Source organism: Cupressus sempervirens, chromosome 5 (genome assembly GCF_028749045.1).
Source record: "Cupressus sempervirens isolate cs-2001-9-10 chromosome 5, ASM2874904v1, whole genome shotgun sequence".
Lineage (NCBI taxonomy): Eukaryota > Viridiplantae > Streptophyta > Pinopsida > Cupressales > Cupressaceae > Cupressus > Cupressus sempervirens.
The window spans coordinates 254,874,700-255,018,878 of NC_143122.1; the positions used below are offsets into that span (position 1 = coordinate 254,874,700).

A 144,179-nucleotide genomic window follows, 5' to 3' on the forward strand; every position below is an offset into this window, starting at 1 on the left:
CTATTTGGTCAAGTTTCAGAACATCATGAATAGTATAAGTTGATGGAGATTTCTACAAAGTTATTTAAATATTTATCTAGTATTCAGATATTCTAAAACATTATAAATAGTTTGAGAATAGGACATAATATTCAGTAAGATAAAATATTTAGAAGATCTATCATCTTGACCCTTCCGGTTATTAGGTCCTTTGAATGTTCATTTCTATTGGGCTAAGGAGAAAAGTCATTAGCAAACGTTGTTGATTCTTATTAACAAAAGAAACTTATAGAAGGATTTGGATGAGGAATACCCTTACAAAATGCTTAGAAGTCAAGTTTTGAAAAATGAAGTATTTATTAGAAAAAAATTGCTTCATGTTTTACAGATGGTTGGTTGTCACGGGACAAATACCTAGAAGAACTAGTAACGAAGTCAAGAATTTTTGGAATATCCATTTGAGTAAAAGCTTCAATTCTACCAAAGGCATCAATCGTAAAGCGCGGAAAGAGCCAATCTGTGCTGAGAATAATGACAAGGAAACTGCCAACATTCCGTGGATTAGGAATTGCCCTACAAATATTATTTGAAGCCCCATCGGCCTTGTATGGGAAATTTTACAAGAGTGTTGGTCATAACAATTTCATTGGGTAGAGATGGTAGATGAGGCTAACCCATCCAAGCAAGTGGAGTTGATGGCTTGGCATTTAGGTTGTAACTTTTAGCAAGCCTTTTATGGGACAAGTACTGTAGGTGGTGCATCAACGAGTGCGAGTCATCTACAACTGTTGTACTCTTTTGTTCCAAAAATTCAAAATGTGAAGATTTTACAAAGAACAAAGAAAATACATAACAAGAGCATAATGTTCTGGAAGATAATTTAATTATATTTTCCTTCAGCGTTGCCACTTTCAAAGCCTATGCAACATGTGGAAGGATAGCAAAGACAGAAGAACTGCAAAGGAATTGCCGGATATGAAGTGGAATGTTTATAGAGTGTCAATTGTCAATGTTTTCAGCAATTATATTTTTTTCTCTAATTTTCTCACCTAAAAATAATAAAACCACCCAGAAAATTGCTTACAACCAATGGGAAAAATAATATTTAAAAAAACACAAGAATTACAATTTGATAGAAAAATTAGCAAACACTATAAGGTAAGTAGTTAGGATTCACAAAAAGCTAAATTAATATGAAAAGGTCATACAAAAGCTATAGTCTCTTGCCTTACAGCAAGGACTAACAAATAGGTCATATTTGTTGAACTAATATGGAAAAGTCATGAAAATTATAGTCTCCTGCCTTACAGCAGGGACTAACAAATAGATCATATTTCCTATCCTAGATTGGCAACAGATTCCATGGATGATGATCATATTTTGACTCCTACAATGGATTAAGGGTTGGCACTTCCAACAGTGTTTGATCACTTCCCTCCTAAGAATATTGAGCAGCCTGTCCCAAAACCTATGGATTCATCACTTGTAGCTTTGTATGTTCCAGTCGATCATTCCCTTCTCTAATTGTGTTGGGACAGGGGAGTTGTTGGACTTGGTGCAAGGTCGAGGTGCTCTAAGTTGTCTCTCCTTCTGCTCCAATTTCCATTGCCCCTACGCTTGCATTCACACCTTTGGTGGTCACTTCTCCCGCAGATGTTGTATGATTTCCTCAACTTGTCGACGAAAGAATTTTTGCATATCCTTCTGAGACTACTCTACATATGCTCTCACCACTTTTGCTCTCCCTCCATTAATCCAAGCCTTTCTTCGATTGTAAATACCCGACTCCTCATTTCCTACACCTAGAGGAATCTACAATTAAAACAAATTGGTTACAACAATCTAAACACACAAAAAATCATTCTGTAAATCGGCAAACTTTGAAATTCTGATCGAATATTGAAAATAAAATGAGAATTGGAATTGTCAATTCCAATATCACCTATCTTGGTGGAATATCAAATTCTCATTTTGGATCTAAAATGGAAATATGAATTTCAATTCTCAATTTCGATTTGGCGCACCCAAACTGAGAATTAGAAAATTTAGAAATGCAATTCCTATTCCAGTTCAACTCCTGCAAACAAACGGGCCCTGGTGGATAGAGACCGCGATACCAAGGGCAAGGAGTCAAATCAAATAGATTGTATTTAAGAATTTTGAAACAATATATTAGTATTACCCTTGTGTCCTTAGAATGAATCTGGCCAACAATTAATAAAGAACCCAAATGGTTAAAAAAGGTTCATAAAGAATTATTGTTATTATTTTTTTTAACATTAATAAATAACTCAAAAGACAAAGATTGAGGTACTAAAATAGATAAGTGATCTTCACAAACCAACTAGACATGCATCCACACATAGAAAGTTATGTAGAACATTAAAGAGTTACAAGCAAGTCCTTTGTTAATAAACATGCATGTCCTTGTTAATAACTATACTTCGTACCTGAGAAAAATGTTTACGATCTTGAAGGCCATCAAACTGAAATGAGAATGAATCCCAAATTTCAAGTAAGGGTTTGAGGTGAAGTTATTTCATTTGTCCAAAATCAATGATATTGCTCTCAATAAACTACATTGTATGTGCACCAATTATAAGCGTCATAATTTGGGACTAGAATTAGTTGAATAAGAAATAAGACAGCTCTTGACCAAATCACCTAAGGTCAAAATTGGAAATAATTATTTAACCTACTGTTGTTCATCTACCCAGACAAATGGAATGTGGTAATTTGCCATCTAAGTCTAACATGCTCATTACATATTTTTTGTACAAACAATTGACTTTTTGATTCAACGAAAAGAGGCTATTTCAAATCCCAATAGTTGAACATGGAATAATTAAGAGTTTTGCTTCACTAGCCTTACTATAAAGTTTGTAGCTATTGTTCTATTACCTCATAACAAGCCATTACCAAGTAAACCGTCAGAATCAAATCTTGAAAGTCACAAAAAACACAAATGTTTAAAAGCTAGCACTAATTGTCTTCAAAAAGCTAGAAAGCTACAATGGAAATTTTTAAGACCACCTCATAATGTTATCCTCCTTTCTTTCTGAATCTACTTTTTGAGATTTTGATTATTGGTGTAATTTTAGCTTTTGTTCATTCAAATGTTTATTAACTTCTGTTCATTTAAGTGTTTTATATATCTTTCTTATCTTTATAAAATCATCCTTCATTGTTAGTTGAATCCATTTTTTTACAGATTTTGACTATCGGTGTGATTTTAATTTTATATTGAATCTATTTTTTTTACAGATTTTGACTATAAGTGTGATTTTAATTTTATATTAAGTTTCTATTGATCACAAATAACCAAGGCCAAAGTCCTCCTATATCATTCAGTTTTCTCTTCATCCTATATCATTCAGTTTTCTCTTCTTTGTAAAGTCATCCCTCTTTTTTGGATTATTTAATAGAATACTTAAAATGCAAACCATTCCTTAAAATATATTGTCATCAAAATACAATCACTCCATTAAAATGGAATCTATTTCCTTAAAATATATTGTCATCAAAATGTAATCATGTTTTGAATATTTTTATAATTTCCTAACTATTATTTTTAATTTCATATACATTACAAAATACTCAAAATACTTTCTCCTAGTTAATTTGTAAACTAAAGATGTGTATTTGCAATTAATTTGTAAACTAAAGATTTGCAATTGATATTATGAGCTCAGACAACTTTTCTAGCATGATTTCCCATGAAATGCCCTTTCCATTTGGGCTGCCTGGAGGGCCTCGCAAACCTTTTTTTAAAATATATTCAATTTTTTAAAATATATTCAATTAAAATTGAATATTAAACATGCTGATATGGAATACTATTATCACTGAAAAAGCTTCAAACTTTCCGTTATAAATCAAAATGAATTGTTCATAATCTAATTGCTTATAGAAACTAATGTGTATACAGGTATCACGATGCTAGTGTTGAGCTGAATGAGTAACATGAATATTTTTACCTACCTAATAGTATTTTACTAGCTGTTAGATGATAGTATTTAGCACTATCAAGGTTATATGAAACTTTCTGAATATCTAAATAGGACACTACCCAGAATTTCCACTTTATAGCCACTCGAGTGTGCTTAAGCAGCTAGCAAGACAGTCAAACATGTGGGTACAACGGGTGAAATCGATATTTCCACGACATACTGCTAGAAAGCTTTAGTCCACTACAAAAAAGTTTTCGAACTGGGATTTTGTCGACACTGTTAATGCCTCTTTATATGAGAACTACCAAATGTTTAGCTCTGGAAATGATTTATTTAGAGTGACTGGCAAAGTCTTGTTGAGTCCTTGTATCGGACAACTATAGTGCCAATTATTTAATGAAAAAAAAACATGGGAGTGATGGGGAGACTTCAACAACATGAAAGGACGTGCAGGTGTTGCCACTTTAAGGCAGCATTTATGGTCAACAGAATTCCAGAGAAATATGAGTTACGGGTTGTTGAAGATCAGATTCCGAACATGTATTTTATGAGAATTCATCATTTTGCCAAATATTTATTTGTTGCAAGATAATCGTACAAATTTATGATAAATAATGTTTCTTAACAAGGATAGATTGGCATCTGCAAATTAAAATCACAAAGCATGATCTTTCATTGACTAAGTAGAATAATTTAATATTTGTTCTGCATATTGTTCTACCTACTACTTCTCTGACAGATTTAATTGTTCAATTTTTCTTGATTGATTAAATGTCTTGTAGTCAATTCGTTTTGCAGACTGAAATTCTTGACTTGTAATTACAAAATCAATTCCCCTATTAATTGATCATCACCTCATGTTCAAATCAAGCTCTCCCACTTCTCTCCAGTCATCATGCATTCCATTTCCTGATGCCACTTCCATAGTTTGAAAGCCTCTATCATCACCTGCTTCTTGATCATGATCATCATTCAAAAAGTCCTCAGAGGGCTCAGCATCATCTTCCCTCTGAAGAGGACCCCAGTTATGCAGTATTTCATCCATGTTTACACCTTGCTCATGCATAGATGGCTCATTCACAGCGTGTTGCTCCTCAGCTCTTGCTTTTGCAAGGGCTTCCACTCTAGCTGCTTCTACTCTTGCTGCCTCTGCCCTGGCCAATACTTCTGCATGTGCTTGTGCTTCAGCCCGTGCCTGTTGTTCGGCTATAGCCATCCTCCGTTTTGCTTCTGCTGCTTTTTCTCTAGATTCTATTTCTGCCCTCGTCTCCATCAGCTTTTGCCTCTCATCATGGAGTAGGATTTGCTCTATCATTAGCCTTTCCTCTGATCTGATATCTCCTTGAGCTCTCCTCCTTAATAGGGTGTTGTAAGTGTGAATTTGCCTCTCAAATGCAGTATTGAGTTCACCAACTTTGGTAAGTAGGTTCTGCTCCCAAAGTTGAGAACGTGTCAACACCTGACCTGTTGTGTCGGAATCCAGTAGTCTATCATCTTCTTCGATTTCATAGTCTGTCACAACATGGTAAGGCAAAATCCTGCAAAAAAAATTAGAATCTTAATTTTAAAAAGCACCACAACAGATCACTCAGAAAAGCGTGCCAATTTGAAAAATCAGGATTAGCAGGGGAGAATTGAAATTATAGTTGCCCATATACAAATTGACTACAGAAATATTCTTCTTAGCCACGTTCAAATTGCATTCTTTCAATGCAGTTAATTTTCCTTATTTTTATATCTTGAAAGCATGCATACTAAATTGAGTCATGAAACAGGTGTTGTGCACTATCAATTGACAGCAAAGAGGACAAAAGGAGTACTGGTCCAATTGTAAAGGTTGCCAGCGTGATACCTGTTAATGTATTTTAGCCTTTGGCTTAAATAGTATCATAAGGATGATTTTTTTAATGCTAAAAGTGCACTGTCACTTTTTGAGTTTGAACTATCAAAGAAAGACTGTCCAAAAAAGACATAGGCCCCATGAAAAGAGTTCTACTTTGAAACAAGGAATCTGTGTTTGCTTAACTCTGACATAGGTTTAAAGTTTTGCTTGGATCAAGGCCTACTATTAGGTTTCGAGCTTGTTGAAATTGGATAGCAGCACACACAAACAATTTAATAATACAAACAATATATAAGAAACAGGAAAAAAGCTCTGTTATTGAACAAAGCATACTCTATTTTGAAGCAGCCAAGAAACTGATTTTTATTACTGTATATGCTTGATTACATCGCAGCCCTCTTTATTTGAGAAATTACCACAAACATGATTCTGAAAAAAATTACGGTGATTAAACTACAGTTCACTGCTTGTCACAGAATTTGAAAATTTTTGAACTGCTTTATTTCATGCAACCATATATAAACTACGGTGGAATAACATTGCCTTATCAAAAACAAACTAAAAGAAAAAACAACGCATGCCTAGGGAAACCAACTGCTATATGCATTTGGAGGAGCTGTGCATGATGAATCCAATCGTAAACTACATGAAAACTGAAGAAAACAGTGGAGTTGGAGTTTAACATTCATGCATGAGCAGCACAACAATTTGATTTCTCGGAGTCAAAACTGATCTTTTGCAACTGATTTTGTGAAGATGGCCGCTATTTTCTCTTTTGTGCTGATATGCCTCAATTCAACCACTTTCTTTTGTACCAAATCTCTAATAAAATGTTGTTTCAAATCAAAGTGTTTGGTCCTACTATGATGAACTGGATTCTTGGCCAATTTAATGGCACTAATGTTGTCACAAAAAATCACTTTAGGCTGAACCTATATCTCTCCAATTTCTTCAAGAAGTTTTCTAAGCCCTAAAGCTTTGTACCTACTGAAGTGACTGCAACATACTCTACTTCTGTAGAAGAGAGGGCACCAATACTTTGTTTCTTTGAGCTCCATGTGATCAAACCATAACCCAAATACAACTTTCAAAGAATGATGGTGCTAGCAGCAGCAATAACAACAATAAAAGCCAAGGAAGGGATCAAATTCAAAATTATTCAAGAGGAAACAGAGGAAGAAGAGGTGGTCAAGGAAGAAGAGGCAGAGCACCGTCTTGTTTGTGAATATAATATTGTTGTGTTTTGGCGATAATTTGTTATATCTTTGCATTCAGCACAGACACTTGTATTTAGAGAATATTTGCTTCCCAGCGGTACGACCTCACACCACTTTCCCCTCGGTACTTCTTTCTCTGTACTCACCTTCACTATTTACCTCTTCCTCCATATACTATACAACCACCACTCTCTTCCTCCAACACATTCCACCGTAGACCCCAATTATGAACTCCATCACCTCCCTTTCCGTACGCTCATACCGTCCATACTCCATCAGCACATACCCCCTTCGCCTCACAACTCAACTCTCCCTCCACCTTATCTCACACTTCTCTCTCCTTCGTATGCCTCCCTCTCCCTCCATACCCACCATTCCCTCCTTCCATACGCTACTCTTCATTCACCGTACCTCTCCTTTGCCCAGTGACCGACCATACGGCCTAACTCTGCATCGTACGCTAGGAATTAAGTACAGCATTTTCCACAGTACGCAAAGGAGCCTCGATATATTACAGTGGTATCAAAGCCAAGTTATCTTGCCAGCCTGTCGATAACATTGGATGCTGCCAAGATCTTGATCAATAGGAAGAATCAAGCACTGAGATGATGCAACTTCTAAGGGAGCTAACAAAAGGACAACAACAATTAAGTGAAACTTTGTTGAATGCACAACAATAGCTCAATGAGACCTTGGCGAAGGAGCTAGAACAAATTGGCAAGACCCTTCAACTATTGGCAGAAGGAAGGACAAATCGAGAACACAATGGGCAAGGTGATAATTATGCCAATGAGAGGCTTCACACAAAGCGCTCCCACACACAGTCAATGATGCCAACATTTCCCCAATAGTTAGAACTAAGCAGGGAACAAAAGCCTACCTTCCTCGAGATGCAGGATCAGTTCCAAAAATACTAGTTTAATGCCGGATTTGGAACAGAATTATCCTTCAAGGATTATGTGAATTTGCGGATGAGATATTCTAGGAGGCAGGGCAATTACAATGATGACATTAAATGAAAGATTGGAAAGATTAAACTTATCATGCTTTGATGGATTTGGGCATACATTAGCACAAGCATGGGTTCAGAACGTTGATACATACTTCCAACTCAACCCCATGTCTGAATAAGAGGCAATTAAGTTTGCGGCACTTCACCTAGAGGGAATCGCTCAAGAATGATGGCACTATGAGATGGTCACCCTCAATCATGATCGAGTCACTTCATATGCCAACTTCATGGAGAGACTTATCGACCTCTTTGACAGAAAGGATCCGGAGCTCAATTTCAAGGAGTTGGCACAACTAAAGCAAACTAGATCGGTGGAGAGCTATATCACAAAATTTCAGAGGCTATCAATACTAGTGACACACATTTCAGAGAGAAGACTTGTCTTGATCATGGATGGATTGACCGAGCCCTTAAAGGGTTGGGTGAAGGGTTTTAACCCCAACACACTGGTTGCAGCAATCAAGATGGCACAGGACATGTCAACATTCACTTCTTCCAAAATTAACTCACACACCAAGCCGCCCCTCACTCCAAAGGAGAAAGACAACAAGATCCCTCCAAAGAAGCAGTCGATGGATGAAGCCACGAGACAAGATTTGAGGAGGAAGCCCTATTTTAATTGCAAGGAGTCATGGGAACCTAGACACTAATGCTTAGGCAAGGGAAGCTCCACTACATTGAGGTGGTGTCAGACAACGAAGAGGATAAGGAACCAGAAACTAAAGAAGATGATCAACAAGCTTCCAAAGATGTTAACACAAACCGTGTAGAGAGGGTTGTCATGCTAGTACGCTAAGGAGGTACCACCTCTCTTGCTGGCACTCTAAGGTGTCCTATTTTTCGAGTTCAAGGCACTCTCTAAGGACAATGGGTCATAGTCAACTGGACGGTGGGACCACACTCAATTTCATTAACTCATCACTAACGAAACAAAGAGGTTTGGCTATAGAGGCACGTGCAGGATTCCAAGTCAAGGTAGCAAGAGGAAACCTCCTATCGTGTACCCATCTAGTCCCACAACTTAACATTACCATGGGGAACCATACCGTCGCAAAAGACTTCTTTGTAGTAGATCTGGATGACATGGAAGTCATTCTTGGCATCCAATGGATGGAAACTTTGGACGAGTACGCACAAAGCTTCAAACGAATGGAGTTTTCATTCTAAGTGGATGGAAAGAAGGTGCTCTTGAGGGGAATGTCAAATGGAGGGACGAAGGAAATCTCAATAAAATGAATGGAAGCCATTTTTCGACATGATGACATTGTCTGGGCAGCACATTGTTTGATCTCAACAAAACCGATAAAGGGGCAACAAACTAACTAACAGGTTGATGAGTTTTGGGCATTCTTAGATAAGCATAGTACAATTTTCACTGAAATCCTTCCTAGCATACCTCCACAAAGGCTTTGAGCACACCATTGAGTTGGAGGAAGGAACCAAACCCATCATCACTACACTCGACCACCATCCTAAAAGATTTAAGGATGAGATAGGAAAAATGATCCAAGAACTCCTAGAGAAAGGATGGATTAGGTCCATTTCCAACCCTTTTGCATCATCAATAGTCTTGGTTAAGAAGGATAGAACCCTCCAAATTTGTGTGGACTATCGTGCATTGAACAAGAAAACCATCAAAAATAGGCACCCCATTCCCAGGATCGACGAATTATTGGATGAGTTACACGATGCAGAGTCTACAGACTATTTTTCCAAAATAGATATCCATTCTAGTTACCGTCAGATTCACATGAGAGAGGAAGATGTGGAGAAGACTGCCTTATGTTGTCATTACAGTCATTATGTGTTCTTGGTCATGCCATTTGGGTTGACCAATGCTCCAACCACTTTCTAGTCATGCATGAACCACATCTTCAACAAACAACTGCATAAGTTCCTACTAGTGTTTTTTTGATGACATACTTATTTACAATAAGACCTGGGAGGAACATCTGAGACATCTGGATGAAGTACTCAGGATCATGGAATCACAATCATTGTTTGCAAAAAGATCCAAATGTGAATTTGGAATGACAAAGATATTGTATCTAGAACACATCCTTTGTGCTCAAGGGGTGCAAGTACACCAAGAAAAGATTCAAGTCCTCTTGGATTGGATGCCACCAAAGAATCTCTCCAATCTACGTGGATTCTTTGGATTATATAGTTATTAGAAGATTCGTGAAGGGGTTCTCACAACTTTGTGCACCACTGACAAATCTGACAAAAAAAGGATCTTTCCATTGGGATGAAAATGCGCAACATATCTTCAACAAGTTAAAGGAAGTCATGAGTTCATGTTCGTTGTTGGCATCACCTGACTTCAGTCAACCCTTCATCTTGGAGTCTAATGCATCGGGAGAAGGTATCAACGCAGTATTGATGCAAGATCGTCACCCCATTACATTCAAGAGTCAAAAGCTCTCAGGAATGGAGCAAATGAAATCCATCAATGACAAAGAGATGCTCGCCATGCATGCATTAACAAAGTTTCGCCAATATCTCGTTGGACCAAAACTTATGGTGCGAACAAATCACAAAAGCTTGAGATATTTTTTAGAGCAAAGAGATTTAAATTAACGGCAACAGAAGTGGGTGAGCAAAATTCAAGCATTTGACTTTGAGATTGGGTATGTGAAGGGGAAAAATAATGCAGTGGTCGATGCTCTATCGAGAAGGCCTACAATATGCTATGTCTCAAATTTCAGCAGACTAGAAGGAACACCTATTGGTTGAATACTCCAAGAAATTTTTGCCTGCCAGTTGATGGATGGTCAAGTACAAGATGATAGGTATAAGGTGGTAGAAGATATCATCTACTACAAGGGCAGGATCTATCTAGTCCCCCAGTCCAAAATGAAGAAGAGAATTCTGAAGGAGATACATGATTCACCTTTGGATGGACACCCTGGATACCTAAAAGCCTACAGGAAGATCCGAGAATAGTTTGCATGGAAGGGCCTCAAGAATGATATCTTGCAGTATGTACAAGAATGTTCTACTTGCCAACAAAACAAATCTGAGCACACCCTACCAGCAAGACTTCTTCAACCATTGCCAATCCCTAATCAAAAGTGGAAAAGTATCTCGATGGATTTCATCACTAGGCTACCCAAAGTTAGGGGAAGGACTACATTTTTGTCATGGTTGGCCATTTGACCAAGTATGCCCATTTCTTTGCCATTTCCACCGAATACCAAGCATCTCAAGTGGCGAAGTTATTCTTCCGTGAGGTTTTATGCTTACATGGTCTCCCACTTAATATGGTAAGTGACAAAGGTAGTCGTTTCCTTAGCAATTTTTGGATGGAGTTATTTAGGCTATCGGGGACAAAGCTGTCACCAAGTACAAGCTACCATCCATAGTTAGATAGCCAAACGGAGATTGTGAACAAATGGTTGGAGGGCTATCTAAGGAACTATGTTTCAATACAATAGAAGGCATGAGTTCGTTGGCTACATTTGGGTGAGCACTGTTACAACACTACCTATCACATGTCGATAGGCATGCCACCCTTCAAAGCATTGTAGGTTATGAACCCTCATTATTCATGGATTTGTCATTGGGCGATAGTCACGCACCAAGGGCTAAAGATTGGCTACAGAAGAGTTTAGATATCATGAGATCTCTCAAGGAAAATTTACAAAGGGCTCAAAACCAACAGAAGATGTATGCAAATCAACACTGGATTGAGAGAAGTTTTGAGATTAGAGATCTAGCATACCTTTGGTTCTAACTATATAAACAATCCTCCCTAAAGTTGTATGGTAAGAAGTTAAAACCACACTTCTACGGACTATACAGAGTGGTGCGAAGGGTAGGCGAAGTTGCCTACGAATTGGAGCTACCTGAAGAGAGTTGAATCCACAATGTTTTTCATGTGTCATGTCTAAAGAAGGCTATTGGACAACATGTCACAATGTCAAAGGAATGACCTCCCATTGACATGTTGGGTGATGCGACGCGCTCCCCTGCCCACAGGTGGTTAATTATGTGGTGTTCCATGTTCACTAACAGTCATGGCTTTTGGTGCAATGGCAAATGGGCCCTACAATTGGTATCAGAGCCTTGTTTTGGCTTGGTCATGGGTTCAAATCTCTCCAGTGCCTTCCCGACCCGCGTAAGCACCTGGTATGCGTGTCGAGGGGGAGATTGTTGGGTGATGCGACGCGCTCCCCTGCCCACAGGTGGTTAATTATGTGGTGTTCCATGTTCACTAACAGTCATGGCTTTTGGTGCAACGGCAAATGGGCCCTACATGACAAAGGGAAATTAATTTTAGAGCCAGCTGAGATCATAGATGTCCAGGAGAAGAGGCTCAGATCCTGCAACATTAAGGAGTTTCTTGTGTGATGGAAGGATCTTCCAGTTGAGGATACCACCTGGGAAGGCGAGCAAATTCTGGAGCATCCAAGTTTGAAAATGCTTGACGACAAGCAATTTTCAAGCCAGGAGGGCGTGATGTCCCCAATAATATTAAATAATATTTTTTGTTATACGGTCAACAATTAATGTATTATCTTTCAAGCCCACTCTTTATTTTTATTTTTTTAGCTTGTCAGCCTAACAACAATTTTTGTGATCCTTCGAGAAGCTTCTCCGAAGCCCTTTATAAGGCCAGCTTGTAGGTTCTTGTAGGCATGTGATTGGATTATTTCTTTGTATTGCGAATTCCTCTGGGAGTTCAAGTGTTGTCAGCCATTTTGGAAGTGCAATATCTTTCCTATTCGGCTCTTGTGGTTTCGGTGGGATTCAACCCTCACCCTATTTCGTTTAGTCCATTCTCTGTATCACTTTCTCATATTTGGCAAATCAGAGCACTATCTTGTTTGTGAATATAATATTGTTGTGTATTGGCAATAATTTGTTATATCTTTGTGCTCGGCGCACGCACCTGTATTTGGCAAATAGTTGCTTCCCAACGGTACCTCACGCCACTTTCCCCTCGGTACTTCTTCCTCTGTACTCATCATCACCATTTTTCCTCTTCCTCCATATACTGTACAACCACCACACTCTTCCTCCAACACATTCCACCGTACACCCAATTACGAACTCCATCACCTCCCTTTCTATACACTCATACCCTCCGTACTCCATCGGTACATATCCCCTTCATCGTACAACTCAACTCTCACTCCACCTTCACTCACACCTCTCTCTCCTTCGTACGCCTCCCTGTCCCTCCATACCCATCATTCCCTCCTTACTTACACTACTCTCCATTCACTGTACCTCTCCTCTGCCCAGCAACTGACCTTACAGCCTAACTTCACACTGTACGCTACAAATTAAGTACAACATTTTTCCACTGTATGCAAAGGAGAAGCCTCGGTATATTACATATACAAGACATAAGTGAATGCAACTACCTATGCCAAAGGATGTGCAGGGGACAGTCATTAAAGCGCAGTCAAGCCAAAAAAGGCTCTAACAAGGTGATCAGACTGTGAAACCTCTGGGCCTATTAAAGCCAAATGCAATATGACCATGAAAGACTCTTCCCAGATAGCAGTTGTGAGCTGAGTGCTAAGGGCTATGCTGTATTGAGAGGTGTTTGACAAGGGGCACATCAATTGGAAGTCTTAGTCAAATAAGGTTATGAGAGCGCAAGTTTAACAAGAACTCTCTTTATGCTGGATCTGTCTGTCACATTCCTTTAACTATGGGTTCTATTAGAATATAAAGATCATGACCTGGTTTACAAGGATGTCAATCCATGTAGGTTTTTCTTTGATAGGTGACACAACCTTAATAATTATGGGACAGAGGTTTTCAGAAGAATTTTGGGGTCTACAAAGGGATCTGGGGAAGTTTTCCAGCCAAGGCTCACCAAATTTATAAAGTCTGTTGAAGTGACAGTAAGGGTGATCTATCAAGTCTTTTATGAATAGATGTAGACCTGACATATCTTTCCCTTGTTATTTTAATCACTTTGAGACCAGCATGAAATTATCATGCACAGAAGATTGTAGGAGCAAGAAGCAAGTAGATTGGAGTGAATTGATTGAAAACATAATGAAGGGAGATCAAACAATGCTCCTATAAGCATGCAAGCTCAGTATGAGAGGATAATGACCTGCAACGGCACTTATTACAGCAATTCAACTTCATCCATCTATCCAGGACATTGAACAGTTGTTGAGCCTTAGAAACATCTTTATACCTTTGATCTGGAGGAGTCAACCAGAATCATCTCCATGCCATGCTGAAAAGTTTGTTGGATGTTTTCAAAGAGCAAAACGGGGAACCTTTATCATCAGCGGTCAAAGAAAGTTTGACTTAGTATTAGGTAGTTGAAGCATTTATTTCCATGAAAGCGACTTCCCCTACATGCTCTCAATCACTTAATGAGATATGCTTTGTATAGAGGATATTATCATAATCTCTGATTATCAAGAAAATTCTCCATTATTCTGTCAGTGTGTATTACTTCTAGTTAATTGATTCTGTCTGTAGACAGTATTTTGTCCATCATATTGCTATGCAACCTTTATACTTTTGTGAAAAAAGAAATCACTTACTTGCAGATTGTACGTTGTGCTTTGAACAGCTTGTAGCTCAATAGTTGTGGTTTTACCATTTTAGTGAATCTATTGTTGCTGTGATTAAACTTCTTTGCCTTCACACAAAAAACTAATGTGAATGCTTGAGAAATTGGGGGTTGTATGGAGAAATTGTCAGTCTTGGTGGCTATCTTGTGTTCTTTGAATCAGGTCAAAAATTCTACCCTATATTTGGTGCATCACAAGATTTTTATTTTCAGTTATCTTCCCTCCCCTTTTCCCCAGTTATTTCAGACAGGGAAGCAGCCCTTGACCTGGAGGTTTGGCTTCAAACAGCAAGGTTCCACACCTTGAAGCCATTTCAATGCTAATTCTGGACAGTTGAACAAGGGTGCCTGTTGCAGTGTACAAAACCCAATCAGGTTATGATAGGACTAGCAAATGGGGTAACTTTGATTGCAAGATTCAGAGCCCTTTTTCAGTAAAGATTATTAAGGTAGCAAAGAGTCAAGACAAATGGCTGTCCAAATATCCTCAGTACATCTCCAAATTATCCATTTTTATCTGAGTTACCAGATTCTCTCATGGACATGGGAATTCCTGGGTCAATTCTCTCAAAAGTCTGGTCCTTGTCAGATTCTGTCAAAAGTCTGCCATAAATACCAAATTTCGCTGAGAATTCCCTCAGTAGAACACTGGCAGAATTCAGATGACTTTTAGGCAACTTTGGTTTCTTGAATAGGAAGCCGGACAGAATTTCGGAAAATTTGGTTGAAAAAACCTTAGTCTACTTTTTTTAAAAGTTTTTAATGCCAAATTAGACTCAAGCACATGATTAGACTCAAATTACTAATCATATTTAATTTGAATTAAATGCTACTTGAGAGAATCTAAATGTATAAAAGTGCCACAAATCTATTATGCAATGTATTTAATACACCGTAATTCATGCATATAGGCTAACATGTATAGAAAACTATGGATTGAACAAAATCTAAAGAGATCTTTAACGTGGTTAAATCTAGATCCAAAGCCTACTTTCTTGGTGTAATGTCCCCGTTTTTGGCAAGTCTATGCAGTTGATGGAGTTAGCTCATCATAGAGACCCTTGTGAGCTGACCGGGTGTTCTGGGGGTCCCAGCTGTGGACTTGCTATTTTTAGTAAGTCTATTTTTGGCAGTTGCTATTTATGGCAATGCAGTGAGTGGCTTTGGCAATTGGTCATCACCTGCAATAAATAAGGTTAATAATTGCATGAGCTCTTATTTATTCATTAATTATTGAGTTGCATTATTATAATAATATTTATGTTATTATAATAATGTCATTAAGAGATATTTCTAAAAAGTGTGTTGGAAAGTTTCAAGTGTTGAGTTCTTTAAAGAAACCTCCACAATTTATGAAATGGATTTTTTTAGGAAACTTTGGCCAACAAAGGATTATAAATAGGAGCTCATTTCATTGGGAAAAGCATGCTTGGATATTTTATTTGTTTTTAATGTCTGTGGCTTTTCCTAAGTTCTGATTTTTGTGCTCTTGCTGAAGTATTAAGGCTCTGAATTCTAAGTTATTCCATTGGATCTAAAGCTGGAGTATTGTAGATTCAAATATGAGATTTGTCCCGAGTGTTGTGCAAATTGTTGCTGATTTATAACAATTTGCTTCTTTACTCCTACTGTACGATCTGTGTCTAAGGAGACTAGTTGTTGAAGAATTCGGGGGTTTGTGGAGAGATTTCATTCAGCTTCAAATTGTCAAAATTACTGAATTTGGTGGAGATTTGAATTGGGGGCAGAATTGACAGTCAAACTCAATCTGGAAGGCAGCGTTTCTTGTTGGTGTGAAATCTGGGTGAGTCAGGAGCTAATTCTCTTCCTTCTTGGACTGGACGGCATTGTGTACTGGGTCTGCACTTAAGAACAAGTCGTGGTGAAACTGCCCTATCAGCCGCACACAATTTCAGCAAGCCAGGCATCCACCATTTGTAGCTGTGATCTGCACATGTGGAAACACGTGAACATATTCAATTCAACGTACAAGCACTCATACCTACGATTTGGCTTCAATTGCATTTCCTCCATTAACGTGTGCAAGAGGTGATTGGATAAAATTGTATTTGATCTTTGGGAGATCCGCTTGGAAGTTTGGATAGGCATTTGCTTGTCAGTTTAAAAGATCAAATTGCCTTACAACCAGGTTCTAAGTGCTACATTTTTTGCTATCAGTATTTTATGCAATTAAATAAAGCAATCATTTTGATTTTCAAAAAATAAATAAATAAACATTGTTCAGATGCATCAGCATTTTGGATAGAGGCAAATTCAGAATTAAGTAAATTGGCTTTTCCTTCATCATGGTTATCTAGAAAATTGCCTCTATTTTTTATATTTTGGGTGTGGTACTTTGGAATTGAGAAAATTGCGAATTGACAAACAATTAAAGTTCCTTAATATTGTTTGCTAAGTATTTGATTAAATGCCAAATCTCTGATTAGTAAGGCAAGTTGATGTTTGTTAAAGCCATAACCAACAGGGGTTATTACACTTGGCTTCATCTAGTCTAATCCAAAGCTGTTTTCTTTGAATCATCCAATATGATAATTAATCTGTGAAGCTTACAATATGGCAACAATCACAACCTTGGCTTTAAACGAGACTATAGCATTACTTTTTGTGCTTCTAATTTGCAATAGAAGAATAATGTCAACATTATTGTTTTTTAACTAAAACATTGATATGGTGGTATCTTTTGCTATGTTGCTTTAATATTAGCAAAGTGGTGTATGAACTTATTTGCTGCTGCACATAGATAGATAGATAGATATTCTTGTAAAGACGAACGCAAAACGAATCCGAACTCAAATTAGACTCAGAATTAGTCTCAAGCACATGATTAGACTCAAATTACTAATCATATTTAATTTGAATTAAATGCTACTTGAGAGAATCGGGATGTATAAAAGTACCACATATCTATTATGGTATGTATTTAATAAACCATAATTTGTGCACATAGACTAATATGTATAAAAAACTATGGATTGAAAAAAATCTAAAGAGATCTTTACTGTGGTTAAATCTGGATCCAAAGCCTACTTTCTTGGCTTCATCTAGTCTGATCCAAAGCTGCTTTCTTTGAATCATCTAGTATGATAATTAATGTGTGAAGCTTACAATATGGCAACAATCACAATCTTGGCTATAAACAGTACTATAGCATTACATTTTGTACTTCTAATTTGCAATAGAGAATAATGTTGACATTATTGTTTTTAAACTGAAACATTGATATGGTGGTGTATTTTGCTATGTTGCTTTAATATTAGCAAAGTGGTCTATGAACTTATTTGCTGCTGCATAGATATTCTTGTACAAACGAACCCAAAATGAATCCGAACCCAACCCCAAAAACAAAATGCTCCCAGTAAAGTAGGCTGGCAAAACATGTCATGTTCAGAAAATATCAATTCCCAAAAAGACAAATATCCACTGCACCAGCAAAGCACATACTTAGCTAAGCAGTGAGATACAAAGTAACCAGCAGTTGTGATTGGGAATTTTAATGTACATGAGTTCAAACTGCAAAGCATGTTTAGAAGTTTTTTATCTAAACATTTGGCTTTCATTATCCACAAATTCTCACAATTAAGATACTTATATGCAATGGGCAATGTTTCAATACAGCAGTGAAAAAACCAAAAAGCTTAATTGGAAGAAAATCTAAAGCAACAGAAAACAGATGTTTATCAATTAGAAGTCCTTTCCTAGACTACTGATGTTGAAAAGAAAATTGAGAATAGGAACTTCCCTGGATGAAGTATATCAAAGGCACTAACTTAATAAGGCACCATATAGTTAGCATAAGTACCTACCCAGCTGCTATGGCCAGCTTTCAAGACCACGTTGAAACTCTTACAATTTAAATTTCAAGCACAAGCAAGCATGTGTGATCACTTTCCTGTAGGAACTCTTGTAGTGCCAAGATTATGTTGCGTCTCTGGAAGCTTCACAAATAAATGCTTAAATACAAGCTCAAATCAAATAAAGCATTGTGGTGTATAGCTTTATACCAAATTTTAAGCATTTTGAGTGGCAGATCAATCAAAGAAAAAACAATTGATGTCATGCTTGTGTGGCCCAACATTTGTATAGCAACAGCATCATTTAAATCAGAAAATTTATAAGGCAAGGTATTTGACATGATTGCAACAGCAGGATTCTGCAGTGGCGTGATGGACTGTGCTTGTAAGAATCGGAACTTGGTCTACGCATCTTTACATCATCCCTACCCAAAAAGAGATAAGGTGTATTGACCTGATAAGAAAATTGAGAGCAAGGAACAACATACCATGTGGGAAAAACATAATGGTGTTGAGTGGGAGTGCAAGAGGGAGCAGGAGGTCTGCAGCTAGGGATTCTAGTGTTGCAGACAATGTGGATGAATCTTCTGCTGACAATGAAGACCTGCCTGGTTTTTGGTTCTGCCATTGGGTTGGGAAAGGATTTCGTATTTCATTTTGGGTAGATGTGGCTTTTGTGGGTGTCTTTCCTCGGGTCAGGGTTCTTGCTTTGAGTGGCTCAGTCCCTTTGGTCATGTGGATGAATCTTCTGCTGACAATGAAGACCTGCCTGGTTTTTGGTTCTGCCATTGGGTTGGGAAAGGATTTCGTATTTCATTTTGGGTAGATGTGGCTTTTGTGGGTGTCTTTCCTCGGGTCAGGGTTCTTGCTTTGAGTGGCTCAGTCCCTTTGGTCATGTTTCCCACTTCTCTGGTAGTGGTCCCCTGCCCTGTTTCTGTTGCTGGGCACGTAACAGAAGGGAGCATTGTCTTTGGTGGCTTTTCTTCTCCTTTGTGGTCCTCTCACCTTTGACTGTTTGGTGGTAGGTAGTGCATCGCAGGCTTTTGTTCATTGGTTCTGGTGCCCTATTCTGCTTGATGCTACCTTCCCCCTTCTTGTAGTTGTGTGCTTGGCACCTGTTGGGAGGTTTTCACACTTTCACCCCATTGCAAATGAGGAACCCCTCTTTTTGCTTTTCTTGTTGATAGATTTAGTTGGTAGAGTAGATTCGCAACAGTTCGAAATTTCTCAGTCTCTTAAAATTGAAATGTTGAAGTCTTGAGAAATGGCGAATATGACTAAATATGAGAGAAATAATGGAATGGTCAAATGTTTGGGTTCAAGCTAGTCAATGGCATTTGGAGGATATCCAAGCTTCGTTAGGACTAACTTAGCCAACTAACAAGGTTGGTTAACCCTGCCAGATCAACTGGTGGAATCCACCTAGTCATGCATCAAACCTTGCCAGATGAAAGAGTGAATCCAGCTCTTCATGTGGCAACCTGCCAGATCAGCTAATAGAATCCACTTCTTCAAGTGGCAAACTTTCAAGCATTAAATCTGACGTATATCTTACTCTTGCCAAAATTGTTTAAGTTGAATTGACATAAGGAAGAAATGAGGATCAAGATGTTATTTGATTCTTTAATTATGATTTTAAGTGCCCCATCAGCTAGTGGAATCCACCTCTTCATATGGCAGCTTGATCATTGAAAGAGTGGAATCCATTCTCTCAAGTGGTAATTGTATGTAATGCCATTTATTGGACAATGACACCAAGGGAGATTTTTTTAAGTATGGAGGCTGTGAGTTAATGAAATGGGGAAGCAATTAAGAGTGAAGGCATGAACTTAGCCTCATGGGAAATATAAAACCAATTATGATGCTTTAATAGTTGATCGAATGGCTTAGGATCCAATTGCAAGGCTATGAAACTCAATAAGAAAAGCCTTATCTTAAACATATAGGCTGAAAGTTGACATTTATGGTTCAAGGCTCAATGTGGGACCTATACAACTTAACGTATAGGCTGCTAACTATGAGTATACAACCCTATATCCCAAATGTGTGGCCCTGTTTCCAATACTTTAGGCCCCAAAACTCAAAACACTAGGCTACTATTTGAAATGTGTGAATCTTAAAATCAGTTAGTTAGACCCTTACTCACAACGTATGGCCATCAGAATGGCCTTAAACCTGAAATGTGTGGACATAGATGAGAACATAAGGCCCCAGAAACTGGTCATAGAGCCCATAATTCAAACATCTGGCCCTAAATCTGGGCGTAAACACAATAGAACAGTCTCTAAATCAAATATATGTGCCCTAATGGGTAAAACATAAGCCTTGATTTGAACAAACAGTCCTAAATCAGGCCTTTACTCCAAACATGTGAACCCTTGCGCCAAGCATTAGGTTTATTATTTCTAAATCAGGCCTGTACTCCAAATGTGCCCAATTGGGTAAAACATAAGCCTTGATTCGAACAAACAGTTCTAAATCAGGCCCCTACTCCAAAAGTGTGAACCCTTTCGCCAACCATAAGGCTTATAATTTCTAAATCAGGCCACTACTCCAAATGTGTGGACCTATAATAGACAACATGGGGCCTTAATACCAATAAGGCAGGCCCCAACTGTAAAATGCGCACCAAAAATTAAAAGGGCTGGCCCCAAATCTCATATGTATATTCATTAATTGCAAGACTACAGCCCCAAATCAGTAATGTATGGACCTAGATTTAATAATCAAGGCTCCAAATTCAATGCAAGATCTCATACATTCTATGCAGGGCCCTAAATCTGATCAAATGGCCTTTAGTTTACTAACCATGGGCCTCAAAATTCAGATAATTAAGCCTTTTACCCCTGGTCTGTCTTCAAAACCTAGAACTTAACCATGACAGGGCTCAAATGTAATGAGTAATTGCATCAACCTACACACCAAAGAAGGAGTTGATCAAGCATGAGGAGAACAAATTCAAAATAGGGGATCATATTTTATGGAAAAAGCTAGTTATTAAATGCAAAATTATATTGCCATTAATACCTGGTGGTTTGAATTCAATTTTTGTAGCCAAGACAGCCTAAAAGGTGAAAAATCAATTTCAAAAAAACTCTTTTGCACAGAGAAAATTCAAAACGTGAAGGAGGCAAAGTAAATAAGTTTTCAACAATTTTGTGGAGAAAAATGCATAGAGGCTTATAGAAGAGAATTTCCCTCAATTTTCAAGCAGATTACAAGCGAAAGGAACTAATTGCAGGGATTGCCAGTGGCAGTAAGTCACTTCAAACACATTTTGGACTTGAAATAAAAGACCAGATCCCCCAATTACATCAAGTTACATCTTTCGGCATCACTGGTACAAGAAAGGAACAGGAATTTAAACCTATTTCAGAGCGTTACAATGTTGTATCAGTCACAAATCTGAAGGTTACAGTCATCTATTTTTTATTATAGCCAGGATGTGCATCATTGCTGAAGATGGAAATGGTGAAAATCCAAAGTCCGAAAACCGAAGCTTAAATAAACAAGGATGGAAGGAGATCAAGGTCCAAAGTAATAGGAGTCAAGGATTGGACAAATAAAAATACAAAATGAAGAATTTAAGCTGAGGATGAGCAAGATGTCTGAGTTTGAAAGTCACAATCAGATTGCGAACCTGAAGACAACATCCACACCTACGGTGGGATTCAAAGAGCAAAGAACAAGGGAAATGAACAAGTCAGCAAATTAGAAGATCATTAAGCATCAAGAGATATTTCCTTATTGCCAAGGGGTATTTATCAAGTCTATAAGCCAAGTTACCAGAGTCACCTGTTGAAGGCCAAATTCAAGAGATGGTAAGGTCCAAAGTCAGGTACAGTACTTATTCAGTTGAAATTCGTTTACAGATTGAGAAATTCACAGGAAATTCTGTCAGAGGGACCCTATAGGAATTTGCAACGACTTTGACCGAATTTTGGAATGCCTGTGAGAGCCCAGAAAGAATTTTGATCAAGTCAACTAAATTTGTGCAGACATCAATTATGTTGACTTTTCAATGAAATCTATTTTTTTTGGCAAATAGTAATACAACCTTAAAAGTCATGGTTATAATACTTATAGTAATACTTATCTTATGATGATAATCACAGCCTACACATTATATTTATCGTCTTATTATTTATTGTCTCACACAACATTCTTCTCAGATGGCAATATTTCTGCAAAGTGAGAGTTACAGTAGCCTGCGAAGAGTTATTTTTGCAGAGCCTGTGGGTAGCGAGTCTTGTGGCAGCGAATTATTTTTGCAGAGCCCGTGGGTCGCGACAGTCTTGTGGGTTTATTTTCCTTTGCCATATTGATAAAAGAGGTAGGGTTTTGTAACTAGTTATTTTAATATTTTGTTTGTTTTTTAAAGTTTTGTTTTTACAATTTTTAACAAAAAAATGAGCCCCCTACTTTTATATTCTTTTTAAATTTTTGTTTTTTGATGTGTCATTTGTAAATTCAACGAATGGCAAGTGTTTCTAGCACTGGAAACTCCCGCTTCAAAACAGATCTCTCAACTATGGCAATAGGTGAAAATGGTTCAACCAATGTGAGGTAGAGGAGGTTTTTTGTGGATTTGCATCCATTGCAAAGAGGAATATAGTATCTATTATAGTAGAGTGAACGCACATTTGTGCTTTATTCCTTAAAAAGGCATTGGGTTCGATACATGGAGGCCAAGAGTTAATGGGGTGCCACCTAAAATCCTTCTTCCAAACCACAAAGTGAACAAATATACTCGACAGCAAAAACAAGAAGTAGCAGCTCGGCAAGTTAAACCTCGTCCTTTGCAAAGGTCTAGAAATAAAACAAAACAACATATGTGGCTTCAGTTTCCACTCCCAATGAACCACATGTAAAGGGCCATCAATTCTTAAGAGCTCCTCAAAAACCAGTTGCAAATAAGAGAGCAAAGGGGCCCTTGGAAATATCATTTCAGAATGAAGCGAGAGACATTATCCAAAAAGACATAGTGAGATGCATCTATGCAAATGGATTGTCATTTGTTGTTGCTCACTCACTGTATTCGATAAAAAATGGTGAGATCAATTAATGAGGCTCCAAAGGGGTTCAAGGCTCTGGGATATGAAGTGTGCAACACTTAATTGGATAGAGAGGTGATCCATGTAGAGGCCCTTTTATGCAGCCTATCAAGGACTCATGGATCGAAATAAGTGTGACCATAGTATCCGATGGATGGAAAGATGCAACAAATAGTCATTTGGTCAATGCTATTGCCAGTCTCCACAAGAGCTGCAACATTTTAGAAAGTTGTGGATTGTAAAGAGGAGGTGAAAAGGATAGTCATTTCATTACAAACAATCTCATCCAAGCCATTGAGAAAATTGGCCCCCAAAATGTTGTTCAAGTAATCACTTAGGGCCCGTTTGTTTCGTGGAATTAGCAAAACTAGGTTTTGATTCATATCCTAAATTTCTCAAAATCAAGTTTCGAGAAACTAGTTGGTCTCATTTGTTTCACTTGAGAGATGAGTGAGAAGATACATCTTTTGCATTTGGTTTGTGAAATTCGAATTGGAATTAGACATTTTTTTTGGGCAAAATTCATAATCATATGAATGCTATTACGTACATACAGGAGCATTATGTTGATCAAAACTCTCTCAAATTGAAGTACTTCCTAAAACTATAGTATCCAGTTGTTAATCCCTATAAAGTCATAGTAAACATTTATAGAACAAGCACATGACTTTCATCTGAATTTGCCAAACTAGCCGGTGTACCATACCAAAAAGTTTATAACTAATTAATAATTCATTGAATGGTCTTTAGTACAGATCGATTTGAATGATATTCATCTCTAATAGAGGATTTGCTCAATACAGACCTTAAAACTGATCTGAATTGACAAACCCATATCAAAAACTTCTGGTTGATTTGAATGATATTAGTCTCTAACAAAGTATTTGCACAATATAGACCTTACGATTGATCCTGAACTAGTGAGAAACCCATATCAAAAATATTTCCCAAACAAACTGAATCTGAGATTCATCTGATTCAAACAAAAAAAATAGAGCAAAACCTATAGGAACTAATTGACAGTAGTGTGATCATCATCACAGATATCACCAAAATAATAGCCAAAGAAATAAAGGTGGGTGAGTTCATCGAGGGGGTGCAAAAAAGATAAGAATGTCATGCCATGACCATAGTGGAGAAGGGTTGAAGTAGATAGAGAAACAAGGGTCTCTAAAGTAGATGCGTTCCCCAACGTTTGTCTTGAGCCCCTTGTTATCCTCCTTTCTTATCATCTCTGCCACCATCTTATCCAGCACTACTTCTCTTCTCGCTATCTTCCCCCATTTCTGCGCGAGACGACTTGCAAGGAGTGTGGGCTGCTATTACGTTGCTTTTCTCTTCTCTGGTCGCACGATAGGAGTATACTCAATCGTCCCCCTACGACTTCAAATTGACCTTGATGCCCCTGCACGTTGTGAGGCAGATCAACCTCCATTGCTCGGTTTGGAGCATTTGCGCCTGCAAATAAAACACAGCGCCTGTCTATGAGCATTAAACCCAAAAGTCACCCAACTACAAAATCCTGAGACTTTAAAAATAAATACATTATAATTTTTTTTCCCTTCCTCAAAATGTAAAACCAGGAATTTGAATTCCCAATTCCACCTATCTAGATGGAAGACTGGTAACCTCATTTTTGGACAAAATTAGAATTCCAAAATTCTTAGTCCACTTTATCATTTTGGACACAAATGGCGAATTCGACGAAATCGGGTTATCACTAACCCAATTCCGGTCCAATTCCACAAAACAAACGTTCCCTTACAATACAGAGAATTGTAGAGTTGTCGAGTTATTGACTGAGGAGTGGTTTTAAGACACTTTTTGGACACCTTGTGTTGTCCATTCACTCAACCGAATGCTGCAAAAAAATTGGCACTAAAATTGGATCGATCTAAATGTATGAAGATGTACAAGAGATGGAGATGTTTGTTAAAAACCACCATATGATGCAAGCCATATTTAGACAATTCTAAAAATTAGAGCTCTTGAAGGTAAGTAAAATTATTTAAAATTTAAATATATTTTAGAAATATAGTCACTTCAATAAACTTTCTATGTGTTGTATTTTATATTTTAATCTTGATTTTAATTTATTATTGTTTTGATTTTAGAATAGGTTGCTAAGACCACCTTTGCCTCCAACACTATTGTGTTTAGAGTCTTTAGACACCTTCTCAAGGTTAAAGAGGCATTGTCCATAATAGTAATTAGTGCTAATTAGCGCATATGCAAGTAATCTAATAGTACCAGGTCAATTGTCATTAAGACAATGATACTAGAAGACTCTTCATGGGATCATGTTGAGTACCTCCTTAAGTTCATTGAGTCTATATCGAGCATGAGCCGATACACTGACATGGATAGACCTCACTTGGGTGAGCATATGATGGCATAGACTCCATAATCTAAGTATTAAAAGGAACATAAATGAGAGGGAACAAGATCTTGAAGAAAAGTTATTCAAGGAACTATAGGTAATCACTACCCCTTTGCATCTTCTTGCCTTTGCATTGAACCCTAAGTTCTATGGTCAATCAGTCCTCAGGGAGAGTATCAAAGTTGCCCCATACAAAGATCCTAAAGTTGCTCATGGGTACAAGGAAGCCATTTGAAGACTCTTTCCTAATCACATGCGACCTATAGTAAGGTCTAAAATTATGAGTTTCGCAAGCATCGATGCATATGGTCTTGAGGCTCTAGAAGACAAGAACAATGTTGATGCTCATGAATGATGTGCTTCCATGGACAAATGTACCAACAATTACAACCCATTGTCGTCTAATTTTTATCAGAAGTTCTTAACTCGTACAATTCTAATTTATGAATCTTGTTGATGAATATTGAATTTTTATTTTAAAAACTTTATTCAAAAATCTTAACTATTATAGTAAAATTATGAAAGTGTTATTAAACAGAGATCATAAATGATCTATATATACAAGTATACACAAGAATGTTTCTATAACAAACAAAGAGAGAAATAGAAACATTCTAAAGAGAGAGAGAAAGTTTCCATATTGAACAAGAGAAAATATGGAAACATACAAGAGGAGTGACCATTAGAAAAAAAATTGAATCTACAAAAGAGAGAAAAAAACAAAAATAAAGAGATTTAACTCTAATACCCTCCCTTAATGGTCAATCTAAGTTCAAAACAAAATATTTGGAGGCGGATCCTCAAAAAGCGTAAAAGGCAGACTCGGGCTGATCAATGAGCTCCGCATGTTCTGCAATGTTGGCTTGTGGTTGAGACCCTTCCTGCTTCCGTTGTTCAGAAGCAATGCGAGTCCTACATTCTTGGATCACATGACGAAATTCGTCACAATAGTTGCACCGCATTTGCTTTTTCTTATTATAGTCGCAACAAGAATTTGCAAAAAGTTTTTTAAAATGGCACAAAAAGAAAGTTTCAAAAGAAACCCTAGCCATTTTTTAAAAAACTAAAAAAATGGCAGATTTGACTGAAAAATATGGTGGAAACAAAGAATGTTGATCGTTGATCAAGAACAAGAGGTTTTAGAAACCCTAGATGGTGAAATGCAGGAAAAAAAAAGGTTGAAAAGCCCAAAAAATACCATCCTGTGTTGCAGATTGTGCAAGTTGCAAAAAACTGTGTTGCAAGAAACTGTGTAGAATATTGGAGCCAAAAACCAAGCTATGGCAATAAAAAATGACCACAAGGAATGGTCGTAGGAGTGAAAAATGCAGGAAAATAGACCATTTGAGCCAAGAAAAAAAAAAATTGAGTGCAAAAAACAACCATGCAAAAAATTGATGTACACGAAAAAATGAGCAAAAGCTCAAAAAACATGAAAGGAAAATGCATTGACAAAAAGATGCAATTTGCAGAGAGTAGAGCCACAATTTTGCAAACAAATACCTCCCAAGAGATAGGAAACCTAGATGGTTTCAAAAAAGTTCTACAAGCAAGTTTCTAATGAGCCCAAAATAATATTGCAAAAACCCTACTCCAATTTGAAGAAACAAACAAATTCCTAAAAAAAATTGAACACACCAGACAAACATTGTCGAAAATCTTATGAGTCTAAAAATCTCATGAAGAAATTAAAGATTTTCAAAACCTAGTTAGAAAAAATAACTATGAAAATTTCAATAACGAAATTTTTTTTTTGAAAAAAAAAGCTCTGATACCATATTATAATAAAATAATGAATGTGTTATTAAACAGAGATCATAAATGATTTATATATACAAGTATACACAAGTACATTTCTATAACGAACAAAGAGAGAAATAAAAACATTTTGAAGAGAGAGAGAGAGTTTCTATATTGAACAGAGAGAATATGAAAACATAGAAGAGAAGTGACCGTTAGAAATAGAAGTAAATCTATAGAAGAGAGAGAAACAAAAATAAAGAGATTTAACTCTAATATTAACTATCTAACTTCAATTTGAAAATCTTAATAGGTTTATAATTCATCATTGTAAAAATTTGCCTTAGGGCAAAATTCACCCAAGACCAAGGAACTCAAACACAAGCACAACAATAGACCAAAGAGAGAGTATGATCAGAATGACAATATATTCATTCAATATGTCATATGAAAGTACACTAGGAGTGTCTGTATATAAAGGCCTTTGAAATGCATCTAGAATGCCTCGGAATCAACATCATGATAAGTCATACAACCAAGCACATGTCCACCAGATATGGGTTATCCTCCATTAAGCACGGAAGTAAGTGCGATGATGTGAGGATAAGCCTATAATGGTGTATCACGCAAATTTATGTTGTAGACAACATGTGCTAAAAAGAGTGTGAATAACTATGTTGTCTACATGACAACTCAGTGAATGATGCAAACTCCAATGTTGTAGACACCATGTGCTGAATTAGAGTTGCATACTTCTGTGTTGTCAATATGACAACTCATGAGAGTACACAAACTCCTAAGTGTCTCACCTAAATAAATAATAAAATAATGCACTATAATAAAATAATGAATTAACCTAAGTAAACTTAAAGTGTAAATAGTAAATGCTTATCTACACCAACACCCACCCTTAAGTGCAACTTAGGGGAATGCCCTTAAGCTTACGAAATCTAAGATGCAATGCATGATGGGTCTCGACTACTAGGCCATGTTAGGTACCCATGTACATAATGAAATGCAATCTTTCATAAAGCAGAGAAAGAGAGAAAACCTCATGGGAAAAACCCTCCACCAAAAAGAGATGAAACGATGTATGGATGGATGGAGTAATCAAGACCCCCCATTACGACATACATCCAGTATATACATAAGAGAAAAAAGAGAAAAGGAAGAGAGACATGATAGGCTCCCCCCCCAAAAGAAGAAAGCCTGCCAGTGATTGCTCCGATGAAGAAGCCGATCCAAGACTGCAGAATGGTGTTCCTCCCCTTAGGAAGAAACAATGCCAAAGGTACAAATGAGACGCTTTCGCTATGGGTGGAAAGAATCCCATTGATAAATGATGTCTCTAAAACGTGCTCAATTGGCTGAAGAACCTGTCTCAAAGAACTGTCTGTCTCCTTAGCTAATGAAGAACCCTTCTGTAACTACTGATCATAAGTATCCACAATCACTTCAACCTGTGACGATCGATCATGTAGAGAATGAACAAGAGGGTCGAATGGAGCCCTTGTGACAATTGAAGAAGGTGCTACTACATCAAGGAGAAGAGGCAGATCATCAATTCTATCCCCCAAATCTGTCACTAAAGTTGGACCTAGAAGACTGGATGTACCCTGCTGTGCTGGACCTATCATTGTGGTGATATATGCATGTAGACTGAACTAATGTAGTGACCTCTCGCTGCAACTATCAATAGAACCCCATGTGTCTGAATCTGTTGAAGCACTATCGCTGGTGTCACTATCAATTTCCACACGATATGATGTGTGGAGAGGATTAGAGGACAAGCTTGGTGAACTTTCCTCAAAGTGTACATCTTTTTCCACAAAAATCTGATGTGTCTCTGGATCCAATAGTCTGTATGCCTTCACATTGTCTTCATAACCAATGAAAGTACAAGGCTGAGGTGACTGTGCCTTGCATCCCCTCGAAGATATCTTTGCCCATGTAGAACAACCGAAGACTTTGAAGTGTGTCAAATTTGATTTTCTGCCGCACCATGCCTCAAAAGGAGTCTTGTCATCTAAGGCTAGATGAGGAGACCTATTAAGAATGTGAGTGTCACTACTGATTGCTTTGACTTCGAGTGATGGATCTAGAGACTTGGCTTGTATCATGCAACTCGCCATGGACTTAAGAGTGCGGATCCTCAAAGTTGCAACATTTGTCTCATGCAGACTAAATGTTAGTGGAGTTTGAAGATCAATTCCCTCAAGTCTGCAAAAGTCTTTTAGTCTTCTGTTCACATACATGCTTCCATTGTCCATTCTTAGAAATTTGATGGCTTTCCTGGATTTCTGTTCTACATGAGTCTTGAAGGCTAGAAATTTGACCAACACTTCATTCTTATGATGAAGAAAGTAGACCCAAGTGTACCTTGAAAAGTCATCAACGAAAGTCAGTATGTAGCAACCCTGGCTGACTGCAAAAGGTCCTGCTAATACGTGAACCATCTGGAGAACAACTGGTGCTCTTGAAGACTTCCCTTTCTATAACTTCCCTTCAGGATGCATATCAACTGAATCTGTTGAACATTCATTGTGGGAAAAGTTAATTTGACGTAGACCTTTGACCATCCTATTTGTGCAAAGTTGCTGAAGATAGCGGAAGGAAAGATGTCCAAACCGCTGATGCCATAATGGCATTGTTGAATTTGCTTGAGATAACAAGGCCTTTGAAGGAGACTTGGGTACAAAATGGGAAAAAGAGTATAACCTTTTGTTATGATTCACTTCCCCCACTGCAACAATTGAGTCATCTTTAAGATTGTGCACCTATACTGAGTCTAGAAGGAACTCAACTCTATGTCCATCTCCAAGGTGAGTGATTTGGTAAATCGAGGGGAGATTAGAACTTAGGTTTGGAACATAGAGAACGTCTTGAAACTCTCCATTTTCCATCTCCACGTTTCCTTTCCCTTCAACTTCCATTTTGGTATCATCTCCCACGAAGATGTGCAGTACCTTTGACTGCTTCACTGAAGAAAAATCCTCCATTGAAGAACCCATATGATATGAGGCACCTGAGTCAAGGATCCATTCCTTTGAAGAATTTGAATTTGCCATGAGTGCTTGCCCTTTGCCCTTTGAATCTGAAGAAGATCCTTTCTCCTTGTAAGCATTAGGCAATGGAACATTATGTTTCTTCATGATGTTGATCAACTCATCAATCTTCTTATGATAACACTCATGTTCTTCATGACCCATTTTCTTGCAATAGGCACACTTTTTCTTCTCCTTATTGTTGTCCCCCTTCTTGTTGGAATTTGAGGAAGACTTGCCTTGTTGATTGGATTGTGGTGTTGTCTTTTTTGCATCCTCTGATTTGTTCTTCTTCCACTTCTTATTCTTACCCTTTCCTTTATTTGAACACTGTCCAACTAAATTTTGAGAACCCTCATTGGTGGCCACCAATGCTTTAGACTTAGGTGATTTGAGAATCCCCATTGATTTCAACTTCTTTTCTTTTGTATCTAACAGATCAGCATATTCATCAAAGGAGACTTTCTTATAAGCAAACCCTAATGTAGTCTTTGAGGTGTTATAAGAAGAAACAAATGTGGAATACTCCGATGGCAGCTTGTTATGAATAAGATAAATCAATCTGTTATCTTTGATAGAATTCCCACAATCAGTAAGCTTTGTCCTTAGTTCATTCACCTTGATGATGAAATCCTGTATAGAGTCAAATGACTTAGGATCTAAGGAGACAAGCTCATCTTCAATTTTGAAAACATCCTCTTCAAACACTTTACCATAAAGGTTTTCAAGGGTATCCCAAGCTTCCTTAGATGTAGAAGACTTCTTAATTTGATACGTGATCATGTCATCAACCCCCAAACATATATCACCTAGGGCTTTCCTATCCATTGCCACCCAAGTTGAAATATCACTTGCTGATACATTATTACCTACTGGTTTAGGAAGAGTACCATCTACATATTGAGAAACTCCATTGTACATTAAATGATACCACATTTTGATGGACCATGTAGCATAGTTATATGGAGTTAATTTTGGAAACTTAAAATTTCCCATAATGCAGAAAATGAAAGAAAATTGCAAAAAAAAAGTAACACAACACCAAGAACACCCCCCCTTTCACTAAATCAAAAAACACCACCCCCCCCCCAAAATAGATGCTTTTGGCACTTTATAAGTAGTGCGATTACAATGGCCACTTGCCAATTTTGGCCCTCGTGGACTTCTGATTTTGCTTGTTACAACCTCTTAAAATATTAGAAATCTAGAACTTTACAATGTACAACAATTTTTAAGTAAGACAAAGCAAAGAAAGGCCCTATTTCTGAAAGTGACACTTTTGTCCATACAACCCTACAATCTAATTGTAGATTTGGAAAGTAGACAAAAAATAACGCACTTTCAAAAAAAAGGGAACCTGTTTTCAAGTCCAGATAAACCTGTACGGAGCATTTGAAGTTGCAAAATGCAAGATTAGACAAGTACAGTCGCCAAAAAATGTAATTTTTGAAAAATGCATGCACCAAAACCAGAAAAGAGCTGTACCATTGAAAAGTTCACGAAATTCTACCCAATTTCAAAAAAAATCGCACCGGATTTGGAGTCTGAATGACTGAAATATGACCTTCCAAAGTCGGACTGCAAAATCAAAAATCAATCTGGAGAGGGGTTGCATCAGCAAAGACGAGGTTAAATTTGACGGTCATACGATCATCACAACAGTTCAAATTTGCCTTGGAATGACGGTCAAACGGCCATCAAATTTAGACTCGCATATTTGATGACGTCAGCAACCTTCAAGCTTGTGATGGCGTCAGCTATACAGAATCGTACGGACAAGGATGACATGTCCTGCTAGCATAGGCGTACGGACTGCTGAATGGGATGTACGATGGCTGACATGTCGGCGATTAGTCAGCAAGTGATTGTGTAGTGGCTGACAGGGATGACATACTACTAACTGTTCGGTGATGTGGCAATGACTTAGATGTACAGTCATTGTGGAGTCAGCAACTATGCTGACGTGTGTTGGTTGTGTGGACGCCACGCTAGATGGGACGGTGCGCTGATTGTGCGCTAACTCGGCAACTGTTGTACATGTGTTGGGCAAGGTGGATATCCGCATGTCGCTGAGGTGTATCGCACAGTTGTCGGATTTTAAATAGACTTCGTTGGATTTTAAAGATTTCGGCCGGTAATTGAATCGCGGGTGCCAAAATTCCGTTGTTTAATCCCACATGCATGGGTTGAACAAAGGCAATGTTATTTAAAAACCTCAACCTGCAGAGCAAAGGCAAATAAGAGACACTGGTGGGGATAGGGGGTCGTTGGTTGAAGAGGCTCCCACCAGATTCGACCAATGGAAATTATGTGCTTGCCGCCAGATTTTCGACTATACGGCCATGGGTACTTGGCCGAATTTTGTTGTGTTGGATTAGTTGAAGAGCCCGCCAATAAATAATCTGTAGGTCGGGGTGTGATAGCCCAATCCTGCAAAAAAAATTTCCTTGCTAGCCCGACTGGGCAAAAAAATCCCAAAAATACCCAAATCAGAAAATAAATTGCAGAAAGAAAATTAAATCAGATCTAAAAATAAATGCACAGATCAATTGAAATGACCATACCCAATTGCAAATTGTTGCCTTTGGTTGCCCATTTGCAAAAACATTTTGCCTCATGATCAACTTTAGCCCAGCATAGGCAAATTTATAGTCGCTCTTCACTGAATGGACGTTCCGAACACAATGGCAAGGTCAGATCTGGCTCTAGACGCTCCCAATTTCTACAGATTCTCCAGATTCAGGTCAAGGTGTTGAAGCATGAACGGTCTCAAACGGCTATGTGGAGAATCTCTCCGAGCTCTGATACTGTGTAAGAATTTTTCTTAGGGAAGAATTCACCCAAGACCAAGGAACTCAAACACAAGCACAACATTAGACCAAAGAGAGAGTATGATCAGAATGATGATATATTCATTCAATATACCATATGAAAATACACTAGAAGTGCCTGTATATAAAGGCCTCTGAGATGCATCTAGAATGCCTCAGAATCAGCATCATGATAAGTCATACAACCAAGCACATGTCCACCAAATATGGGTTATCCTCCATTAAACACGGAAGTAAGTGCGATGATGTGAGGATAAGCCTACAATGGTGTATCACACAAATTTATGTTCTAGACAACATGAGCTAAAAAGAGAGTGCGAATAACTGTGTTGCCTACATGACAACTCGGTGAATGATGCAAACTCCAGTGTTGTAGACACCATGTGCTGAATTAGAGTTGCGTACTTCTATGTTGTCAACATAACAACTCATGAGAGTACACAAACTCCTAAGTGTCTAACCTAAATAAATAATAAAATAATGCATTAACCTAAGTAAACTTAAGTAAGAGTAAATAGTAAATGCTTATTTACACCAACAATCATCATCTAAGAGGAACTAGAGCACATGCTATTTCAGCCACTCAATAAAACGCAATAGACTAAATTCCAAGAAGGCAAATAACTTGGTCTTTGTGCATTCAAACTTGAGGCTCACAACACACAAAGAAAATTATTACAAACAAGGAGAGGGAAAGCATTGGAATGTTAAACCAGAGCGTGCAGAGTTGGAAGATTCTATTGTCCGCTTTGATACGCTTGCACTTGATGATGATGATCAGAAACCGCCTAGTGATGTTGAGGTTGATCTTGAGGATGAGCCTGACATTGCTAGTACCAATGCTAGTGGCACTTTTTGTGCTTCTAATCTGCAACAGCAGAATGATGATAATTTATTTAATACTTTTTGATGATATTTGATCACTGATGGCTGGTTAGCAATGTTGCCATCATTGTTTTTAAATTTAAAACATTGAGATGGTGGTGTATTTGGGTTTTTTGTTGTGTCATTTGGACTAAAACATTAATACATGTGGTGATATTGCTATGTTGCTTTAATATTAGCACAGTGGTGTATGAACAAACGCAAAATGAATCTGGTTCGGATTTTGGTACAGATGCGGATTCAAGATTCAAGTTTGAAATTTGACCCTTTTTTTGGGTTGGGTTCAAATTCATTTTGGATTTGTCCGTACACCACTATGCTAGTATTAAAGCAACATAGCAATATTAAGTTCACTACATGTATTAATGTTTTAAGTCCAAATGACATAACAAAAGAATTATCCATTAACAGCTCTTGTTTAATGAATGTTCTTTGTAATCACACTCTCTCAATCTAATAGAAATATATATTTAAATAATACAAATTTGATAAATCAAATGTTATAAGCAAATACAAATATACTTATATATGTGTATAACGTGTGTGCTATATGCCTAAAACATATGTGCACATAAACAAATGATACGGACTACATGCTTACATACATGCATATAATTGTAAAATGGCTATATGTATGTGTATAAGATGATTTTAGACATTTGAATACATGGACATAAATGATGAAACTGAGTAGCATGTGCACATGTTAAACCCGTACATATATGTATGAGTTTGTATAGATAATATGTAATATTTGGAGAGATATTTACCTTCATATCATACGCTAATAATTGTTAGCAAGACTTAATTTCCTCTTTGGGGTGCTAAAGGTAACTACTCCTTGTCACCGCTCTTTCTAGCAAAAGGAATTTTTATATATGATTCAACCCCATGCTGGTTGATCTCTCTCTCTTCTTGGCAAACCAAGAATTTGGATGAAACCAAGCATTGCGATAATGTGCACGTCACTCAATCTCTCTCTCCGTGATAATGTGTATGTTGGCCAACCAAGGTTTTGGATAAAACCAAGTATTGTGTTGCCCACACCACATCATCATGTCTAAAGTCGCCTTTGTGCACCCGAAACCACTCTAGGCACTACTTAGTACATTCCTCACAAAACCACCTTCCCATCAATGTTGAATAAGAACTCCAAACATTTGAAACCTTGGGTGTATTTATCAAAAGTTTTCATCCATCAATAGTTTTCATCCACTAAATGCCCAAATTGACATTTGTATAATCCAAGTCCACCACAAAGAAGTAATTCATGGTTGTGTAGTTTCCCATGGCTATGCTCATCTATGGTACCAAATGTGTGCAGGGTAAGAGTTGCCCTCTTGCCACTTTGTGACTTCAAACCCCTCATGCTCAACTATGTGCAACCCTCTCTTGGCTACTATTAAGGTGTTGACAAAATTGAGTGTGGCCCCACTATTGAGCATAACAATGACCATTGTCCCTGTAGAGCATCATAAACCCAAAATACATTACACTGTAGAGTGTTGAAAAGGGTGGCAACGATACCTCCTTGCCTCACAAGTGCAGCTATCTTCTTCGCATGCCGTGACTTCTCATCGCACTTCTCAAGTTCCTCGACATCCTCACTATAAGACACAACCTCAATGTAATGGATATTTCCTTTGCCAAGGCATTGATGACCTAGCTCCCATGGCTACTTGCAGCTGAAATAGAGTTTCCTTCTCCTTAGATCTTGTCAAGTCACATCATCTATTGTAGTCTTCATTTGAAATGGCATCGTCCCTTTTCCTTTTGTGTAAAGGATGCGTTAGGGTAAATTTGATACCTGGAGGTTGATGTAGACATATCACAAGCCTTCTTGATTGCCTCCATTAGTGTGCTTGAGCTAAATGCCTTAACCCAACCCCTCAAAGGATCCATCAATCCATACATGAAAAGTGCTATCAATCTCCTCTCTGAAATGTCAGTCACCAAAACAAATAGCCTCTAGGACTCTGCAATATAGCTATCCATAGATCCTCACTGCCTTAGTTGTGCCAACTCCTTGAAGTTGAGTGATGAGACCTTCCCATTGAATATGTCAATGAATTTCTTTATGAAATCGACATAGGTGTGATTTAATCATGTCCTAATGTAACCATCCCATAGTGCCACCATTCGGGAGCAATCTCGTTGATGTGATAATTGGTCACTTCATGTTTAGGTATTAGATTAAGCTGAAATTTTGTGTACCCCTTTTGCACCTAAGCTCGTGTTGTTGATCTTACAGATACATCAAAGAAGGGGAAGCTTAGCTTGCCAATCATTTGCCTTAGATCATTATTGTAGTCTTCATTACCCCTAGTGGGTAAAAATGCCTCATCCTCAAATCCATGTAGTAGTTATAGTCCCCTATCAAGCCAATCTTGCTTGCACTATTGCAACTCAACCAAGGAGGGAGTATACCTTTCTTCTTACACGGTTCTCGAAAGGAAGGTAGACATCATTGGCTTTGAATTGGATCAATATGTATGGGATCTCTAATTGACTGAATTGTCAATATGACCATTGTTCTCTCCATTAGCTTCATTAGTCCTCATCTCTACCAATAAAGAGTCTCATCTATCTTTTGTTGTCCCCTTGCCAACTCACCCAACATGGCCATCATATCTGCTTGTGCATCTCCCATTTTGTCCAAGGCACAGTGCCTTCTTCTCTAATAAACTATGTAGTCTTGTCTTCTCTCACTGATTAACCTCAACCCAGTAAATTGGCATGGTCATCAAGGCTTTGATACCATTGAAATATCCCAAGTATACACAAGAAACAGATAGGCAAGAAATGCAAAGATATTACGGCAATATGTGATTCCAATTAATATTCAAACCATAGATCAACTTGTCGCCAATATATAGGTGATAAGTTGTCATAATAAGTTGAGCTAGGCAATAATTTACTACAAGATATCATTCCTAAGAATCACCTATAAATTGGCAACTTATCACCGCCTTTTGCCTATTAAGTTGGAAATATCGCCCCTATAAATAGGCAACTTATCGCCAACTTATCCTCAGACATGGCAAAAAAAAGGAACACTCAAACCCCATGTACAATATTTGGATTTTTGATATCTTTCGCATGCATGAAAAGTAGATAAAAACTTAGTCACTAATATATGTTTTCATCTTGTTTCCTAACTCTTTACTATTTATCTTGCAAATGCTCGGTGGTGAAATTGGGGTGGAAATGTTCCAACTCTGCAAAAACTTGCCCTTCGCATGCCATGTAGCTCATCTACTTATAAACGTAGTTGGAGCTTACTCAAGGCCATTCGCATAAAAAAGAGGGACAAGTTAGCACAGAGACGTCTCAATGACCTTGTTCATGTGCATTATAACCTTAAGTTGCGCATAAGAAAGGTAAAGTTAGTAGTAGTTGGTCCACTTGATTTGGATGACATAGATCCCTACTGTGATTGGACATCACAAGCTCAGCCTCCATTGTTCACAGACGATAAGGTATGTTATTTGGAGATTTTGGCTATGGAGAACGGTGGATTCAGAAAGGGATTGGATGAAATTGATGAGGACATTTAGGAGGATGATGGCACTGAGAGTGAGGAGGATACAAATGATGAGGAGGAATTGCCAGTGTCAACACCATCAGCAGGGGTGATAGGCAATCTTAACTTTCCTAGAAGTGCATCATTCAATTCTTGCCAGGTAAAAGGCTTCTTCACCTAGTGAATAGGGATATAACCTGCAAGCAACATCTTACTCCTGAACATTTTGGTTCTGTAAAGCATCTTAAAAAATCTTAATCTGTTCATCAACAATGCAATCGACATCATTCACAAAGAATTTGGAAAAAAAGTGCTCAAGATTCTTCAGCATATTATGGTAAGCAGCAAATGTTGTGAGAGGTGGTGCATCTTGCAGACGCCATTGTTGTTGTTGGGCCATTGTTGGAATTTGTTGCTGAACAGTTGAAGGTGCAACGACTTGTATAGGTATTTGAAATATTAACTGCTGAATTCATAAAGCTCCTTGTTGAACAACTCCTTGAATTGACCCTTGTTGCGTGTGTTTTTCCTTGTTCTCAACATTGTGGTAGAGTTTGAAACAATCTTGTAAGATCAGCTAAACTTGGTGAATTTTGACTTGTAGTTGCTTCTTTCTTGATTCGCTTAGGCTTTGGATCAAAATTCAACTCTTGTAGTTCTTTTGCTCCCAGGGTGGATCTTGAAGATTCTTCGATGTACCTCTGAGGAGAATGAATTGATATGCTCCAATATGTGAAACTTTTTTTAAATGTGATCAGTGTGTACTACGGCCCTCCTTTTGGCGCTAGTTTCTGTTGATATGTGTTTTATGACTCACCAAGCAGTAGAACAAAATACCAAAGTATCTTACCATCTCTCAATCAAAATCGTTTGTGTGCCAAGATTGCAAAATATCACACAATAGACTCCAAGGTTCCTTTTGTGTCAGGTCTTGACTGTAGATAAGCTCAATGGTTGATGTCATTTGCTGAATAGCACAAGGGGCCTTACGTTTGTATCACTCAAGCTGATTTCAAATCATCTTGGATGTATGGGAGCTATCAAAAGATATTGTAGTGAAGTACTTCTTTTTCGATTTTCACAAAGTATGCAAGAAGAAAAGGGAAAGGGTTCATAGATTCTACTCTATTGCTAATGGTGATGACTACAATAGATATTAGTTTAATGAACAAGTTCTTGAATGACCAAGCTCTATTTTGCCAAGTTAAACTACAACTACGCATGATCTAGTGCAATCTTCAAGGGTTTGTAGAAATGATTTTGATACCACCACAAACACCATCAAAATGAACAAAACCTGTGAATGGCAGAAATTAGGCATAAACAAATATGGGCTTGAGGCTCACTTCAGATTCAAAGATATGTTGGGTTTTGTGCCCACTCCTATTCATGTATTTGAATCTAAAAGTGAATTGATTATCGAATATTGGGGGAGAGAGAGAGAGATGGTCATCACTCAGAAAGAAGCATTCGTTGAAGAATTTCATTTGCATATTGTTCTCCAAACCCTTGTTAAATTTTGTGATGATACAATTGATGTATGGTATGTTCGATATCTGAAATTTATTTACTTTCAAGCAATGATGTGCAACCTAGGAGAACCATATCGGATACACGAAAAATTTTAAGCTCCCATCCTACAAGTTCTTGGATTCATCTGCAAACCTTACTGTCAAACTATAAGGGTACATTACATTATTCTAGAAGTTCTACATTTAAATGTGATTTTTGACTGCCAATGGCCTACTCTTTCACCTTGTTATGCGTTTGTGCTCTTTGTTTGATGAGTCATGCCCTAGACAAGATCCAATCTTGCTTGAAAGTACAATTTTTGAAATAGCAAGGGGTTAAGGAACAATTGTCATCATCATTTTGATCCTTGCAATGCATTCAATAATGCTTAGTTGTGACTTCTATATTAAACCCCAATAGTTAATGACAATAATTATTGATTGTTGTCATCCAAAATGGCTTTATGGCTTTCTCCATGCTTGTCGTGAAAAAAGGGATTAACCAAAGACTCAAAATTGAGTTGGTTGATTTCCAAAGGATTCAAGCTCGAAACTCAAAATTGGGAAGCATTTCACAATTGGAACCTTGAAAGATATGAAGAAAACTTGACTTCAAAACTCAGTCTAATATCATGTTACCACTTCTCAATCAGAAATAGAGATAGCCTAAGAGATTGCCACTAAAGCTAACAAGACAAGAAACAAAAAGGGACAAAACAAACCAAAAGATAGCATCCCATGGCGATGTGTGAATGGGTCCCATCCTTGATGGGTGATTTGCTTTCATTATTCGTATATCGTGTTGATATGCTCATGAATGCTACACTGTGAGAGTTTTCTCTTTTGCATCATCTCATTAGTTTTGATCTACATATGAGTTTTTGGAGGCTAGAATAAAGTTGTGTATTTAGGTGTTTTATTAGTGTTTTGTGAAGCTATAGGCAAGGAAGGTAACCATGTTTCAAAATATCCTTCTCCATTTTCCTCAAAATTCACATTTAAATGCATCCTAAAGAAGTCGATGTTCCCTAGAGACTTAACCTCACATTTCATGTCCCACGCTTGGAAATTGCTTCCATGTTTTGCGAGGTTGTTTAGGTCACTAACCCTCACCTAAACAAGGGTGTAAACTTTTGTGACAACAGTCTCCAAAAGATACTTCTCCAAATTGGCAAATGCAAACTAGGGAAGGTCTGGCAGATCCAAACTGCAGGCCTTCTAAAGCCAATTCCAATCTGCAAACGCAATAATGTAAAAACAAAATGAGTTGATTGATGTCAATGATGCTCCAAAGATATCAATTAAATATGCTCTCAACATATCTCTCAAATCACTAAGTTGGCCCATAAAGAATGGTTCCCAAATATGAACTATGTAATTAGGTTTGTGCTAGGGAAGTGGCACCACAAGTACACCATAAATTGGGTCCTCGCTCATACACTTTATTGCTCACAGGGGACTGTATGAGCGAGAAAGCTTAATTTCAATAGGTCCCACTTAAGGAAGAAGGGGGACATGATGGGTACCACATATGTCCTCGTACAACCAAGCAAAAATATATAAAGAGTAAGGCAAGACATTGGAATGTGAACTAGACTATTTTGAGAAAAGGTATTTCCCAATCTTAATGACCAAATCGAAAGAGTTAATGTCCATGACAACATTGAACACAAATAATCTCTACATTAAGGAGGGCATTACAGCCTTCCAGATGCAATATAGATAAGCTCTCATCATCAAGGGAAAAAGGAGCTTCCTTATCAACATCCATAACAAATTCCCCAAAACACGCTTTGACTATTTAAGCAATATGGGAATCGACACTTATGATGGAAAGGAAGAAGATTTGAATAAGAGCCCAAGAATTCCTCCAAAGCTTCCTCTGAGGAGAAAAAAATTTAGTGGAATCCCATTGGTTCTTATATCACTTTCAATATACTCAAGATAAACAAGCTTAAGCAAAAGAGATTCAGCATGAGCCATGTTGGCATTCAACCATGGTCTTGTCTTAGGGGGGTAGTGTTAATCTTATGGCAAGATATATTGTCAATTAGTGCCAAAACACTTAGTCATTATGGGAAGTGAGTAGTGACCGAGCTACCAGACAGCAGTGTTAACCAAGCTACTAACTAAATCAAGTCAACAATAAGCAATGTCAACCGAGTTGACAGTATCTACCAAGCTCTAGTAAACCGAGTCAGCAAAGTATTCTTGTTCCAAGATGATAATCATGCTAGTAGAGTAGTGTGAACCGAGTTAATAGTGTCTACCGAGTGATCAGTATGAACCGAGCATCCAATATCAACCGAGTGCCAGAGTTGCCCGAGTGTCTTCAATATCACCCGAGTAAGCCATTGGACCCGAGTTACAGCACTCAGCCGACTTGGTAATTTTTTTTGGAACTATTTATGTTGTAGCTGACCTAAAATGGAATTATTTGGATGGATATAAGGTATTTTGTTTATCCAAATGATGTACTATGAGTTGAAGAACATTGTTTACAAGAGAATGTGGAAGAGTAGAATATTTAGAAGGCTACAAGCAGTATAAGGAAACGCAGAGACTTATTTATCACAGTTAGGTGATCAGTTTAGTTCAAAGGATCTTCATCAGCAATCTTAGTTGCATATCACAGATCAATCCAGTGATTCATCCTAACAGGTGCTTCAGTCCTAAATCCTTTAACAAGGTGGACCTAACAGTCCTTTGCAGAAACTCCTTACAAAGTACATACTTAATTGTATTGTATAAATCCTTTCACAAGGTGGACTTAACAATCCTACTTACTCTTAACCGAGTAGATCACCAAAAGTGATCAATTGTAAGCCTTAACAAGCCAACTTTATTACTGCGATAGTGAAGCATTGTGGGTGTCATCCCCACCCCAGTTTTACCTTCTACTTGGAAGGTTTCTGGGTTACCAATTCTTGTGTCATTGTGTTATGGTGTTGTTACTGTTAGGAATAAGGTGTCTCAACCTTGGATAATTCCTATTCTTATTATTTGTTTTGTAAATGTACTTTTTGCAAATAATGTAATTAAGTGTGAGTGTACATGTCTAGTTGGCATGTTTATGTGTCACTCCACTTGTATGTGTCAGTATCTTGAATTGTGTGTAAGGAGATCATGGCTGAAACGGTTATGATGGATTCCTATGATGCGTAAGAGCTATCTCTGGAAGATTTGATGATGGGTGAAGACGTGAAGACATGTGGTAATTGATCATTGAGTATTGTACACTCAAATCTCCAACTCACATGCCCCGAAAAGAAATTTGGGTTCCTATTTTTCCGGAGAATGGTAACACCCTAATACGGTTGTTCTTTGGAAGTTGCCCTAAAAGGGAAAACGCATGTATAAGTGTTTTTAGAGTTGCAAATAGGTGAGTAAGAAAGTGTATTGTTGGTATGGTATGTTGCTACTGGATTGGTCTTCTGTGTCCTGAAAGAACTTGCATTGCAAGTGTATTATAACCTTTTGTGTTGAAGATAATACATTGTGCAGGTTTTGGAGGGGTGGGGTTGTTTTACCAAAAGGTTTTTCTCCACCGGCATATCTTTGTGTTTATGTGTTTTCTTTCTCTATCTGTTTTTTGTATTCATGGTTAACTGCAATACTATTGTTTACATAATATTGAATCTAAAACTATAAGGATTTAATAGGAATTTGCACAATACTTTCCTTAAGGGATTAGTGTAGGAAGTTGTTTCCGCACCTAAGTTTCCTTACAGTTACTTTATTGCTTTATGTTCCATACATGAAAGTAGATTAGATAACAATAACTAAGCAGATGAAGTTTTAAGTGGTTCCTAACTGACCCCCCCTCTCAGTCACCTAGATAAACAAGCTTAAGAAAAAGAGATTTGGCATGAGCCATGTTAGCATTCGACCATGGTTTTTCCTTAGGGGGGGTAGAACGGTATCCAAGTCCACCTTTAGAGAGAAGAGGTTCAAGCTCCAAAGGAACTATAATACCTTGTTCATCACATCCACAACCTTTCCCTCTATAACCATACTTAGAAAGAATATCCAAATCTGACACATTACGTGATTGTAACTCACAAGGATTAGAAGGCTTGGTGTAAAACAAATGAACCAAGTTATAGATATCACCTGCTTTATAGATGCATAATCATCCTTCTTAGTCAAGGGGAAGATGTCTTAAAAATACTCAAGTGGATAGGATCCACCTTGTATTCACCGGTATAAGACACAATGAAATCCAAAGTTCCCTAATCATCATCTAAAAATGCATTTGAGTTAGAATGAGTTGAAGATGGAAAAGGGGTAGGATTAAGACTCTCTTCTTTAGGAGGATCTTTCTTCTCCAAAGTCTTATTTAATGGCAACTTTCTCATGATCTTCCTTTTTAAGAGAAACCTCAAGAGAACAGGCGAACAAATTAGAAGATGATGAAATATAATTCTAAAAGAAGAGTGTAACTAATGCGTAACCGACTACCATCATTTGGCATAGGTACAAGGCATTGAGGTCATCTTTGATTGTCACCACTTGATTATTTGCAACGAACTTGACAAAACCATGACGACTAGAACTAATTGCTCCTATAACATGAAATTGTGGCCTTGGGTGTAATGACCCGTACCAGTAGGCCACTAAACAAACCCTAAATTTAATACACTACTAAAATATATTGCTGAAAATAAAGAAATAGAAGTGCCAATGTATTCATTCAATGAAAATCAAATGTTTTTACAAATGATATGGCAAATTTCAGCACCAAAACATTAAGACATAGCACATTACAAAGAAACCCTAATTGGTTGTATACAATTGAGAACTTGTTGCAACTACAGATTGAAATAAAGAACCTGGATTGATCAAATGGTGGAGACTGAATGCTGTAGATGATATGGTGAAAGTGCAACTCCACTGGAAACTCCAAATCAGCAATTAAGCACAAATGAAAGGACTGAAATATCCTTCCCACAGCTGCAATAATTCAGGTGATCTCTCACACCCTCAAAATTGCGTACCAATTGAGAGTTTTCGTTCTCAATGGCCAATTGTGACTATTTGCAGAAACCCTAGGCTCCACAACACACATGAGCAAAAATCAATAATAAATCTTGATGATAGGCAATGAGCCCTCAATGCCTATTTATTCTTTTTTCTTTGATAGGTCGGCCTCCTTTTTTTTAATTTTTCTCCGCTTCTTCCAGCAACCTCTAGAAGCTTTTTTTTTATTTAATTTATAAAGTTACCTTGTAATATATATTTTTTTAATTGATAACTTTACAATTAATTCCTCCAAAAAAAAAATGGGACATTACAGGTTCGCCCCTCCTAAAATTGCTTGGCCTCAAGCAATCTTAATGCTGGATGCTGCAAAATCACTTCTCCCTCCCAAGTAGCATCTTCAATAGGTAAATCTTTCCACTTAACTAGATATTCTCTGATTACTCTCCTGCGAAGCTGCTTCTCTCTATTATCCAGAATGAATTTTGGCACTAAGATCAATTTCCCCTCATCATCCAAGGGAGGTAATACTGCAAAAGGCATCACATTCTGACCCAACGCCATTTTGAGGCGTGATACATGAAACACATTGTGCACTCGACTATCTGTGGGAAGCTCCAACTCGATAATGTGCTCAATACCTCTGTCTGGTGGCCTGCCTGGTGGAATCTCGCTGAATACCTTCCCATACTTGATTCTCAATTTTTGAATATCTGGATGATATTCAGTCTTATGTTGCTCCCCCTGGGTAGGCATCAAGGCACATATTGCTGCCCACTCTATATTATTATGCCTGGCTAATCTCTCCAACCGCTTAAATGAGATAGTCCTAACATCACCATTACGGATAGCCTTCAGCACATGAGTCCTACCATCCACCATGAATCGTATCTCCATATCCTCCAATCTCAGGGTAACCTCCTTCAAAGAATGTAGCCATTGCATCCCAAGTACTATGTCCATGTCACCCATGTTGACCACATGATAGTCTGCCTTAAACTCATAGTTGTTCAAGTGCAAAGGTAGATCTCGCACCATCCTATCACAACGAAGAGTATATCCATCAGCTACCTTAACTCTTAGTCCCTCAAACTCCTCAGTAATGAGTCCACGCCTCTCCACAAATCGTGCATCAATGAAATTATGCGTGGCACCTGTATCCAACAAAGTAATAATCTTTTCTCCTGCCAAGACTCCTCGAAATCTAAAAGATCCCTCTCTTTGAATACTAGACAGACGTGCCTCCTGTAAATGTATCTCTGGAGCCTCTTTTTTCTCAGCACTATCTACCTCTTGTTCACCCTCTACCTCATCAGGATCCTCATCATGGTGCTCTGAGATGTCTGAATCTGAACCTTCATAATAAGCCCACATCACCCGATTAGCATTCCCCTTAGGCTTCATAGGACAATCATGACCAAACTCATAGGGACCTTTGCAAAAGAAGCATAGCTTCTTCCTACGCAAGTCATTAAGTGTTTCCTTATCCCAAGGTGCAGCTAGCTTGTCTTTTGAGTCACTAACCTTCTCTTTACCCTTGCTGAATTCCCCTTTGTTATCTCTAAATGATGAAGAACCCTTTGAACTAAACCGGTTTGCTGGAGCTGCAAGTTCCATACTGCGGGCTTTCTTCATGGCTTCCTGTAATGTAGGAGGATCAAAGGCCTTTACCCACCCCTTGAGTGGTTCAGTTAATCCCTTTGTGAATAAAATGACTAGCCTCCTTTCTGAAATGTCAGGCACCATCACTGCAAGCTTTTAGAAGTCATTGATAAATTGTTCTAAGCCTCCTGACTGTCTCAACTGGGCTAACTCCTAGAAATAAACTTCAGGATTTTTTTTATCAAACCTTTCTATCAATCTATCCACAAACTCTTGATAAGTGGTTACCTGATTGTGTTGCAATGTGATCATTCCATGTGTCCACCAATCATGGGCTGCCCCATCTAAGTGTAAAGTGGCATACTTGAGTGCTTCAATTTCTGTCATAGTCTTCAGAGATAGGAAAGTATCCACCTTATGAATCCAAGCACGAGCAGTCATTTTTCCACTGCCATCAAATGTGGGTAATACCAACTTGTTGGTGACCTGTTGCAACTCATTGTGTTTATCTACTTGCTTCTGCATGGCAACTCTATAGTTCAGGTACCTATCAAATGTCCATCCATCTTGTACATATTCTGGTAATGAATCCCACTCATTCCTCGCTTGTCGGAGTTCATCTACAATATCTGTTACCATAGCATCAGGTGTGCATGCTAGAGTTTCCTCTCTAAATGTAGGACGTGTGGGTCTATCAGTTGTTCCAAACCGTGTCCTATGTTGTGATCCTGCTATGCTTCTATCATCCTGATCATGATTATTTCTCCTATTTTCCCCAATCAAATGTTGCATCATAACCATCATTGCCTGTGTACTTGCCTCTATTGACTGTAGAAGCCTCTCCTGTTGCTGTAAAGTCTCATCATCTCGCACACTTCTGGATGGGCTTGGAGAATGTCTCTCAGCCATATTCTTAGTTATGTTGGTTCCTATGTAAACTAAATTAAATGGTGACTCGGTAACCCTATCAGGCTGGCAGGAAACCGCTCTGATACCACTGTAATGACCCGTACCAGTAGGCCACTAAAAAAACCCTAAATTTAATACACTACTAAAATATATTGCTGAAAATAAAGAAATAGAAGTGCCAATGTATTCATTCAATGAAAATCAAATGTTTTTACAAATGATATGGCAAATTTCAGCATCAAAACATTATGACATAGCACATTACAAAGAAACCCTAACTGGCTGTATACAATTGAGAACTTGTTGCAACTACAGATTGAAATAAAGAACCTGGATTGATCAAATGGTGGAGACTGAATGCTGTAGATAATATGGTGAAAGTGCAACTCCACTGGAAACTCCAAATCAGCAATTAAGCACAAATGAAAAGACTGAAATATCCTTCCCACAGCTGCAATAATTCAGGTGATCTCTCACACCCTCAAAATTGCGTACCAATTGAGAGTTTTCGTTCTCAATGGCCAATTGTGACTATTTGCAAAAACCCTAGGCTCCACAATAAGCAAAAATTAATAATAAATCTCGATGATAGGCAATGAGCCCTCAATGCCTATTTATTCTTTTTCCTTTGATAGGTCGGCCTCCTTTTTTTAAATTTTTCTCCACTTCTTCTAGCAACCTCTAGAAGCTTTTTTTTTAATTTAATTTATAAAGTTACCTTGTAATATATATATTTTTTAATTGATAACTTTACAATTAATTCCTCCAAAAAAAAAAAATGGGACATTACATTGGGCATGATATACACCAAGCTTAAGACAATGACTAGTCTAACTTTGAAATACACGACAACAATGCCTACGGCAATCTTTCTAGTGTAAAAAGCAAGCTTTAAAGCTTTATCACAATTTTTGGTTTCCTGATGAAATAGTACCATTTTTTGTAAATATATAAAATTTAGTTCTAAATGTTGTTGAATTAAATTGCGTGATGGTTTGTAATCATAACGTTTCAAACCACACTCCTCGGACCATAATCAAGAAGTATAAAGTTTCTAAAATACACTATATCACAAAATGTAGTAGGTGAAAAAAGCCACACCCTATATAGTCTATGTTAGGCAAGGCCTTGAACAACATGCCAAAAGAGAAAAGCATGATGAAGGGTGCTCCCCTTAATACCACAAACACATAACAGAAATACAAAAACAACAATTTGCAAAAATAAAATATGGCCTTCCTATTATCTCCACAAATGTAGAATTACAGAATTCTAAATACAATATGCAAACCCACATGGGTGCCTTCCTTACAATAATCTGCCAGACAGAGCTATGAATTATCACCCAGATTTGTCCTAGACAACTACCCAGATTTGTCCTAGAAAACCTACAAGCCTTCCTTATATAGCCAATCTTCCAGCGCCTGGGAATTTTCTAGACATTTAACCGTAACTCTTGAGGCAAAACAACCCTAAAATTACATATAGAGTCGGCTCAAAACAATTACAAATTTTATTTTGGGATTTTCGGGTAGCCTTACTTCCAAATTTGTGAACCGTTGAGTCAATTGGCTATTATGACCCCGAAATCCTCAGCTACTGTTCTACAGCGCTTGAATAGCGCAAGCTCTAGTGGTCAAGTTTTGAACCCCATCTAAGGCCATTTAGGCCCCCAAAACTAAGCTTGAAGTTTTTTTACCAAAATTTTACACTAGAAAATCTGCAATAACTTCAGATATGGAAGTGAACCTCAACTAGCAGGCTGATATATCCAAGATGAACCTCCACCTCTAAAATTAGAACACTCTGAGATCGTATGACTGAATTACTAAGTAGCAAATCTCCACAGAGATAGCCCTTATTCAAGAGACAAAAATGAAATATTTTTGGGTGATGCAAGATTGCTCTTACGCCCAGGATGCTCCTGCATCAAAACATGACAAACGAAGCCATTGATCCTATAGCTGGAGCCAAGTCATAATCATCTAGTTTACACCCATCAAATTATCTTGGCCATTTGAATTTGAGCTCCCACCCTAGGTATGAAAAGGTGTGTACCACCATGTTGCAAAAAGAGAGGATTTCTATAGAGAGATCTCTTCAACCTATTAGAAATTCTTGAATTATTTCGGGTCGTTCTATTGTTTCCGATGGATGGAAAGGTACCAAAAACCATCCATTGATTAATGTGATTGCAGTCTCCCAAAGGGGCAATGTTTTCTAGCGTAGTTTATTTTGAAGGGGAAGTGAAATTTGCACAATTCATTTCCAAAACTCCCACTAAGTCCATAGAGATGGTGGGTAGTGAGAATGTAGTCTATGTAATCACAGACAATGCAAAAACTTGTAGGGCTGCAGTCTCCCAAAGGGGTAATGTTTCCTAGGGTAGTTTATTTTGAAGGGGAAGTAAAATATGCACAGCTCATTTCTAGAATTTCCACTAAGTCCATAGAGATGGTGGGTAGTCAGAATGCAGTCTACATAATCACAGACAATGCAATAACTTGTAGGGGTGCACGCTCTTTAGTTGAGGGCCAATATGACCACATTTGTTTGGAAAACATGCACCGTACACTCCCTTAACTTGGTAATGCAACAAATTGACATTCAAATGGAGTGGGTGAAACATTTATACCCAAGGGGTGAAAGTCCAAATGTTTGTGACAAACCACCAATGGCACAATCAATTTTCGGATCTTTCTCGAAATTGGAGTTGTTGAAGGCAAATTGTAATACTAAATTTAATTTTAATAATGTTCAATTATCAATTTGTAGATAAATCTGCTTGATTTATTGACAAATTCAATTATCAATTTGTATTTAACTTTGTTTAATATCATGGACGATAGAAGCAACGGTCATGGAGATCAAATCCCTAATACATAAATTTGAAAAAGTTGTCATTTCCCATACTTATCGAGAGGCCAATGGGGCTACTGACTGGATAGCCAATCATGCGATACAATTGGGATATAAGGTGAGGTGGCTTGATGAGTTAAACAAGCACGTTGATTTAAAAGCTATCATTAATTATGATGCCATTCATTCCAAAGTGGGAAAGATTTGCCCGAACTAGAAATTTAATGATTTTATGGAGTGACCTTACGGCTGTCAGATCACCCTCCTTGAGGAAGTACACTCATATGAATGTAATGTGGCCTTTGCACGTATCATTGAAAAAGCGAGCTCTTTTTCAAGTGATGAAAATCTGGTTTTATTTTAACTTGGCTCTCTGTGTTTGTTTGTTTCTGGTTCTTGGCTCTATTTGTTTTCTGAATATGGGGGGTGAACCACGGAAGCAAGAACCTAAAAAGTGTGATGAATGGAAGGTTCGGAAGGAAGTTTGGAACATCTTACAAAAACGGAAGGTGACCAGTTACCTGAAGAGACTGTATGGTTTTAAACCCCATATCACGACTGCCTTTTTTAATAACTGGTTCGTTGACAAGGTCCTTCTTCATGGAGTCACTGTGAATTTAACGGAGGACTTTATTGCTGAGATCACGGTGCTCCCCACGGCTGGCATTAAGTTCACCAAACAGACCAGTATCTCCAATGCTGCCTACAAAAAATTTCTGAAGTCGGATGCTAAGGAGAAACAACTGGAGAAGAATGGAGATTTCTTTGATGTGGAGCAGATAAAAGAAATTTGGCGGGATGTGCTATGCTGTATTCATGAGTATTTCATCCTAGACGGTAGAAATAAAAGGGTTCATAAATTTCATTTTGTTTTTCTCAATCATTTCAGTCATAAGGATAGACTTTCTTTCCCTTTCTATCTACAGTTTTCTTTGCTTCAAAGTTTTCATGCTCATAGGAAGAAGGAGTCTCGTCCTATTTTGCATGAAGGTCTGATTCTTCTCATAAAGGGTTATTGTAAAAATAATTCTATATCCTCTACCCCTTCTGAAAAACATAAGGGTTCTCACTCAAAAAACATTAAGGAGAGCAGTGTAAAAGGAAAAGAAACGGACCCCAAACGTAAACCCTCTAATACTCAGAAACAAGTTGTGGAAGAGGTTTCTGAGTTTGAGAATATTGTTAGCTCAGAGAATGATATCTGTGAGGAAGAGGATGGTACGAATGTTGGGGATTTTAGCTCAAATTTGGAAGGATATCCGGAGACCAAAGGAAAAATTGAGAAAGGGAATGAGAAAGACATAAGTGAAGGAAATTCAGAACAGAGCAACCCTGAGAAGGAGTACATTCACATTGTTTCTGGTGGAGGGGTTGAAGACAAAGATATTCTTATTGTGAATCCTATTTAGGTGAGAGAGGAGGATCAAAAGGTTAAACCTACCTTACCTACTAAAGAGACTGGAGGTCATGACAAGGAGGACCTTGTTCAGAATGAGAATCCTATTGAAACTAGGGAGAAGGAACAGAGGGATAGGGAGAAACATGTAGATATGGTTGGCTCCCCTCCTCATGAGTTTGCAGATGGTACCACTGATTCTCCGCAAGGGGAAACCAAGCTCTCCTTCTTGCATTCTACCAAGCTCAAAGCTGACTCCATTCTCCGTGTTGATTCTTGGATTTATAATGAATTGATGGGGCTAAAGAAGAAAGTGGAAACTCTGCAACACATCCAAGATACCGACCGTGCCAAAATCAGCCATTTGGAAGAGCAAATGGGAGATATCCCTAATAAACTCAAAAACTATGAGCAAAATCTTATAATGCTTATCAAGGAAAGTGGAACAAGGATGGAACAAGTCACATCTAGTATCTGTGCTGCTGCTGCGAGCCTTGGTAAACGAGTCAATGAAGAAATTATATCTCCTGAAGGTCCAAGCAAAAGAACAAGGCAGAGCTCGAGGAAGAAAGTCCTGAAAGATGCTGTTGCTTCGGCTGCTAATTCCATCCAGGATACTGCTGTGATTGGTAAAGATGCTGTCAAGATGATTTCGGAGCTACAATAGTTGCCTTGGGTTTTTGTTCTTTGGTTTTGTCATGTTTTGGTCCTATTTTCTAGATGTGGTACTTGGTACTAGTTTTTGGTCCTGTTTACTAGTTTTTGGTCTAAACTATTTTAGTGGTTCCAGGTCCCTGTACAACCTAGGTTCTCTTTTTTTGGACTATGTTTGTGGTTTCAGGTCCTTGTAAAACCTGATTTTGTTGTTGGTTTCAGGACTTCTTTCCTGGTGGTTTTATTGCTTTATCTTTTCTCTAGTTGTTAAAGGGTTTCGGGGTCCCTTCAAAACCTACTTTTATTGTAATCTAAAACTTTGTTTAATATCTTTTGACATATTGTCATTAATTTAGACTGTTCAGACCCAAATTGCATCCCATACTGTTGTTATGAGATGACTTCTCAAGGTGCAAAAGGCATTGAGCCAAATTGTTATTTCCAAGTTCGATGAATAGTTGGTTATAACAGAGATGCTCAAACTTCCATGACAGAAAAATAACTTTGTTGTAGGTGCAAGTTTGACAAAACAGAACTGCAAACTCTTTGAAAGGAAAAAAGAATACTTATACATCAAAAATAAATGAGTAAATTATTTGTTCATGTTAGTATCTTATTCCAATATGCAAACTAATTTTAAAAGAACAAAATAAAAAACATATAGACTTTGAAAACATGTGCCATGGAAAAGAATTACATTTTCATGGTAAGTGCATTGCATAAAATTAAGCACAAACTCTTTAACCTGGTTTTAGCGTTTACTTAAAAACACATCAATGGATTGCAGGATTGCACAAAAATAGAAATACACAAATATCTATTTCCTCAAACATTTTCCTAGAACAATATAAAAATTAAGTTCCATCAAATTGAACTCCACACCATGTACAATTGTCATGCTTCCTAAGCAAGAACAAGACAAAGATTGGAATTAAAAAGCTTCATGACAATGCACATAAAAAAATTTACAGCTTAATGCTTACTGCGTCTGGAATAACTAATATTAACATATCTGGTTAACAAGGAAATATTGCTCTGAAAGTTTGAAATATTTTGACCACGTGACTTCTATCTGGAAGCATTTTTTTTTGGCATTTGTAAGAGTTAAAATTTAAAAGTCATACAAGAATTTAAAGCAAACAGCAGAAAATATTCATCTGCATTTGGCATATATCATGTGTTTGGAAAGTAAGACATCTGTCCTCATACTGATATGTGCTTGTGTGGAACCCTAGGCACACTACACAAAAGTTGAGAACATTATAACACTTGCTTGTTTGTCCATCATTAAAAGCCAAGTTGAAAAGAAAGAACTTGTCAAAAACCATTCCACTGGATTGGGGCACATTAAAGGAATTGGCTTGGCTCTTATACAGACCGTGGTGATTTATAAATTAAAGAATGCTAAGCTCACACATTCAAGAAAGCTGTATTTCAAAAAACATTGTCTAAAACCTAATAAGCCCACATACTTTACTCACTTTCTAAACTTCAATCCAAAGATGCACTCTGCATTAAACCCAGTTACAACTATAACAACTGTTTTAGTCAAACTGATTAAAAATTGGAGGAATTGATATCACTTGAAGATTAATCACAATGATATAATGTCCCCAAAGTTTTTATACGGTGCCTTTATTAAATTAAAGGATTGATATGTCCAAAACATTAATATTATTTCAAAAGGGACGGCTTTAATTGGTTAATTTAATTTAAAAATAAAGTGAATGTCATGTCCCCAGTTCAAAATCCTAATTGTGATATTCCCATCTTTTTCACATCATGACAGCCAAGTCCTTCAATTTTCTTAAGTCTCATGGGGAGGCAAAATAGTGAAGGCATTGAAATAGCTAGAGACAACTATTTAACAGTTAAAGATATCAGGCATAACTTAAGAACCGATCAAGAGATGATTATGAAGGACACATCCTTAAAAGATCAATTGCATAAAAGGGATAAATCATGGTAAGTAAACAAATTATTGAAAGGTGATCATCATACTAAGCTGGCTAGTTGAAGACTTCCCCAAAACGATATCTATCATCCACAAACCATAACCGTGCCCAGTATACATATATAGTCTATGATATATTAAGGCACCAAGCTATTCAAATATTTAAAAGATGTCGATATGGTTGCCATGGTCAAATTAAGAGAATTATATTATTCTCTAAGAGTGCAATAACAAAGATCAATATGAAGGTTAGAAATTATTCACCGCCTCAGAATAAAAGGATTAATAATGCATTAAGGAAAGTAAAATATTCAAATAAAATGATTAATGATATTATGTCATCGGTTATGTTCAACTACGCAGCAAGACTCAGCAGATATCACAGTTATCAAGTAACAATACTACATTATTTAATTAAGTCAGAAAGAAGAACAACAACCAATAAGGTTACTCGATCTAAGAAGACAGTGTAATAACAATATCTATTATAATACTACACACATGTCAAGAGAGTGATTACACATTAATCAGGCATGAGCTTGATGAATAATGGCACCGGTTAAGTTTATCAACAATAACAAATAAATATTTATAAATGGCGTAAGTCGCTAAGACTTGTCAAAGGCAGATCGATGGGATGAGATAAAGCGATTGCTAATGAAATAATTTGTTTAGCACAATTGGCTTATATCTTGAGGAAACACAATGCCTATAACAAATGAATTACTTATAAGATACGATTACATATTGAAGGGATGTAAAGACATAAAGACATGTCTCTAAAGTACAACAAAATCTTTCGGTCAGCAAGGTACAAGAGAGCTATAATCTTCTCATTGAAGGGGGGGAAAGGATAGGTTATTATGCAAATTTGGTACTAATTACAAGGAAGAGATCAGAGGGGAAATAAATCATATTTAATTGCTGGCAACCATCATATAACAGCAAGTTGGTATACTATAACTTATCTATGAATCAATACTGATTTACATAAAATTATATCTGAATGCTATTAGGAATAAGGGGCCAGCACACAGTCTAGCATGTATGCTGTAGCATTAATATCAATTTGTAATAGTCAAACTAGAAATATATATATATATATATATATATATATATATATATATATATATATATATATATATATATATATATATATATATATATATATATATATATATATATATATCAGTTGAGTTTGTGTGTGTGTGTGAATGAATTAGTACACTTCTAGCCATTCCTTAATCACTCGCTACAGCCACTTAAGAGGATGGGTTGGTTTTATTAGGGAGAGGTGGAGTAATTCCTCACAAGGTAGGCGAATTCCAAGATGGGGTAAAGACATGTAGTTCTGAAGCCTTGAGGGAGAAGTCCCAAGATGGGTATAAATATGTGTTTTGGAAACTTTGTGGACACCTAATTGTAAAGCAGTTTCCAAGCACCTATTGCGAAGTAATTGGTAAAATACTTCCTTGTTATTAACAGAGACCGAGAGGTTTATATATAGAAAATAATTAAAGTGATGTTTCCTTCAGAAACGATTGTAAAGAATAGAAACATTCTATTCTAGCTAAAAGAAAGCTAAAAAAGCTAACAGACAACTACAGCTAACTAAATATTAGAAACATTCTAATATTTACAATAGATTACAAATAGATTACCATTAACTAATAATAGACGATTATCTATTATCGTAAAACCCTCCCTTAATGGTTAATCTATCCACAACACCAAGTCGTCCTTTGAATTTGACAAACTTATCAAGACCAAGAGGCTTGGTGAGAATGTCTACAACCTAATCTATGGTAAGAACATGCTGCAAATCTATTGTCCTGTCTTCAACCAGTTGTCGTATGTAGTGACAGTGAACATCCACATGCTTAGTTCGTTCATGGAAGACTGGATTTCAGGCTAACTTGATAACGCCTTCGTTATCAACAAATAGAGTAGTCAGTCCTGTTGGTGACATTTGCATATCCCCAAGCATCTGATGAAGCCAACAACTTCACATCCTACCTCAATAGTCCCTCTATATTCAGCCTCTGTAGAGGAGAGAGAAATTGCATGCTGCTCCTTACTGGTCCATGTGACGGCACCGGATCCCAAACTGAACACATATCTAGAAGTTGACTTTTTATCGTCAACAGAGCCTGCCCAATCTGAATCAGTGAACCCACTAAGTCTAGGATTAGAACTTTGAGGGTAAAGAAGTCCATACTCTAAAGTGCCCTTCACATAACGAAGCACACGCTTTGCTGCCATCCAATGATCAGCCCTAGGAGCTGTCATAAAGCATGAGACGTAGCTGACTGCGAAGCTTGAAACACAAACACACAAAACCCTACACGATTTTCTCAAGAATAGAAACCCTAGGGGTTATAGCGAAAATCTCAAAAATAATTTCGAAAAAATTGAACAAATTTGTCAAAAAAAATTTAAGTATTGGCTCTGATACCATATTATGAAGTAATTGGTAAAATACTTGCTTGTTATTAACAGAGACCGAGAGGTCTACATAAACAAAAAAATAAATCGATGGATGTTTCCTTAAGAAACGATCATGAAGAATAGAAACATTTTATTCTAATAAAAGAAAGCTAAAAAAGCTAACAGATAACTACAACTAACTAAATATTAGAAACATTCGAATATTTACAATAGATTACAAATAGATTACCATTAACTAATAATAGACAATTATCTATTATCGTAATAGCACCCTATGCCAAGTAATTCCCCATCCTCCTTATGGTTGACATTCAGGAGATACATAAGGAATTGGGGCTTAAGTATGTTAACAGTTAAATGTATTATGGAGAAATCATTGTTGCTTAAATTAATCCAAATTAAACTAAGTTGCACGGGTACCTCTCCCCACCCCCCTCCACGCTAGGAAAAGTTCGAACCGGTTCGGACTTGCTTTGACTAGGGTATTGTTTTTGCCTTACGGGTTTGAACTGTGATCGAATCCGGGTGAACCAACACCAAAAAGTTTAAACCCGGAGCAAACTAGGCTGCGTAGATGCCCTAGAAAGTGTTTTTTAAGGCAAAAACTAAATTTTTTTGGCATCCACAATCCTAAAAGTTGTTATGAATTGCTTTTTGGTGGCCTCTCATTGTCATTTTATTATGAAGATTGAAGATTGAAGAACTTAGAATATTAATAGATTTTCATTCCATTAGTTAAACAATGTACATGAAACAATGATACTTGAACTTGATATTTTAAATGTTTTGAATCTTTGATGTTGAAGTTGATTGAACTATGTTACTATATGATGGTATGATCACTATGATTACAAGTTTAACTGTTTATGGTGCTTTAAAGCTTTTGTTGTGTAAATTTGTTTATGCTACTATGCTACATTCTAATTTTAACTCATACTTCATAAAAATGTATATGAATATTTTATTTTTTTAATTTTTACATGTTTTTGTACTGACGAACCCAAACCAACCCAAATCCCTTTCCAAAATTTTGATGAACTTGCGAACCGGTTCTTGAACTTCAAACTTGGAACCGCACCCGAACCGGCAACTTAGAAATTAAATGCATACTGATGTATGTTAATCATTGGAAATTAGCAGCCTCCTAGCAAGGGGGCATTATAGTGAAAGTAATAAAATGATCACTTTATAAATAAAGTTTTCCAGTTTTAACAAATATTTACTGAGGCCTTGCAAAATTAAATGTAGCCTAATTTTCTAAGTAGAGGTAAGTTTTTTATTAGGCGGCTTGCTGGGTTGTACTGAGCATGCTTTATGGATTTGATATGATGAACTTGTGTAGTGGTATTTGAGAAGCTGAGGACGAAAACCTTCAATAGATCAACAAGAGTTGCACAGAAACCTTTGCTAAATTTTTAACCAGCAGAAGAATAAAGAAGATGAACAGATAGACACAAAGATTGTTAATGTATAGATTAGTTAGAGAGTTATTCTTAAGTCTTATAATTACACTTATGTCATTTGATATATGTGATATTTGATAAACACACACACACACACATATATATAACAATAGTTAAGTTTATATAGAATAATCATTTGATTATTGAATAGACATGTCCCATGAAGGGACATGTCTATTCATGACCTATGTTCAATATAAGAAGAGGATGTTGCATATGGAAAACATATACCTCAATACAGGCAATGCTATTACATATTGCAGCAATCCAGAAACCTTAACATGGTATCAGAGCAGGTTTCAATTCTAAAACCTGTGATAATAATGAAAGTTCTAAGTTCTACACTTCGTTATTCGTTAAGTCTTTCTCAAGTGGAGATATCTAAGCAACAATGATGATCACAAGGATTTTGAAGTTTATATATTCAACATTGAGCCCATCTGAAATCTGCGCTCCATTTGGATTGTCTGCTTGGTGTTGTCGAATCTGGCCAAAGACGCATGCTTGGCACTCTAGATGTAATGGAATCTTGACTGATAAACTTAATGCAATGGAAGTTTAGATTGGATCTGCTAACCTGTTCTATGTGTGGCATTTTTTTTTTATGTGGAAGGAAGGAGAGTTGTGGTCTCTGTCTTTAATGGCTGAGAGCCCCCATTGTATTGGACATTCCCTTTAAATGTTGATCAGGCGTCATGGTTTAAATGTCTTGATTAGATCCGACCAATGTCTGGTGCAAATGCCACTTGAATGCTCATATGACTGACGATCAGAATGCAAGAGGACTTTGTGAGAATTCTGACCGTTGGATTCGCTTACCCTTTGCTAGTTACGACTCTATTGGTTTGCTTCTGCCTGGATCAAACTCAGAGCAGTTCGATCTTGAGGATCAAAGTCGGGATCAAACTTTGACAAAGATGTGGAAGAGAAGAAGATGCATTTCTTAGTAATCATGTTTTTTTTTTTTTGGAAATAACAAAAATAAGGAGGAAGATGTCCTATTCTTCTACCTGCGACTACATGGAAGTAATAACAATCAGAGGCAGTTGGTCTGGTAGTAATTGATGAAGAAGATGATGAAACTTTTCTTGTTTATCATATCTGTGCAAATGATGTTTATAAAAGAAATGAAGATACAATAATTTCTTAGCGAGATCCTGAAATTGCTACGGAGTTGGCTCTTAGTTTTCAAGAGTCGATGGGTTGCTATTTTGTATGGAAGCAAATCTGCAGTGTCCAAAGATCAATTCAGTTTCCTGGTGTGGGAGGTGCAGAAATTGGACCACGCCCACCAAATGATAAAGTGGACCATACTGGTACTTCCCAAGGAAATTGGCTTACTTGCAAAGACATGAATCATACAATCATACACGCGGACATCTATGATGACAACAGTCACATGGCTTCTGTATTGGAGTTGCAGCGCACTATTTTAGCCTTGGCTAATGAAAATCTGGTCCATTTCATTACTTACGGGTTTGTTGCAATAAGTAAAGATGTTTGCCTTCATACAGAACAATGACACAAAAAAAAAATCAAACCATGAGTCGGCATGAACAAAGTAAACTAACACATGGTCAAATGCATTCGACAAGTTAAAAGGCTTCTTGGGAGTTCGCACTACCATCATTGCAAAATTGCGCTTAAATTGTTTTGTTTAGAGGGGCAATGTACCATTTCGCAACCCTTCGACCTAATGACACGTCCTCGAGGCAAGGGGAAAAGGTATGATGTTTTGTCTTAGTAAATGAAGTAATTATAAAATAGATATAGATCTATTGATTATATGTAATATAATTAATTTCAAAGTTGGATTATAAAGTCATATGCAATCTTAAATACAAGAGATATTGACTAAGTAGAAGAGTATTAAGAGGTAAGTACTTTGATAAAGTATATGAAATTATTTTATTTATTTCTTAGTAAATAAAGTATTATGTTATTAACGTAAGAGGATAAATTGATGTGCAACAATCTCTTAAGAATTTAGGTGATTCTAGATTTGGAAATTGATCACCTTAGAAAATAATGTGTTAAAATATAGAATAAAAATATATACTTAGAAGATTGAATGCTTATATGCATATATGTTCAAAGTATATATTTTGGATTTCTATCTATATTTTATTCGAACGGTCTTCTATTATTTGAGTATTCTATTAGCCTCTCTCTTATTATTTTATGTATTATAAGAGCTATGTGCCTTGATCCTTTCCTTTGAGAATGTTCATGCAGGAAAAAGAGGGAGTAGATATGATTCAGTTAAACTTTGGTGAATCCAACCATATAATATGCAATGTTGTTGGCGTACTTATATGTTCAATAATATAAGAGTGGGTATCCAACATTGTAAGGGGGTATGATAACCAATGTTCTATTCCCATTTATTATCCTCGGGTATTGCATGTATCTACTCATTGTAATCTCTCTTATTTTGTATTTCTATAATTACTATAAAGAGCTATTTGCCTTGATCTTTTCCTTTGTCTCTGAGGATGTTCTTGTAGGAAAAGAAGATTGGTACATTAGGTATGCTACCAAATATTGTGCAGACTCAATCTTATGATAGTAGCTCCAAAGAAGTTGTGATTTAGGATTCACGAATCATCTAATGATTAGGTTGGATAATGTGAGTTTCTTGAAGCAAATATCCTTGATGAGTGAAATTATGAGAGGGAGTCTGACAGTTCATTAGAGGCAACCTTGGAACAAGAGAGGGAGCAGAAAATTAAAAAGCTTAAATCAAACTTTTGATGAAATTGGTTCAGAAGGAGTAGACCTTGTTGATGGATTCAACACTAGTCAAAAACTATAATAGCTAAAACACTATGATTCATGGGATAAAGTCTCACGTATGTAGGCTGGAAGGCTTTATGTCATTAGGATACCCATTGAACTAGGGAAGCATGACATGACTTGCTACCAAGAGATTAGAAGGATGATAACACATTCAGAGGAAGCATGATACTTCATCGGAGAGAACCTTGTGCTAAGAGGTCGAAAAAGTTGATATCAAACTAAGAGGGAGAAACCTTATTCTCTGATATGTTTATGGTGAATGTTGTGACAACACCACATGACAATATTCGTGGAGACTTCATGTGAACTTTTGATGTCATTCATGTATGAGCCTGTCCCCTGTGTACCTCATGAAGAAGTGACGACTTCTAAATGATTATCACTTGTGTAGAAGAAGTTGTTGTAAAGTGACGTCCTTACAATAACTTGTAGCATGATTCATTTTTGTGAAAGTGTTTCATGTAAGGGCCTTATCTTGTAAATCAAACAACTAGGCGGTTGATATCATTAATTTGATTATCTACAAGTTGTTTGTATAGATATATTTTCGGTACTTGGTGTATATCATGCCCTAATATTTTGATAGGTCATTACCACACTGAGCATTTGGTGATCATCATTAAGTTGATGTTTCTAATAGGCCATTGCTTTTGAGAGATTGGTGAATATCATGAAATTGATATTCTTGTAGGCCAAACTCTCACATGTTACAATTTTTATATTTGACATTGAATAAAATAAGTCTTCTGATCAAAAGACCTCTTATATGTGTTTACCTCACTAATCTAAGAGGGAGTGTTAATGCATAGATTAGTTAGAGAGTTATTCTTAACTCTTATAATTATACTTATGTCATCTAATATATGTGATATTTGATAAACACACACGCACATATATATATAACAATAGTTAAGTTTATATAGAATAATCATTTGATTATTGAATAGACATGTCCCATGAAGGGACATGTCTATTCATGACCTATGTTCAATATAAGAAGAGCATGTTGCATATGGAAAACATATACCTCAATACAGGCAATGCTGCAGCAATCTGGAAACCTTAACAAAGATTATCCTGGGAGAACCCTCCACTTGAGGGTCAAAGCCCCAGCCACACCAAGAAGCAATCCTTCATTAAATAATAACAGAGTCTAAATACAAAGCTCACAAACTCTTGAATCTGCACACACTTAAAGATTACACAGTACTCTTGAAGAATAAATTTTAGTGTTGGATCATATAATTATTGGTTTGGAGACCTATTTAGAGGTGAGAGTAAGAGTTGAGGCATGGATTTGAATTGAATACAGCGCAACATCTTCATATTTCTGAGCATTCTTGGTGATGGCAACAGAAAGTGTGAATAAATCAGACCTAGCGCTATTTGTATTGGGAGTTAGAAGCGATATTTGAGGGCAGCTAGAGTTTGAACAAGTTTGAGGTATTTTGGTATTTAAATCTGCATACTTAATTTATTTTTATCTTAGGAAAAAGAAAACGATAAATCATTGTAATGCATTTCTAGAAAAATTGGGCAGAAATAAAATGGTATTTTGTGCTTCTCTAATACTCAGAAATTTGTTTATTCTAACAAAACAAATCAGATAAAATTTGCACAATTCAGAGTTTAGTGTAAAATTTCTAATGTGGAAATAAAATATCAGAATTTTGTGCCCTACTTTTGGAGATATTGTTGTTTTACTGTTGTCCCTATATGGGGATATTATAGCAATATTAGAGCTGCAAATCTCCATAGCTTGTTCAGGTTGGTTGTATAAATGGAAAGGGTGGTCATAACCTGGAAAAATAGAAAGTGATAATGGTTGGCAGCAATCAACCACCATCTGCAAGTGAAGAGGAGGCCAAACAAATGTTTGCAAAAATGCTCAGACAGATACAAAATACTAATCTTTATTTGAGTCAGATAGCTCATAACACAAGAAATGGAAGAAATCTGATACATAGGAGAGAGAAGAGTAGCAAAGCTACAGAAAACAATAAACTTCTACCAACAAACCTACAGGTTCACCACAATTCAGACCTTTCATACCTACCTTTATACAAGAGGATGAGCCTACACAAGAGGAACCTACGGATGACAATAACAATGCTGATATTCTGGCTAAGTACCAAACATTGGGAGAGGATTTTCACTCAACTATCTCTTCTAGAGACTATTAGGAGGTCACCTCATGCACAAAGCCAAAACAGAAAAGACGGAATCAAGGGAAGCAGAATAATGGGCTGCTCAAAAAAGGTTGGAAAGTTCATCCTTACCTAGTTTTTACAGATCATCCAATAATACAGCTAGAGCTTGGATTTGAAAATTGGATACTTACCTTGCCCTAAATCAGATGAGAGAGAGGCCGTCAGATTTGTTAATCTTCATCTTTAAGGAGTTGGACAGAAGTAGCAGTAGCATGGTTTAGTGACACATGGTCAGGCTTCAATTGTTTCTTACGATCAATTTTGCACTACAATGATAGAATCTTTTGACCACTGAAATTTGAAGGCACATTCTACAGAGTTTGCTCAGTTCAGACAGTTGGGGATCTGTGATACATACATTTAAAATGTTCAGTGGTTGTCAGTAATTGTTTTAGATGTGACCAAAAAAGAGGTTGATTTCTTGGTTCATAGAGGATTTGTCTTACCACTCTGACCCATGCCATTAAGAGAGCCCACCACATGGAATTTTCTATTTCTAAGGGTAAGTACAATCATAAGGCTACAAATGTCAAAGCAAAAGAAGTCAAGAGTTCCATCCAAACCAAGTAAGATGATAGGAAGCCAGATTTTGAGCAAAAATGAGTTGTGTTTCACCCAGCTATATATTGAATTGAGACTCTTCATATCATAACCAAAATTCTCTTCATTTTCAAAATGTGAGTATCTTCATATTATCAATCGCATGCCTCTTTGCATGTCACCTGTCTCTTCGAATGTTAAAATATCAGATATTTAGGATGAGACACCTACCACACCTTGAATGTCACATCATGCTCCCTAGATTATAAGAAATATACAATAAATATATGACAGAAATATCATCACAAAACTCTTCTCTACTAATATCAGAGGTAAAGATCTCTATCGCAGCTATAATTTTCAACATCTATTCCTTTACTTCCAGGTATTCCCCAGTATCAAACATTTAGAAGTAAGAGGATTTCTGAATGGGCTGCAAGTGACATGTTTAGTGGATCAAAGGCAAGAAAAGGATTGCATTTTGAAGGGTTTTTCAAGATTTTGCATGATGATAGTGGATGGATTTAAAATGAGATGTGGTGAGAGGGTATCACGGATGAGCACTGAGCTTGACGACTAGACCATCGCCAATGGTTTCTATATGATTGGGGTTACTGATTCAGATATTATATGAGGAATTCAATCATTGCATCCTCTTGGACCATACATTCAGTATTTCCAGCAAATGGAGTTGGAGTTTGTGATAGATGGAAAGAAAATAATGCTCAATACTTTAGTGGATGACGCACCAGAGGTAGCATCAGCAAGTATGACCAAAAATATGAGCACCCACAATATGACTGAATGGGTAGCCTTACCAGTCGATTTTCAGGGGTGTGGATATTATATTATTGCAGGAGATTTCTCAGGTATGTCATTTCATGTCAAGTTTCCTTCTTTATGCATATCTGTAGTGGGCAGCTTGGAGTATGTAAGATGGCTGAGTATGCAAAAATCATGTGTATGCAGCATACTGTTGATCAATTTTCAGTTTATACAATGAGTATAGAGTTTTGAAAATTGTGTGAGACATTGTTGGTGGGAGAAGGGATAAGAGAAAAATGTCACTTTCTCATGAGGAAACATAAAAGTTCAAAAAGATTGGGATGCATTAATCAGCATGATAGTGGGAACACTTGAGAATGAAAGAATTGCAGGTTTCAGCAATGATGATTGCATCAGAGTGGAACAGAAAAGTGATATAATGTTGGTAATATGGTTGGTTTGGGAACCTGGTGGTGCGATAGTGAATTGCTTGAGGACAAGCAATGTTTCGCAGGGGGGATTAAAATCTCCCTAAATTTTTGATAAAGTGAATTAATTAATTAAGGCGCCCAGAAAAAACATTTCAAAAGGGGTGACTTTAATTGATTAATTTAATGAAAAAATAAATTGAAATAATAAAATAGTCACTTCATTAATAAAAGTCTTGCAGTTCTGACAAACATTTGATAAGGCCTTGCAAAAAATTAAATGTGGCTTGATCTTCTAAACAAAGGTTAGAACTCTTTATAAGGAGGCTTGTTGGGCTGTACTAAGCATGCTTTATGGATTTGATATGATAAATTTGTGTGATGATTTGTGACAAGCTGGGCACAGAAACCTTCAGCAGATCAACAAGGTTTGGACAGAAACTTCACTCTTTCTGAAAGTGAATTCGCAAAGGCATTCATGATTAGGCCAAATTTGTGAAGTCTTCATTGATTCAGAAATAAAGGTATAAAGCCACGTTGATTGAATAGTTAATTATATTATTGTTGAAGAATATAGTTTTGTGCTGGGATCACCATTTAGTGTGTTAGGTCAAGTGGTGGCTGTGCTGTTGTCCGACCAAGGTGCAAAACCCCACTAGGACATTGTGATTGCGGGCTTGCCCCTTCACTGGTCCAATGTGCTCGCAGGTTTGAATCTCGGCTTTGTTAAATGGAGAGGTGGTCCCCCATTTGCAATCTGACTAGCTCACAGCTCCGGATCAAAGTGTTTCACATGGGACCAGAGGGTGCATCATGCCAGTGTTACCGATCACATTAAAATGTTTACTAGGCACTTTAAAAAGGTTTAGTACCAGGTCAATTAATTATTGGTTTGGAGGCCTATTTAGAGGTGAAAGTCGGAGTTGAGGTATGGATTTGAATTATCTACAGCATGACATCTTCATATTTCTGAGCATTTTTTAGGATGGCAACAGAAAATTAGACCTGCCATAGTTTGTCTTGGTAGTTTGACACCATATTTAAGGTGGATAGGGTTTAAACTTTGAAAAAAGTCAGAGGTTTAAATCTGCATGTAATGCATCTTTGAGAATTCTGGGCAAACTAAGGGATTTTCTCTCTTTCCCAAAGTTTAGTAACACTCAGAAAGTTGTTTCTTTTGGCAGAAAAATCAGATTGAACTGCTGACCGTAATTCTGAGTTTATTGTAAAAATTCTTATATGCCTATAAAACATCAGAATTTCCTGTGCCCTACTATTGGAGACATTGCTGTTTTCCTATTGTCCCTATCTGGTGATATTACATACAACCGGCATGTACTTTCTAGACAAAGCAAAAATCAGCAATAACAATATAAGAAATGATTTCAACATGAAGAGCACCATTGCAGAAAATACATAACATATTTCCAAATATATGTCTAAAGAGAAAAAATATAGCAGCAAATTAGTAACAAGATATTGATTAGTTCATTTTAACTTTGTAGTTTGTACTGTTGAGTGTTGAGACCTACCGTTCAAAAGCTACCAAACTGACTAGAGAGATATAGATCAAAGCTTCCTATCTCCAGCAAGGGTGAACAATTCGCCATAAAATACTATTCAGAAAACAATAGGCTAACCTGGCAAGTCGCAGATTACACCCAATCTGCGGAGAATCACCCAACAAATGTCAGATGAACCACCCTTGCCCTGGAAAGAGTAACATTGCAATAGCCTTACCTGTGCACACCCAGCAGTAGGGTCTTTCTGTTTAATTGGGTGCCAAGTTAAGGTCCTTGAAAGCCATGAGACTGGACAGGGTGAAGCCTTATTAGAAAGAAAAAGAAAATGTCATTTTGGTGTGGCCACCCAAGCATTTACAATGGCCGGGGGTTCGATGAAATCTTAGCCCCTTGACTTTATTTTAAAACCAAGAACGAACACGTAATGCGGATTTCAATGAGCAGTTTAATAAAAACTCTGATTTCCCCATTGTCATATAAATGTGGGATTGATTGTAATGGTACCAATCCGCCAAATCCACCTCCAATCACATAATGTTTTACGCCTTGTTTTAGCTTTGTTAATTTTGGCATGCTAAATTGGCAAATAATCAATAATTATTGTCCAAGTTCGAATTCCCCATTACAATAAAGTGGCCCATTGCTCCCGCCAACATGTGCTCAGGTATATGGCCCATTTTTATAAATCTTAAGATTGTAGCCCATGCTAGTGCCGGACAACGGTGCTTAAAGATTGGAAAGGCAAGTCGTAACCTCGCTCAAGATTAAATTACAATGCTCGTCAATCAGAAAAAACAGGAACCCTAATCTGAAGCAGAACAAGAAAGAATGTAAGACCACAAAAAAAGTAACCAACCTTTCACAGGCATCTTCAATTGAAGAAAACGGTCGCTTGATGTCGGGGTTGCACACTTTCCATGCATCATGGTGAGCCATCTCTAATTCTACTTGATATCCCGCTCTCAGGTTTGACTTCTGTTGATGTTGTTGATGATGATGTTGCTGCTGTTGCTGATGATGATGTTGTTGTTGGTGCTGTTGTTGATGTTGTTGCTGGTGCTGCTGTTGATGTTGTTGCTGCTGTTGATGTTGATGTTGATGTTGATGTTGATGTTGTTGAAGCAGATGATTGTGGTGAAGAATCGGGTTCCTGGGCTGTAACGAATGGGAATCATTATTTCCTATGTTAGGATTTGAAGGAAATCTGTTAATGGACTGTTGGTGTTGTTGAAATTGTTGTTGCATTAGAAGAATATGCTGCTGGTGCTGATGCTGCAGCAACAGTTGCTGCTGCTGCTGCTGCTGGGGCGGTGGTTGAGGTTGCTGCTGGTGTTGTTGAGCCAATGCATTGACCTCCTCCATCCTCCTGGTAATTTCTTCATTCATTATTTGTGGGTTTTTCAAAGTACTTTAAGATGAAAATCGGTATGAACGCATCTGCTGTTCTAATTTTGATTAGGGCACAAGCTTGGTAGACAGAATACTATACTGCAATCAAAAGCACAATCTTAAAGGGCGGGGAAGTAGACTGCGAGTAGTATATCGAGCGAAGATCTATCATGAGTTTGTACCTTTCGCGATTTTATTGGAAGGGCAAGAAGTACAGCCATCACAAGGGCAGGTCAAGTAATCTCCGCTGTTTTCTGCACCAGTTTAGAAGTCTTGAAACATTAGCGCGTTACCAAGGAAACAAAACTCAGTTTTTTGGATTTATGTGGAAGTGATAAAAATTACTTAAATTTACCTCTCTTTTTTCCTTTTATGTGGAAGGGAGAAGAAAAAAATATATTTTTTCTTTGATGGAGAAGTCATAGGAGTTATAATTTAGCAGTCTCACCTTTCTATGCAACAGGTATACCTTTCTATGCAACAGGTATACCGAAGATATATTAAAGGTCTTATGTTTATACAAAATATAGATAGAAGTATGCTTACCTTCCTTTCAACATATTAGGGTCAAATGTTAGTTTAAATCTTTTTTGTTAATTGGTAGAATTTTTATATTATTAAGTAAATACAATTCTTCAAATAATTGTTGATGTACAAATGGTGTACAAAGAACTCCACATTCTAGAATGAAACATAATTTTCCAAATAACAGTAATCACAAAAAGAAACACAATATTATTAATTATGGAGAAAATGTCCACATTACTTCACAACATAAGCAAATTTAAATTTAAGTTTTCCTTTATAAACCCTATTGTTGATAGCCAATCGTATGCCTAATAACCGTGGAGAACAATAATGGGAAATATGACAATTTCAAATTTTCCATAAGCAAATAAAAAGTTAAATTTTCCTACAAAAAAGCCTTGTTGTTAATAATTGCCAATAGTATGCCCAATAACAATGGAGAATAAAGACAACTCTCAATCAAGTGGGATTATGGGTTGGTACAAAAACCTCCTACATATTCTTAACTTTATGTTGATAAATGTGAAACTTTGGTGGAGAGATCACATCACGATGAGTATTTATTGTTACTGTGTGATTTGTAGATAATGCTACATATTAGAGCTTTAGTTATATAGTTTTCCTCAGTAAGCTCTGAACCCTTTCTCATTGTATTAAATTCACCATCTCTTTATTTGCATTAGTCAGAAAATACTACAAACAATCTTTCATCTTATATGTTATATATTCAATGAGGACAAGGAGTTGGTACATGCAAAAAGTGAGAAGACTAAAATTGTCGCAATTGAAAATGCACAACTATTAGAATGGAAACATATGTCAAAACTCTAAAAAGTATGTCTAAAGGTAATAATGTGAATGTAAATGATAGTCAATTGATGAGAAAGCATTCAAAGAAGGAAGTCAATTCAAGTTTTGTCCAAGTTGTCATTGATGTGGTGGATGTGGAGCATAGATGGTCTCATTGTTATAAGTAGATGGCCTCATTTTTATAAATGTAACATATAGAAATTAAAAAGTTTGTTTCACATATTATAACTAATTGTTAATAGTTAGTTTCCAAGTAGTATGTCAAGTTGTATCCTAAATTTTTGTCCAAATAAATTTAACCAGCTATCCTAAAGTATTTGTCTCATAGAATTAAACATTAGTTCTTCAATTGTATATGAGATATTTTTTTGGCCTATGGAAGATTGTCACCATTATATCAAATAGTCTATGTGCCTAGTCTATGCTTCCACATTTTTAGTGGAAACCAATCCATTTGTCCTACATATGTAGAGAGACCGGATCCGTAAAAAGCAATTATCTTCAATAGGATTATTTAATTTATTTTTCCTTGCAAGTACTACTTGTTTTTAAAGAATTCCAATTGGCATGTTTTACACGATATAGTGTATTGATGTGAAATATCATTTGACATGAGTTCAACAAGAAGTTTTGTATCTTCTAATTTGAACATTGATTATGAGCTTTCAACTCTGTCTTACGTAAAGATCCTCCTAATGTCCGTCCATATACTTGAAGATGTGTCTCTTTTTATCTTCCTACCTTAGTTTGCAGTAAAATTTGTATTGATGGAGAGAGGGATTGAATATGACTATTTTTTAGGAGTTTAAATTAGGGATTGTAATTATTCCTCTTGAATTAATTGTAATATTTATGGGCCATTTTCTAAATGAAAGAATGAAATCTAAGTGATCGTTACTTATGGTCATATGAACAAATAAATACTTTAATTTGTAAGGAGAAGTTCATGAAACCTAAGGGACAAAAACTTAACCCCTGTGGTCATATGAACGAGAGAATTTAAGCCAATTAAAGCTACCGAAATAGACAAATAGATATCAAATTTTTTTTAATCAAATCAAGAAATTACATCGAAAATATGATTACTTATTCCAACAAGCCTAAACAAAAAGCGGGATTTATTTAGTCCTATGCTCATATGTATTACTTAAAAACATTGAAAAGATTGTGGAATAAAGGTTTCTCTGCTCCCACGTTCGATAATACCAACATAGTTGAAAATATAATTTTCCTAGAGTCATTCATTCCCCATTGGGGCAGTTGTGTAACCTTAGGGCCCGTTTGGTTGCTGGAATAGGACTAGAATAGGAAGAGAAAATTAAAATATGTTTTATATTTGCTGGTTGGTACGTTCAATCAGAATTGGGAATAAGAAGACATATTTCAATTTTGTCCCTAAAATGAGCATATGTCTATGCCAAAAAATAGTTAGAATTGGAATATCCATTCCTATTCCCAATCTGTTTTTTATTAAAAAAATAAAATTTAATTCCATTCCCATTCCATTTTTCTATTCTAATTTTCAATTCCTATGCCAGCAAACAAACGGGCCCTTAGCTTACTGTGCATGGGATTGAGCAATCTCCAAAGCTTTTTCTTTTTTTCTGCCACAGTTGAGGATGCTTCTTGAGTTTGTTTTCATGAGCATTTCTCAAAACAATAGTCCAGGATTATTCCTGCTAAGGTCAATAATTTTACAAAATAGAAATCTCTAGTTCTGCTCTCTAACAGCTTGACCAACACTATAACAAGCAGACTTGTTGGTTGCCGAAATCTTGCGGTCATTGCTTCTAGCTAAAAATTTCAATGACCTAAAGTTTTCTGGTTTTCCATCCCTGTGAAATCAAATCAATGTTTTTCTTTGCCTGGGTTATCTCTCTTTAAAAATTGTGATTTCCAAGAGAGTATCAATATATGGGAGTCTGAATTTTTGTGTAGATTTTGAATAAGTACAGAGATGATGTGTCACTCAACTATAGAATTAGGATAAGAGGGCAGAGATGAGGAAAAATACTTTGCAAGTAATTTATATGAATGCTTTTTTTAATTAATTATATTTTACTTAAGATTTAATCTAACTTTCCTATTCTCACTCAATCAATCACTGAACCCTTAATAATACTTCTCTATCTATGAACTCATTCTTATTCGGAATTGAGAAAGATGAGCAGATTTAGACGTTCCTACCGGTGAGTAAAATACAATGGGATGCAAAAAATGATAAATTTGTGGATTACCATGAAATCATAGTTGCTTAAAAGTTTTGAAATCCTTTCAGAAAATTAATTTTGTCAGTAGCTAGTGTAGATGCTTAGATTTTGCAATATAGCTCGCTTACCTTGTGTATATTTTCTATATTCTGCAGATTTGTCTTTAAGGAGTTGCGTTTGAATCTAACAAATATATTGTATCATTTATTGCATACCTTTTACAAAGCTCCCATTTTATCTCTGGCGAGGATGCTGGAAAAGGATGTTAAACCCGACTTTACACCTGCCAATTGTTTTTCTTGAAAATTACAAAGGCTTTTTCCTACCAAATCTTTTTGTGCACGTATTTTATCTTCATTGGATTAAAACGAGCCTGTGGTTCAATACATCTTCATCTGCACCATGTGGCAGCTCTCAGTGACACCCTATTGTTGAAAATTTATTTTTTGTGGATGTGCCTGAAGATCGGTCTTGGTTCAAATCCTGCGTTGCTTCTGAAGTCATGACCCGATCTAGACCAAGCTAAGATCAAACATAAATGACTTTACACAATTTTAATTGGTTGACATAGAACAAAGAAGAATGATTAATGTGACCAACTGCATGATCTCTGATTGGATTGTAGTTGACAATCTACTTTCTAATACAACCAATGAAAAATAGACAAAATCCAGGGTTCTAATGATCTTGATGGTCGTTCAACCCTTTGCACTGTTGATATAATAAATTAGCTCCTTCGTTTCATATAGGGAAGGCCTCCTACGTAATTAGTAATTGTATCTTGGTGTGTGGAATGGGTAGGTGAAAGATATATGGTAAAGGAAAAAAAAAAATTATTTTGTAAATGAAACTAGCAGTTGCATGCTTTTTGTACATTCAATGATAAGCTAATAGATTTTTTATTAATGCTCGTTTACTTTCCCTCCAAAATTTGTTAAAATTTGTTAATTTTATGTTGTGGTAATTTTAAAAAGAAAAGAAAAGAAAAATTGGCAAAACATTATATTTGCATTAATAATAATAACTAGTTCAAAAATAGCTCTTGGAGAAAAGAACCAGAAAAAAAAAACTTTGGTCATTGCCTGATCCAAAAAGGATGTCGAAGAAGAAATACTGCATCAAGAGAGAGTATCTATGAACACTAATGAATCTTGTCCTTGTGATTCCCAAATCAAGAATATTGTGATTACAAAGAGCCCAAAACTCATATGAATACAATTCATTATTTGATGACGAAGACAAAAACCAATAGCAAAGCCAAAAGCCAAAAACTATCATAAAAGTTTCCATCATTGATCGTCATCCAAAACTCCAATTGAGACTATGATATTAGAAACCATCTGATGCAAATGCAATCCAAGACCCTAAACTACATACAATATCTCAAAAGATCAAGTGAGGTCCATAAAAGTAAAAACATGTCAAATCGCAGAGAAGTTGTGATTTACTATCAAATAATATATGAGAAGGGATCAACATTATTTTAAACATATTCTTTTGTCATAATATTAACCAAGTTGGGGAAATTAAGGAGGTTAAGTGGGGAAAGAAAAGAGTCAATATAAACCCCATTAGTGCCCAAATTATCTAGACAATCAACTAAATGATTACCTTCTCTATAAATATGCATGATGTAACATTCAGAGATTGAATCAAGAAGAGACTATACTTGATGCAATATGTATTGTATGGATCAATTATATACATGGCATTTAATATACATATTAATAATAATGACTAAATCCCCTTAAACATGTAACATAGATATAGATAGTGATTTTGCAAGTCCCAAACCAAAAGGCAAGGTCGAGGCCTTAGCTTTGTTATTAGTACACAGAGGGAGATGAGATAATTTTGATGCAATCACATGACCTTTAAAGTCTCTAATGGCTATATCATAGCCAGAGTTGCGTAGATAGAGGCCCCATCAAAATTGAGTTTGAAATAACCCTCACTTGGAGGAATCCACTTAGTTTGTTCTCGGAGAAAGGAATCTTGAATGAAGACGATGGAGCAAGAAGAAAAGGAAAAGGTAAACCCTTCCACCGATGAATAACATAGCCATCCCAAGGAGAAAAAACATGTTTACCCTTGTATTTACTTACTAAAACATTAAAAGCTCAACAATTGATCTCTCTAATCCTTCTAGAAATTGAGGGATTGGAGATGATGTCTGTCTAAAAATTCTCTTGTTTCTTTCCCACCAAATTTCACATACTATAAATGCAGGGATGCACTTCAAAAGATATGAAAACATTAATTCAAAATATTAGATTGGCCATGCTCGAAATAAATCCCATAAAGAGTTAGGTAATGACATATGGTAATTAAGCTTATTAGGAACAAAATGCCAACAATCTTGGGTAAAAGGACAGTTTAAGAGGAGCTGATCAGATCAATAATATTAAAAATTTAAACTTAAATTATTTCTTAATTTATGTTTGTTTGTGTGAAATATGTAACTTATTTTTTATCATACTATTTATAGTAAGTAAATGGTAAATGAAACACAAAATAATATTCAATTTTTTGAAGAAAATGTTATATAAATTGTGAGAATAATTTTTAATATAAATTGAAATAAATGGCTTTAGAAAATATTAAGAAGTGATATGTTATAAATTTCTTAAAATGTTGGAAATAATATTTTTTTCAATGACTTATGTCCTAAATGAAACACAAAGTAAAGTTTTTTTACAATAATTGTGAATCATAATGTATGTGTTTTATTAGAAAGTTACCAAAGAACTGTAGTTGACAATCTAATTCAAATTTATTTTATTCTAGTCTTCATAAAAAAACCAACCCAATAATACAAATCTACATCTGTCTGCCAAATAAGCTCGATAAAATGCCATGTTGAATCAATTGTTGCAATAATTATCATATTATAAATAAAATATAAAAGAGACATCAATATCTAATCATTTTTCTATTTAATTCTAGTTTCCAAATATACATTCTAATTTTGAGAATATTTAAACCTATATAAAACATGTAAAAATCAGTAGTATTTTCTAACAATATGATACAAATGAGTTAATATTTTAATATTTATTATTCACTTTTTTTTTGAAAAAATAATATTTTCCTACATATTTACATGTAGGTTTAGAATTTTATTTCACAACATTCCAAGTTATAACAATAATAAAAAATATGAAAATAAATAGATAGTAAAACTAACTATTGAAATAACACATTAGATTGCATAACAATTCCAAAAAGACAAAGACTCCACAAATTTGAATCCAACCACACTTAAAAGATCATTATTAATCAACAAAAAATATATATCTTCATAGTAAAGAGAGAATATTTCGATCTCTCCAAAGATTTTAAATATTAATAAAGTATTAAATTTAAATAAAAGAAGATTTTTTTTTAAATAAACTGTTGAAAAATTAGTAATTTCTAAGAGATCTATTTTCAATGCTAATAGAAACATTTTTTCTCTCATCTTTTCTTTTTTTCTTTTTTAAAAAAGAAGGGTAAAAATTTATTCAATCGAGTCCAAGATACAAAGCAAAGGCCAAAAGCCCAAAACAACACTACATACTCCTATCATCTAGTAACAACGGATCAATGATCTCATAGTACTTAGAAGATAACTCATCCCTACCACTAATATCCCATCTACCCACATTATCTGAAGTCCACTTTGCCAAACAATCTGCCACTCTATTCCATTCGTGAGGGATATGGCGTAAGGAGACAGAATCTAAGAGACTACAAAGACTAAGGATTTGTCTAGCCAAAGAGGCAAGTTGCCAACTGACATCCTCCAAACTCTGGTTGTTCAGCATATCAACAACAATCTGAGAATCAGGCTCATAGATGATTGTCTTCCATCCTAAAGAGCATTTGTGCTCAATAGCAATCTTAATAGCAAGGGCCTTCATCAGATTATTAGAATGTTGACCCTTGCAAATAGAGAAGAGAAACCACATCACCTTTATTATCTCTACTTATAGCTCCAATACCAGCATGACCAAAGTTCCCCCGAGAAGAACCATATGTATTAATCTTCAAGGTCCCAGCTAGGGGAAGAGTCCACCTCCCATCCCAACAAATCCGTTGCTTAACGTGGCGAAGTCTTTTTCCAAGAGTGCATCCCTAACTGTTGTCCCCCAAGTTCAGATTCCTCACAATAACTTGATCACCAGGATCTATAGAAACATACATATCACACTTAACAAAAATAGTCTCTTGGAGCCTATTAAGAATCAACTACCACAATTGAAAGCTTCCTAATTTGGAATCACAAAAAAATCTGCAATTTCTTTCCAGCCAGAGGTTCTAGAGAATGAAAACTGGTCCAACCATCCAGACAACCTACAAGAAAGAAGTCTTTGTTGAAGGTTGGCCCAAGCTTTCCCAAAAATCAATTAGAGAGGTAGCATGAATAGAGCCATGACACCAAGCCTTTTAACATCTATGCCATATCTCTCTCGAAAAAGGGTAGAGAAAAAACAAGTGAGAGGCACACTCCTCGTTGTGCAAACAAAGGAATCAAACAGAAGGTCCTTGAAAACCTTATTTGTGAAGATTCTCCCAAGTGGGGCATTTCTTCTAAGTTAGCAACCATAAAAAAAAATTATGTTTGGCCAAAGAAAAGTTGCTCCAAGCCTTCTTCCACCAGTGCACCTCTGTCGAACCATGTAAATTCCTGTCAAGTATAACATAGCCTTGAGCCATAGTAAATTTACCTTTTGGGCTAAGGCTCCAAGCCAAACTATCCCTCCCATTAAGGGAGCTACAAAACCTTTTCTCCAAAGATTCAAAAAGAAGAGCATGATCTTCATCGGAGCCACCAGTAGGCCACTCCCAGGGATAATTCCAGCAAGTCACCTCAACATGACCCAAGCGCTTGATAGTCCTAAAATGCTCCACCTTAAATCATCCAACATTATTAAAACTATGGCAAAGGGGTTGAAGTTGGGGAAAACTTGAGAGAATGGGAGGGGCCATCCCAAGAGTCCTGCCAAAGCAATGCATCTGATCCTCTATTACAAATCTAGAAGAGACCCACCTTAACAAGTTGGGCTCCCTTCTTAAGAGTATCCCAAATACAAGAGCCTTTACCCACCAAAAAAGGTCATGTCACATCAGAGCAGTCAGCCCCAGGAAAGTACTTAAGGGTAAGGATCTTGGCCCAATCTTGATCTTGATTGTTAAACCATTGCCAGTACAACTTGGCAGCCAAAGTCGTAACAACAAGAGCCATCAATCTAAGACCCAAGCCACCAACATGCTTCGGCCTACACACAAACTCCCACTTGACTAGGCTCTACTTCAAGGATAGAAGGCTACCCAACCAAAGAAATTGCCGAGATAAAGCATCAAAATCCCTTACAAACTTTTGGGGGGGGGACCTAAACACAACACCTATAAATGGGGAGAGACTGCACCACCGTCTTTAGAAGAACCACTCTCCCAGCTAAAGATAACCATATGTAACTCTATTGACTAACCTTACTCCAAAATTTATCCAAAATCCCCTGCCAGTAGTCCCTCTGCTGAGCACCCAAGGACAAAGCGACCCCAGGGTATATCAAAGGAAGAGATCCGATTTGAAATCGAAGAATTCTAGTAATCCTACTCTAAATAAGCTGAGGAGTATTAAAGAAATAAATAGAAGACTTATCATCATTAATTATCTAACCTGAGGCTTTCAAATAGGTCTCCAAAGCTTTCTTGATATTCACTGCCTCACGGATTCTAGCCATGCCCATCAACCTGATATCATCCACAAACTGAGGATAAGAATAGGAAGGCCAATCATTTTTCCAACACCAGCCTTGGATAAATGAATAGGTAGGGAGATAAAGGGTCCACTTGCCAAAGTCACCAAGAAGCACAAAAAAAATATGAAAGTTCTCCATTAATAAGGACTGAGAAGGAGGGCAAGGCCACACAACTAAGAATCCAATTCACCTACTCCTCATCAAACCCAAAAGTCAAAATAATTTTATGTAAGAACTCCCAACTCACCCGATCATAAGCTTTGGCCATGTCCAATTTAATGAACATAACTTTCTCCTCAGAAGTAGCCATAGAGTGGACTGCCTCCATTGCTATCACAACCCCATCCAAAATTTGTCTTCCTTCAACAAAGCCACCCTCTTCAGTATAGATCAAAGAACTAAGGAATGGTTTGACTCTGCCAGCAATCAATTTGGTGATGATCTTGTAGACAACATTGCATAACACTATAGGCTTGAATTGATCCAACCGATTAGCCTCTTCCTTCTTAGGTATGAGAGCCAAGAAGGTAGAATTCAAAGATTTTAGCATCTATTTATTTCTATGTGATTCCTGGACCACATCTAGGAGATCATACTTTATTATCTCCTAGAATTCCTCAAAAAATTCAATCGGAAAACCATATGGGCAAGGAGCCTTACCTTTCTTCATGTTAAACATAACTTTCTCCAATTCAGGTAGCAAGATAGGGCTTAAGAGGGCCCCATTCATCTCAGCAGATATGAGATGAGGGATACAATCTAGAATGTCCTGCTCCACAGTCCCAGTAGAAAGAACCTCTCGAGTAAGAAGATTAGAAAAGTAATTGACAACTTCCCTAGAAATATCTTCACAAGAGAAGATCTGAGCTCCATCGGATGAGACGAGGAGAATGAACTCCCTTGCCTTCAGACCTTAACTAAGTTGTGGAAGAAAGTAGTGTTCCTATCCACCTCCTAAAGCCAATCAACATGGGATTTTTACTTCCAGAAATTCTCCCCCCAAAGCTCTCATTCTTCTAGTCCCTTAAGAGCTAATGACTCAGCTTTGAATCTGACGGGTAATATTATCTAGCTTGATCTGAGCAGCAATCTTCTAAGCATGTAGATTCCCAAAAAATTGTTTATTTCATCTCTTAAGCCTATACTTCACATGTTGAAGCCTCTTACTAAAAGTGAACATGGCCATACCATGGGGAGGCTTCCCCTCATACGACCAATCCAACATAAGGTCAGGTAGACACAAGTCTCTTAGCCACATCAGCTGAAATTTGAAAGACAAATTTTTGGTGGCTCTATAAGAGGTGATGGAGAGCTTAATAGGCCAATGGTCAGAGCCCTTCCAATCCAAAATTTCAAAATTGGTGATCCACTTGTTGATTATCCAATAGCAGGAAACCAGGAGTCTCTCAATCCTTTTTGAGATTCACATCAATCAGATTCAAAGATCCAATAATATCAGGTCCAGCTTGGCTAATCCTCCTTGTTTTTCATCCAAACTAGTAACAGCATTAAAATCTCTAGCCATAATCCATTGGAGAAAAGGGTCCAGGGATCGAATGAATTTGATATGAGCGCATAACTGGTATTTACCTGAAAAATTAGTAGGAGCATAAATATTGGAGAAAAGACATCTTTCTCTAGTCTCAAAGCTAGAGGCCACCAAAGAAATGGAGGACCTACTGGAGATCCACCATAAGGGGGAAAGTTTCCTTGGATCCTAGAAGCAAGCCACCCCCCCGCCCCCCAAAAAAAAAAAAAACTGTTCAAGGCACCCACCCCCTGCCAAGATCCTTGGGGCTAGATACGTGACGTATAGTTAGCCAATCCATCCATTGTAAGTTTAGTTTCCTGAATAAAGACCATATTAGGAGTCTAAGACTCAATTAATCTACAAACAACCTTTTGTCTAGAGATGTTATTCAACTCCCTTGCATTCCAAGACAACACAATCATTTATGGGGGTGGGAGAAATGAGAATCAATGGGTTTTACAGACCTAGACTCAACCAAATCATCACCCATAATCTTCACCTTCTCCTGATCATTCTTCCTACCATTGTTTGACAGTTTAACCAAAGGCCCCTTTTTGAAGGATTTATGTTGTATGCCTAAAACAAGAGGATACTTATTACACTTTGCAAAATTAGAGTTCCCCTTCTATGTAGGAGGGTCAGGAGTCACCAAGACTGGGCCTTCCAAACCCTAAGGCCCACAAAGATCTCTACTATCCTGAAGAAGAGGAGGAAAATCAATATCTAGCTGTCCAGCCTATTGGTCCCTGTAGATGGAATCTGATCTTCCCTCTGCAAATCCCCAACTTGAATCTCATGCTATCCTTTGGCCCCAGAGGAGAGCTCAAATGGGGTACCGTCCTCTTGGACCATGTCTCCAAGAGCATCAAACCTGTTAAAAGTATCATCAGTCTTCCCATCCATCCAGGTTCTCTTCTTACCTTTGCCTTTTTTATGAGACTTAACTTGAGTAAATCCCTCATTATCAATAGGTCTAGTAGATAAAGTAGCCTTCCCCTTGTCCTCTCGAGGGGGTCTGGGAGTAGCCAAGGTGGGGGACTTATTCCTGGGACATAGGCGATGTAAATGTCCATATTTATGACAAATTCTGCATCTAAATGGTAGGGTCTCATAATCCAGTTGATGGATCCAAGAAGATGATCCCATGCTAATCTCCATAGAATTTGGCAATGGATTATTTAAATAAACTTCTACACAAATACATGCAAAATAAATTACCTTGTAGTCTTGAGTCTCTGTATCTGAACCCATCAGTTTTCTAAGAAGCATTGAGATTGAGTGAAGAATATCTTCCCACTAGAATTTCAAAGGAAGTCTCAGCAAGAAAACCCACACTAGAACTTGTGAGGGGATTTCCTTAGTAGAGTTAAAACCCATGTGCCAAGGCTCGATGAAGAGCCCCACCTGATTAAAGAAATAAGGGCCTCCTTCAAATGCCTTATTCATGTCCGTCATGCTTCAGAAGATAATTATAAAATAGTTATTAGTAGCTAACAAAATCTCCATATCTCCTTCTGGGTTCCACACCCAGCGAGCCCAAGAATCCAACATAGGCAAGGAAAGGCAAAGGCCTAGAAATTTGCAGATAAGAGCATGATTGCTCTAGTATTCTACATCCTTCGACACTTGTTCAGGTTGAATAATCAAAATCGGCCAACTCTCAACTTTCTGCAAATATCCATTAACTTTCTTTAATTGAAACATTCCTTGTGGAGAGGATTTGCCTTCCCCCGATTGGGGTTTACCATTCTGATCCTTACTACTAGCATGCAACAATGAAGACGACTCACCCATCTCCATATCCCCAACAAAAGGCACTGAGGAGGTAATACCACTATCCCCCATTCACCTCGAATTAGGACTCAACAAATGAATAGAGAGGAGAATGGGGCAGAAGCCCCACACCACAAAACCACCACAAGCCCCCACCAAAGATGCAGCAAAGGTAGTGAGTGAACTATGAACCTCAACAAATGGGCCAAAAAAAATCAAACCTCCCAAGCTGACAACGTCCACCAAAACCAAAGGAAATAGCAGCCCCGATGGCAAAGAAAAGCATGCCACAATATCAAAAGAGCCGACATAGGTTGAGCTATGGCACACAGACCCTAGTGCCCAACTGTAATTCGCACACCATTAATTCCAGTCCATCTTCTCTCATCTTATCTTATAAGTTAATAAAGTTTTTTATTTTTTTTAATACAAGATAATAAAAAATCTTTCTTTATAGTGTGATTTAGTCTCGTAAAAGAATCAAACGAAAATTTATTTGTATTATATTTCTATATTTTCTTGCTTTCCTATTAAAATTTAAATAGGTATTAAATTTATAAAATAATTATGCATTTAATGGTAAAAATATTTTAACGTTATAAGTTATTTTTCTTATATAAAATATAAAGTAGTCTTTTCTATAATATATTTCAATAATACTTTATAGAATTAAATGAAGTCAATTTAAGATGAAAAATAATAAATATTTTTCATTTATAAAGTTAAATTACTTTCAATTTTAATACTCCTAAAAAATCTACTTCCTCAAGAAATTTAACCTTTAATAGCCTTTAATTTGTTTCAATGTCAATATTTTTAGTTCAATTCTTAACATGTAACACAACTATCCACTGTTGATATTAGTATTAAATAAATAATTGATTTTAGACTCTTTGGACTCTCGTCTATTATAGTTTATGCATATATTTAGATGTAAATCATTTGTAATTTTTTAAGGTTGGCTAGATTTTGGGCACTATAATGTGAGGATTTCTTAAATTTAGAAGGGGTAGTTTATAATATGTTTTAGTTGATTGGTTTATGCATATATTTGGATGCAAATTATTTGTAGTTTTTAAATGTTGGTTAGATTTTGGGACACCCTAATGTGGGGGTTTCTCAAATTAAGGAGTACGTTAAAATGTGTTTTATCTAACTTTTAACTTTCTTGCAACATTTTCTTTATTCTACGTCAGCCCCCAATTTTGACTATTTTTAATTGCAAAAACAATCATTGTATGTTATTAAATTATAAATATAATCATAATAAGGATGAATTACAATAGAAATAAGTAAACTAAAATAAAATAATAGTTCAATAAAATAGAAACAATAATTAAAAATTACATTGAAAGGGGCCTTAGATCAAGATTTAAAACTAAGACATTTGTATAACAAGAGGGAGAGATCTGATTTTTCTAAGTTAAAGAATTCTCAAGAACTTTTCTATCTTGCTAATTGTAGATATCACATCTTAGTTTAAAAATAAGTGCATAGAGTTTCTCAATGAAGGACAGAGAAAATGAATAACAATCCTAATTTTGCAAAAAAAAAACCTCGACTTGGGCTATTAGCCTTTATTTTAATGCTCATAAATATTTTCTCTATGAATCGCTTGACAACATCTACATACAAAGGTCCAATAAAACATAGTTTTAACAACTTTCAGCACATTTAAATCTCGTCAATTGCATACAAATCCCTCAAGGGTTAAACGATGGCTGACTAATTAAGCTCAAAATAACAAAATTCATAAAAATCATCTTAAGCATATGATTACCTAAACTATTCAAACAAATTTCCTCTTATAAAAATAAATACAATAAAAAATCTGAAAAGTAAATGTCAATAAGATGATGGATTTCAAATAACAACTACATTCATCAGCAAATCAAAATGATTTTTTTGGTTGATTGAATTTTAAGATTTCAATCAACAAATAGATAAAATTGATTATAGTTGGAAATGTATAGCCTAGAAATAACATGCTTTCTCATCACTAAAGATTTGACAAGTTTCGAAAGTGGTAAAAATAGAAACAAATATCATAGTTAAATACATTTTAATAAGTAAAGGTAAAATTGAAGAACCAATGTCAAAATTTGAAACTTACATAAGAAAAAGAAAAAAATAGAAAAAAATTATTCCAGTATTTTAGAAGTTTCCAAATTGGTAGAAATAGAAACAAATATCATAGCCACTATATTTTAATAAGTAAAGGGAAAAATTGAAGAATCAATGTCAAAATTGGAAACATAAATAAGAAAAAAAAAATTCAAAAAATTAGTGCATTATTTGAGAAGTTTCCAAATTTTATATTAACTATAGAGAGATCAAAAATATTATAGAAAGTTCACCGAGTAGCAATAAAGAGGCAAAGCCTCAACCTGAGATCAAAGTATCATAATTACAAGCAGCTCAAAAAGAAGTAACTAAAAAGCTAATGCAGGACATCATAGTGGGTATCAACCCAAGCAATCCACCCAATCGAGCTATCCATCCAGACAATACTTTTACACTCCTAGATATGAGTTAGCATGAACAACTCCTCCTTCCTAGTATTGACATTTTTCCTGATTTCTTTATTCAGTCTTTTGTAGGTTTGTTTAAAATTTTGGAGATCATCAAGGGTTCTCATCCACTCCAAGCCATGCTTTAACTCATAGAAGAAGAAGGTGGTGTGCCCATCTTTAAGAAATCTTCTCAGCTTATCTTTTTTAGTCATTATGGTGGTATGGACCTGTAGAAAGATTTTAAAATATGTGAGATTTTGAAAAAACTCAGTAAGAACCCTCTGCTTACCTTGATACCTTTCCTCATTCCTACACTTCCAGATCTGCCAGAGGATGTTAGAAGACAACATATTCCAAAAAAAATTGGCATCCTTATTAAGACCATTGATATGACCAGTAACAATATCAAGAATATTCACATTAATAGGATAAAAGATACCAAACATATTCCAAATTTCTTTGGCAAATAAACAATAGAAAAGGAATGTGTCTACCAGTTTGGGGTAGCTTGCATAAGTTACAAATGTTAGCATTATTACCATCTTTTTTAATGGGAAGTCTATCAAGCAAAACTAACCATTTAAAATATCTGATTTTAGGCTCAACGGGGCTTTTTCCAAGAATATCAAGGTAATTTTTCCAGACCTTGGCATCAAGAAAGGAATACCAAATAGTGTTAATGTGATTAATAATATCTTCATTATGATCAATAATCATGTATATGTTTTTTGGCTTTGAGATTAGCCATGATGACCCCATATGGCCACTTACATTTTAAGTGTCTATGTGAATCCACATGACAAATAGAAGGAAGGTTTTGAGAAGCTTGAGAAATCATATTATAAGTCTTCTTGTGAGAATCAGGGATATTAAACTTTGTTTTGAGCTCATCCCATTAAATGAGTTTATCCTGCTCAAAGATGTCAACCAACAAGGAAATGCCTTTTTTTAACCCACAATCTAGCATAGCTTGGGAGAGGGCTAGGGGCTTACCATTTAGGTGTAAGTTCCACCAAATGGACCTTTCACCATGGAGCTGCATGTTACCATGAAACTCCTTATTGGTGATAAATTTTTGGACATGATCCCAAATTCTCTAGATAAATTTGAAAACAACAAAGCCTTGAACAATGACTAGGAAATTACCAACAGTAAGATCACAGAAGGGGAGATTTTTCCAAGTTTTGGCTTTTTAAGGGCAACCTCTCTCAATGTTATGTCTAACAAGCACCTTCCAAGGATTATTACCCTCTAGAGAGTGAAAGATCCATTTGGCAAATAGGGCGATACCTTGAATCTTAACGTCTTTAAGCCCTAGCCGCCCAAGCATTTTTTTAGTATGACACCGATCCCAGTTGACCACATGCATCTTTCTATTACCTTTACCATCAGACCATAAAAAAAGTCTGATATCCTTCTGTATTTCTAAAATTTGATAATTATTGAACATCCAAGTAGAAGAATAGTATATACTATAAGAAGACAACATCTTTTGACAAACCTGGATTCTACTAGCAAGAGATAAAGACCTATTGTGTCATTTGTTAAGCTTCTTATCAATTTTTTCCTTAATTCAAGATCGCATATCTTTAAGAGAGGCTTCAACAGAAGAAGGAATACCAAGGTACTTGACAATCTTTATTCAATACCGCAATACTAATCCATACATGGTGTGTACACATCTATCTATTCTACTTTTATTAATTGTCAATTATATTTTTTATTTTGCTTCGCACCCTTTTCTGGTTCCCATATTATACGAGTTTGTTTACCTTACTATCAACCACATTAGCAATCTTAGCAACTTGCTCTTTAACACGATCCACATTCATATCCATAGAACAGATTTTAAAGGATCTATCCTTCCATCACGTCCCTTGTTTAAACATTCTTTTATTTAAACAATTTTATTTTAAATTGTAACGATGAGCTTTTTCCTCTTTCTTTGAGTTTTGCAAGATCAAAATATATTGAAATTGATGACATGAATATATGTTAGTTGTGTGTATGTTCATTGTGGTGCCCAACATAGGAGGATGAAAGAATGTCTTCCTCTTAGTACCATATTACATACATATAAGAAGCCACATAAATGTCTCTTACCATTAATTCATTTTTATTATTTCAATGATTGGAATAACACATCCATAATGACCTTCTCTATCATTACATTATAACCTACACATTAAAGTGAAATTCCCATTAAAAACTTGTATTCTTTCACCATGCCTAATTTGCAAATAGGAGTCTAAATTGTTTGGTATTATTATTTATTGGCATATTGTAGACAAAGCAGAGAAGACAAGAGTAATGGTGACAACTTTGTTAAAAAATTAGGCTGAAACACTAGAGAGAGAAGCTCAATATTTGGAAATATTTTTCAAAATCTGTTATGCAATCTAGTAACTTTTAATTTGTGGGCATTCTTCTATCAATAACAGGACTAATATTTATGCAATATTTTTTTAATTATTTATTTAAGAGTTAATCAAGTAGCCACTATGGACTCTAAACCCTTAGTGTATTTACGTGGCATCAGTATCGTTTCATACATACAAGGCATACTAACAAGTCAACTCTAAGGTTACCCCTGGTAGTCTTTTAGAACTCCAGACCCCTTAGTGACTTTATATGGTACCAATATCTTATTAATTCATTTAAAACCCATTTAATGAAATGTTACCACTTATTAGAATAACCTACAATGGGTTGCCCACCAGCCTCTTTAGGGCCTCAGCCTCCATTGCAAGCCACTTCCCAACATGACATATAGATAACCTACCCTAAGCTCATCAAAAGAAAAAGACCTCAAATGACCATAATGTTGATCAAATAAATAGTATTGACAAATGAGTGTCAACACACTTAACCGTTTTCACTATGAGTGTTGAGCACACAACGTATGTTGAGTCAGAATTTCAATTAGTGCTGAGTCATAGTTAGTGCCCAGCAGATAACAGTGTAATATGTGCCAAGTAATATAGGAAATGTTCATGTGCTGAGTGATCTAGAATTATTCGTGTGTCGAGTAATAGAATCATTCATATGACGAGCAATTTAGAATTAATGTGTCAAGATATACAAGATATAACTGGTGCTATGAAAACCAGGAAATATAGTTAATGCCGAGCAATCCAGAAATGGTATGTGATGAGCATCAGTAACACTACATGTACTGAGCAACACAAGATCACCATAAGAGTTTGTGCCATCGCAAACTAAGATGTAAAATAGTTATCCATGACTCATAAAGAGATAAGGAGATAAGATCAAATCCTTTCGTTCTCCTATGAATTCAACATGTAGCCAATTACAAAATTGGAGACAACATGCAACCTATAGGTGAAAACAAAGGATTTGAGCGGGAAAATTCTAATCAAGGATGCATAATGAACCACAAGTCTTTATAAGGAGTACATGACACCATTGCAAGAGTTGTTGAAGGAAGAAGAAGAAGCTGAGGTTATTACTAAGGTTGTTGCAGAACAGAGGTGTCAAGGACTTAGTGGAAAGGACATCATCTACACATGCAATTGATCAGAATAGAATAGGGGACACATTCAGAGATCAGATCTAGCAGAGATCACATAAAGAAGAGAAAATCAAGTTCCTGAGATCAACAATTTTAGATTGCATACAATCAGGTTATATGTTATAATACTCTTTCACAATTGTATTAGAAAGTTGAAATCCTATAGTGATAGGTTAGAGCCTTTAGAGAAGGCCATGAAAGTCCTATTAAGTTAGGTGGGTTTAACAACCTATATGTAAATCCTTTAACAGGGTGACACTTCATGTAAAGTGTTTGTAAAATCCTTTCAACAGGTCACATTTGATAGTGTGTAAAGCCTTTAACAGGCTAGACCTTTAATAGGGCAAACCATCAGAAGTGGTTGAACTCATTGCTGTAGTAATTTTTGTGGGTGTCATCCCCACCCCAATTTTACCTTCTTATTCTTGGAGAGTTTCTAGGTCACCAAAATTGTTGTGTTATGTGGTGTTTCATGCTCACTTTTCATGATTTTTTAAATGTCTATTTGCATGCATGTTAATTTCAGTTATATGTTATTAAATTTTTTTTTTTTTTAAAGGATAAAAAGCTAGTACTTCTGATTCACCCCCCCTCTCAGAAGCTCTTTTCCCATTTAGGCATTCCAACAATTGGTATCAGAGCCAAGTTCTCTCAAGGAGAAGCCTAATAGCTTGGAGAAAAGATCAAAGGATGGAAGTCTTCAAACTTGGGAAGATCATTGACAATCAAGTGATTGATGTGGACCTCGCTCTACACGAAGTAGAGGAAGCCAAAGAGGAATTGAGGAAATCCTTTAAAAGAAGGAAAGATATAGCTATAGCTAAGAATGGCATACACTAAAAGGAGATTGACACCACACAAGTATTTGCCAATACAGATTCCAAAGAGTTTGATGTAGATATAGCAAAACCAATGGAGAAAAATAGAGCACAAGCAGAAGAGATAAGATCTCTTAAGATGGAACAAGAATCACAAACCATGATGATATGTGAAATCACTGAACAAAAGAAAAGAGCAGTTGAAGATAGAGCTATGCTTGAAGATGACAAGAGAAACCTTGCAAATAGACTTGAGGAGAAGTCCACTGAACTTACAAAGATTTCAAACATGTAGTTGGATACACTTAGCCAAATGATGAATGCTCATCATGAACTCAACATGAAAGACATTGAGATCTCTACTCTAAGAATGCAGAATGAACAATTGCAAAATGAGTTAAAAAAAGAGAAAGAGATAATAGAGAACTTCAACAATTCAAGTGAAGCTATCAAGCACTTTGATCAGTTGCTAAAATCACCAAAATCAAACCATGATACATCAGGACTTGGATTCACTAGTACTGAAGACGGTGAAACATCAAAGAGTGTTGAGCAAAGGAGTGACAAAGGTAAGAACTCAAAACCCACTTGTCATTATTGTAATAGAAAAGGGCATACTGCTAATGTTTGCAAGAGTAGAAAGATCAATCAGTGGAACATACCTAAAAGCAAAGGGTATTGTCACAAGTGCAACATGCAAGGACATTTGACACAAGATTGCAGGACAAAATTTGTAAGGACACAAAGATTTGATGGCCACTGCCACAATTGCAAGAAGTATGGACATAGAGCCTTTGAGTGAAAATCAAAGCCTATGTGGGAACCAAATCAACATGCAAGGAGGAACAACTATGCACACCATTACAATTGGGACTACAATACAAGGCAAAGTTGTCACTACTATCAATAATATGGTCACGTACCTCAGAATTGCATTAGAACACACTTCAAGGAGAACTATAACAAATGGTTGAATTAGACCACATGTTTTAGTTGCTTGAAGATTGGACATGTCAACAAGAACTATCCAACAAAGGCCAAGGCACCCAAGACTAAAGTTAACAAGGGCAAAGAAAAGGTTGATGTTGAACACATCAAGGCAGATATGAAGAAAACATGGCAGAGAAGAGATGGACAAGGCACATCAAATGGAGGGGTCACTTCACCCAAGAGGTCAAGTGATCACACCTCAACCAACTAAGTACTAGATAAGCTTATGGGTTGATACATATAAAGGTGTATCATACATCAGCCCTAAAGAACATAGAAGCACAACAAAGAGTAAATTTGCATGAGTTGAGATGCCAAGATAAAAGTTGGAAGATGATGTTGAGTTACCTTTGGTTGCTGATTAAAACTCCAGTGTGTGCTGAGTTGAACAATCTAGTTGCTACCGAGTAAGACTTGATAGTGGTTGCTGAGCAATTGATAAGGTCAGTAGATGCCGAGTGATAGTAGCTATTGAGTGAGTGAAATAGAATGGATGTTGAGTTGAAAAATCTTTTGGAAGCCGAGTGATAGTTGTATGTACAAAATGCAATAAATGCTAGGCTTCAAGCTTAATAAAAGTAAAAATCATTCATTTTTCGATCATTCAAACGAAGAGCAAATACGAGTAGAGTGACCAGGCAATTTCCCAGTGATCAAGAGGCAGTTTGCAGCAATCTAACAGCCACCCAGCTCAATTCCATCAATTTGCTAGGTATTTTATTCAAGTGTCGAGCTACACAGTTTGTAAAATTTGTTTAAATAGTAAACCCTAGTTCAGTTAGCCATGGCATCTAGTTTTCAGTCAGTAAAGGGAAAGGAAGGATTAGAAATCCAGTTGGTTAGTAGTGAAGTGAAACAACCCAAGTTTAGACCTATCTCAAAGGTTGCATACAAAAATGATCCTGTTGGTGCCCTATCTATGATCCCTGACAAGGTAGTAAGGGTTCAAGATGTACACAAGTGCTATAACTATAAGATAGGGTCAATAAGTGATTTGGAAATTGCAAATGCATATGAGAAGTATTGTGAGAATGGAAAACTAAAAGATGAATATGCAATAGTTGAGAAGAAGGGATTGACAAAAGCCCTAGCTTTCCCTACAGTATTTAAAACTAAATGGATTAGGATTTTTTTGAGCAGAATCCATGATGGAGCCTTTTGGCTAGAGAGTGGCCCAGTAAAATTTACCAAGAAAACTGTCAATAGGGTAATTGGATTCCAAACCCTAGATCGACCAAAGACCCTAAGGAGTGATAAGAGGGAGAAAATAGAGAAAAATACTGGCGCTAAGTGGAATAACAGGGGCATGACAATAGACACAATCAAAGACCCCCTAATTGACTTTGCTGTAAGGGTGATATCCCACAAATTCTACCAATCCGGCAAACTAAATAGTGTACCCTGCATAGTAGTGGATGTAACACACAAACTTGTGAAAAAGGATCATACCTATGATCTTGCCGAGTTGATGATGCAGCAAATCAATGAAAACTTGGGAGCCATAAGGAAATCAAAAGGGGCTCAATGCATGTTTGGTGCAGTATTGGTCTGCATGTTCTTTTATATAATGAAGGAATTTCCTTCTATTGGTAAGATAAATTAGAGTCACGATAGGATAATAATTGAGCATATCAATGGGTTCATTGCACAAATAGGCAAAAATTTTGATGCTCAAATGACCAGCTACTTTGAGGACTTCAAATAGTCCATGAAACAAAGAATGAGAATCCCAGTCTCATTGGTGGAGGAACATGTGAAAGACATTTGTTTTTTGGTGGACATTGATTACACATACATTTAAGCAGTCATCCCTAGAGTTAGATGGCTAAGACTATTGGGGTATGAGCTTGATGTGGATCAAGCTTCAGCAGCTATAACAACATTGCTTGCAGAGGAAACTAACAAAACTGCAAAGCATTTTGGTACCTATGATGTTGTTAAATCAAGAGTGGTCATAGACCTAAAAACAACTAGTGTAATCAAGAGGAAAGACAAGCTTATCAAGAAGCTTAAATTTTTTTTTGGGGCAAATATAGGTGAAACAGGAACTACAGAGGAAGTAGAAGAAATTAGTGATGATGAGGAAGAAGATGACAATGAGAAAGATGAAGATGAGCCAGAGCAAGGGCCACTTCAATTGACCCAAGCCTTAGGAGAAGATAAGGATGAAAGTGTCGAGGAAGAACAAGCCAAGGAAGCACCCATGAAGGCTAAGGTCATCAAGAGAAAAGCAAAAGCATCACCTAATCCTTAGCCCAAGCCAAAGAAAGAGGCACAGCCTGCACCCAAAAAGCCGACCACCATAGCTACCACTAGGGCCACCACACAAAAGGTAAAAGAAGAGGCTACCAAAAGGAAGAAATCCACAAAGAAGACTGAAGAAGAGCCAAGAAAGTGAAGAAAATATGTGGCTCAACCTGATTCTAATGAGGAGAAGACAGAATCAGAGGACAACAGTCAGTTTAAAGTGGTAAGTCAACCTCCTAAGTCTTCAATTGAGAAATTATGTGCTAAGATTAGGAATGGTGATTTAAATGATTTGAAGAATGTTGATTTTAATAAGCTCACAAAGGATGAGTAGAATATAATAGAGGAATATATCTATAGTATGATGGTAGAATATAAATTTACACCTCTTGAATTGGATGGGTCATTACCCAAGGAACTATATAAGATTATAGAGGATAAATGGTATTTTTGTCTCAAGACTGAAAAATAAATAAGGGAGTCAACACTTGCAAGATTGTTGCCTAATTTGACTAAAAGTCAAATTGTTAATGCAATCAAAAGGCACAACAATAGATTCACTCCCAAATACAGGGCATTCAATATTTTAAAGAACAAAATTGAAGAAATTGTAAATAAATCCACAAGATTGTGGAAAGTATTGTACAAAAAAATTGATGAAGTCTTTGATGAGGAATATAAGGTAAAAGCTAGAGCCAAAACAAAGGAGGCAAAAGAAGAAAGAAGAAAGAAAGTGGAGGAGAAGAAGGTAGAAGAAAATAAGGATGAAGAAGAGAAAGAGGAGGAAATGAACAAAGGAGAGGAACAAGAATAGAGTGTGCAGAACACACAATTACCACCTCTTAGCCCTCCTCATTCTACCATCACACCTGCAGAGATAATCAAGATTAAGGATGTTGTTGACACCTCTTGTCAAAACATCAATCCATTGACTACAGAGGATCTTACAAAGATCCTTGACCAATCAACTCAACAAGCCAGATTATGTTCAAGCCCTATATTGGTTAGTGTTGATGAACTCCAAAAGTCAATAGATAAACTAAAGGAAGTCAAGGTGCCAACACAAGAACCACCTATGACTACACAAACTAATGGATTTCTATTTCTTCCACCTCCATCTCCACCAAAATTAGTTACTCAAGCACTTCAAGAGTTGAGTGTAGCAGAAGGGGAAGACAAAGGCATATCAGTACAGTCAGTAGGTACACCCTAGGCTAGAACAACAAAAGAGGACAAACAAGAGGAAGAGAAGGAAGAGACAAAAGATGAGGAGGAGTCTGCAATTCAAACTTTGGAAGAACTTCCAAAAATAGGTACTCCAACTAAACCTCTTCAACAGCCGAGCACTAACATGTTGGCACTACAAGTCAGAACACTAGGCTTGAGCTCTACTAGGGTAGCCAGGAGAATTCATTATGGAATTCCCAAGCTTGATGAATAAATTAAAATACCCTATTATGAATCCAACACTCTAATTGAAAAAAAGATGAATGAGATTCAAAGTGCATTGGATAGAAGGAGATAAGAGGCACTAAGAAAAGAATATAAATATAGGAAAGCAATGAATGAAATAAAGGACATATTCATGGATGCCTTTAGCCTACAACCTCTAGATGAAATAAGGCCAATCATTGAGCAACTATCAGATATAGTTAATAAGGTGAATAATGATGACCGTGATACAAATGCAAAACTAATGGAATGGTCAGAGAAGAAGTTCCAAGCCAAGGTCAATCAGAAGATATCCAATGACATCATTTTGGGACAAGTTGACCTGGCTAAGAAATTAGATAGAGTCAAGGTTGTACTTGGGAACATCTTCTCCCTTTACACCAAATTTTGTGACTTTTCCAATTTCACACAAGAAACAAATTAGAAGATATTGAGCTTGGAGAGAAATCTAAAGATTTCTAGCATGCAACTAACCACCAATCCAGCTCAAAGTGAGAAGCATTTTGCACAGACACTTCACACTCAAAGAGAGTTAGTTGTATTGACAATAAAGGAGGCTACTATAAAAGCTAGGCTAATGCAAATTCAGTCATCCATCACACGTTACTTGGAAGTACATTACAAGGAGTAGATGTATGTAGAAATAGTCCTAAAGAAAGATCTTGATCTTTCCACCCATGAAGGACTTGTAGATCTAGCAGTAGAGCTTGCAATCCAACACAAGTCACTGGACGTTGCACTAGACAACTAGGATGCAGCTCTGAAGATACTCCTTGAAGTAAATAAAATATTTTTGGCAAAGCACAGCATTACTCCATAGCACCCTTTGACATCAATGTCAAAAAGGGGGATATATATTCTAAGGGGGAGATATATCATAAGGGGAGTAATAAATAAAGGAGATAGATATTCTGGTATTATGGGTATTTACCAAATTTTGACAAATTTTGATAATTTTGATTACATTCTTTCACTCCATTCTTTCATTGATTTTGAGAATAAAGTAAATAGCCAAAGGGGAAAACAAGTAATAAAGGAGTGAAGGGGAGATGCAAAATTTTGGTAATCACATGGAAAATAAGGACATCACATAGATCAAATACAACAAATAGGCTAAAAATGCAGACTCAAGATAGAAGACAGAAAGGATCAGGTGCATTGACATAGAATTCCAATTTCAAGAGTGGACAAGGTATAAATAGCTCGAGGGGAGTCATAAGGTACTTACAATATTTTTGAAATTTTGCATGCAAGCCGAGCAAGTAAAGAATGTACTCAATAAGGTTAGGAAAACAAATACTTAGTTAAGTGTTTTTGACACTCATGTCAAAGGGGGAGATTGTTGGTCAAATAAATAGTATTGAAAAATGAGTGTCAACACACTTAACCATTTTCACTATGAGTGTCGAGCACACAATGTATGCCGAGTCAGAATTTCAATTAGTGCTATGTATAATTTTCATGTTTACAAAGTTTGAAATGAATAGAAAGGTACTGGAAATGACATATCTCAGAAACATCATGAGTACTACTGTCCTTTATATGTACTAAGAACAAGAAAAATAAAACATATGGAAGGAAGTCAAAGATAACTAGTCATTGCCTTTCAAACTTTGACTAGTTAGGTGTTCTCTATTGTCGCCTTGTCACCCTTGGTCTAGCTCTCGATCCGATAAGGTCCTGGTTCTTCATTCCCTTGCAAGAGAGAGAGGTGGGGTTAGATCATTACAATCTAAGCAATGACTGATTATCATCTCCATACTCACATATGTCATATTTCTCTTATTTTGAATACATACAAAAAATAGTAGAATGAATTCTAAGTACTTTAATGCAAAAGAAAAAAATATGATGTTAAAGGGACATATTTACTCTGGTATGAAACCTTTCATTATAATCAAGATTAAATGCAGATTACAGAAAGAGTAGTTTTATGAGTGTCATGAGCCCATGCTCAAACCTTATGAAAATTTATTTGTTGTGGATGTGCCTAAAGATCAGTCTTGGTTCAAATCCTGCGGTGCTTTTGAAGTCATGACCCGATCTAGACCAAGCTAAGATCAAACATAAATGACTTTAGACAATTTTAATTGGTTGGCATAGAACAAAGAAGAATGATTAATGTGACCAACTGCATGATCTCTGATTGGATTGTAGTTGACAATCTACTTTCTAATACAACCAATGAAAAATAGACAAAATCCAGGGTTCTAATGATCTTGATGGTCGTTCAACCCTCTGCACTATTGATCTAATAAATTAGCTCCTTCGTTTCATATAGGGAAGGCCTCCTATGTAATTAGTAATTGTATCTTGCTGTGTGGAATGGGTAGGTGAAAGATATATGGTAAGGGGAAAAAAAATTTATTTTGTAAATGAAACTAGCAGTTGCATGCTTTTTGTACATTCAATGATAACCTAATATATTTTTTATTAATGCTCATTTACTTTTCTTCCAAAATTTGTTAATTTTATGTTGTGGTAATTTTAAAAAGAAAAGAAAAGAAAAATTGGCAAAACATTATATTTGCATTAATAATAATAACTAGTTCAAAACTAGCTCATGGAGAAAAGAACCAGAAAAGAAAAAACTTTGGTCATTGCCTGATCCAAAAAGGATGTCGAAGAAGAAATATTGCATCAAGAGAGAGTATCTATGAACACTAATGAATCTTGTCCTTGTGATTCCCAAATCAAGAATATTGTGATTACAAAGAGCCCAAAACTCATATGAATACAATTCATTATTTGATGACGGAGACAAAAATCGATAGCAAAGCCAAAAGCCAAAAACTATCAAAAAAGTTTCCATCATTGATCGTCATCCAAAACTCCAATTGAGACTGTGATATTAGAAACCATTTGATGCAAATGCAATCCAAGACCCTGAACTACATACAATATCTCAAAAGATCAAGTGAGGTCCATAAAAGTAAAAACATGTCAAATCGTAGAGAAGTTGTGATTTACTATCAAATAATAAATGAGAAGGGCTCAACATTATTCTAAACATATTCTTTTTTCATAATATTAACCAAGTTGGAGAAATTAAGGAGGTTAAGTGGGGAAAGTAAAGAGTCAATATAAACCCCATCAGTACCCAAATTATCTAGACAATCAGCTAAATAATTACCTTCTCTATAAATATGCATGATGTAACATTTAGAGATTGAATCAAGAAGAGACTATACGTGATGCAATATATATTGTATGGATCAATTATATACATGGCATTTAATATACATATTAATAATAATGACTAAATCCCCTTCAACATGTAACATAGATATAGATAGTGATTTTGCAAGTCCCAAACCAAAAGGCAAGGCCAAGGCCTTAGCTTTGTTATTAGTGTAGACACCTAAAATTGTCCAAATCCCTTATCCTGACCAATTAAATAGATATTTATTATTTATTTAATTACCTTACCTTTAATTAAATAAATTTACATTTATTTAATTATATTTGCCCTTCCTTGATTTAAATAAACTAAGGTTTATTTAAAATCCTAGCCATTCCTTGATTTAAATAAACTAAGGTTTATTCAAATGCTAACCCATTCACTTTAATTAAGTACTTCATTTACTTAATTAATCCCTTTCCTAATCCCACTTGGAATTAAATATTAAATTTAATCCTATTTGAGCACATGGCTCCTAACTTTAACCCTCAGCTAACCTCACTTCCCTAATCTAACCCATCCTTCTAACCTAGGTCAAACCACTTACCCACTAATTAATCCTAGTTCCCCATCTAATCACATCATTAATCATTTGCACAATCCTAATCAAAGGATTAGCAAACCCTAGTCACATGTGACATGTGACTCTTACACACTTACAACCTTGTCCCCCTTCACATGTGAACAAAATGTGTCTCACACATGTGTGAGAAACCTTGAGCCTCCAACCCTCTTATACATGTCATTGACCCATCACTTTCAAATGTGTCTCACACATGTGTGAGGAAACCTTGAGCCTCCAACCCTCTTACACCTGTCATAGACATGTCACATCAAAGGTTTCTCACACATATGCGAGCATCTTCCCCCCTTTGAATGGTCAAAAACCCTAATCCACTTGGAGTCTACTTGGCCTCCACCTCATGGACACCTCATTGATCCTGAGAGATCCTAGCCCTCCATCTTGCATTCAATCTTAGCTGTCCATTGCATCTCTTTTTCTATAAAAGGAGAGCCCTCTCCTCATTTTCATGAAGCACTATCTACCCCATTGTTATGCTGCAGGAATTGTGAGCAACCACATCTCATGAGCAAGGAAATCATCTACACTTGATGGTTTCATGAGGTTTGCATAGTGCTATTTTGATGTTCATGTTATCTTTATTTTATAGTGTTTTCTTTCATATTTTAAGGTTTGCATAATCATGTAGGAAGATGCATTAGTTGCTTAGTGTTATTCCGTTGATTACATTTTTATGCAACACAATTAGTACACAGAGGGAGATGAGATAATTTTGATGCAATCACATGACCTTTAAAGTCTCTAATGGCTATATCATAGCTAGAGTTGCATAGATTTCCTCTAGAGGCCCTATCAAAATTGAGTTTGAAATAACCCTCACTTGGAGGAATCCACTTAGTTTGTGCTCGGAGAAGAGGAATCTTGAATGAAGACAATGGAGCAAGAAGAAAAGGGAAAGGTAAACCCTTCCACCGATGAATAACATAGCCATCCCAAGGAGAAAAAACATGTTTACCCTTGTATTTACTTACTAAAACATTAAAAGCTCAACAATTGATCTCTCTAATCCTTCTAGAAATTAAGGGATTGGAGATGATGTCTGTCTAAAAATTCTCTTGTTTCTTTCCCACCAAATTTCACATACTACAGATGCAGGGATGCACTTCAAAAGATACGAAAACATTAATTCAAAATATAAGATTGGCCATGCTTGGAATAAATCCCATAGAGAGTTAGGTAATGACATATGACAATTAAGCTTATTAGGAACAAAATGCCAACAATCTTGGGTAAAAGGATAGTTTAAGAGGAGCTGATCAGATCAGTAATATTAAAAATTTAAACTTAAATTATTTTTAAATTTATGTTTGTTTGTGTGAAATATGTAACTTATTTTTTATCATACTATTTATAGTAAGTAAATGGTAAATGAAACACAAAATTATATTCAATTTTTTGAAGAAAATGTTATATAAATTGTGAGAATAATTTTTAATATAAATTGAAATAAATGGCTTTAGAAAATATTAAGAAGTGATATGTTATAAATTTCTTAAAATGTTGGAAATAATATTTTTTTCAATAACTTATGTCCTAAATGAAACACAAAGTAAAGTTTTTTAAAAACAATTGTGAATCATAATGTATGTATTTTATTAGAAAGTTACCAAAGAACTTTAGTTGATAATCCAATTCAAATTTGTTTTATTCTAGTCTTCATAAAAAAGCCAACCCAATAATACAAATATACATCTATCTGCCAAATAAGCTCGATAAAATGCCATGTTGAATCAATTGTTGCAATAATTATCATATTATATATAAAATATAAAAGAGACATCAATATCTAATCATTTTTCTATTTAATTCTAGTTTCCAAATATACATTCTAATTTTGAGAATATTTAAACATATATAAAACATGTAGAAATAACTAGTATTTTCTAACGATATGATACAAATGAGTTAATATTTTAATATTTATTATTCACTTGTTTTTGAAAAAATAATATTTTCCTACATATTTACATGTAGGTTTAGAATTTTATTTCAAAACATTCCAAGTTATAACAATAATAAAAAATATGAAAATAAATAGATAGTAAAACTAACTATTGAAATATCACATCAGATTGCATAACAATTCCAAAAAGACAAAGACTCTGCAAATTTGAATCCAACCACAATTAAAAAATCAATATTAATCAACAAAAAATATATATCTTCATAGTATAGAGAGAATATTTCAAACTCTCCAAAGATTTTAAATATTAATAAAGTATTAAATTTAAATAAAAGAAGATTTTTTAAAAAATAAATTGTTGAAAAATTAGTAATTTATAAGAGATCTATTTTCAATGCTAATAGAAACATTTTTCTCTCATCTTATCTTTTCTTTTCTTTTTTTCTTTTTTTAAAAAGAGGGGTAAAAATTTATTCAGTCGAGTCCAAGATACAAAGCAAAGGCCAAAAGCCCAAAACAACACTACATACTCCTGTCATCTAGTAACAACTGATCAATGATCTCATAGTACTTAGAAGATAACTCATTGCTACCACTAATATCCCATCTACCCACATTATCTGAAGTCCACTTTGCCAAACAATTCACCACTCTGTTCCATTCGCAAGGGATATGGCAAAAGGAGACAGAATCCAAGAGACTACAAAGACTAAGGATTTGTCTAGCCAAAGAGGCAAGTTGCCAACTAACATCCTCCAAACTTTGGTTGTTCAACATATCAACAACAATCTGAGAATCAGACTCATAGATTATCGTCTTCCACCCTCAAGAGCATCCATGCTCAATAGCAATCTTAATAGAAAGGGCCTTCATCTGATTATTAGATTGTTGACCCTTGTAAATAGAGAAGAGAAACAACATCACCTTTATTATCTCTACCTATAGCTCCAATACCAGCATGACCAAGGTTCCCCCAAGAAGAACCGTTTGTATTAATCTTCAAGGTCCCAGCCAGGGGAGGAGTTCACCTCCCATCCCAACAAATCTGCTGCTTAACATGGCGATGTCTTTTTCCAAGAGTGCATCCCTGACTGTTGGCCCCCATGTTTAGATTCCACTTGATCACCAAGATCTATAGAAAAATACATATCACACTTACAGAAATAGTCTCTTGGAGCCTATTAAGAATCAACTACCACAATTGAAAGCTTCCTAATTTGGAATCACAAAAAAATCTGCAATTTCTTTCCAGCCAGAGGTTCTAGAGAATGAAAATTGGTCTAACCGTCCAGGCAACCTGCAAGAAAGAAGTCTTTGTTGGAGGGTGGCCCAAGCTCTCCCAAAAATCAATTAGAGAGGAAGCATGAATACAGTCATGATACCAAGCCTTTTACCATCTATGCCATATCTCTCTTGAAAAAGGGCAGAGAAAAAATAAGTGAGAGGCGCACTCCTCATTGTGCAAACAAAGGAAGCAAACAAAAGGTCCTTGAAAACTTCATTTGCGAAGATTCTCCGAAGTGGGGCATTTCTTCTTAGTTAGCAACCATAAGAAAAAATTACATTTGGCCCAAGAAAAGTTGCTCCAAGCCTTCTTCCACCAGTGCACCTTTGTCGGACCATGTAAATTCCTGTCAAGTATAACATAGCCTTGAGCCATAGTAAATTTACCTTTTGGGCTAGGGCTCCAAGCCAAACTGTCCCTCCCATTAAGGGAGCTACAAAACCTTTTCTCCAAAGCTTCAAAAAGAAGAGCACGATCTTCAACGGAGCCACCAGCAGGCCACTCCCAGGGATCCTTCCAGCAAGTCACCTCAACTCGACCCAAGTGCTTGATAGTCCTAAAATGCTCCACCTCAACTTGAGAGAATGGGAACGGTCGACCCAAGACTCCTACCAAAGCAATGCATCTGATCCTCTATTACAAATCCAGAAGAGACCCACCTCAACAAGTTGTACTCCCTTCTTAACAGTATCCCAAATACAAAAGCCTTTACCCACCAAAGGAAGTCATGTCACATCAGAGTAGTCAACCCCAAGAAAATACTTATGGGTAAGGATCTTAGCCCAATCTTGATCTTGATTGTTACACCATTGCTAGTACAACTTGGCAGCCAAAGTTGTAACAACAAGAGCCATCGATCTAAGACCCAAGCCACCAGCATGCTTTGGCCTACACACAAACTCCCACTTGACTAGGCTCCACTTCAAGGATAGAAGGCTACCCAACCAAAGAAATTGCCAAGATAAAGCATCAAAATCCCTTACAAACTTAGACGGGGGGGGGGGGGGGGGGGGACCTAAACACAATACCTATAAATGAGGAGAGACTGCTCCACCATCTTTAGAAGAACCACTCTCCCATCAGAAGATAACCATTTGTAACTCCATTGACTAAGCTTACTCTGAAATTTATCCAAAATCACCTGCCAGTAGTCCCTCCGTTGACCGCCCAAGGACAAAGGGACCCCAGGGTATATCAAAGGAAGAGACCCAATTTGAAATCAAAGAATTCTAGCAATCCTACTCTAAATAAGCTGAGGAGTATTAAAGAAATAAAGAAGACTTATCATCATTAATTCTCTGACCTGAGGCTTTCAAATAGGTGTCCAAAGCTTTCTTGATATTCACTGCCTCACAGATTCTAGCCATGCCCATCAACCCGATATCATCCAAAAATTGAGGATGAGAATAGGAAGGCTGATCATTTTTGCAACACCAGCCATGGATAAAATCCTACCTCACCTAAGAATTAAGAAATCTGCCAAGACCCTCTGCTATGATAATGAATAGGTAGGGAGATAAAGGGTCCACTTACCAAAGTAACCAAGAAGCACAAAACAAATATGAAAGTTCTCCATTAATAAGGACTGAGAAGGAGGGCGAGGCCACACAACTAAGAATCCAATTCAACTACTCCTCATCAAACCCAAAAGTCAAAATAATTTTATGTAAGAACTCCCAACTCACCCGATCATAAGCTTTGGCCATGTCCAGTTTAATGAACATAAATTTCTCCTTTGAAGTAGCCATAGAGTGGACTGCCTCCATTGCTATCACAACCCCATCCAAAATTTGTCTTCCTTCAACAAAGCCACAATCTTTAGTAGAGATCAAAGAACTAAGGAATGGTTTGAGTCTGTAAGCAATCAATTTTATGATGATCTTGTAGAAAACATTGCATAATGCTATAGGCCTGAATTGATCCAACCGATTAGCCCCTTCCTTCTTAGGTATGAGAGCCAAGAAGGTAGAATTCAAAGATTTTAGCATCTGTTTATTCCTATGTGATTCCTGGACCACATCTAGGAGATCATACTCTATTATCTCCTAGAATTCTTGGAAAAATTCAATTGAAAAACCATATGGGCAAGGAGCCTTACCTTTCTTCATGTTAATCATAACTTTCTCCAATTCAGGTAGCAAGACAGGGCTTAAGAGGGCCCTATTCATCTTAGTAGAGATGAGATGAGGGATACAATCTAGAATGTCCTGCTCCACAGTCCCAGTAGAAAGATCCTCTCGAGTAAAAAGATTAGAAAAGTAATTGACAACTTCCCTAGAAATATCTTCACAAGAGAAGATTTGAGCTCCATCAGATGAGACGAGAAGAATAAACTCCCTTGCCTTTGGAACTTAACTAAGTTATGGAAGAAACCAATGTTCCTATCCCCCTCCTAAAGCCAATCAACATGGGATTTTTGCTTCCAAAAATTCTCCCTCTGAAGCTCTCATTCTTCCAGTCCCTTAAGAGCCAATGACTCAACTTTGAATCTGACGGGTAATATTATCTGGCTTGGTCTGAGAAGCAATCTTCTAAGCATGTAGATTCCCAAAACATTGTTTATTCCATCTCTTAAGCCTATACTTCACATGTTGAAGCCTCTTACCGAAAGTGAACATGGCCATATCATGGGCAGGCTTCCCCTCATACGACCAATCCAACATAAGGTCAGGTAGAGACAAGTCTCTTAGACACATCAGCTGAAATTTGAAAGACAAATTTTTGGTGGCTTTATAAGAGGTGATGGAGAGATTAATAGGCCAATGGTTAGAGCCCCTCCAATCAAAAATTTTAGAACTGGTGATCCACTTGTCAATCGTCTAGTAGCAGGAAAGCAGGAATCTCTCAAGCCTTTTTGAGATAGCTTCATCACCACTTCTCTGATTATTCCATGTAAAGACACCATTGGTTGGCTTCACATCAATGAAATTCAAATATCCAATCATATCCCTAAGCAAATTTGAAGACAGGTCCAGCTTGGCTAATCCTCCTTGTTTTTCATCCAAACTAGTAACAATAGTAAAATCTCTAGCCATAATCCATGGGAAAAAAGGGTCCAAGGATCAAATGAATTTGATATGAGCCCATAACTGGTATTTACCTGAAAAATAAATATTGGAGAAAAGACATCTTCCTCTAGTATCAAAGCTAGAGGCCACCAAAGAAATGGAGGACCTACTGGAGATCCACCATAAGGGGGAAAGTTTCCTTGGATCCTAGAAGCAAGCCAACCCCCCCCCCCCGAAAAAAATTTTAAAAAAAATAAATAAATTGTTCAAGGTACCCACCCCCTGCCAAGATACATGATGTTATATACAAGAGGTATAGTTAGCCAATCCATCCATTGGAAGTTTAGTTTCCTGAATAAAGACCATATTAGGAGTCTAAGATTCAATTAATTTGCAAACAACCTTTTGTTTGGAGATGTTGTTCAACCCCCTTGCATTCCAAGACAACACAATCATTTATGGGGGTGGAAGAAATCAGAATCAATGGGTTTTACAGCCCTAGACTCAACCAAGTCATCTCCCATAATCTTCCCCTTCTCTTGATCATTCTTCCTGACAGTTTAACCAAAGGCCCCTTTTTGAAGGATTTATGTTATATGCCTAAAACAAGAGGATCCTTATTATAGTTTGTAGAATCAGAGGTCCCCTTCTATGTAGGAGTGTCAGGAGTCACCAAGACTAGGCCTTCCAAACCTTGAGGCCCACAAAGATCTCCACTGTCCTAAAGAAGAGGAGGCAAATCAATATCTAGCTGTCCATCCTATTGGTCCCTGTAGATGAAATCTGATCTTCCCTTTGCAAATCCCCAACTTGAATCTCATGCTGTCCTTTGGCCCCAGAGGAGAGCTCAACTAGGGTACCTTCCTCTTGGACCATGTTTCCAAGAGCATCAAACCTGTTAAAAGTGTCATCAATCTACCTGTCCACCTAGGTTCTCTTCTTACCTTTGCCTTTGTTACAAGACTTAACCTGAGTAAATCCCTCTCTATCAATAGCTCCATTAGATAAAGTAGACTTCCCCTTGTCCTCTCCATGGGGTCCAAGAGTAGCTAAGGTGGGGGACTTATTCCTAGGACATAGGCGATGTAAATGTCCATATTTATGACAAATTCTGCATCTAAATGGTTGGGTCTCGTAATCTTTTTGATGGATCCAGGAAGATGATGCCATGGTAATCTCCATAGAATTTGGCAATGGATTATTTAAATCAACTTCCACACAAATACAGGCAAAATAAATTACCTTGCAATCTTTAGTCTGTGTATCCGAACCCATCGGTTTTCTAAGAAGCATTGAGATTGAGTGAAGAATATCTTCCCACCAGAATTCCAAAGGAAGTCTCACCAAGAAAACCCACACCAGAACTTGTGAGGGGATTTCCTTAGTAGAGTTAAAACCCATGTGCCAAGGTTCGATGAAGAGCCCCACCTGATTAAAGAAATAAAGGCCTCCTTCAAATGCCTTATTCATGTTCGTCATGCTTGAGAAGATAATTATAAAATAGTTATTAGCAGCTAACAAAATCTCCATATCTCCTTCTGGATTCCACACCCAGCGAGCCCAAGAATCCAAAATAGACAAGGAAAGGTGAAGGCCCAAAAATGTGCAGATAAGAGCATGATTGCTCCAGTATTCTACATCCTTTGACACTTGTTCAGGTTAAATAATTGAAATCGGTCAGCTCTCAACTTTTTGCAAACATCCATTAACTTTCTTTAGTCGAAACATTCCTTGTGGAGAGGATTCACCTTCCCCTGATTGGGGTTTACCATTATAATCCTTACTACTAGCTTGCAACAATGAAAATGACTCACCCATCTCCATATCCCCAACAAAAGGCACTAAGGAGGTAATACTACTATCCCCCATTCACCTGGAATCAGGACTCAACAAATGAACAGAGAGGCAGATGGGGCAGAAGTCCCACACCACAAAATGACCACAAGCCCCCACCAAAGATGCAGCAAAGGTAGTGAGGTAGTGAATGAACTGCAAACCTCAAAAAATGGGCCAAAAAAAATCAAACCTCCCAAGCTGGCAGCGTCCGCCCAAACCAGAGGAAATGGCAGCCCCGATTGCAAAGAAAAGGCATGCCACAAGATCAAAAGAGTCGATATAGGTCGAGCTATGGCACACAGAACCTAGTGCCCAACTGTAATTTGCACGCCATCAATTCCAGTCCATCTTCTCTCATCTCATCTTATAAGTTAATAAAGTTTTTTGTTTTTTTTAATACAAGATAATAAAAAATCTTTCTTTATAGTGTGATTTAGTCTTGTAAAAGAATGAAACGCAATTTTATTTGTATTATATTTCTATATTTTCTTGTTTTCCTATTAAAATTTAAATAGGAATTAAATTTATAAAATAATTATGCATTTAATGGTAGAAATATTTTAATGTTAGAAGTTATTTTTCTTATATAAAATATAAAGTAGTATTTTCTATAATATATTTCAATAATACTTTATAGAATTAAATGAAGTCAATTTAAGATTAAAAATAACAAATATTTTTCATTTATAAAGTTAAATTACTTTCAATTTTAATACTCCTGAAAAATCTACTTCCTCAAGAAATTTAACCTTTAATAGCCTTTAATTTGTTTCAATGTCAATATTTTTAGTTCAATTCTTAACATGTAACAAAAATATCCACTGTTGATATTAGTGTTAAATAAATAATTGATTTTAGACTCTTTGGACTCTCATCTATTATGGTTTATGCATATATTTAGATGTAAATCATTTGTAATTTTTTAATGTTGGCTAGATTTTGGGCACTATAATGTGAGGATTTCTTAAATTAAGAAGGCGTAGTTTATAATATATTTTAGTTGATTGGTTTATGCATATATTTGGATGCAAATTATTTGTAGTTTTTTAATGTTGGTTAGATTTTAGGACACCCTAATGTGGGGGTTTCTCAAATTAAGAAGGGGTAGGTTAAAATGTGTTTTATCTAACTTGTAACTTTCTTGCAACATTTTCTTTATTCTACGTCAGCCCCCAATTTTGACTATTTTTAATTGCAAAAACAATCATTGTATGTTATTAAATTATAAATATAATCATAATAAGGATGAATTACAATAGAAATAAGTAAACTAAAATAAAATAACAGTTCAATCAAATAGAAACAATAATCAAAAATTACATTGAAAGGGTCCTTAGATCAAGATTTAAAACTAAGATATTTGTATAAGAAGAGGGAGAAGTCTTATTTTTCTAAGTTAAAGAATTCTCAAGAACTTTTCTATCTTGCTAATCGTAGATATCACATCTTAGTTTAAAAATAAGTGCATAGAGTTTGTGAATGAAGGACAGAGAAAATGAATAACAATCCTCATTTTGCAAAAAAAAAACCTCGACTTGGGCTATTAGCCGTTATTTTAATGCTCATAAATATTTTCGCTATGAATCGCTTGGCAGCATCTGCATACAAAGGTCCAATAAAACATAGTTTTAACAACTTTCAGCACATTTCAATCTCGTGAGTTGCATACAAATCCCTCAAGGGTTGAACGATGGGTAACTAATTAAGCTCAAAATAACAACATTCATTAAAATCATCTTAAGCATATGATTACCTAAACTATTCAAACAAATTTCTTCTTATGAAAATAAATACAACAAAAAATCTGAAAAGTAAATGTCAATAAGATGATTGATTTCAAATAACAACTACATTCATCAGTAAATCAAAATGAATTTTGTGGTTGATTGAAGTTTAAGGTTTCAATCAACAAATAGATAAAATTGATTATAGTTGGAAATGTATAGCCTAGAAATAACATGGTTTCTCATCACTAAAGATTTGACAAGTTTCGAAAGTGGTAAAAATAGAAACAAATATCATAGTTAAATACATTTTAATAAGTAAAGGTAAAATTGAAGAACCGATGTCAAAATTTGAAACTTACATAAGAAAAAGAAAAAAATGGAAAAAAATTATTCCACTATTTTAGAAGTTTCCAAATTGGTAAAAATAGAAACAAATATCATAGCCACTATATTTTAATAAGTAAAGGGAAAAATTGAAGAATCAATGTCAAAATTGGAAACATAAATAAGAAAAAAATAAAAAATAAAGTTAGTGCATTATTTGAGAAGTTTCCAAATTTTATATTAACTATAGAGAGATCAAAAATATTACAGAAAGTTTATCGAGTAGCAATAAAGAGGCAAAGCCTCAACCTAAGATCAAAGTATCATAATTACAAGCAGCTAAAAAAGAAGTAACTAAAAAGCTAATGTAGGACATCATAGTGGGTATCAACCCAAGAAATCCACCCAATCGAGTTGTCCATCCACACAATACTTTTACTCTCCTAGATATGAGTCAGCATGAACAACTCCTCCTTCCTAGTATTGACATTTTTCCTGATTTCTTTATTCATTCTTTTGTAGGTTTGTTTAAAATTTTGGAGATCATCAAGGGTTCTCATCCACTCAAAGCCATGCTTTAACTTGTAGAAGAAGAAGGTGGTGTGCCCATCTTTAAGAAATCTTCTTAGCTTATCTTTTTTAGTCATGATGGTGGTATGGACTGGTAGAAAGATTTTATAATGTGTGAGATTTTGAAAAAACTCAGTAAGAACCCTCGGCTTACCTTGATACCTTTCCTCATTCCCGCACTTCCAGATCTACTAGAGGATGTTAGAAGACAACATATTCCAAAAAAAATTGGCATCCTTATTAAGACCATTGATATGGCCAATAACAATATCAAGAATATTCATATTAATAGGATAAAAGATACCAAACATATTCCAGATTTCTTTGGAAAATAAACAATAGAAAAGGAATGTGTCTACCAGTTTTGGGTCACCTGCATAAGTTACAAATGTCAGCATTATTACTATCTTTTTTAATGGGGAGTCTATCAAGCAAAACTAACCATTTAAAATATCTGATTTTAGGCTCAACAGGGCTTTTCCAGAGAATATCAAGGTAATTTTTCCAGACCTTGGCATCAAGAAAGGAATACCAAATAATGTTAATGTGATGAATAATATCTTCATTATGATCAATAATCATGTATATGTTTTTTGGCTTTGAGATTAGCCATGATGACCCCATATGGGCACTTACATTTCAAGTGTCTATGTGAATCCACATGAAAAATAGAAGGAAGGTTTTTAGATTACTTGAGAAATCATATTATAAGTCTTCTTGTGAGAATCAGGAATATTAAACTTTGATTTGAGCTCATCCCATTGAATGAGTTTATCTTGCTCAAGGACATCAACCAGCTGGGAAATACCTTTTTTTAACCCACAATCTGGCAGAGCATCCTTGGGAGAGGGCTAGGGGCTTACCATTCAGGTGTAAGTTCCACCAAATGGACCTTTCACCATGGAGCTACGTGTTACTATGAAACTCCTTATTGGTGATAAATTTTCGGACATGATCCCAAGTTCTCTAAATAAATTTGAAAACAACAGAGGTTGAACAATAACTAGGAAATTACCAATAATAATATCACAGAAGGGGAGATTTTAAGTTCTAGCTTTTTTAGGACAACCTCTCTCAATGTTATGTCTAACAAGCACCTTCCGAGGATTATTACCCTCTAGAGAGTGAAAGATCCATTTGGCAGAGAGGGCAATACCTTGAATCTTAACGTCTTTAAGCCCTAGCCCCCAAGGATTTTTTCAGTATGACACCAGTCCCACTTGACCGCATGCATCTTTCTATTACCTTTACCATCAAACCATAAAAAAAGTCTGATATCCTTCTGTATTTCTTAAATTTGGTAATTATTGAACATCCAAGTAGAAGAATAATAAATACTATAAGAAGACAACATGTTTTGACAAACTTGGATTCTACTAGCAAGAGATAAAGACCTATTATGCCATTTGTTAAGCTTCTTATCAATTTTTTCCCTAATCCAAGATAACATATCTTTAAGAGAGACTTCAACAGAAGTAGGAACAACAATGTACTTGATAATCTTTTTTCAATATTGCAATACTAATCGATACATGGTGTGTACACATCTATCTATTCTACTTTTATTAATTATCAACTATATTTTTTATTTTGCTCCACACCCTTTTTTGGTTCCCATATTATACGAGTTTGTTTATCTTACTATCAACCACATTAGCAATCTTAGCAACTTGCTCTTTAACACAATCCACATTCATATCCATAGAATAGATTTTCAAGGATCTATCCTTCCATCAAGTCCCTTGTTTAAATATTCTTTTATTTAAATTTTTTTTAAAAAAATTGTAATGATGAGCTTTTTCCTCTTTCTTTGAGTTTTGCAAGATCAAAATATATTGAAATTGATGACATGAATATATGTTAGTTGTGGTGCCCAACATAGTAGGATGAAAGAATGTCTTCCTCTTAGTACCATATTACATAGATATAAGAAGCCACATAAATGTCTCTTACCATTAATTCATTTTTATTATTTTCAATTATTGGAATAACACCTCCATAATGACCTTATCTATCATTACATTATAAAATACACATTAAAGTGAAATTCCCATTAAAAACTTGTATTCTTTCACCATGCCTAATTTGCAAATAGCAGTCTAAATTGTTTGGTATTATTATTTATTGGCATATTGTAGACAAAGCAGAGAAGACAAGAGTAATGGTGACAACTTTGTTAAAAGAGTAGGCCGAAACACTAGAGAGAGAAGCTCAATATTTGGAAATATTTTTCAGAATCTGCTATGCAATCTAGTAACTTTTAATTTGTGGGCATTCTTCTATCAATAACATGACTAATATTTATGCGATATTTTTTTAATTAATTATTTAAGAGTTAATCGAGTAACCACTATGGACTCTAACCCCATAGTTTATTTACGTGGCATTAGTATCCTTTCATACATACAAGGCATACTAACAAGTCAACTTACCCCTTGGTAGTCTTTTAGAACTCCAGACCCCTTAGTGAGTTTATGTGGTACCAATATCTTATTAATTCATTTTAAACCCATTTAATGAAATGTTACCACTTATTAGAATAACCTACAATGGGTTGACCACCAGCCTCTTTAGGGCCTCAGCCTCCATTGCAAGCCACTTCCCAACATGACATATAGATAACCTACCCTAAGCTCATCAAAAGAAAAAGACCACAAATGACCATAATGTAACTGGTCAAATAAATAGTATTGGCAAATGAGTGTCAACACACTTAACCATTTTCACTATGAGTGTCGAGCACACAATGTATGCCGAGTTAGAATTTCAATTAGTGCTATGTCACAGTTAGTGCCAAGCAGATAATAGTGTAATATGTGCCAAGCAATACAGGAAATGTTCATGTGCCGAGTGATCTAGAATTGTTCATGTGTCGAGTAACAGAATCATTTATACGATCAATAATTCAAAATTAACATGTGTCGAGCTATACATGATATAACAGGTGCTGAGCAAACCAAAAAACATAGTTGATGCCAAGCAATCTAGAAACAATATGTGTCGAGCATCAATAACACTACATGTGCCGACCAACACAAGATCAACATAAGATTTTGTGCCTTCACAAACTAAGATGTAAAATGGTTATGCATGACTCATAAGAAGATAAGGAGATAAGATCGAATCCTTCCATTCTCCTATGAATTCAACATGCATCCAATTAAAAAATTGGATATATCATGCAACCAATAGGTGAAAACAAAGGGTTTGAGTGGGAACATTCTAATCAAGGATGCACAATGAACTACAAGTTTTTATAAGGAGTACATGACACCATATCAAGAGTTGTTGAAGGAAGAAGAAGAAGTCGAGGTTATTACTAGGTTGTTGCAGAAAAGAGGTGTCAAGGACTTAGTGGAAAGGATAGCATCTACACATCCTGTTGATCAAAATAGAATAGGGGACACATTCAGAGATTAGATCTAGCAAAGATTAGATAGAGAAGAGCAAATCAAGTTCTTAAGATCAGTAATTTTATATTGCATACAATTAGGTTATATGTTCTAATACTCTTTGACAATTGTATTAGAAAGTTGAAATCCTATAGTGATAGGTTAGCTTAACAGCTAGGTAGGAGATCCTTTGGAGAAGGATAGGAGAGCCTTTGGAGAAGGCCATGAAAGTCCTATTAAGTTAGGTGGGTTTAACAACCTATATGTAAATCCTTTAACAAGGTGACACTTCATGTAAAGTGTTTGTAAAATCCTTTCAACAGGTCACATTTGACAGTGTGTAAAGCCTTTAACAGGGTAGATCTTTAATAGGGCAAACCATCAGAAGTGGTTGAACTCATTGCTACAGTAATTTTTGTGGGTGTCATCCCCACCCCAATTTTACCTTCTTATTCCTGGAGAGTTTCTGGGTCACCAAAATTGTTGTGTTATATGGTGTTGCATGCTCACTTTTCATGATTGTTTAAATGTCTATTTGCATGCATGTTAATTTTAGTTATATGATATTAAAGATTTTTTTTTTTAAAGGATAAAAAGGTAGTACTTTTGATTCACCCCCCCTCTCAGAAGAACTTTTCCCATTTAGGCATTCCAACAATTGGTATTAGAGCCAAGTTCTCTCAAGGAGAAGCCTAATAGCTTGGAGAAAAGATCAGAGGATGGAAGTCTTCAAACTTGGGAAGATCATTGACAATCAAGTGATTGATGTGCACCTCGCTCTACACAAAGTAGAGGAAGCCGGATTAGAGGAATTGAGGAAATCCTTTAAAAGAAGGAAGGATATAGCTATAGCTGAGAATGGCATATACTACAAGGAGATTGACACCACACAAGTATTTTCCAATAGAGATTCCAAAGAGTTTGATACAGATATAGCAAAACTAATGGCGAAAAATAGAGCAAAAGTAGAAGAGATAAGATCTCTTAAGATGGAACAAGAATCACAAACCATGATGCTATGTGAAATCACTAAACAAAAGAAAAGAGCAGTTGAAGACAGAGCTATGCTTGAAGATGACAAGAGAACCCTTGCAAACAGACTTTAGGAGAAGTCTACTGAACTTACAAATATCTCAAACATGTAGTTGGATACACTTAGCCAAATGATGAATGCTCATCATGAACTCAACATGAAAGACATTGAGATCTCTACTCTAAGAATGCAGAATGAACAATTGCAAAATGAGTTAAAAAAAGAGAAAGAGATAGTAGAGAACTTCAACAAGTCAAGTGAAGCTATCAAGCACTTTGATCAATTGCTAAAATCACCAAAATCAAACCATGATACATTAGGACTTGGATTCACTAGTACTGAAGAACGTGAAATAGAAAAGAGTGTTGAGCAAAGGAGTGACAAAGGTAAGAACTCAAAACCCACTTGTCATTACTATAATAAGAAAGCGCATACTGCTAATGTTTGCAAGAGTAGAAAGATTAATCCGTAGAACATACCTAAAAGCAAAGGGTATTGTCACAAGTGCAACATGCAAGGACATCTAACATAAGATTGCAGGACAAAATTTGTAAGGACACAAATATTCGATGGTTACTGCTACAATTGCAAGAAGTATGGACATAGAGCCTTTGAGTGCAGATCAAAGCCTATGTGGGCACCAAATCAACATGCAAGGAGGAACAACTATGCACACCATTACAATTGGGACTACAATACAAGGCAAAGTTGTCACTACTATCAAGAATATGGTCACGTACCTCAGAATTGCATTAGAACACATTTCAAGGGGAACTATAGCAGATGGTTGAATCAGTCCACATGTTTTAGTTGCTTGAAGACTGGACATGTCAGCAAGAACTGTCCAACAAAGGCCAAGGCACCCAAGACTAAAGTTAACAAGGGCAAAGAAAAGGTTGATGTTGAACACATCAAGGCAGATATGAAGAAAACACGACAAAGAAGAGATGGACAAAGTACATCAAATGGAGGGGTCACTTCACCCAAGAGGTCAAGTGATCACACCTCAACCAACTAAGCACTAGATAAGCTTATGGGCTGATACATATAAAGGTGTGTCATACATCAGCTCAAAATAAGATAGAAGCACAAAAAAGAGGAAATTTTCATGAGTTAAGATGCCAAGAGAAAATTTGGAAGATGATGCCGAGTTACCTTTGGTTGCTGATTAAAACTCTAGTGCATGCCGAGTTGAACAGTCTAGTTGCTACCGAGTAAGACTTGATAGTGGTTGCTAAGCAATTGATAAGGTCAGTAGATGTCGAGTGAGTTAAATAGAATGGATGGTAAGTTGAAAAATATTTTGGAAGCCAAGTGATAGTTGCATGCACAAAATGCAATAAACGCTAGGTTTCAAGCCTAATAAAAGTAAAAATCATTCATTTTTTAATCATTCAAACGAAGAGCAAATACGAGTAGAGCGACCTGGAAATTTCCCAGTGATCAAGAGGCAATTTGCAGCAATCTAACAACTACCCAACTCAATTCCATCGATTTTCCAGGTATTTTATTCAAGTGTCTAGCTATGCAGTTTGTAAAATTTGTTTAAACAGTAAACCTTAGTTTAGTTAGCCATGGCATCTAGTTCTAAGTTGGCAAAGGGAAAGGAAGGATTAGAAATCTGGTTGGTCAATAATGAAATGAAACAACTCGAGTTTCGACCCATCCCAGAGGTTGCATACAAAAATGATCCTTCTTGTGCCCTATCTATGATCCCTAAAAAGGTAGTAACGGTTCAGGATGTACGCAAGTGCTATAACTGTAAGATAGGGGAAATAGGTGATTTGGAAATTGCAAATGCATATGAGAAGCTGTAAATTATAATTATTAGTTATTAATTATAATATTTATAAACTTATAAATAAAATAATATTAAAATATATTAAAAACTATAATTATAAATTATATTTAATAAAATAATAATTATATTAAAAAATAATAAAAAGTTAAACCATAATTCATACCATGCATTTAAAAAAGTGATCCCACATGGGATGGCCGAATAAGGTGCAACTACTTTGGCAGCTCGCTGCCTCATTTAGCAGTGGTTTGCTATCGCAACTGGGGGGGGGGGGGGGGGGGGAGGGGGAGTTATATATATATATATATATATATATATATATATATATATATATATATATATTAAAATTTTAAAATTTTAAAAGCATAAAACAAAACAACACCCCCTCCTATTAAATTTGCAACCCAAATTTTCATGGGTGATTACAAAACACTGTCTTATTGTATATAATTATCACACTAAAATTATACTATGGTAATTTTATACTATATATTTTGCTTAGAATTTAATTAACCCAATATATTCAATAGGAAAAATATGGACAATCGATTGAATTTGTATATTAAATTTGATTCTTTTCCAAACCTACTCTCATTGAAATCAATTAAAAACACTGATCTTTAAACTTTACAAGATGAGGGTTTTAAACCATCAAATTGCTTACAAAGGTTTCCAAAAATGAAGAACAACCAAATTCATACACAAGGGTTTCAAATCATCAAATTTCTTACAGAGGTTTCCAAAAATAGATTTATAGACATGAAGAAGACAAGAATTTGAAGAACATAAAATTATTGCACAAAATCCCACAAGATCCTACCTGGATTTGAAGCTAAAACAATAGATTCTCAAAACTCACAATCCAAACCCTTTCTCTTTTTGAAAAACCTTTTCCTCAAAAATTGCTCCTCCAAAACCTAGTTCTTGCAAAATGAGCTCTAGATCTCTGATAAAGAGTTCTCCCCTAATTTAGGGCTTTGATTGTGCAATCACGCAAGAAGACTCATTGATCTTTAACTGATATTATATTTTAATTTCATACACAACCTTTTTTCCTTTTAACTAAAATGCCTTTATTAAATACTTTCTTTCTCTATGAGGCAAGAGCCTACAACGCATCGGTAAATTGTGAGCCTCTCATCGGAGAGGTCTTGGGTTCGAATCTACTCGCTATTAACACATAGGCTTCGACTGTTTACCTATCAAAAAATAAAAATAAAAAATCTTTCTCTCTATAATTAATTACGAGACGTTTTAATATTATATTTATTAATTTACCTAATAATATTATTTAGAGTTTATTATTAAAATGAAACTCCTAAATAATTATTAAATTTTGATTGGTAATATCTATTTGTATTGATATTGATAAATAGAGTACATTATGGAAATAAGGCTTTGAGCCTTACATTTTAAGCTACACTTGTCCTTACATATACCATTAGATAAACAAAATATAGAGCATTAACACTCTGAAAGTACAAACACCCACCCATACATAATTCAATTTTTATAACAAAAAGAAGCCTCGCCACCTCTGTTGTCAACTACTCCTTGAACTAGTTTGTTGCTTCCTCGCAAGTCAAAGTTGGGGTAGCATGATCATACTTCATCAATAATCTCTAACCCATCCTGCGACAACTTCCACTATCTTTTCCCTCATCCAAAAGCAAAGATGCATCAACCCACATTCCCTTTGTTGTGGATGCCGCCTCATTCAGTTGAGGTTTCTTCACAATCTGATGGTGAAGTTGTTGTCCAGGGGCCAAAGAGCTCTTCCTTGGTGTGGCCTTCATAAAACCTTACCCCTCCTCCTTTGTCAACAAAATATTCTCAACTAGGTATTCCGTGATTATTTTCCATCCCTTTTCTGCTATGGGGATATGAATGCCCTACTGATTTGAAGATGACCACACCACCAATGGTTGAATGGAGGAGTCCCCACCTCCAATCAGCTGCCAGGGTTTAGTACCCATTTCAATTCCAACACCCAGAACAACTCGCTCAATTATTTTATCTAGTTCTAGAAGCCATTATCTGTTGACGCTTGTAGCCACAACTTGACGAACCTCATCTTTCAGTCCCCCCGCCATCAAAGCCAATGCCACATCCAAATTTTAACTCCTCTTATAGAAATCATCCAAATACTCTAGCCCAAATAACTGTTGAACTCCTTTCAAAAAGCTCAGGTGATTGATAACAAAGATGTGTTTCATGTGTCGTGTAGACATCTGGCCTTCATAGGTCTATATCTGCAAATTTAAACCAAGAGCAAAATTCATCTCCATTTTTGTCTTAGAGAAAAATAATGATCTTTCCCTACATTCAGCCTAAATTTAACCTCCTCAAAACTCTTTGGAACAAAGTACCGAAGCAAACCAAACACTCCTTTGACACGTCTGAGGGATACCTTGGTAACATGGAAATCTTTGCTTACCTCAGGATGATTAATGTCCTTGTGAGTTGAAATCATGATACCATTCCTTTTAGACTCTGAATTGAGGTACCATGAGTCGATTATTAAATCTAATGGACATCAAATTTACTCTCCAAGGTGACAGGAGTCCTCAAAATTTTCATATTGAGGACCCAATGTTGAATTGGAAACTAAATTGCCTAGCCAATCTGCCACTCTATTTGCTTCCCTGAAGCAATGTGAAACTTTAAAATCCTCAAAGTCCAAAAGCAACTCCATGATGTGTTGTATACTTTGATCCGTATACCATGTCTCCATCTTTCCTTTCTTAATGCCATTGATATTGATTTCTGAGTCTCCTTCCAAATATATATGTTGACATCTAATTTTTACACCTAACCCCAAAGCATTCTGGGCAACAAAATATTCTGCAATATTATTTGTACCATTTAACAATCGTTTGGTTGTAAACACAATTATATTTCCTTTATGATCTCTTTCCACACATCCACACCCCAATACACTTGGGTTACCCCTTGCCACACCGTCAAAGTTAATTTTGACCCATCCCTCCTTTGGAGGTATCCATAACACCTTATCCCTTTTCGAGATTCGATTAACCCCAATACACCCATGAATGGGTCATCATCTCCTAAATAATTATTATTAAATTAAATAAATATAATTATGCCAAAATTAGAACTTTAATAAAACATTTCAACTTAATTCTTTTATTTATTTAATTAATTAATTAATTAAATAAAATTAAATATTAAAATTTCTTTATAAAATTTCCATCAAATTAAATCGTTAAATTATATTTTAATTTGATTTAATTATAACAGAAAATTATTACAGACCTACAAAACCAAATACAAAAACCCATCATAAATTACAAAATATCAAAACAAACTCTAGGGTCAAAATCATGAATTCACGTCACTTGACAAATTCAAAAAGGTAAAACTAACTCAAATACTTGTCCTATTTTCTAGGACAATTGGTTTAGGTTAGGATTTGGACTCAAGAGTTATCTCCTAACTTATACCATTGAGATACTGCGATAGGGTACGCTCATCCTGGCAATTAAGGGAAGTCGATACTCGGTACTTGCAATCTGCATAAAATTTATGCATGTACATACTCATATATTCTAAACTAAATAGGCAATGACATGAAGTGGTGTATCGTGTAGATCCTAACTAGTAGGTGACTACAACTCCTTTCCTCGACCACATCATGAACATCAATCATACAGTAAAATAGACAGGTACACCATACACATGCAAGTGTGGGGTACGTAACCATATAAAGAACATATAAATCATTCATCTACTTTCATCATGAGATAACTAAAAATCACTAAAGGAACATACATGTATCATCATCAAAATAATCATAAATACATGAAATAATTGAGTAACTCATCGCATAAATCAATGGAGTATGAGATACATTTAATCTAATCTAGTAACCAAGTATCACTAATCATAAAACATAATCATAAAACTGGCCTAAAAGAATTCGACAATACAATGAATAAAGTCAACTTGGGGTAGGCATTACATCCACTCCACCTAGACTTAGGCTTATTCCTGGAAGCCTACAAGAAAGATGAAACTAAACTATGGGTAGGCATTACATCAAGCCTCTCATAGATTGAATGACTACATGGACATTGAAAATAGCTATTGGCAGGAAAACTCTAAGGCACTTATAAATAATACTTCGAATGTAAAATTAAAAAGTATGGGATTCAAACATTTCTATGCTAATGTGCTTACTCTGCTACTATATCTTGCATATCCATCACTCATAGCATTCTATGAGATGGCACTTGTTTTAGGAAACTATGCAAAATAATTCACATTCCTATTTTGGGGAAATGTTGGCATAATTTTTGGATTCTAGTGCTACCCATACCAATTGCATTTTCTTGAAAGCTTCTAAGTTTGCACACCTTGTCAATATTTTCCATACACTCTGGTCTTTGAAATTAAAATGTATTTGTAAGAAATTGCTAAATAAAGTGTCCCTCTCTGAGTTTGGTCCACAGTCTATACCTTTTTGGGACCAAAGAAGTTTTGCATTTACATTCATAAATATCGGACCTATTTTCTCATGTCATATGTATGAATGTGGAATGATGCTTTTATTTATTTATTTTTTAATAAAATTTTCTTAATTACCTTTGTTCATAATTGTATGAGACTTCAAAACCTTCACTTTCAATCCAGAAGACAAATTAAGTCATTGTATTCTATGCTTATTCACTATGGAAGAGTCTATAGAGATGATATTGAGAATAATCTCTATTAAATTAGAACTAATTTATGTGATAAAGACAAAGTGTAAAGATGTTAGAATAAAGTTATTAGAAGAAATCAAAATCAATGTTAGAATAGTATAGTGTACCATCAAAACCGTTATACACTTCATTCATAAATAATAAATTTAATTTCAATGACAAGAAATACATGACACAAATAATGTATAATCGTACCAAAATGATTGTTAAGCACCTGAATAATCAATTGAAAATAATATAATAATATAAATAAATATTTAATATAATATTTAAAATTATAAAAGGTAAGAGCCTACAACATAGTGGTAACTTGTGAGCCTCTCACGTGGGAGGTCTTGGGTTCAAATTTCCTTAACACATAAAAATAATTAATTACAACAAATAACAATAATTAATCTAGGCTTCGACCGTTTACCAATTAAAATAATAATAATTTAAATTCTTTAGAAAAAAAACAAATAATAATTAAAAACGTTAATTAGATTCATAATAAATTATGACCATAATATGTGTCCAATCCACACTATTATTTATTATCCGTGCTTGAAATGGATATATGCATACCTAGAATCTTGCTAAACTTTAGCCTTAGTATACACAAATAGGGTATTAATATACAACACATCAATTCATTGATATGTTCTAGCTTTAAGTTTTCCCTAAGCCTACATTTAGTAGATCTACATTTGACAGTCAAATGGAAGTTGCAAACTTCTCTAAACAAGGAAGTGCTACAGTTTAAACATAATTTGAACTAGAAGTTTTCATTGTCCAAGGAATATAATGAAAAATATAAAAAGTGCAAGTTGTATGTAAAACTTGGAATAGAGATGACTTCCTATATTTATAAGTGACAAAATAGTTTGTTTAAATTGATATCCTTGGCCAGCAATATTGGAATTTTTACAATGTATATGAAAATGGAACTCGCTTGATGAGGACCCCTTAGGCTCTTGTGAAGTAATCTTTATATGAGCATTCCTCTTTTTATGTGGCAACCTAATAATCAATACATAGAGCTCTTGTGCTTGAGACACAAACAATATCTTATAAAAAAAATAGAGCCAAAGGATTATTTCATTTCATACAATTAGTTCAAATCTAAGAAGGTACTTGTCCATGTTGATGTACAAAATGACTCCAATATTTGGGGTAGTTCTAAGGTGTTAATGTTAGTAACAAGAATATAACACATATGCAAAACTTGTAAGAGAAAATAAATCTTCAATATATGTGATGACAGTCAGTTGGAAAATTCACTAGTTGGAATTTGGCAAATGATTTGTCCCAATTAACCTATGTTGGTTACAGACACAACATTGACTTACAAAGACCCAATACTAGCTTATCTACTGTAATTTAAGTTTCTAGGAATTATCAATGATGGTTGCAAATGCAAAGATAGAAGGAACAAAAAATTCATGAACTTGGATTTTACATGATACAATTGTATTTCATTTTTCTCTCACAACCAACTATTTGTTTTTCTTGTTTTGAAATGATGATCTAGATGTTATGAAGTGGAATAAACATGGGTTGTCGAAACCAAGTATATGATTTGTGTGTGAATTTTGTTTTGAAAAGTGTGACTTTGGTATTTGGTCATAAAATGAGATAGACGGGGATATTGAGCATTTTAGTGAGTTCATCAGTGTCATCACATTGTGCAATAGCAAGCGGGAGATATCAGTCGTTCATAACAATTGTGTGCAACCGTGGAAGCATTTTATCCATAGTCTCATGCATTACTTTTGTCATTTACACAAGGGCTCAGTGGGTAAGGATTGTAATAAATAAATGGCCTATTCCTACTTAATATGCATGAACGAAAAATAGAAAAAAATGTGTGGACTAGATACCTTCAATCATCTTGCATGATTGAGAAGGAGTCTTAACCTTCCATTTCTTATTTGAGGTCAATCATTTCATATATGAGATGCCTTCAGCATAATAGTTGGATATTTTTAGAGAAGAGTATAAAATAAAGTTTATTAATTTTTAACTTAAATTTATTAGGTAAAAGGCTTATGGCCATATATTATTAAATTGTTTTTTGCTAAACATTTTTTCTTCAATCATTCCTTCTTAATTGTCATTAGTAAAATATTCTTCTTTGAAAGGAGTCATAGATTCGATTGTCCTTGATCTTGTTTCTTACTAAAAAATTCTATACTTTGGAAATGAACAACTGTTAAAATAGACACCGAAAAAGAGTACATTTGACATGTATGCCTTTTGATAATAATTGTCTATTATTTTATAAGCCTATAATTTAAATTTAAATGAAAAAAATCCTAAATTATAACGTGTATTTGATACTTTTTAACATTCAATTAAGCACAAGAGTCTGATTACCAAATATTTGTTCAGCCCATAGGTGAACAGGAAAGAAACATATAACTTAACAATGTAAAATATTATTTACTCATCAAATGATTCTTCACATAACAATAGTGTTCCATACATTGATGCCAAATACATAAGTGCAAGCCATATTTATAACATCTAACACGGTGTCAATGAAATGACACAATTGTGTTTGTACCAATAATCGTCTAACTACCCAGTTTGTTGGACAACATTATCCCCCCAAACAAGAAAAGTTGTCTTGTATCGACTCAAAACTAAAAAAATTAGGAGACAACATACAAACATAGAATGGACATAGACTAGGAAAAGATTCTGTCCCTAAAGTGTTCAGTTGCTGGCGCAATTCATAAACTTGATCAGTGCGTATATGTAAGTCCTTATGCGTCTGTGTGTTAACTTCCACCGCCTCCTTCAGGAGAAATGTTGCCTCCATGGCCCGAGTCCAAGCCACCTACAATCCTTGTTTGGCATTTTGTTTTGCAAGAGCGTTGCTCACTCAACTATCCATACTGCCTATTGGCTAACCAATTCAATAGCCAACTTCTCTCGACCTTCCACCTCGACTGCCTTGGACCTCACAGCTGCAACCCTTTCTACTTCCTTATCTACCTCTATATGTCAATGAGCATAGTAGACATCTTTATATGCCCCTACTATCTCATCTGCAAGTTTCTCCATAACAATGTTGCTAGTTTCCAACTTAGGCTATGTAGTCCAATCAACCAACATCTCTAGTGTTTCCATGGATGGAAATCCTCTGGCCTCAAAGAAAGAGCAAAAATGATACAAACAACCCCTCTGAATATAGGCTCAGACCAACTGCAACTCCCTTCTATGGGTTAAAGCCTATTGCCCAATAATTCAACCTCTCTCTAACACAACCTCCATGGCTCTGATATATGCTATGAATCTCTCCTCATATGACCCATAATTCAGTCTGTCCTCAGTGTTGACATCTTTCTCCATCTATGTATCCATCTCCACCTCTTTTGTAGTAGACACATCTACTTCCAGTGTGACCTCCTCATCTTTGGGTGCATCCTCTGACTATGGTACTCTCAACTCGTGTGGCACTAGAATGACAACTACTCTTGGGGATACCTTTCCCTACCTCATGGACTAAATGGAGGAACCAACATCTAAAGGAATGAGTCAAAATTATTGTCTCAAGAATGCACTGGCTTGGGCCATCACCTCAACATCTTCTGGTTGTGTTGTCTGGGTCATTCCAACACTCTCAACCTCTGGTTGGGTTAACTATGTTGGTTGTACTAGTTAGGCCACACTCATGGGTTCAGCCAACAAGTATGAATTTATGGTGACAAAAACCTTTGAGATGATCATGTCTAGTCAAACTTGAGGCTCAGGCTTCAGTGCTTGCATCTCCACTAACCCTGTTGTTGGCATTGCTGCTACTAATTCTAGTGTGATTGGATCTATTGAAACATTTTATGGAGTCATAACATCTATTGTTTTTGTTATGGTCATGGGTGGAGTCATGACAAATAGCGCATGCCTGTGGCCAAATGGAGGAATAAGGGGCATTAGGGGTAGCTATCAAGTGTGTCAAAGTCGGCAACTAGGGAGGAGTGAAAAGTGTGGATCCTCCAATTGTCACATCATTCCTAGCCTTTACCAAGGTACTCTCTTCCACTGAATTAGTCCCATTACCCTCCATGGTATCCTCTTATCCATTGTCAGTGTCATTGTACACATCTAAGCCCTGTAATACCCTCTTTTGGTTGACCACTATGCCACTCGTATCCAAATACCTCCAGTAGAATACTAAGGGTTCTCCTAGCACTAGTTTTCCTCTCAGTGGGACTTCAAACTTGTCTACTAGAATTTGATGGAGTGTTGCTTCCATAAACAAACCGATGGCATGAGGCAACATATAGAATGTCTGATGATGCAATGTCATGAATTCCTCCATTCTATCTACAAGGATGGTGGCCCAATCATATATCATACCATTCATGATGTCATTTATGAAGGTAATATAAGGCAGGGAAATATTTGAAGCCTTACTCACCCCAGATAACCTACTCTTTATCACATCCATAATACATCTCCAATTGCCTTCCTAGGTGAAGTCTTGCCATAGTCCTTGACTTTTAGTACCCCGTACAACCAACTTAAATTCCTCTGGTGTAAGGTCACGTTCCACCAACTTCACCCAATACTCCTTGCATTATTGGGGTAGTTTATGGTTTGTGGTCACCACTTTGTAACCTCCTTGGCTAGGAATGCCAAGAACCCAACTGGAATCTCAAGATTTTAAGGAGACTGTCATCTGATGCTTTTTGTATACAAATGTACTTGTTTTGTTGTGTTTTTTGTATGTTTCAATCATAGTTCTTAATATAATCTCAAACAACTATATGAAAAACACCAGAAGTTGTATCTCCCAATGTACTTGCACATAGATTAGAATTTATTTCATGAGGTTTGTGTCACTCATTTCCTGCCACCATCTATGGCACTTACTGTTAGGATAAGACCATGGATAGAAATAAAAACTACATGCAAATATAACCAATAACAGAAAATAATAGATCACACAAAAATGAACACAAGGCACCAAGATTTAACGTGGTTCTCCCAATCCCTAGGCTACATCCACCAAACTGCAAGTCCAATATTATTACAATCCAGTGATTACAACTTGAGTACAATCCCTAATCCCTTACAACTCAATATCATTGCAAGAAGCAATTTTGCATCACAACTTAATGAAAAATATCTAACCCTAAACACTTTTATACAAGTATTTTATGTCATTTTAGGGTTACAATATTTCGGCCATATGTTGACCATATGTTAGCTACAACGTCGACCATGGCCCAAATTTTTTTTTTCAGGGCGAAGCCCCAAACCCCAAAGAATTTATGAAGTATATACAGTACTTTCTTGATCAATCACCACAATCTAACAATCTCCCACTTGGGGACTAATCAGGCTCCACACTAAACAACAATCTCCCACTTGGAGACTGATCTTGTAGCAATACCACGACCACATGGGGCTCCCACTAGATCAAACCACCCTAGACTCTACTATTCTTTTATTCATGTTCAGTCTAAAAGACCAACCTAAGCTGAAGAGGAGTTCAACTTCTCCCTTGTTACAACCTTTGTCAACATATCTGCTAGATTGTCATTTGTATGTATCTTCTCCAGCTTTAACTGTCCATCCTCCAAAATTGATCGAATGAAATGGTACCGCAAATGTATGTGTTTGGTCTTAGAATGCAGAGCTGAATTCTTCACAAGATGAATGGCACTTTGACTATCTGGGAACAAATAATTATCCATCTGAGGATGTCCCAATTCTTCTAAGAAGAACTGAAGCCATATCATCTCCTTGGCTGCCTCTATAGCAGTAACATACTCTACCTCTATAGTGGATAGAGCATTAATCTTCTGTAACCTAGAAACCCAGCTCACGGCTGCCCCACCAACAGTAAAGACATAACCTGTAGTACTCCACCTAGTATCAATATCCCCTGCCAAATCTGAGTCAACATAGCCCTATAAATCAATAGTAGAGCCCCCAAAGTGTAAACACTTATTGGATGTTCCTCTCAAATATCTGAGAATCCACTTGATAGTATTCCAATGCTCAAATCTTGGATGATTCATATACCTACTAACGACTCCCACTGCATGTGCAATATCTGGCCTAGTGCATACCATAGCATACATCAAGCTTCATACAGCTGAAGCATAGGGTACCTTGGACATCTTATCCTCCTCTTCTTGTGTCTTGGGACACATCTCCTTAGTCAACTTCAAATAACTAGGTAAAGGTGTGCTGACAGCTTTAGCATTCTTCATAGAGAAATGTTGCAACACCTTCTCAACATAATTATCCTGAGATAGCGTCAATGTTTTGTTCTTCCTATCTCTGCAAATCTTCATACCAAGGATTTGTTTTGCTGCCCCCAAATCCTTCATAGCAAATGCATGTGCTAACTGGCATTTCAACCCCTTAATATGATCCATGTTATACCCAGCTACAAGCATATCATCAACATATAAACATAAAATAATGTAGCTATCATCATCCAACCTCTTAAAATAAACACAATAATCTGAATGATACCTATTATAGCCATGCTCATGCATAAACTTGTCAAATTTTAGATACCATTGCCGAGGTGCTTGCTTCAAGCCATATAAACTTTTTTTCAATTTGCACACTAAGTTCTTCTTACCTTTGACCTCAAATCCCCGTGGCTGAGCCATATATATTTCTTCATCCAAATCACCATGAAGGAAGGCTGTTTTAACATCCAGCTGCTCTAAATGCAAATCTTCAATAGCTACAAGACTTAAAACAATACGAATAGAAGTCATTTTAACAACAAGAGAAAATATCTCATCAAAATCAATTCCCTTTTTCTATGCAAATCCTTTTACAACTAACCTGGCCTTAAATCTTTTGTTACCTCCTTCCTCTTCTTTCAACCTATAAACCCACTTATTCTATAAAGCCTTTTTACTTGCAGGAAACTTGCACAAATCCCATGTCTTATTTTTCAGCAAAGAGTCCATTTCATCTTTCATTGCAAACTCCCACTGAATCTTAGTATCCACCTGCACAGGTTCATCATAACTTTCAAGTTCACTAGCATCAGTAAGTAAAATAGAATACAAAGAGGGAGAAAATCTTTGTAGAGGTTTGCCTTGTTGACCGTCTAACATTCACTAGTGTGTGTGATATTTTTTGTTGCGGTTGTTGCACATCATGAGGAATGGCTGGAACATTAGCTTTTGGAGTATCATCTAGCACTACATAATCATCTTCTTTCTTCTCATGTTGCTGCAACAGATCTTTGTACAACACTTTCTCATTGAATATGACATCTTGGCTTCTAACAATTTTATGATTTTCAAAATCCCAAAGCCTATAACCAAATTCATTAATGCCATATCCAAAAAAGACACATTTCTTTGATTTAGCTTCTAGCTTGGTTCTATTTTCAGAATCTATATGTACAAAAGCTTCACAACCAAAGGTCTTGAGAAAAGAATAACTCACCTTCTTACCAGTCCATGCCTCCTCTGGAATACCACAACCCAAAGGAGTAGAGGGACCTTTATTAATCAAATATACTATAGTATTGAAAACCTTCGTTCACATGTGTAAGGGCAACCCAGCATGCAACCTCATGCTCCTTGCGCGCTCCATTATAGTCCTGTTCATGCGTTCAGCCACTCCATTTTCCTGTGGAGTCCTTGAAATTGTTTTTTATCTATGAATACCATTAGTGGAGCAATAATCTTCAAATTCATGACTACAATACTCACCACCATTATCAAATCTGAGACATTTAAATTTCTTACCAGTCTCATTTTCAACCAAGCATTTTCATTTCTTAAAAGTTTGAAATACATCAGATTTCTATCTAAGGAAATAAACCCATACTTTTCTAGTTGCATCATCAATAAATGTAACATAATAATGAGAGCCACCAAGGGAAGATACCTGAGCTGGTCCCCATACATCTGTATGTACAAGCTCTAATTTCTCCTTTTTGTTTTCCTTCCCAGTCTTTACAAAACTCACTCTCTTTTCTTTTACATACACACAAATTTTACAGAAATCCATATTAACACATTTAGACCTAGTAAAAATTTCTTTGAATGAAGTACTTTCATACCTTTCTCACTCATGTGCCCAAGTCTATTGTGCCATAGCGCTGTATCAGAATCTACATCAACTATTTGTTCTCCCTACTCAACTGCAACAATTGTTCCTGAGCATTCATTTTTCTCTGAAACAATAAAAGTAGAAGGAACAATATGACCTGTACAAAGATATAAGGTTCCTACTTTCACACCTTTTGCTACTACAAGGGAACCTTTTGAAACCTTCCAATTTTTATCATTAAAGTAACTACACAACCCTCATCACCGAGTTGCCCCGCTGAAATTAAATTCCTACTCAGCCTTGGAACATGTCTTACCTCATGTAGTAACCAATGATTCCCATTCTACAACTTAATTTTAATTTTTCCCTTTCCAACAATTTGACAGGGTTCATTATCCCCCAAATAAACAAGCCCAAAATCCCCTTGGATATAATCAATGAAATAACCTCTATAAGGTATAGCATGAAATGAAGCACTGAAATCTAAAACCCATGAATCATCAACACTTTCTAAAGACAGAAGCAAATCATCCTCTTCGGATTTGTTACTTACCACATTTGCCTCCTTGTCTCCTGATTTATCTCCTTCATTTTTCTTTCGATTCCAACAATCTTTCTTTTTATGACCTGGTTTTCCATAGTACCAATGGTCATTTGGTCCTCTTGATTGAGATCTCTTCCCCTTTGACTTTCCTCTTGATTTCCCATGATTTCCAAAGTTATTTCCTCTCTCAGTTGTTCTGCCCTTGCTTTGTGTATTCAAAGCACTTCCTGATGTAGATCCACCTAAGGATTTCCTACGAGTTTCGTCACTCAAAACAACACCAATCACATCTTCACATTTTAGTGTACTAGATCCAAGAACAAAATTACTCATAGCCATTACCAAGCCATTCTAGCTTTTAGGCAAAGAACACAAAATCAAGAGAGCCCTAATTTATTCATCAAAATTGATACCCACAGAAGATAATTGACTAGTAATAGTATTAAACTCATTTAAATGATCTGCAATAGATCCACCTTCTACCATTTTTATATTAAATAAACACTTCATGAGAAATACATTGTTTGAAGCGAAGGACTTTTCATATAGTGTCACTAGGGTTTTCATCAACTCTTATGTCATCTTTGCTTTTGTAATATTAAATGCCATCGATGGTGCCAGGCATAACCGAATGCTTTCGAGTGCCTTTCTATCCAAAAGATCCCATTCATCATTTGACATAGATCCCTGATTCTTGGCTTTGTCTTCCAACGGCTTCCATAAATCCTTCTGATAAAGATAATCTTCCATTTGCATCTTCCATAACTGGAAGTTCTGCCCATTAAACCTGTCAACTCTCAGCTTACCCTCATCTGCCATCGCTCCTAGTCAACCCTGAGACTCCCACTTAATCGTGAGACTTTCTTGCAAAGGATATCTGAAAGACAACCTCGCTCTGATACCACTTGTTAGGATAAGACCATGGACAGAAATAAAAACTACATGAAAATATAACCAATAACAAAAAATAATAGATCACACAAAAATGAACACAAGGCACCAAGATTTAATGTGGTTCACCCAATCCTTGGGCTACGTCCACCAAACTGCAAGTCCAATATTATTACAATCCAGTGATTATAACCCGATTACAATCTATAGTCCCTTACAGCTCAATACCGCCGCAAGAAGCAATTTTGCATCACAACATAATGAAAAATATCTAACCCTAAACACTTTTATACAAGTATTTTATGTTGTTTTAGGGTTACAACATGTCAGCCATATGTTGGCCATGACCCATTTTTTTTCTTTCTTTGAGGCAATGTCCCAAACCCCAAAGAATTTATGAAGTATGTACAGTACTTTCTTGATCAGTCACCACAATCTAACACTTACTGCCATTCAATCCTTCAAACTATAGTATGAGATGAGAAAGGTTGGCCTTTACCTTTTGCTTCTTATTGCTCGATGCTCCCGACCCTACAAAATGGACTCCTTAGGCCAACATTCTCACATTTTTGTCCATCTCGCCACTATTTCGCTTCAACTCATCCTTCCACTATCTTATTCTCCTTGCAGATTGCATACTAATTGATTAACTGTCCCTTGTTTTGTCTTTATTATAAACATGACGGTTAGGGGTGTTGTGCTTTTACTTCTCCACGACACATCTTTCTTTAGCCCCTTTTCCATATTCTTTATCCCTCTCCTATGATGTATATTCATGGCACTTGTTTTTCTTCTCTCCTAGTGCCCACGAAATGCTCTCTTAATGTTTTCATCTCTAGATTTTTTACTTCCCTCTATAGACTGTTAAAATATTTCTTTCTTCCTTTATTGTGGTTTTAGGCTTTTATGCTTCTTGATGGATGACGAGTTTTTTCCCTAACCGTAGTCACTCTTTTGTGGATGATGTTTTCCTCTCCATGGATGCTCAGTTACATGTTCACCATTTTTTGCTTCATGTTTTTCACTGTCCGTGGTACTTGGTAATCACTTTTAGTGGCCATTTTGTTAGCACAAACATTGATGATACTACTTTGGGGAGTATCTTGAGCATTGGATTGTATTGAAATGTTGCATTCATGACTATATTTATCATTGATGTCAACATAACACAGTTTCTATAAAGATTAGCTGAGTAGCAGACATAGATCTTGATGGTATGAACAATGGTTTGATTATTTGTTGATATGTAGTTACAAACATGTGTGGCACAGTGTCCTGATGACACGGTCAAGTGTGCAAAGTCTAACTCTAAAACATGCATAAGATATACCTAATTTATAGAAAGCATTTCAAAGATAGGGTATTGGGAAAGCAATTCTTGATGTTTGTTGGCTATCTTAGATTTGAGATGTGATGAAGAGATGCACAATTAGGTAGTGACAAAGGACAGTCAGCTGATGACGTCAATGAGTGTGCAAGCCCTAGTACCGCACTGTAAAGTTTTATATAGATTGTGAGCTAACAGTCCTATTGTAATTGTAATTAATTAATTATCTTTTTATTATTAATTTTGAAAGAATCAAAGCCGACTAAAGGAATTATTATGAAAATATGGTATAAAAAAAATGTTTTCTTTAACTATAATGTATGGAATTTAAGTATGATCATTGTTGAAGTGCGAAGTGCAAAAAAAGAAAACTACTTATTGAATGCGAGTAAGAAATCCAAGGGATTATAGGATGCAAGATTTGTGATTTGATTACAAGATCAGAAGGAGCAAAGGTCCAGTTGACAAGATAGAGAAAGAGGAAGGAACAATACAATACAATTCTATTATTCTACAATAAATAATGCATAGATCATTTGGATAGTAGGTTCATTGGTCTTGCAATTCAAGTTGTTTGGGAAGTGGGTCCAACTATCTTCTACAACTCCTAACAGGGTTATAATCTCCTAACAAGGATTCAAAGTCTCCTAACAAGGACTCATATGTAATGAACGTATTCATTGACTCCTAACAGGGTTCATCCTCTAACAAGGAATATTTATATTGGTGCATCATCTTGTGGGTACCATCCCCACTGTGGTTTTCCCTTTGATCAAGGGTTTCCCTAGTTAACATATATGGTGTTATTGTGTATAAGTATCTTGTTGCGGTTTTTGTTTATGTTACTCATATGGTTAAGTTTGTTTAAGGTCAATAATTGTGATATTAGTTGGATAATTCATTCACCCCCCTAGTTATATCAATCAACTATATATTTTAACAATTGGTATCAAAGCATTAGGTCCTTGAAGGATAAGCTTAAAAAATTTGGGAGATCGATGGTGAATGTTTTCAAAAAGGATAATCCTAGATTTGATGGGACCAACTATGACAGTTGGAAGGAGAAGATGAAGAGACATCTATTGTGCATGGGTCTAGGATCCTATCCAGTTCCTTAGGTCTTCACTTGTATGGTCAATTCATTTCCATCCTATCCTCACACTACACTTCTAGATAGTGAGCAACAATGCATTCATTTTGATATATCCCATCCTTCTCAAGAAGTTGGTCGGGGGTAGATTTGTCACCTATATAAGGCCTATTATTATATTATTATAGCAAGATGATCCTATAGAATAGTAGGGAACCCCCTACCATGCGAGCATCCTACAATGAATAATATAATAACAGAGCCCTTACCTTACCTTCCCTTACCTTACTCTTATAATAGTAGGGGATCTGGACAAGGGAAAAGAAGGCAATCGTTGAAGAAGAAAAGCTAGAAGGTTGCAGTGAAGAAGAGTGGGATCTATTTATGTGTAACATGAGAGCAGGAGAAGCTCTACTCATAGCTCTTCTAGAGAATAAATACAATCAGGTGAAGTCACTTGTAACATCTTATGAAATTTGGAAAGCATTAGAATCTACTTTTGAAAGTGGTGATCATGCAAAGATAATGAGATTACAGAATTGGATATGTGCATTTCAAGATTCTAAAATGACGAAAGATGAATCTGTAAGAAGTTATATTGGTAGAATATCAGAAATTGTTGCAGGAGTTTGATCTCATGGTAGAACCAAGGAAGATGATGAATTTATATGGAAGATCTTGAAAAGTTTAACACCACCATTCAAGCAAGTAGCTTAGATGACTCAGTTAGTAATGCCTTGCACTAAGGATTTCACAAAGTAAACATTGCTTGGAAGATTAGAATTAGCAAAAGAAAATCTAAGAAAGTCTGGAGAACTTGCAAGAGTCAAAATAACTTTCAATGTCCTAAACATTAATCGTGGAGATTTTTCTTGTAGCAGAAGATCTAATGAAGACAAGAAGATTGAGGAAGAAATAACCCTTCTGATGAGAAGAGAAAGAGATAGTAATAAAATCTTTAAATGTTGGAATTGTAATGAATTTGGTCACTATGCATCTAAATTTTCTGAAAGATAGAAAAAGTATGAGGGGAAGTTTAACCCTAGAAGAGATAGAGATAAAAAATGTTTGTATGCAAATGAAGATGAAGAATTTGATGAGAAATCAAAGTGAAAGTGATGATGAATTAAGATTTATGGCTATCAAGGAAGATGATCTTGATAGAGAAATAAGAGAAGAAAGAGCTCTAGTTTCCAAAGTAGAAAATATTTCTAATTGGATAATTGACAATGGTTGTTCACATCACATGACTGGTGATATGAACATTTTTGTTAAGTTCAAGAATCATGATGAAGGTATTGTTAGAGTTGGTAACAATGCAATCTGTCATATAACATGAATTGGATCCATTACTCTTGATGATAAAGCTAACATTGATGATTTCTATTTTGTTGATGGATTGAAGCATAACTTATTGAGTGTTGGAAAATTGGTAGACAAGTGTTATCTATTACAGTTCACTGAGAAGACCTACATTATCAAAGACTGAGATGGTAAGATGATTGGAACTAGCACTAGGTCCAGAGGTAATGTATTTTAATTGAATCCTACTGAAATGACATGTTTGGTAGCCAAAGCAGATAAGAGTTGGTTGTGGCATAGAATATCCAGTCACATAAACTTTGACAATATTATGAAGGTTAGTAGCACTTTTGCAGTCAGACACTTGCCTAAGATTACAAAGCCTACTAATGTTGTGTGTAAGGAATGTATTTTGGCTAAGCAGAAGAAAGCATCATTTCCTAGCAAGAAGTTCACTACCACAAAGAAGTTGGAGATCATTCACACAGATCTAAGTGGTCCTTCTAGAACAAGAGGATTCTATGGTAAAAGGTATTTTATGATTTTTTTGACGATTTAACTAGAATGATGTGGGTAGCATTTCTTAAAGAGAAATCTAAAGCTTTTGAGAATTTTAAGATATTTAAGAATAGAGTTGAGAACAACTATGGTGTTAAGATAAAGTGTTTGAGATCTAACAGAGGAGGAGAATTCATCTCTAAAGAGTTTAACATAGTTTGTGAAGAGAATGGTATCAAAAGATAACTATCTGCACCTAGAACACCTAAGAAAACTGAGATTTTTGAAAGAAGGAATAAATTAGTAGCAAAAGCAACAAGAGTGATGTTGTTTGAGACTAATGTTTCTAACAAAATTTGGAGAGAATAAGTCAATACAATAGCATATACTGTGAATAGAGTACAGATCAAAAAAGTTATGAGAAAGATACCTTATGAACTATGGTTTGGTCATTCACCATTAGTTAGGTATTTCACAATATTTGGGAGAAAATTCATTAAGATAGATGATGATATTGGTAAGTTTGATCCAAAAAGTGATGAAGCTATGTTTCTTGGTTATTCATTGAAAAGAAAGGCTTATAGATATTTCAACTATAGAACTATGACAATAGTTTAATGCACATTTTGTAAGGATCAATGCAAATTTTGGAACGAAAGAAAAGATGGTAGATTATAACTCAGATGGAGAAGAAGATAATTCTGGAATTGTTAGACAAAATGCTCAAGTTTTCTTTAGATTAATAATGATTTGTAGAATGATGTGCTAATTGTTGAGAAAAGAGGAGAACAAAGATCTAAATTGAGAGAAGAGATAAGATTTGAGATGTAAACTCCTACCCCTAATAGGAATCTAACAAAGAATGACCTCCTGAGAAGATAATTAAAAGCAAAGACAAAGGTGTGATGACAAGGAACATAGTAAATGAGGAGATATATCTGATATCTCAAGTTGAAACTAAGAGCACATATGAAGTAGTTAAAGATGATTATTGGATTCAAGCAATGAAGGAAGAATTGGACTAGATAGTGAAGAATGATACATGGGAGTTAGTTCCCAGACCTAAAGATAAGAATGTGATAGGAACCAAATGGGTATTTAGAAACAAGATGAATGAGCAAGGCGAAGTTGTGAGGAATAAGGCTAGACTTGTATGCAAGGGATATCATAGCAAGAAGGTATAGACTACGAGGAGACCTATGCACTTATATCTAGAATGGAAGTAGTAAGGATGTTTCTGACTTATGCAGTGAATAGTAAGTTTAAAGTTTATCATATGGATGTTAAATTAGCCTTTATGAATGGAGAACTCAAAGAAGAGGTAAATATTGAGAAGGTTGAAAGTTTTCCTTTATCAAAAGATAAAGACATGGTATGTAGATTAAAGAAAGCTTTATATGGTTAGAAGCAAGCATCTAGAACCTGAAATGTAAGGTTGCACAGTTACTTGGAAAAGCATGGATTTGCTAAAGGTACCACAAATAATAAATTGTATTTGAAAGAAGATGAAAATGGTTTACTGATTATTGTAATATTTGTTGATGACATCATTTTTGGAGGTAATGATGAAGCAAGTGATAATTTTTCTAAAGAGATGAAAATGAGTTTGAAATGAGCATGATAGGACAAATGAAGTTTTTCCTAGGTTTGTAGATTGTGCAGAATAGTGATGATGTTTTCATTTCACAAGCTAAGTACTTGAAAGATATGTTGAAAAGGTTTGGTTTGGAAAGTTGTAAACTTGTCGGTACACCTATGATAATTGGTCACAAGTTATCCAACAAAGATGAGATATCTATAGTAGAGCAGAAGCAGTACAGATCCATGATTGGAGGTTTGCAGAATCTGAGTCACACTAGACTAGATACAGAAACAATTGGAATTCTAGCTAGATTTCAAGCTAATCCTAAGAAGTACCATTTTGCAGTAGTGAAGAGAGTATTCAAATATTTGAAAGGGACATCTGACTATGGAATTTGGTATGAAAAATTGAGTGATTTCACTTTATGTGCATATATTGATGTAGATTGGGTAGGCAGTATTGATGATAGAAAGAGCACTAGTGGTGGAGCATTCTTTCTTAGAGGAAGATTGGTTTCTTGGTTAAGCAAGAAGCAAGATTGTATTTCACAGAGTACTATTGAGGCAGAGTATGTTGCAGCAAAAAATAACTGTAATCAAGTTATGTGGATGAAGCAGATGTTGAAGGATATCAAAAATGATTTTGAAGAACCTGTTATCATTTACTGTGATAACACAAGTACAATGAGTATGTTTAAGAATCCTATATTGTATTCTAAGACTAAGCATTTATCTATTAATTATCATGAGCTGAGAGAGAAAGCAATAGAAAAGGAGATCAGATTGGAGTATGTGAGTACAAAAGATTAGATTGTAGATATCTTTATGAAGCCTTTGCCTAAAGATACATTTAAGTACTTGTGAGGTATGCTTGGGGTTATGCTACCCATGCCTACTCTTGAGTAGATGATGCAAAGAGTGCATCAGTCTAGCGGTATAGAGCACTATTATTAGCTTGGGCTGAATGTTGATGCTTCCCATATGGGGGAGTATCTATGATGATCTGAGTAACTAAGGACTCTTGGTATTTGGTATTGAATAGTGTCTTGGACACTCAAGCTAGTTGATGACTTGGTGTAATATATTGGCAATTGATATGTTGTAACATTGAGATTGAGGTCTTTGACATTGTGTTAATGGGGGATAATATGCATGAAAAACACATCTCCTAAGTATTGGGAGATAGATCTCTTTAGAGAGATTTAGGAAGATTCATGAAAGGAAGTAGGAATGTGCACCTGATATATTGTGAATTATTTAGTGTGAAGTAAACAATTTATGTCTAAGAAAAAAGAGTATGCACCTGCGTGCATTTGTTGTGTTTGAGATTCTTTTAGCATGTGGATAACTGATGTCGAGATCTCAAATTCCATAAGATTTGAGTAGATGAGGACAACAACAATAATAGAGTATTACTTGGTATTCTTGGAACTTAGATGTTTTCCATCTATGTTGTCATCAATACCAAAGGGGGATATCATTAGCATGAATGTTGATGATATTACTTTGGAGAGTATCCTAAACATTGGAATGTATTAACATGTTGCATTCATGACTATTTTTCATTGATGTCAACATCGCATGGTTTTTGTAAAGACTACCCAAGTAGCACAGAGAGATCTTGATGTTACAAACAATGGTTTGATTGTCTGGTGATGTGTAATTATGAACAAGTTTGACATAGTGTCATGATGACATGGTCAAGTGTGCATAGTCTAAGTTGAAGATGTATGGATGATGTACCTAATTTATAGAGTAGTTTGGAGATAGAGTATTGGGAAAGAATCTCTTGATGTTTGTTGGCTATCTTACATTTGATATGTAATAAAGAGATGCATAGTCAGGCAGTGACAGAGGACAGTCAATTGATGACATTAGCAAGTGTGCAAGCCCTAGTATCGTACGTGTGAAGTTTTGTATAGAACATGAGATGATAGTACTATTGTAATTATAATTAATTATTTATCTTTTTATAATTAATTGGGAAAGCCTCAAGGCCAACTCAAGGAATTATTATGAAGATATAGTATAAAGGAAAGATGTTTTCCTTAATTATAACATATGCAATTTAAGTATTGTGATTATTGTTGAAGTACGAAGTGCAAAAAAAAGCAGAGTGCTTACTAAATGTGAGTAAGTGATCCAAGGGATTATTGGGTGCAATATTTGTGATTTAGTTACAAGGTCAGAAGGAGAAAAGGTTCGGTTGATAGGATAGATAAAGAGGATGGAACAATAAAGTAAAATTCTATTATTCTACAAGAATATTACATGGATCATTTGGACAGTGGGGTCATTGGTCTTTCCCTTGAATTTGTTTGGGTAGTGGGTTAAATTGTCTTCCACAACTCCTGACATGGTTGACACAACTCCTAATAGGGTTGGAATCTCCTAATAGGGATTTGAAGTCTCCTAATAGGAACTCATATGTACTAAATGTATTCATAGACTCCTAACAGAGTCCATCCTCTAACAAGGAATATTTATATTAGTGTGTCATCTTGTAGGTACCATCCCCGTTGGGGTTTTCCCTCTAATCAAAGGTTTCTCTAATTAACATATCTGGTGTTATTGTGTATGAGTATCTTGTTGTGGTTTTAGTTTATATTACTCATACGATTAAGTTTGTTTAAGGTCAATAATTGTGATATTAGTTGGATAACTGATTCACCCCCACCCATCTCAATTATATCAGTAGACTATAAATTCTAACAATTGGTATCAGAGCATCAGGTCCTTGAAGGATAAGTTTAATAGCTTTGAAAAATCCATGGTGAATATTTTTAGAAAGGATAGATTTGATAGGGCCAACTATGATAGTTGGAAGGAGAAGATGAAGACATATATGTTGTGCATGGGTCCAGGATATTGGATCTCGACAAAGGGAAAGAAGATAATTGTTGAAGAAGAGAAGCTAGAAGGTTGTAGTGAAGAAGAGAGAGATCTATTCATGTGTAACATAAGAGAAAGATACACTCTATTAAAAGCTCTTCTAGGGAATGAGCACAATTAGGTAAAGTCACTTGTAGCATCTTATAAAATTTGGAAAGCATTAGAATCTACTTTTGAAGGTGATGATCATGCAAAGAGAACGAGATTACATAATTGGATATGTGCATTTCGACATGCTAAAATAATGGAAGATGAATTTATAAGAAGTTATATTGGCAGAATATTAGACATTGTTGTAGGAATTCAGTCTCATGGTGGAACCAAGGAAAATGATGAAGTTATATGGAAGATCTTGAAAATTTTGACTACCATTCAAGACAATAGCTTAGATGGTTCAATTAGTAATGCCTTGCACTAAGGATTTTACAAAGGAAGAATTTCTTGGAAGATTAGAATCAATAGAAGTAGATCTAAGACAATTTGGAGAAATTGCAAGAGTGAAAACAACTTTTAGTGCCCTAAACATTTGACCTAGTTTGACAAGGAGTGCAAGCACTCTTGGAGATTTTTCTAGTAGCAATAGATTTCATGAAGACAAGAAGATTGAGGAAGGAATAGCCCTTATGGTGAGAAGAGAACAAGATGGTAAGAAAAACTTTAAATATTGGACTTGTAATGAATTTGGTCATTATGCATCTAAATGTCCTAAAAGAGAGAAAAAGTATAAGGGAAAGTTTAAACCTAGAATGTTGGACTAACCACCAAGGTTCCCATTTAGGATTTGTGACATGGCTTAACCACATCCTATGTTCTATAAGTCTAGTTGTTGTATTGGGCATTGTCAAGTTGTTCTTTTGGTGCAATGGCAACTCTAGCTTGTAACAAATTGTATCAAAGCTTGGTCATAGGTTTAAATCTCCTCAGGTAATGCTAAGAGGGAGATTGTTGGACTAACCACCAAGGTTCCTCTTCAAGATTTTTGAAATGGATTAACTACTTCCTATGTTCTATAAGTCTAATGGTTGTATCAGGCATTGATAGGTCGATCTTTTGTTGCAATATCAACTCTAGCTTCTAACATAGAAGAGATAGAGATAGAAATTGTCTGTATGTAAATGAAGATGAAGAATATGATGCAAAATTTCAAAGTGGAAGTGATGATGAATTAGGATTTGTGGCTATCAAGGAAGATGATCTTGATAAAGAAATAAGAGAAGAATGAGCTCTAGTTTCCCAAGTAGAAAAGAAATTTGATTGGATAATTGGTAGTGGTTGTTCACATCACATGACTAGTGATATGAATAAGTTTGTTAAGTTCAAGAATCATGATGGAGGTATTGTTAGAGTTGGTAATAACACAACCTGTCATATAACATGAATTAGATCCATTACTCTTGATGATAAAATTAACACTGATGATGACTATTTTGTTGATGGATTGAAGCATAACTTGTTGAGTGTTGGATAGTTGGTGGACAAGGGTTAACTATAGCAATTCACTGAGAAGACCTGCATTATAAAAGACATAGATGGTAACAGATTGGAACTGGCACTAAATCTAGAGGTAATGTATTTTAGTTGAATCCTACTAAAATGAAATGTTTGGTAGCTAAAGTGGATAACAGTTGGTTGTGGCATAGAAGATTTTGTCCCATAAACTTTGATAATACTGTGAAGGTTAGTAGCATATTTGCGGTTAGAGACTTGCCTAAGATTATAAAGCCTACTGATGTTTTGTGTAAGGAATGTATTTTGGCTAAGCAGAAGAAAGTATCATTTCCTAGCAAGAAGTTTACTACCATAGAGAAGCTAGAGATCATTCACACAAATTCTAGTGGTCTTTCTAGAACAAGAAGATTCTATGGTGAAAGTTATTTTATGATTTTTGTTGAAAATTTCACTAGACTGATGTGGGTAGCATTTCTTAAAGAGAAATTTGAAGCTTTTGAGAAGTTTAAGATATTTAAGAATTGAGCTGAGAATGAATCTAGTGATAAGATAAAGTGTTTGAGATCTGAGAGAGGAGGAGAATTCACCTCTAGAGAGTTCAACATATTTTGTGAAGAGAATGGTATCAAAATATAGCTAGCTACACCTAGAACACTTGAGAAAAATGTGATTACTAAAAGAAGGAACAAATTAGTAGCAGAAGCAACAAAAGTGATATTGTTTGAGAATGATGTTTATAACACATTTTGGAGAGAAGCTATCAATACAGTATTATATACTTTGAATAGAGTACATATCAGAAAATGTATGAGCAAGAGACCTTATGAACTACAGTATGGCCATTCACCATCAGTTAAGTATTTTAGAATATTTGGGAGCAAATGTTACATTAAGAGAGATGATGACATTCAAAAGTTTGATCCAAGAAGTGATGAAGGTATGTTTCTTGGTTATTCATTAAAAAGAAAGGCTTATAGATGCTTCAACTATAGAACTAAGACAATAGTTGAATGCACAAACATAAGGATTGATGAAAATTTTGGAACTAAAAAAAAAGCTAGATTATAATTTAGATGGAGAAGAAGTTAATTATGGAATTTTTAGATAGAATGCTCAAGTTTTCTTTGAGAATAACAATGATTTATAGAATGATGTGCTAACTATTGAGAAAAGAGGAGAACAGAGATTTGAACCAAGAGAAGAGATAAGAGTTGAGATGTCAACTCCTACCCCTAATAGGAATTTGACAAAGAATCACCCACTTGAGAAAATAACTAGAGGCAAAGACAAAGGTGTGATGAAAAGGAACAAAGTAAATGAGGAGATAAGTTTGATATCTCAAGTTGAACCTAAGAGCTTAGATGAAGCAATTAAAGATGATCATTGGATTAAAGCAATGAAGGAAGAATTGGATCAGATAGTGAAGAATGATACATGGAAGTTAGTTCCTAGACCTAAAGACAAGAATGTGATAGGAACCAAATGGGTATTCAGAAACAAGATGAATGAGCAAGGAAAAGATGTGAGGAACAAGGCTAGACTTGTATGCAAGGAATATTTATAGCAAGAAGACATATAATACGAGGAGACATATGCACATGTATCCATAATGAAAGCAGTAAGGATGTTCCTAGCTTATGCAAAAAATTAGAAGTTCAATGTTTATCAGATGGATGTTAAATCAACCTTTTTGAATGGAGAACTTGAAGAAGAGGTATATTTTTAGCAACCTGAAGGTTTTCCTTTATCAGAAGATAAGGACATGGTATGCAAATTAAAGAAAGCTTCATATGGTATGAAGCAAGCACCTAGAACCTAGCATGCAAGATTGGACAGTTATTTGGCAAAGCTTGGATTTTCTAAAGGTACGATAGACAGTAACTTGTATTTGAAAGAAGTTGAAAATAGTTTGTTGATTATTGTAATATTTGTTGATGAGATCATTTTTGGAGGTAATGATGAAGCAAGTGATAAGTTTACTGAAGATATGAAAAATGAGTTTGAAATGAGCATGATAGAAAAAATGAAGTTTTTCCCAAGATTGTTGATTGTGCAAAATAGTGATGGTATTTTCATTTCACAAGCTAAGAACTTGAAAGATCTATTGAATAGGTTTGGTTTGGAAATTTTTAAACTTGTTGGTACACCTATGATAACCGTTCACAAGTTATCCAACAAATATGAGAAACCTGTAGTAGAGCATACGAAGTACATATCCATGATTGGAGGTTTGTAGTATCTGACTCACACACTAGACTAGATATAGCAAATGCAGTTGTGACTGTAGCTAGATTTCAAGCTAATCCTAAGGAGTATCATTTTCTAGTATTGAAGAGAATATTCAAATACTTGAAAGGGACATTTGACTATGGAATTTGGTATGACAGATTGAATGATTTCATTCTATGTGCATATACTGATGCAGATTGGGTAGGCAGTATTGATGATAGAAGAGCACTAGTGGTGGAGCATTCTTTCTTGGAGGAAGATCAATTTCTTGGTTAAGCAAGAAGAAAGATTGTATTTTAAAGAGTACTATTGAGGTAGAGTATGTTGAAGCAACAAATAATTGTAATCAAGTTATGTGGATGAATGCAGATGTTAAAGGATATCAAAATTGAGTTTGAAGAACCTATTATCATTTACTATGATAATACAAGTATAGTGACTATGTCTAAGAATTGCATTCTAAGACTAAGCATATATCTATTAATTATCATGTGTTGAGAGAGAAAGCATCAGAAAAGGAGATTAGATTGGAGTATGCGAGTACCAAAGATCAGATTGTAGATATCTCTATGAAGCCTTTGCCTAAAGATACATTTGAGTACTAGAGAGGTATGCTTAGGGTAATGCCCCTTCCTACTTCTGAATAAATGATTCAAAGACTGCATCAATCTAGTTGTACATAGGACTATTGTTAGCTTGGACTAAATGTTGATGCTTCCCATATGGGGGAGTATCTGTGATGATCTGAGTCACTAAAAACTCTTGGTATTTGGTATTGAATAATCTCTTTGGACACTCAAGCTAGTTGATGACTTGGTGTAGCATGTTAGCAATTGGTATTTAACAATTGGTATGTTGTGACATTGAGAATGAGGTCTCTGACATTGATGTCAATAAGGGAGAATATGCATGAAAAATACATCTCCTAAGTATGTGAGAGAGATATCTATTTGGAGAGATTTAGGAAGATTTATGAAAGGAATTGTTACTAAAATTTTACACATGTTGAAAATTTTATTTCAAGTAACATTGTAGAAAAAGGGAAAAAAAAAAAACATTCATTTTCTATTCATTTACATATAAAACTCATGAGTAAAAGAGATATAATGTTCATTGTATAAATCATCACTGATATGTATAATTTTCATGTTTACAAAGTATGAAATGAATAGAAAGGTACTGGAAATGACATATCTCACACACATCATGAGTACTATTGTCTTTCATATGTACTAAGAACAAGAAAAATAAAATGTATGGAAGGAAGTTAGAGATACCTAGTCATTGCCTTTCATATTGTGACTGGTTAGGTGTTCTCTATTATCACCTTGTCACCCCTAGTCCAACTGTTGATCCGGTAAGCTCCTGGTTCTTCATTCCCTTGCAAGAGAGAGAGGTGGGGTTAGATCATTACGATCTAAGCAATGACTGATTATCATCTCCATACTCACAGATATCATATTTCTCTTATTTTGAATACATACAAAAAACAACAGAATGAATTCTAAGTGCTTTAATGCCAAAAGTGGAAAATATAATGTTAAAGGGACATATTTACTCTGGTATAAAACCTTTCATTATAATCAAGATTAAATGCAGATCATAGAAAGAGTAGTTTTATGAGTGTCATGAGCCCATGCTCGAACCTTATGAAACAATCATCATTATCACTATTGTAACTCACAATGCATTCAAAAGAAACAAAGAAAACCATAAAAGAACCGTCTTTGGTATTGGTCATGCAAAAATTGTTATCTGTGAGAGAGTTTCAAATTTAGCTAAGTAGTATTATGCTGGAAAGACAAGCATTCATTCTCTTCAAAGGATTCATTCTTCTTGTTGTTGAAGGACAGAGTGAGGAGGATTTGAATCAAAGCTCAAGTGTTAAAATCTGCATTGGAAGGAGATGTCTAGGGCTAGAAATCACTGAGATGTATTCTAACAACCAATGTTTAATAGCAGCAATCCGTATGAATCTAAAAATTTCTAGCAGCCAGCCGTATGGTTGTGATTTCTATGGCAAGTGATTCTTTCACATATGGAGACATCAGTAGTACTGGATTTCAAACTACAATTTGCTAGTCTGACTTAGAATATGAACGATAACTTTCAAGTAATTTATCATTTTGACAATTCAAAATAGGATAGACAAATCCATTTTGAGGATGATGTAAGGTTTGTAGAAAAGGATACTCTCCATATTATAAAGTCAAAAGAGAATGACATTCACCATGTATTGAAAATTGCATCAAACTGTTTGAAGAACAATGCTAAGATAAGTTCTAGACAATTTTCCATCATATTGTCTCAAAGTAGCAGCAATGAAATTGAACATTGAAGGATGAATGCAAGAAAGTTTTTTTTTTTTTTTTTTTTGGATCTACAAAGCTCATGGTGGAAATTAGTGGGATCTTCTAAAGATTTAATGTATAGGATGATATTAAAGGAGGCATTACTAAGAGCTCTGTATGATATAGATGTTGCATTTACAAATGAAGCTTTTAGAAACAACTTGAATTCAAGCTCAACAACAACTGTTGTTTTGAAAGCGGATGAATATGCCTCGGTTGCCAATATTGGAGATTACAAGGTCCTTTTGTGCTCAGCTTATTCTACTTGCCAAAGGATCTAGATAAAAAATTCATTAAACTTATCACCAAATTGTTTGAGAAAGAAAAAAACCACTACATGGATTTTTCTTTCTCTTTTACTTGTGTAGCTATTGTGATTTTGGTAATGCCAATAATATATACATGAATGAGCATTCTCATGATTTTTGTTCAAACAAGGAAGCTCAAATGGTGAAGTAATTGGAAATAATCTTATGGTTATTCTAGAAATAGTGCAGATTATTGCTATTGCTCTATCTCCAGTTACTCCCTTATTTTGTCGCAAGATATATTTATAGCTTTGGCAATTCCAAAAGATGTATATGATGTTGTTTAAGATATAACTTGGGATGGTCTCAAAATGGGCCAAATTGTGGCAAAACCTCAACCTATTTTTAAAAGGATATGAAAGAAAAAGAGATTACCAAGAAGATGGGATCTTTGAGTTTAACTGGAGGACATTAGGCATTAGATACAACAAAGAATCCTAAGGAGAAGGTATTAACCATGATAAAAATACAATACATCTTTCTCATGACAAGAAGTATTTTTTGCATCCCTCTTATCAAAAGAATTAAACAACTCCATTGAAGGGTGAAAGCAACAAAGAATGTTGCATATTAGAAGGGAAAATATAATTGGTTGTTGTTCAAGAAAATGGAAATCTGAGTTCTAGATTTTAATTTTAAAAAAAATGAAGGAAGAAAACCATTAAAGTTGTTGTTAGTTTCAACAATGATATAAGCTTCACAAACACAACAACAAAAACATATTTTCTTCATTTAAAGCTTGTATGAAAGTAAACCCATTTTGGGTTTTTATGGGAATGAAATTCAAGTTCTAGAATTCATTTTGACATCAACAAAACCTTTGCATAAAATGAAAAATGCTGAAACATATACATACAACAAAGTATATGGCACAAGAAAAATCCAGTAGTTAAAAGTTCTAATGGCATGCAAAGGACTAGGATGCATGTGTAAACAACAAGTTCAAGTTTCATACATAACAAGGCTTCAATACAGTAAGCTCAAGAAACAACGATGGCTTCATCTTCAACAAATATGAAACAAAATAACATATATACAACAAACCCTAATGGAAGCTTATGTGAAACAACAAATAAGTATTATTTTAAAGCTTCTGATTTCTATTCACAAACACAAATGGAGAAGGTGAGAAATGCATATGGTATTTTATAGTCTATGGAGTTAAAATGAGAAAACCCTGTATGTTTTTCCATTCGAAATGAAAGCAAAACCCAAGCAAACAATAAGAAATATGCCATAAAGCCCATTTGGGTGTTCATACAAATCATACCAATAGTATCATGACATTCAACAAGAAACAACTTGTAGATATATTGCAAAGGAATGCTCATACCTATCGAGCAGTGAACAACAAAACAATTCATGGCGTCCAATCTAAAAATCAAACACATCATTCTTGTGGTAGCATTCAAAGACCAGCAAAATATCTCACCAAAAACTCCAAGAAACCCTCCTAGCCACAGCTCCAAAGAAAACTTCCAAAATGTGAAAAAATGAACAAAACTTAGGGTATTCGAGCTTTTCTCATGCCCTTTTCATTTTTCAATAAAGTTTGGAGTCCACAGGCTGTTTAAAGGGGATTTTAATCCCTTTTAAGACTTTTGTTTTTATTGTGAGGGGGAGGGTTTATGTTTATATCTTAGGCTTCTTTTGTGATTGAGGTGTTATCTTATGTTTTTGCATAAATTTTGTATTGTAAAAGAAATAATATTATAATGATATATAATCATTTAATATTATCTTCTCATTGTAAACTGCCAAAAATAAGGGGGATATAAGAGTCTTATGTTTTTGCATAGATGTTGCATTGTAAAAAAATAATATTTAAATGATATCCTTATAAGTCATTTAATGTTTTTCTATTTTGTCATATAAAAGGAGAAATAAGTCATTATATCCTTATGTTATGGTCTTTAAGTCATAAATTAGTTGGGAACATCTAGAGGGAATATAGGACTTATGGGTCGAATTTGGCTTTGCCATGACAGTTGAAAGACATTTGCTAGCTGTTAGAGCATTAATAGAGATGTTTTGAGTGAGTCATGAGGTTATTTATGACTTGGAACTTTTTAAGGGAAAAATCATCATTTTAGAAGTTTTTGAGCCCTCAGTTAGAGGTTTTTCTTCTGCATTCGACCCAAGTGTTGGGTTTGTACTTAATGAGTTTTGCAACTCATTTTGGGGAGTTTTGATTTTATGAGAGAGTTTCGTGACTATTTTTTTGAGTCCTAAACTTTGTTGCAGAATCTGTAATTCATTTTTTGGAGATACAATATAAGCGATAGCAGTGTGATTATGCTATTTTGTGTTCACCATTAAGCCTTCTTTCTTTCTACAAGTTCTATGTGTGTATTTGAGTGGTTTGATAGAATAACTTGAGAAATTTTCATTACTCCTTGTCATTTTGTCTCATTCCAGCTCCTGTTTGTAGGAAAGTAAGTTTATCTGCATGTTATAATATGCGTATTTAGAAGTGAAATTGACTAAAGTGAGTTGTCTATGTTCCTTCTTTTATTATTTCCTTCTTAAAACCTTATTATAAATTATTTGTGCAAATATTTATAGGAAGATGTACTTTTCTTGTATTTCAAATAACTGTGTAATCCTCTACATCAAGTGTATTTGAGTTTCCATAATCACTTTTGGTGTATCACCTCTTTCTTAATTTAGGTTATAGGTCTTAGGCTTACTTTCAACAATTTCTCTCCTTTTCCCTGCAAGTTTAAATTAAGTATTTTAAGGATTTCACTAAAATATTAAATAGGAGTCGGCCTAGAACCTAAAGGTTTCACTTTATTTGCATGTCCCACATAGTGAAGTGATTCCCATGTTAAGTTAGAATTATTGAACTCTTTTAGTTTAGTATTGGGTGCAAATTTTGAAACTTAACAGGAGTTAGGAATGTGCACTTGATGTATTGT

The 144,179-nt window shown here is 35.8% G+C and overlaps 1 protein-coding gene across 2 annotated transcripts; it reads right to left on the reverse strand.

Moving 5' to 3' along the window:
• Positions 1–4,578: 4,578 nt before the first annotated feature.
• LOC149555499 (uncharacterized) lies at positions 4,579–67,591 on the reverse strand. 2 transcript variants are annotated; one of them, XM_089829550.1, is made up of 3 exons: positions 67,436–67,556; positions 66,721–67,352; positions 4,579–5,467 (listed from the first exon to the last, which is right to left on the reverse strand). In XM_089829550.1, exons 2-3 carry the CDS (start codon positions 67,248–67,250, stop codon positions 4,780–4,782), a joined length of 1,218 nt encoding a protein of 405 aa, XP_089685676.1. In that variant the 5' UTR covers positions 67,251–67,352; positions 67,436–67,556; the 3' UTR covers positions 4,579–4,779. The 2 variants fall into 2 exon arrangements, with proteins under 2 accessions (XP_089685676.1, XP_089685674.1); XM_089829548.1 differs by having other exon boundaries at positions 66,721–67,591.
• Between the last annotated feature and the right edge of the window lie 76,588 nt (positions 67,592–144,179).

Coding starts and splice junctions, on each gene's coding strand:
- LOC149555499 (XM_089829548.1), bottom strand. CDS start 67,250: ATGAATGAAGAAATTACCAGGAGGATGGAGGAGGTCAATGCATTGGCT. Junction 5,468..66,720: donor ATTGAAGATGCCTGTGAAAG/GTTGGTTACTTT, acceptor TTTTTTTTGCAG/GATTTTGCCTTACCATGTTG.